This window comes from Protopterus annectens, chromosome 1.part2 (genome assembly GCF_019279795.1).
Source record: "Protopterus annectens isolate FY-2018-M chromosome 1.part2, PAN1.0, whole genome shotgun sequence".
NCBI lineage: Eukaryota > Metazoa > Chordata > Ceratodontiformes > Protopteridae > Protopterus > Protopterus annectens.
Window position 1 is genome coordinate 1,017,087,364 of NC_056727.1, and position 144,179 is coordinate 1,017,231,542.

The following is a 144,179-nucleotide window of genomic DNA, read 5'->3' on the forward strand; positions in this document are numbered from 1 at the left end:
GTTTATTGGTCGTTTTGGGCCAGTTTCTAGCTTTTTCCAGCCCCCAGGTATAAAACTTTCAGCTTGTACCTACTCAGCACAGACTCCACGTGGGCCAGCAGAGTAATCCAGGCTGCAGAGAGCTGAATAAGCGACTTTTCTTGATACTAAGTATATTTTTGTTGCTTTCCACACCTGAATACCTAGCAACTGTATTTCGCCTGGGTTTCTGTTACATTCAAGCTGTTTTTACTGCATTTAACTTAATATTGCACTTGGAATCCTTGTTTGTTACTATTTGACTGTATTTGTAGCAAATTCTTCTGTGTAAGCTGTAGTAGCTGATTCATAGCATTTATAAGTGTTTGCTGTACCTGTTTCTGCCTGTTTTGTGAAAAAAAAGAAGAAAAAAGAAAAAAATATCTCTTGTTTTTCCTGCTTTACTAGTTTAGTCCAGTTTCAGAGTTGCTGATTCCTGGGCTTTGGTTGTAGTTCCTGTGTACTGTTTCCTTGCCTTATTTGGGGAAGGGAAGCTACCTTGCTTTCCTGCTTTACTAGTTTAGTCCAGTTTCAGAGTTGCTGATTCCTGGGCTTTGGTTGTAGTTCCTGTGTACTGTTTCCTTGCCTTATTTGGGGAAGGGAAGCTACCTTGCTTACCAGTGGGAGTGGGAAGCATTGAGCTGCCTTTTGTCCAGTTTTGTGAGGTTTCAGCCAGTAACTAGTAGTTTATTGGTCGTTTTGGGCCAGTTTCTAGCTTTTTCCAGCCCCTGGTATAAAACTTTCAGCTTGTACCTACTCAGCACAGACTCCACGTGGGCCAGCAGAGTAATCCAGGCTGCAGAGAGCTGAATAAGCGACTTTTCTTGATACTAAGTATATTTTTGTTGCTTTCCACATCTGAATACCTAGCAACTGTATTTCGCCTGCCTTTCTGTTACATTGAAGCTGTTTTACTGCATTTAACTTAATATTGCACTTGGAATCCTTGTTTGTTACTATTTGACTGTATTTGTAGCAAATTCTTCTGTGTAAGCTGTAGTAGCTGATTCATAGCATTTATAAGTGTTTGCTGTACCTGTTTCTGCCTGTTTTGTGAAAAAAGAAAAAAGAAAAAAGAAAAAATATCTCTTGTTTTTCCTGCTTTACTAGTTTAGTCCAGTTTCAGAGTTGCTGATTCCTGGGCTTTGGTTGTAGTTCCTGTGTACTGTTTCCTTGCCTTATTTGGGGAAGGAAGCTACCTTGCTTACCAGTGGGAGTGGGAAGCATTGAGCTGCCTTTGTCCAGTTTTGTGAGGTTTCAGCCAGTAACTAGTAGTTTATTGGTCGTTTTGGGCCAGTTTCTAGCTTTTTCCAGCCCCTGGTATAAAACTTTCAGCTTGTACCTACTCAGCACAGACTCCACGTGGGCCAGCAGAGTAATCCAGGCTGCAGAGAGCTGAATAAGCGACTTTTCTTGATACTAAGTATATTTTTGTTGCTTTCCACATCTGAATACCTAGCAACTGTATTTCGCCTGCCTTTCTGTTACATTGAAGCTGTTTTACTGCATTTAACTTAATATTGCACTTGGAATCCTTGTTTGTTACTATTTGACTGTATTTGTAGCAAATTCTTCTGTGTAAGCTGTAGTAGCTGATTCATAGCATTTATAAGTGTTTGCTGTACCTGTTTCTGCCTGTTTTGTGAAAAAAGAAAAAAAGAAAAAATATCTCTTGTTTTTCCTGCTTTACTAGTTTAGTCCAGTTTCAGAGTTGCTGATTCCTGGGCTTTGGTTGTAGTTCCTGTGTACTGTTTCCTTGCCTTATTTGGGGAAGGGAAGCTACCTTGCTTTCCTGCTTTACTAGTTTAGTCCAGTTTCAGAGTTGCTGATTCCTGGGCTTTGGTTGTAGTTCCTGTGTACTGTTTCCTTGCCTTATTTGGGGAAGGAAGCTACCTTGCTTACCAGTGGGAGTGGGAAGCATTGAGCTGCCTTTGTCCAGTTTTGTGAGGTTTCAGCCAGTAACTAGTAGTTTATTGGTCGTTTTGGGCCAGTTTCTAGCTTTTCCAGCCCCTGGTATAAAACTTTCAGCTTGTACCTACTCAGCACAGACTCCACGTGGGCCAGCAGAGTAATCCAGGCTGCAGAGAGCTGAATAAGCGACTTTTCTTGATACTAAGTATATTTTTGTTGCTTTCCACATCTGAATACCTAGCAACTGTATTTCGCCTGCCTTTCTGTTACATTGAAGCTGTTTTTACTGCATTTAACTTAATATTGCACTTGGAATCCTTGTTTGTTACTATTTGACTGTATTTGTAGCAAATTCTTCTGTGTAAGCTGTTGTAGCTGATTCATAGCATTTATAAGTGTTTGCTGTACCTGTTTCTGCCTGTTTTGTGAAAAAAAAGAAAAAAAAGAAAAAATATCTCTTGTTTTTCCTGCTTTACTAGTTTAGTCCAGTTTCAGAGTTGCTGATTCCTGGGCTTTGGTTGTAGTTCCTGTGTACTGTTTCCTTGCCTTATTTGAGGGAAGGGAAGCTACCTTGCTTACCAGTGGGAGTGGGAAGCATTGAGCTGCCTTTTGTCCAGTTTTGTGAGGTTTCAGCCAGTAACTAGTAGTTTATTGGTCGTTTTGGGCCAGTTTCTAGCTTTTTCCAGCCCCTGGTATAAAACTTTCAGCTTGTACCTACTCAGCACAGACTCCACGTGGGCCAGCAGAGTAATCCAGGCTGCAGAGAGCTGAATAAGCGACTTTTCTTGATACTAAGTATAATTTATGTTGCTTTCCACATCTGAATACCTAGCGACTGTATTTCGCCTGCCTTTCTGTTACATTGAAGCTGTTTTTACTGCATTTAACTTAATATTGCACTTGGAATCCTTGTTTGTTACTATTTGACTGTATTTGTAGCAAATTCTTCTGTGTAAGCTGTAGTAGCTGATTCATAGCATTTATAAGTGTTCGCTGTACCTGTTTCTGCCTGTTTTGTGAAAAAAAAAAAAAGAAAAAATATCTCTTGTTTTTCCTGCTTTACTAGTTTAGTCCAGTTTCAGAGTTGCTGATTCCTGGGCTTTGGTTGTAGTTCCTGTGTACTGTTACCTTGCCTTATTTGGGGAAGGGAAGCTACCTTGCTTTCCTGCTTTACTAGTTTAGTCCAGTTTCAGAGTTGCTGATTCCTGGGCTTTGGTTGTAGTTCCTGTGTACTGTTTCCTTGCCTTATTTGGGGAAGGGAAGCTACCTTGCTTACCAGTGGGAGTGGGAAGCATTGAGCTGCCTTTGTCCAGTTTTGTGAGGTTTCAGCCAGTAACTAGTAGTTTATTGGTCGTTTTGGGCCAGTTTCTAGCTTTTTCCAGCCCCTGGTATAAAACGCTAAGCGCTTAAGCTGATTTAGAGCGATTTAGCTGAGCTGCCACTGTTGCACACTAGGGCAGTGCCGGTTAAGCAGGTTTAAACTATTCGGGCTACCTAAAGTCCACTCTTCAAATTTTCCCTTAAAACTACCTTCCTCGAACTATACTACTGATCAAATCAGCGTATCCTATAACTAAAAGATCAACTCTACTTGACTCCAAGTAGACTATTCTCTATCTATTAAACCTAGCACTTGCTCCTACAGTACTTATTACCTTGATACAGCACTCTTGTCATAGATAGTACCCCAAAAGGCAACCCCCCATTTCTCGGTCACCCACGCCCCTGGAATCTTTTTAAAGTTTTTCGTCTACCCTTCTAGCATGTCGAGGGATCAGTTGCTAGTGTCCTCTCCTGCTCAGCTGGTGAACCTGGGAATATTGAGGCAATGTTTCAATTGCCTCATGTACACAGACAACCCTTTCCTCCTCCCACAAAACACAAATACATGCGAGAGATGCAACTATACGGCCAAACTGGAGGCTGAGCTCTCTCAACATAGGACTGGCAAGACCAGTCAGGAGGAGAAGGTTACCACACACACTATAGACCCAGTCTCACATAGTACCATTACAACCTCAAATCATACACATAAACACACAAAGACATACTCGGAGGCTCTGATCAAAAATCTACCAAAACAGCAGAGGCCACCAAAGCAGACACCCAAACAACCACCACCTCAGAACACAACACCCGCAACACATAGACCTCACAGTCAGAGTGTCAAACAGTCACAGCCCTTAAGGCCAAACACAATGCCAGACACACTAGTCATTGGTGACTCCATAGTCAGACACACTGATGTCCCGCTCACCAGACTGAGTAAGGAGAAGGTCACAGTAAGCTGCCTGTCGGGCGCTAGAATCCGCCACATAACGCAAGCACTCAGGTCTCTCAACAGCAGGTACAAATATGACTCAGTCATTGTCCACGCTGGTGTAAACGACCTGAGATGTACCTATCAGGACTACATGAAAAGAGACATTGAGGAGCTCTCTGATTATGTAGCCCAGGCAGGTATGACCCTGACCTTGAGCAGTATCCTACCTTCACCAAGAATGATGCCACAATACAGAGATAAGATGATCAGCTTTAACAATTGGCTTAAACACTGGTGTCATTCAAAGGGGATCCAGTATCTGTCTGCCTGGGATGACATGCTGGACAAGCCACGCTGCTTCGCAAGGGACGGCTTGCACCTGTCACCCCTGGGATTACGGATATTGGCAAAGGCTCTTGCCACCCCATAGTGCCTTTTTAGGCAAGGCTCAAATTCTAAACCTACCACCCTAGAACACAAAAGGAAAAAAACTAAGGGTAATGCTGCTCAATGCCAGAAGTCTAAATCTCAAAATGCACGCACTCAAGGCCCTTCTCAGTATGGAGAACATCGATGTCTGTGCTGTGACAGAAACCTGGTTCAAGGCTCCTGAGAGCACCCCAGCGCTATCAGGTTTTACCTCATATCATGCGTTCCGGCCCCAAAATCCGGACAATACCAAGAAAGGAGGGGGTGTATCCATATTCATCAAGGACACCCACACCTCAAGACTGGTGGCAATGCACGATGCATCGGAGACCATCCAGGTGCAATTAACCATAGGCAAGACTGCTCTGCAAATTGTAGCATGTTACAGGCCACCCTCACAAACTCAGGAAACTCACATGGCCTTCCTGAAAACACTAGAGGGGATAAATGTATCACCAAACACCATCATACTAGGTGACTTCAATTACCCTAATATAGACTGGGAACACTACTCAAGCCCAAACACACTAGCCCAAAAGTTCCTGGAATTCATAAACTCAAATGCCATGGAACAACTAGTCACCATCCCCACAAGAGGAGATAACATACTTGATCTCATCATCACGAACATGGGAGCACAATGTTCAACACCGGAAGTATACCCCTCACTGGTGAGATCAGATCACAAACTAATCTCGCTGGAGGTCCTCATCCCACCCCCACCTGAAATAAGAAAGACCACAGTAAAGAACTGCTCAAAAGCGGACTTCACACTTCTAAAGACTAGTGTGGGCTGCTTTCAGGCCCGCGAGCCGGTGGAAAACAATACTCAAGCCGCTGAATCACTTACAAACGCCTTCTACCAGCACCTGCAGGACTGCATGGATAAGGCAATCCCAAGCAAAACAAAGACTCTTTGTACCAAAGGCAAGCGTCCAGTCTGGTGGACCCCAGCCATAAACAAACTCTACAACAAAAGGAGGAAGCTACTACAAGATAGAGCAAAATCCTTAAAAGGTAAGACACCCTTGATCACTATAAGTAAAAAACTAAGAGCTCTCATAAAATCATCCAAAGCAAATTTCGAGAGAAAAATAGCTAAAGACTCAAAAGACAATCATAAGGCCTTCTTTAGCTATGTTAGAAACCTAGGAGGAAACTCCCAGATATGCTCAGAACTAGTTCAAAATGATGTGAAGATTACTGATCCTACAGACATTGCCAACATACTGGCTGACAGGTTCAGTGCAAACTTCTCCCCCCCTCCCCCCAAAAGGAGAGATATCTATACCAAATGAGTGCAGCCCCCCAAACATCTCCAGCACCCAAGTGAGAACTGCTCTCTCCAAAGCAAAAACACAGCATCCATGGGACCCGATGGTGTCCCCGGCTGTGTGCTCCACGAACTCAATGAGGAATTAAACCCACAGCTAGGACAGCTGTTTAATCAAAGTCTTACCTCTGGATACGCACCCAGGAGTGGCGCACTGCAACTGTGGTCCCACTTCACAAAGGCGGTGCCTCCACAGACCCTGGAAATTACCGCCCATTAGCTTGACAAGCCTTATCTGCAAAGCCATGGAGAGGATCATAATGGACCTCATAAATAAAGACATAGGGAATTTGCAGACTTTGGATCCAACCCAGTTTGGCTTTGTCAAAGGCAGATCATGCCTTTTAAACTTGGTTGACTTTTGAAACAGTCACCAAAGCCATTGATGAGGGAAAGGCAGTCCATACAGCCTACCTCGATCTGGCTAAGGCCTTCGATACAATACCCCACTCGGGTATCATTGAAAAACTCATCAGCTTAAATGTTAACCCATACATCACAAGATGGGTTGCAAACTGGCTGAGTGACAGAACCCACAGGGTCAGAGTTGCTGGCGCCATGTCAGACTCAAAGCCTGTCACAAGTGGTGTCCCACAGGGCTCAGTCCTGGGCCCAATCTTGTTTGGCATCTACTTTTCCGAAGTACAAGCAAACACAGGAGGGTTATGGCTGACAAAGTTTGCAGATGACTGCAAACTGGGCGCCATAGTAGAAAACACATCTGACACAGATATCCTTCAGAAGGGTCTCACAGAAACGGATAACTGGTGCCAGAGCCACGGCCTAAAGTTAAATGCCAAAAATGCATAGTCATACCCTTCGGGAAAAACAAGGTTACCCCTAGCTACCAAATAGGTGGCAATCCACTGAGCACAGAAGAAGTTATCAGGGACCTGGGGACCCAGGTTGATAGTAGTCTGTCATTCGACACCCATGTAGCTAAAGTAGTTAGGAAGTCCTTCTACATTGCCCACCTTATCATGAAGGGATTCTCATCTAGATCAAGGGAGGTCATAGTCTCCTTTACTCATCACTCATCAGACCAATGATTGAGTACAATGCCCCATTCGAATGTATCTGACCCGACACTTGCAGCAGCTGGAGAGGCCACAAAAGTTCCTCACCAAAAGGATAAAGGGTCTCAAAATCTGTCCTATGCTGCCCGACTGAAAGAACTCCAGCTCTATTCAGTCGCCACCGCTTGCTCAGAGGTGACCTTTGCCTAACATACAAGGCCATGTCAAACCCAGATTTGATGAATATGCTTCACCTCAAAAATCTAGATCCATCAGAGCCACAAGGGCGGGAGACTTAAACCTCAACACGGCTATTAATAGGACGTGCTGGAGGGATAGATTCATCACCCAAAGACTCCCTATGCTGTGGAACAAAATCCCGGTACATGTGAGGCAGAGCACCTCGCTGGCCTTGTTCAAGAGAAATCTTGACCAATGGATGGGAGATCGCAGATATACCCCAGGAATTACCTCAGTGTCACTGCTCGACAGAGGCACAGCAAAATAATGGGTATAGTTCCCCATACTAAAGGGGTGGCGTAAGCCACAAAACAATGGGCTAGGCTTATAAATGCCCTCGGGCAGATAGCCTAGTATGAACCTATGAACCTATGAACCTATGAACATTTAGCTTTGATTTATTATTGCTTAAGTATTTATCTTAGTATTTCTCAAGTATTTTACATATTATGCAGCATGTATATTTATGCATATGTATTATATAAACAGCAAGCATAAATGGTCAAATGCAAGCTTATAGGTTTTCTACACTAGTAATATGTATTTGAAATATAACATAAACGAACAAAGTATAAATATTACAATAATGCTTTTTTAGATTCAGTATGTTTAGGAATAGCCAGTATCATTAGGTTTGATAGCTTTTCTTAGCAAGGCATTATTTTAGGAATAATATTAGTTTTTTTAAATTGTTTTTAAATAGTGTATGTCTTTTTAAAGGAAAGATTTTTTAACTGAACAACCTTGGCCGATTTGGCACCAAAAAGTGTATAAATAGGGTTAATTCATTAATTAAGGTTATTCTGAAGAAGTCCACATTATAGTGGATGAAAGCGCTTACTCGAATGTGTTAATGAAGTTTTGCAACTTATATGTTATTTCTGATTAAACTGGTGGTATTATTGCTTGCTGGACTTGTGCTTCCTACTAGAGTATCCGGACAATAGCGTTTTGTTGTTGATTCTCTTCACATAGTCTAGGGAGGTACGTCTCAGGTAATTTACTCCCAAATGGACTATGACTGAGTCATACTGCTAACTGTGCTCCAATCACCTGAGTGCATGTGTAATATGGCACATCCTAGCCCCTGATAAGCAACCGACTGTAACTTTCTCCTTACTCAGCTGGACATTTGTGTTCTCATGATGGAGTCTCCAATGATTGGAATGTTGGATTGTGTGGTGACTTGCCTTATGGCTTAGAGGTCGAGGCTCCATGAGATGTAGCTCCATGTGTTGATGTGGGGGTTGTTTTGAAGGAGCACATTTGAGGCTGCTGAGAGTATTTGTTATGTTTACTTCATCTAGGAGGTCTTATGTGGGTCTATACATCTGCTTTGAATTGTACATGATGGGTACAGCATGTGTACTACAGGTGACCTTAGGAGTACTTTTATGTGAGATCTTTGCATCCAGTGATGTTCTGTAAATACATCTCTCACATATCACATCAGTTTGTTTGAGAATTAACTGGTTGTCAGTAAACATGAGGCAATTTCAACATTGCCTCAGGATGCCCATATCCACTAAGTCGGTAACGGAGGCAAAAGGAAAGTTCATATCCATGGCAACTGACCCTTTTTTATTGATTAGACAGTTGAAGTGATACTATCAATCACTGTCAGGAGTATCCAGTTTCCAGCTATGTGGACTGTGCTTGTCACTGCAAACTGCATCCTGTGTGCAACTAGGTACTGGAGAAATTTCAATTGTGCTTTTACAGGGAAAAATGTCACTCAAGGTGTTGATTCTGTACACAGCACGGCCAAACGCTTGAGGGAAAACTAATGTATAGACCCTAAAACTTTAAGAATGAAGTATTTAATCAGATATTCTGAAGTGTGAAACAAATCAAGCGGTGCTTACTGTAAACAGAGAATTAGCTTGTCAAGAATGATGAAAAGAAGGGAGTCACTTGAATGGCTACTGCCTGGTTACTACTAATGCTGGTCTCACCACAGCTTCACTATGTCGGAATATAATGCTTCTTTCCTTCTTCTCTCACCAAAAGCAAAATGTTAGCACCAATCCCAAGAAGAGAAGCAAGCCACAGCCTGTTTGGTAATCCACAGTCTTGTCCTAGATGATGCTATAGACTTGTAGCCTTTTTCTGGTAGATGCCTCAAATAGCAACCAGACCAATCAGGTACGTTAAGCACAGACACTTTCCAACTAGAAACAGTCAAGAATCAATGCACTCTGCTCATTCTCTCATCAGGATCGGAATATAAGCACATATTCCAAGTTGTCACCTATAAAGCAGTTATTAGGTTTTCTCGTGGTCAGCAGTCTCCAGGAAATAATGTCCCTGTACTCCTTCTCTCACCAGGAGAAAACAGAAATACTAATCCCAAGATGACTACTGAGAAACAGAATGTGGGTTCTGCAATAACTGGTGGTCTTGCAATAGATGCTTAAAGGTAAGATGAAAAAAAATGCGTATCCTAAACATGGCAGTGTTAACTAAGCAGTTAGATATGAAAGTGGGTAACTTAAGTTTTAGCTGTCTAAAAGTTAAGTTATAGTGGAGAGCCACTATTTTTAAAAGAGCAAGATCGATTGAAAGGGGGTGGTCACTTTTGTATTCTGATACTATGGAATACAGTAGGATGGCCAATAAATTTAAATAGTTGAAGGGGAGTGATTTCACAAAATGATAATCTTGTGCTTACTCACACCAGCCAGTATAAGGAGAGAGGGAACAAGATATATCGTCAAATTTACATAAGAGGCAGGCAACTAAAAATACAATGTTGTTTTAGAAAACAACACTAAAAGGCTGGGAGGGTAGGAACATTTTTGTCCGACTCACAAGAGACAGAGCTGTGGTCACTTTTCAAGTTTTAATATGCAGTTAAAAGCAAAATACAAGTAAAACACAGTGTATAGAAAACAAATCACAGTAAACAAAATAGAAAAAGGCAATAAAGTAATACAACATTAGAAATAAAAAGCAAACTAAACTTTCCCTCACAGTAAGCTGTGGCAGAGTCTGGGTGAGCCTTTCCAATAAAGCCACAAAACAGTAAAGTAAAGGTCACAAAACAGTGGGGAAAGGGCATAAAAACTTAAATTTTTTTTGGTGTTTTTCAGTTTTGATATTTTTGAGGTAAAATACATGTTGTATATAGATATTTTAATTTTAGATTATTCGTAGATACACACACATATATATATATATATATATATATATATATACATATATGTATGTGCGTTTGTGTGTGTGGGTGTGTGTGTGTGTGTGTGTGTGTGTGTGTGTGTGTGTGTGTGTGTGTGTGTGTGTGTGTATATACACACATGCGGATATATATATATATATATATATATATATATATATATATATATATATATATATATATAGATACACACACACACACACACACACACACACACACACACACACAAACACACGATCTATATCACAAAGTCAAACATTAAAATCAGTGAATGCTCTTACGTCGAACTGTAAAAATCAAAATCACAGAATGTCAATCGGCTGGAACAGGGATTTTTTTCCCTGGGAAAAAAATCGCTGGGCGATTGCCGGGACTTTGCCATTTCCTCCACTGAGGTACGATCTCAGAGTTGGTATATTTAAGTGGGGAGGTGTGAGGGGCACAGCCTCACACATTGGGGGTGTAGTGGCGAAGCCCCCCACTTTATTTTGTCCGTGGATTTGCCTTTTGTTTCTTTTGTTTTTTTGGAGCAGCAATTTTATTCCCTGGCAAAAAAATCGTGGTTCCGTGTCTTCACCATTATGTGGTTTCGGTTTTTAGAGTTCGATGTAAGTGCAGTCAATGTTTTTAACGTTTGATTTCGTGATATAGCCCCAAGCATGCACACACACACACACACACACATATATATATATATATATATATATATATATGTGTGTGTGTGTGTGTGTGTGTGTATGTGTGTTTGTGTGTGTGTGAGATTATGCCACAAAAGGTAGAAAGCTCAAAAGAGAATCATAAATGATTGTGCAAAAAAGTGAGAATCACAAAAAACTTAATGACTCATAAGAGTGAATCACAAAACATGAATACTTCACTCCCTCTAAAAAAGCCCTATATCAGTAAACCACAGCTACAAAACCAAAATCAATTGTAGTCTTGGTTGTGATACCATTAATTAAAGGGTTTTTAGTAATGCTGTCCATGCAGCATCTTATTCATGTGTGCTAACCCTAACCATAACCATAACCCCATCCCAGCCCATTACCTTAACCCTACAAATTACATTAGTGAAAAACATTTCTTTAACAGTACACTACTGAAGACAAAAGGACACAGAGTACAGACAACTCAAAACATGTACAACCTTAACTAACCCTTAGTCTAAGTCTAACCAGCCGCTACTTGCATATTCAGTGCCAATTGAGGCAGTAGGCAGGATTTTGGTGGTCAAGTACACACAGGAAGCAACCAGGAAAATGCAGTTCTCTTAGTCTCACTTTATTTTCAAGGAAAGTCATAGAAATATATCACAAGAGGAGCCATGCTGATGAGCTACCTTTCACTGTCAAAAAAACAGTAGTACTGGTGGTATAGTGGTATGCAAAGCTGGCCCTAAGCTGCTGACCAGTAGTCATCTCCTGGCCAGTTCAAGTGGGCTTTACATTTAAACAGTCATCCTCCATATACAGTAGAGAGGTACAAAGGATGAATGCTATGATCTGCTTGTGAGTGGATTCATATTGTACAATGTTTGACTCCTCCAGCCTCTTTTTGCTTACAGTGGGACTCAGCAAGTTACTTAACTCTTCCATTTACTGCATATTTAATTTTTTCCAGTTATCAGACTGAGTTTAATTATTTTTTTGCTAGAGTTGATAAACATATTGAGGGAAACAGTTTTTGTAAAATTAAAAAAAATAGACAATGACAAGGTTGAATATGAATCTGGTTCAGTGTACCTTAAACAGACTGGCTCTAATTACAAGAATGAAAGGGCATCTACTCATGGGCCTGTGGTTGAAAAAAGCTATGGGGTTGTGGAAAATGATGATAGAGATGTTGATAAAAATGAATATCCATCTTTTTTAGGCAGTCCCCAGATCTGTCGATTGAAGTGAACAGAAAAACAGAGGGGATCCAATGTCTCGAAATGACAAAGTGGTAATATCAGATAGAGGTGACAATGCTGAAAATCTTTTAGAATTTAAAGAGTTAGTCTGGCAATTGATGCTTAATGCAACAGTCATGCCTGGGCTCAGTGACAGCATTTCTACATTTATATATATATATATATATATATATATATATATATATATATATATATATATATATATATATATATATAAATATACCACGTTCAGTAGTTAAAGACTTTTTGTGGTCCATGGAGCTTATTAAATGGCACCTTAATAGGAGTAGTGATTTTAAATCAAAACAAATTTGTATTAAATTGTATTCTTGATTGGTTGTAAAATTCATATATATTGTTGGTAATTCACTATGTAAACAATTATGATGAATTCTGTCAAATACAGACAAAAGAGCTTAGGTATTTGTTTTATTAAATCTTTTAAACTTATTGCACCATGTGTTCCTCTTCATTTTTATTTTGTTTTTTGTTTTATATTTTTCTTTGGTTCCTAGCTATTTTGGAGGGCTTGGAGTAACGTCTTCACCTAATGGGATAGATTTGGTATCCCAGGAATCGGTACTACCAAGTGAACTACCTATATTACTGCAGCAGTTTGCGAACTACACTGCTCCTTTAAATGATAAAACTGGTCGAATCACTTCTGGTTTGGCATGAGGAGCAAACAATGGATGATGTACCAGTGATGGTCAAAATGGTAATGGATATTTCAGTGCAAGCTTTGGCCCAAATCATGAATATCCCAGTTTTTCTTAAGTTGTCTCAGGATATCAGAGGCTTTCAGTGAATAAACAACAAAATAAATTTAATGTTGATAACTGGTTACATGCACCAGTGTTTTCTTTTAGTTCATCCAACATTGTGTGTTATGATATTTTACGATCGCAATTATTAGAACTACTTATAAAAGACAATGAGTCTAAACTTCAGCAGCTTAACAATAAAATTAAGATTTTAAACTCTTCCATTACTGCAGATTTATTTTTTTCCAGTTATCAGACTGAATTTAATGACATTTTTGTTAGAGTTGATAAACATATTGTGGAAAACAGAGTTTGTAAAATTAAAAAAAAAATTGACACTGGCAAGGTTGAATATGATTCTGGTTAAGTGTACCCTAAACCACCTGGCTGTAATTACAAGAGTCAAAGGGCATCTGCTCATGAGCCTTTGACTGAAAAAAACTTTGGTGTTGTGAAAAATAATGATGGAAATGCTGATACAGATGAGCATCCAACTTTTTTAGGCAGTCCCCAAATTCATCAATCAGAGCAAATAGCGAAGCAGAGGGGATCCAATGTCTCAAACTTTTATGCGGGCTCATGCAACAAATCACCCTTTGACATAGTATCAAAGGGAAAATGGAATGCTAAGAGACATTAAATATTTGTCCATATACATGTTTTGTTAGGACTGAATTGCTAAGTACGGATTTTTTTAAATATTTTTAACTTATCCACAGTGAATGTATGTGACAAAGCTTGTAGTGTTTTTAAGAAGGGATATAATTTTGTCCCTACATTTAAATTGGATTTAGTGAAAGCTATGATTCAGCTTAAGCTGTTTACTAGGAATTTTAACCTTTTGATAAGCCCAAAGCCCCTCTAGAAACTTCTATGTGTTTCACCAGAAAGAATGCTTTTGTGCCACCAATGAATCCTTGGGTCGCAGTCTTTGAAAAAAAAAATTGTGAGTATCAGCTTAGAGAATTATCCAAATAAAAAATTAAGTTTGTGAAAAACCTCACAATAAAGGAGAGACACTGCCTAATGGAACTTATTTAGAAAATAAATATCTAGATTATGAAACCAAACAAAGGAGGAGGCGACATGATTATAGATAGCTTTGATTATTCTAGTAAAATGTACTTCTTGTTGTGAGATGAAATAACATACAAAAAAACATCATTTAATGAAATCAATATTGCTTACAATAAGTTAGATTTCATTCCTAATGATTTGATTTTTTAAGGAGAAATGGGCTATGAAACCTTTCAGTCCTTAAAAGTGGTTAGCCCCTTGTGCCATCTGTGTTTGGCATACCAAGAATTCATAAATGTCAAAGTGATCACCCCTTTAGACCTACTGTGGCAGCTAATAATTCAAAAACAGAACTTTGGGCAAATATATTGACATGAGATGTAAAGGGATGTTTAACACAACAATACATATATTAAAAGATTTGTGGCATTTATTGTCAAGTTTGAATACAATAACATTTGATGAAAATGTTTTATTCGTCACATTGGGTGTAGTTAACTTATTCATTGTTATACCTCATGCCACAGTTTTAGAATGAGTTATGTCTTTAATCTGCCCCCAGGTTAATGAATTCTCTAGCACAGACATAAACATTCTGACAACATTGCTTGAACTGGTGTTGACCAACAATTGTATTTATTTCAAAAGATAATATTTTCATCAAATTTCAGGGGTGGCATTGGGAGTGGCATGTGTCCCATTATATGTGAATGCTGTTCTTGCTAAATGGGAGAAATTATTTGCATTTGCCTCTTACCCTTATTACATGCATATTATACATTCCTGGACAAAATATTGATTTTGCGGAAGGGTTCCTTAGAGAAATGGGAGGCATTTTTTGTGAAACTGAATGAGTCAACAATCTTTTTAAAGTTTACTAATAATGTTGATCCAGTTAAAATGAATTACTTAGATGTTACAATATCTCAGCAAATGAAAAGATGCCCAATGCTGAGAGTAAGAACACTTTAATTCCAAAAAAACAGATAAAAACAAATAAAAACAGGTAAGCGCTTTCATGATTGCTCACTTCTTCAGACCTTAACAAACAGTATGAAAAAAACAGGCCTTTAAATACAAAAAGCTTCCAGTTAATTAAAAACAATTAAAATTGTTGAGTGTTAACACTTAGTGAACTAAGCCTCTCTTCTTTAGGAGAGGCTTTAAAGCAACAGCACTATTCAAACCAGGTGGCACATATGCTTTAAAGTTGACAATCCATTTTAACTCAGCAGGTTCAGTCTCATTACTCAAATTCCCTTCCCTTAAACTTTCATTTAATTTCTGTAGTACCAAGAACTTAAAAGTTGTGACTCATACCAGCTTCAGATACATGTTTCACTAATGCATTTGTTAGTTTATTATTTCATATATCACTCTGATGCTGCAGAATCCTGATGTTACAATATCTAAAGATTTTGTTTTGAATGGGTACACATCAACTATTTACCATAAAAAAAAAAAAAAAAAATTCCAGCTATTTACATTTCACAAATTGCTGTCCCTTGCACCAAAAGAAGGGACTAGTGACTGGTCAAACCATTCAACTTTCTAGATTAATCACGGTTGATGAGTTTCTTAAAGATGAATTGGATTATTTGTGCAAGTTGTTGGATCGGGGATACCCAACATCAATTTTGTATGACATTAAAAATGAAATATTAAAGGGACAAGAAGATAAATTTGTATTTATTCTTAAATTTAAGTTAGGGCTGTGCATTCATAGTTCACAGAAGTTAGCATAGTCAATAAGAACAACATTACAAATTTGGACAGCCCTTTAATGGTAATTCCCTATAGTAGTGGTGTCCACAAATATGTTAATTCAATTAAGAAAAACTAAAATATAGTTTTTAATAATGAAGTCAAGCAAATCATTGGTGGCCAACCTAAGATTTTATTTAGTAAAAGAAAAGCTATTAAAAATTTGCTGGAGTTAAGAAATACAGTTTAAGCACATCAAACCATATGACTAAATGTGGATGCTGTGGATACTATAGGTTCATTAAAGAAGGACCGTATGCTGTGGTTGATGATTTCATTAGGACGCTTTTTTTAAATTCTCCCAATCTTTTGGGGTTCTAATACCATGACAGGAATGACCCCATTCCTAATTCAAAGTACAATTAAAAGTTCATGAAACATGAAATTAGAATTGTTTCAATCTTTAATCTGTGGCACATTCTCGTCAGTTTTATCCTGTGCCCTCTGTTGCTCTGTCATATAGGAACTCACTGGCCTATCACTCTTCAATATTGACTGCATCAGAGTTTCCACAGTTTCTTGTTCCTTCCCTTGCTGTCTAGCTTCAATTGAACGTTTATACTGGTTTCCTGTGGAAGGTTCCAAAATATCTTCATATGGCACCTGACCAATTGCTTCCTGTTCCACTAGTTTCCCCTTAATTCAGATATCCATTACTCTATCATATTGTGGTGCTTTCTGCATTAGATTTTCTACACTGAACCCTTCACTTTGCAGGTGCTCCGTAACCTCAGTTTCTATTTCTTTAACTTCTGCATTACTAATCTTCTTTTCTACTTTTCCTCTTTGTCTTCTTATTTTTTGTATTGTAAAATTTTCCATGTCTGGATTCCTTTATCTGTATTTCTCTTCAAATATCTTTGGTGCTGCTCTTTTTGTATTGGTTAGTTTTGTGTTCTCCTTTGCATAAATATTACGCCATATTAAATCTCTTTTTCTTTCCCATGTCCATATTTCTTCTTCAGATGTCTCCTGATCTTCCTGCTTCTCCTTACTTTGGGGACTCGCACCATCATGCTGTGATGTAACCTGTGTTAGACCTTCTACACCAAATCCTTCACTTCGCAGGCATTCCATTACTTCAACTTCTATTTTTTTTAACTTCTACTTTACTGATCTTCTTTTCTCTGTTCCATCTTTGTGATATTATTTTTTATTGTGAAATTTTCCATATCTGGATGCATTTGCCTTTATTTCTCTTCAAATATATTTGGGGCTGCCTTCTTTATATTGATTAATTTGGCTTTCTCCTTTGCATAAATATTGCACCATATCAAATCTCTCTCTTTCTTTCCCATGTCCATATTTCTTTTTTATACTTTTCAAAAATCTCTAGGTTTTGTTGTTTATATTTTCACACTTCCTTGGATGCTTCTTTTTCCAAACCGATCAAAGTTTATTGATCTATATACTGTTTTTCACAAATCTGTTGTATTAATGAGCAGAAATTTTCATTTGAAGCTTCTGACAGTTTTTCCTGTGGAAGTATTTTTCTTTCCTCTAATTTCTCTCTTAATCAGTTTGTATATCTTCTGTCTGGAAATTCTGGGCTTTTTGCATAATAGTAACATTACATAATTTCTTTCTTATCCTCAATAGTCGACTTTATCATCTTTATTGCTATTCTTTGAACTATTAGTTTCTGTGATTTTTGTGGACTACTACTTCCTTCTACAACAGGAGGGCCATCCTCCACCTGGGCCTGGCCTGGCCTCATTGTAGGAATGTTTCCATATTTTGAGGATTCTACACTATCTTATCCAGTCCTGGCACCAGTGTGCCTACCAGGATTGGGCACTTTGTTATCCTGGGTTTTGTGCACCCAGCTCTCTTTTTTAAAATGTAACCTACTTCTATCCATGATATATGCTATATAAATACAGTCAATATATCAGTGTCATCTTGGTGAGATTTTGTGTAAAACAGGGTCTACCACGCGAAGGTACTCACCAAGACTAGAAGATGAATTACATTTCAGCAACAATACTCTCCTTTACTTGTGACTTATCATCTTTCCATTCGGACTGGTCACCTGTACGTAGAGGATGCTGATGAGAAAGGATGGCAATAAGTAAACTACATCAGCTCATCCATTCTAATGGGTGTGAAGTGGTCTGAAGTGCAGAGATGTCAGCATTTGCTACAGGTAGAAGTGTACTGCATGCAGAGCTTGGACTTTGAACATGTGCCTGGATGTGCCAAGCTGTGCTCTTGACATAGTTTTCATAGCTCACATACATAAATTCTTATGCTCAATGGGGAAGGCACAGGAGACTTTTGCACCATTATGCTCACACATCAGCTGCTATGGGAGGGGTTAGATCCAATAAAAAGAGAAAATTCCTTGCAGCTACCTGGGTAATTATCTGGCCAAAGTTGTTTCCTGCCTCTGTGATGGATTAAATGAGAATATTTGCACTGGGTGTTTGGCAGTTGGCAGACAAAAGGTTAGGGACAGAATTAAAAAAAAATCCTACCCTTCATCATCTGAGAATTAGAGGCAGACAGTAAAGCTGTGGGAGCAGCTTTAACCCTGAGAGTGTTTTTAACTCTGAGAGTAGATTTATCCAGGTAGATGAGGAGAAAGGACTGAGACAATCTGGAATAGCTAATGTCTGGACATATAAGACTAAGGAAGAATGGATCTGTATGACTAGACCAAAAGATCACAACAGCGAATGTATGTACATCAACACATTTACGTCAATGTACATACAGAGCGAAACACCTAAACAGCGAAAACCGGGACGCCGAACGTGTTTCATAGCCAGCAGCACAATGGTGTGGATAAGGAAATATATCCTTTTCCCCACTGTAGTGTGGTCTCGGAGTTGGTATATTTAAGTAGGGGGTGTGGGGGGCATAGCCCTCCACATGGGGGGGTGGAGGGGAGCTTGCCCCCCTGCAAATGCTAATTAATTTAATATTTTAGTTTAGATTTTACCTACCTGTGTGGTGCATTATGATGATGAAACACGTTCAGCATTCCGGTTTTTGTCATTTAGGTGTTTCGCTCAGTATGTACATCGACGTAAATTTGTCGATGTACATACATTCGCTCTTGTGATCTTTCGGTCTAGTCTTATAGACCCGGAAGAACAGTCCATGGGGACTATTGGCAATTGTGAAATATGCTGTTAAGGGCTTGGAAGAAAAATAAACTGAAACTTTTGCACCACTTAGGTTGACAAGCTTGCAGAATATCAAAATTGGTGGCTTAAGTTTTATCCCTAAGGATTAGTAGACAAAAGTATATAGCCTGGAAATGGGACTAAGATGCCATTAGTAATCCATCTAGCTGTGAATTTAAAAGGCAACAGAACCCAATGAAAGATTAAGAACAGCATGTTGTGGTCAGACATAGGACTGGTCCATGGGAGTAAGGACAGGTGGTAAATTGTGAAAGACAGCATACAGGTTGGTCAGTCCAACCCTTATGTCAGTTAAGGTACAATACAAAAGTAACTAGCAGTTGGATAAAATAATGGAGGGCACACTTGCAAAAAGAATACAAGGTATTGATCTGGAGAATATCTAAAAATGTTTTGTAGTACTTTAACTGAAATTTACTGCACATACAATTGAAACAGTGCAGTTCAATGAAGTATTTTACAAACTGTAAGTAAGCCAGCATCTCCAATATGTGAATGAAGACTGATGCAATGAAATCAGTAGTGTGGTCATTTGGGAACATAAAAGAGGGACTACCAACAATGGATTTCATTATAGAATCAGAATGCTGTGGTGTAAATAATGCAGTGCTGCAATAGCAAATCCATACCACAGCTATTACTTATACTTAAAGGCATTGATCCAGTCTAGAAGATAAAAAGGAATCTTGTTTTTTGTTGCACTGGAGATCTCTATGGTGTGGTTAGATCTGGTTCTGAATGCAGAGAAAAACATCACAGCACATTTTTTGGGAATTATGAGCTGGGTTTCCTTGCATTACTAATAACATGTCTATGTTCTTTTCATAGCTTGCCCAGCAGCCTTTAGATATTAAGCTACCGACCATTTCTGAAAAGAAATATATAATGCATCAGATTAAGCTGTGAAATTTAAAAAAAATACTTCTTGCTACAAACTCTTTACTTCTTTGCAGGACACTGACTTTCCCCAGCATTCTAAAAATGCTGCAAACATCACTTGTATTATAGTTGGGAAAGTATAAATAACAATCATTAATAACATATCTCATTATATTGTGCATTCTCTAAGACATGAGGAGAACGTGCACATCTATTCAGAGACAGACACCAGGTGTTAGGTCTGAATCTCATATAGACCTATGGAGCAGAGGTCTTACATTGTCCATCTAGTACTCAGCACAGCACAAATGAGGATTAGCAGAAATATATAGTATATGCAAACATATTTGTGTGTACACTATGTGTATGCATGTGTGTGCATGAGACTGAATAGATAGGCTGATATACATACATACACACACACACATACACACACACACACACACACACATATATATATATATATATATATATATATATATATATATATATGTGTGTACGTTTTTAATAATTGAATTATTTCAATTGTTTACCAGGATAGTCCAACTGCACAGAAAGCTACCTTTTTTCAGTAGAGACCTGAGGAGAAAAGCTCCAGAGAAATTCCAACTTTACATAAGAACATAGTAACAAAGGTATATAAGTAATCAAAAACTAAGATCAACAAATATACAGAATGTAACAGAGTATCATGAATCATTAACAACATCATCTAATAAGTTATGAAACCTTTTTGGGAGAAACAAAAACAGGTAGGCAACTGCATAATGGTTAAGGTGTTTACCTTACAGACACAATGTACAGAGTTTGATTTTCACCTTTGAAAGGAAAATTGACTAAGCTTAAAATTGGCTGCAAGTGACACTAGCTAAGTACTAACTTATAAAAAAATAAATATCACAGCAACACGGGTGCCAGAACCATAGAGAGAGGGATGGATGAGCATCCTCTAACTTTTATAGCTGCAGGTTGACAATTATTCTTCCGGACTGTCCAGAATTAAGAGACACTATCTGGAAAACGGAGTCCGTCTTGTATTGTCAGGACAAAATTAAATCAGTCATGGTGCGCATTTTCTTTTAACTTGAAAAAAACTTCAGGTTTTTTTTTTTTTTAGGGCATTCTTCTTTAAGAATGCCCTTTGCGTCCTGTCGCACAGATGCAACAGGTTCTTGCAAATGTATGTTTTTCTCTTCCTCGTGTGTAATTTGAATTAGAGAAGATGTTTACTTTGGACTGTGCAGCGGACAGGACAAGTAAGAGGTAGGTGGGTGTGTGTACAGTAGTTTAAAATGACTCATGCTTATTAGATTAGACTGTAATCGCTGTGGACGTTTAGCAGAATAGCATAATTTGGCTTTCGTTGTATGGCTTTATCCAATGCATTCTTATATGTAATGCATGCTCTGGTGGGTAATAATAGTTGGGTACTAATTTTAAAATATACATGTTTTTGCCTTTGCTAATAGCCTGAAATTGTTAGAAGGCACAATATAAGGTTTTAACATTCTGCTCTCATGGTGTCTTACCATGATATACATTTATACATATACGTGTTTGCATAAGGCAAGCATGGTTCCCCGTTCCCTTCTGACTGGTTTGGATCTGTTCCAAGGACCAAGTATGAACTGTGTTTCAAAATGTTCATAAGATTTTATACTGCACTGTATAATTAAACGTTAAAGTATATGGGTCAGCAAGCATGCAGTTTACTTTATTTCTTGCCTATTAAGAGCATAGCAGTTCTTTAGTTTGGCGTCACTCTAAACTTAATTTATTACAGTTTGACTCATAATCTATCTATACAGAGTATCCAAGGATTTAAACTGGATTTTGCAGAAAACAAGTTTACAAGAGCAAAATAAGAATATAACAACAAAACACAGAATATATAATATTTTTGATGAAATCATTAACTTAGAAAAGTTAAACAAAACTAGCTTTGCTGTGTCAAAATAAAAAAAAAATGTCTTACTTGAGAGTATATAGTACTTGGTTGCATTGTTTTTTAAAAGCACATGTAAGAGCTGGCTCCTAAAAGTCTGCATTACCACGTCTCTACATTTTTTTCTCCAAGAAGTTAATGGATACTTTTGTCTGTGTTAAACAATTTTGGCCATCTGACAGTGTTCTGATATTACAGTGTTTATGTTTATTTATTCATTAATTTACTAATTTATATACTCAAAGAGTTGGAGGTAAGTATATATATGCAGTTTTTCTCCACATATTAAATACTTAAGTACATCTGAGAGGTAGCATTCTGATGATGCTCAATTAGCTATTTAAGTAATAATTAACAACAAGGGTATATATCTTTTGAATTTAGCCTATTATGGCGACTCACAACGTTTCTAATTAAAACACAAGTAGGTAAATACTGCAATCCACATCTCAGCATTGATTATTGTTAATTGTACTTTGGATCCATGTTCATGGAAATATTTTTTACATTTTGTATATCTTCTTTGGTTGAAGGCAATGAAAAACACATATCAATATTGACTATACCTAATACAATTCAATAATATTAAATCATACGGTCGAAGAGCTTGCATTAAGTTTTTCATTTTTTTGTTTTCCTGTTTCTGTCTCAAAATTAGTGGTTTGATTTCTGCAGGTCTTAAAGACTAACACATTAAATTTGGCATTTTTAACATCAAATGAAGTAATGCTTCCCACCACTATTTTGTAAAATGCAGACCTTGACATTATATGTGTCATGTCTTTTACTATATTTTATTCTTTTTATGGCCCACTGTGAGACTTCTCCCTAACAGCTCCCCTTTGTGTGCTCCATCAGCTAATTTGTTCCTTCTAGAAGTGAGAGTCAGGCATCTCCAGACCTTGGCCAGAGCTCTGTGGCACATTCTTCCTTGTCTATGGAGCCCCATTAGCTCATTAGTTCCATTTTGTAATGTAACCTAGGCAATTTATTCTTCAAGAGCAGCAGACACTGAATTTGTAAATAGAACACTGAAATATAAAGTTGCTTGCAACCTTTTCATTACAGATCTCTTTAATGTGGAATTATTCATATGACTTTTACTTCTGCAGAGATTGTGCATATTGATTGATATTAGTGGATTCTAATGACAGACGTTTGAGTGGTCTTTTATGGTGGAAATGTTCTGAACTAGGCAGTGTTGTCATTACTGGTTCATATGTTTTGTTTCATTGCTTACTGGAAAATGTTCAAAACTATAAAATTAAGTGGTGCTGTATTATACAACAGATACAGTTTAACTATTATGTATTATAATTTAATACAATCAGGAAGGTGAATCAAAGAACTTTTGCATAGTCTTAAAAATTTGTGCAAGGGTCCTATGATTTGAAAACAGCCCAAAGGTAAACTCAATCCGCCAGTGGCCAGATACATTTTCTTTGAATGTGGGTTTCAGTGCTGTTTCAGTGAATGTTAGTGTCAAATGCAAAGAAGTTTATGCTGTATGTTTTCATTGTGCGACTGCATTGCTTTGTTTAGCAAATGCCTAGCAGTGTTTGTCCTATAAAATTTTAAATACAAGTTTTAAATTAAATCAAAATATCTGTAATCATTGTAGACGTAAAGCAGGAAATAGTATGCACACTGCATACTGAGAAATTTGAATGGTGTTTATGGCAACTGGGGAGAAATAGCCAAGTAATGGGACACTGGAATGGCTGTGTGGGGGAGGTACCAACATTACACTCATTTTGCTTACACATACATGTCCAGACTTTTTGACATGAAAAGTTGGCAACCCTATTCACTCTGCAATGCAAGTGTCTTCTTCTTTAAGGAGGACCTTGCATGGGTCGCATACACGCATGCCAATGCGGATGTAAATACATTCCGCACTCGCACGAGGAATTTAAGCTAGCAATTCCATCAAGAGAGAAGGTAAATGTGTGTGTGTGCACGTGGCTGTTCAGTTGAGAAAGAATGTAAGCATGTGTGTATGTGTGTCTTGTGTAATTTAATATCATTCGTTTCTGTATGACAGAGAAAGTGTGTGTGTGTGTGTGTGTGTGTGTGTGTGTGTGTGTGTGTGTGTGTGTGTGTGTGTGTGTTTGTGTGTGTGTGTGTGTGTTTGTGTGTGTGCTGCCATTTTTAGATCACTAAGTGCACCTCTCAACCTCCAGTCCCCAGCCTTCAACAGCTTCCAGCACCTCTGCATAGCAAACAAATATACATAATTTAAACACGTAAATATATTCTCTATATGTCTATATAAGTATCTCAGATCAAGTAATGCAAGTATTTCTATTGAAGTTTTTATTTTTCATTTAATACTGTGAACATGCATATAACATAGCAACTTCAAGGAAAAGAAATCAGATTACCAGTAGCTGCAGATCTAATCTAAAGATATTAAATATTGAAAAATGAATTAGATTTTAGATTTATTATTGATGGATTTGTGTATATGTATATAAATAGTTAATACTCAGTCCATAGGAGATTCTGGACAATTGTTTTGATGACTGGGGAAAACAGAATTTCACTATCAGAATAATAATTATTTATACAGCAGCCTATGACATATAAACAAGCAAGCTGCATCCCTTTTCTTTACTTCTCTTAGTCTTTAGGTATGACTACACTGCATATAAGGCAAGAAAACTATGAAGTGCCTCCAGTCTTGCTAAATGCTAACTAAACTAAAACTATGAGTAAGAAAGTCAGGATTGACATTGTTAGTATGCATAAATAAATATCTACATGTGTAGCTTCCTATTCCGCAGTGCTGTAGATGTCATCTTGCAGCAGGTTCCTATTCTACATTTATTTATTTATGTATTTATTTATTTATTTACTCACTGGGTAAGTAGACTAGCCTATTGACTCTTTTCCGCAATGACCCGAGCTCAAAGAATGGAAAATACATCACGGCCTTTCAATCAACAACATTATATACAAAATGATTACATAGCAAAATTCAAAACATAGTAAGATTAAATGCAGAAAGACTACCATTAAAAGAGCCAGTCAGAGTGCATCAAAAAACAAAAGGTATATACAAAATGCAAGCTAAGTTGTGCATAAAAGATGGTACATATCATACATATATACATGTGAACTATTTGCATGCCACATGAAAAGGCTGAGAAATGTTTATTAAATGTATTATATCATTCATGATATGGAATAGCAGGTTACCTAAACATTGTCACTGGGTGCATGCAGCAGTTGGAGAGACCACAGGGGTTCCTAGGCTAAAGGTCATGTCACTCTACTCAGTCTCATACAGACTGGTCAGAGGTGACCTGTGTTTGGCATACAAGGGCATCTCAGACTCAGCCTTGATGGAGTTGCTGCATATCCATAAGTCAAACTCCACTCATGCAACCCGCACACAAGGTCTCAACCTAGTCTGTGACATTAATAGAATGTGTTGGGGGAATAGATTTGGGTCACAATGACTCACCCATCTGTGGAATACACTTCCTCTCCATGTCAAGCAGAGTACTTCACTAGCCCTCTTTAAGAGGAACCTGGACGACTAGATGGGAAATATAAAATATACCCCGGGATCCCACCTGTGTCCCTGCTGGACAGGGAAAGCAGGTGCTGACTTTGTGGGAACATGGGTGAAATTCTTGGCTAGGCTTATAAAGGCCTCCAATCTTAAATTCATCTGAACTTGTATTAATTATTTATTGAAACCATATAAAAAAGTCAACTAATCCCACACCCAATGAGACACTGTAGCCAGAAAATTCAATAAACATTTAAAGGCCAGTGCGACATCCTTTACAGAACTACTAAAACATGAAATAAAATCTAAATCATCTCCCAAAAATCAACTCCATCAATTGCTCTCTTACACATATCCCTAGATGCATTGTAAAGAAATATCTCCTTAAATTGGAAACTAGTACTTTACTAGCAAACAACTTCCTAGCAGGTTACCTAAAATAAGTGCTAGGTATCTAGGATTCCCAGCCTCTGTTTTATTAAACAGAAGATCAACTAAGTAGTCCTACATCACATCTCTTTGAAGATCTTCACACATAATCCCTCTGCATATATAAATACATGCATATATAAATATATAGATATATATATCAGGCACAGGCAATAATGCCCTTCTACCCACCAGAATACCAAAACAATTATTCCTATAATAAATGTCCAAGTTGTTCTTAAGAATATCTGAACTAGTGCTTGCTTTACTATAAGTTAATAGTGTATTCCATGCATCACCTACTCTTTCAAAGGACCATAAAAGAGGTATCTTAGCAAGTCTATTTCCAATCTCTCCCAGCCTTCCAAAATTCTACAAAAATATATCCACTCACAAATCCTGCATTTTTTCCTAGACTAAAGACTATGCAGTCTATCACAAAAATGTTTCTGTTCCACTCATAACACAGACACAGCCCTTCAAACACTTCTGAATTCAATCAATCAAAAAGAATGGAGGACAATTAGTGTCATCACTCTTCCTGGACCTGTTAAAAGCCTTTGACACCATATCCTATCAGTTAGTGATTTCTAGACTTTCACAATTAGAGCTAGACAATCCCACAACTGAACAAGTTACCTCAGCCACTGAACCCAGAGTATCTAATGGAAAGATACATTTTCAACATGTCTTTCAGCAACAATGGGGTACTTACTCCTGGTCCTTCTGCTCCTCAATATACTCATAAACCGCAAGCCATCTGCATCTAAGCAATACTCTATAATACAGTATCTGGATAACTCTACCTACTATGCTCTGCTGCAATTATCTCTTATCTTCAAGATATAACTCCAGAAGCCTTCTTTCTATTGAATCATGGCTACAATAATCTCAACTAATATTAAATGTTAATAAAACTAAACAAATAATTGTTTACCTCAAACTCTTACCAGAAGACATAGAGGATGTGATATGCATATTCTTTAATAAAAGTAGGGTAGAAATAGGTTCGCACACAAAGGTATTCAAAACACATACTGTAAACTAAGAATGTCATACAGAGCAATTTACAGATTAAAATTGTATTACTACAACTACAATTTACTTTTGATTATCCTATAATGGGTATCCCCATCTTCTCTAACCTCAAACTTAGTTATCCCAACCAGAGCACTGCAATAACAGGATAACCATTTGGTATTAACACACCCAATAAAAGTCACCATTTTACAGCTTTTAAAAAAATAAACAGGTTAACTATGTTTAACTAAAATAGCCTATAAAATTGTCTGCCAACCAAAAAAAAAAAAAAAAATAGAACCCACCAATAGCCATTATCCTGCAATGGTACACCCTAGTCAGAGAATTAAGATCCAGAGACCAACTACTATTTAGCACACTAAAAGCAAAGAATGTTTATGGTCACTCCCTTTTCTCAGCAAAATTATCCTAAATTTGAAACAACATCCCTACTCAATTCACCTAGCCACAGAGTTACATACTTTCAAACTAAACCTAAAATTACCTCCTTCATGCTTGGCATTGACCCTTCTTCTACACACCAAGGTAATTTATTCTCAGTTATCCATATCTGATCATTTTAAACTTTAGACAACTTATGTTAGACTTCCTGCCCCTCTTTACATCACACTGTTCCAAAGCAAGGGCCATTATGAAAATCCACAACCAGCTTTATCCTTAGCTCTCTAATATCTCATGTCTCACCTACATACCCATCAGTTATACATTTCATCAATACCCTGCTGTTCTACTATACTGCTGTGCCTTATCTTACTGTTATATTTTATAATCATTTACTCTTTGTAAAGCTGTACATTTTTTTGACTGAAAAAGTATTATCTTTATGGATTTTCTTGAAAAGATTTCCATCATTGCTGACTTTCTTTGAAATGAACTTGTGTTCCTCCATTGTTTTTTATTGTTTCTTCTACTACAACTTTCAGTAACTCAAAATGTCTTGTGTAACATCAATTTTTATTGCTTTAGAGTGTATAACTTTAAATTATTTTGTATTTTGAACTTTTGGAGTTTATCTCCTCAGCCCTGTACTGGAAATCAGTTATAAGCCAGTTAGACTTTCCTACAAAACAAAAGCAAATACATCACTAAAATATGATATGGTCACTGGGGAAATTTTGTATTCTTTTTCAATAAGTGTCATCACCAACTCTGGAAGATGGAACCTCCATTTAATGTCTCATCCAAAGGATGGCACACTCAGAAATGCAGGACCCCCCCCCCCCAAAATGCTGCACTTCAATATAAACATTGAAAAATAAGTCTCTATGCCTGGCATGAAAATAGAACCTACAGTTTTCTGATATCCCAGCAGCAAAGTCGAGTTTGTTACCAAAACAGTCACTGACACTGACTGTGGATGATTAAGTCACTTATTCACAGATCTGTGTGATATTTAGAGACTGTATTAATTTAACCATGTTAAGACTTCTGTGATAAAAAAAGATATTGTTCAGGAGGTGACACACTGCATTATGGTGTAACACACACACAGACACACACATACACACACACACGCACACACACACACACATTCACACACACACACACACACACACACACACAATTGCTAAGTAAACCCACTGTTGCTAACTCCCCTGCTAGTTTTCAGAGTCAGTGTTCATGAAGATAGCTGTTACAAAGGTGGCCTCCAGGTGGCCTCTTCTACTTACTGGATATCAGCCCCAGAAGGGCAATTTAGTTTTACTTCACTATGGCATGAGTAAGTGTGAAAGTGAACATCAGTCTCAAGCATGTGAAAGTTGTCTAGGATATTATTTTTACACCTTTTGTTCCCACCAACTGTTATTTGTGAGTTCATCTAGCCCCAGCTAATCACTCCACTCACTCACTCACTCATTCATTCTTTCATTCATTCATTCATTCATTCATTCATTCATTCATTCATTCATTCATTCACTCATTCATCACTAGGGCAAAGCTCAGCTGGGAGGAGCCATGATTTAGACAGCCATTAGTGGTGATTCAAAGCTTTTTTAAAATAGCCCTATATTTTGCCCTTTGGACACACAGCTTGTGGAGACAAAGGGTGATATGCAATAGACTGTCACACTGGCTGTCCTCACTTCTGTGATGGACATTGCCAACAAGCAGTCTTGCTACCTCCCATTAAGCACATTGGTTTCTCCAGTCTCCATTGGACAAATTATACCGCTTAGTTTGTATCCTAAGAGCCCATCACATTCCTTGCCCCAGAGAGGTTAGCATGCCATGCCCCTTCACACCTCTCCCTCCTTCCTTGGCTCTTCTAGTGCCAGAGCTACTAATCAAGACCTGGTCACCTGGATAACAGTAAGGACTCAATCCCTTTGTGCTACAGAGCCAGACTAATTCTAGCATAAAAATAAACTTAATAAAGAGAATTTGTGGTTCAGAATGTGCATGGAGTTATTATCTTCTGCTGCAATGGAGGTGTATACATGATTATACATCCCACTTGCGGCTTCACCACACATGAGGCAATTCATACAGCCCACCAGTAACTTTCTTCCTTTTCCTTTCTATTTATCTATCTATCTACCTACACACACACACACACACACACACCTTAACAGAAATGTAGAACTTGTACACATATGTACACAATGACATGTACGCTTGTGTTTATGTGTTATGTTAAATGAATTTAGATGAGCATATCTATTAGTGTGTCTAATAAAACTTTTCAAACAGGCACATCTACAAACTTCTGCTTAGATATGTGTAAACAATATCAAATTCCTAAAGGATATATACCTAGAGATGAAAGAAACATAGTAGATGGATGTATACAAATAGGACATTGGCTGATAGCTGGATAGAGAGACAGGCAGGCATAAAGAGAGGTTAGTGCCCTGGCACAAGAATTGAATATTATAAACGATAAAGCAATGTTACACAATATTGTGCATTTGGAACAACTACAAAGGCTTGTATGAAATGACATCAAAATTGGTGCAGTATGATAGAAATGTCTGTAACTACTGTGTGATATAATAGTAACTAAGAAATGTACTGCTTTTCCAAGTGCAAATATGGTTTTTGGTGTTATCATACTGTTTTGTTATGTACTGTTGAACAAATGTTTATACTAAAAGAAATGTGAGTTAAAGCATTATAAGTGAAGGCATCATTTATGATATTGTTAAAAAGAGAAGACCATACAGAGAGACAAAGAGATTTGAATTTCACGGAAAAGGGAGAACTTTACTAGGAGTCAGGAGTCTTTTACTTACCAGCTGGTTGATATTTTGTATGCCAAAAAAGAGCAATGAATACTAGGAAGAATACACATAGACCCAAGTGTAAAAATACTAGCATTTACCAAGAATTGTTTGAATATTCCGTTGCAAGTGGAAACGGACTCATAAGAATTTATGTTTGTTGTTAACAAGCAAAGCTTTGCTTTTATTCTGTTTATTTGTCACTGTAAAGTGCACTGATCTGGTAAACTGCTTCCAGTGTCTTTAACCAACTACATTTGCGTTTTCTTTTCAGGCAGGCAAAATTTGGTTATCCAAACTGTAGTATGTTGCCCCTGCTTCACAGTATGCAGTGCATATAAAGTTGAAATGCGTTTCTTCAACTGAGAAGAGAATGAAATATATTTCCCTAAATGAGGAGACTGAGACTTACTTTCTAGTAACTGTTATGCTTTTGCTTTGTTCAAAATGGAAAATGTTGTGGAAACTGTTGCATGGAACAGCATAACCTTGGCACTGTCCATGTTGACCTTTCAGGTGAAGAATGGATCTACCAACAAACAGCTGGACAAATTTCAAAAACAAATATATTTATTAAAATCTTTACTGTTCATTCCAAAGATACCTAAACACTGATAGGCTTTGCAAAGTTTACATAACTGAGCAATATAAGCTGACTTAGGATCGCAGACAAGGACTACGGGGAGAATTCAGTAAGATGCATACACGAGAGCAAAAGGTTTTAGATTCACTAAGCACTGCTTAGCAGTGCACAAGGACATGCAAATAAGGAAAGTTCCATGTAACGCAAATGACTTCATAAGCAGGTGAAGCAATCTAACAAGCATAAAGGCAGTGTCTGTAGTGTACGCGGAGGTTTTCCACATACAGGAGTGTCCACAAAATGAAGGGGATATAAAATTCCACAAATATGGACATAACTGTGAAAATGTATTGCTGAGATCTGAAAATGCAAGGGAATATGTAAAAATACATTTTTAAATGATTTCGGCATGTTTGCTATGTGCAACACAGTGCACAAACATGCCTAATTGAAAAATAAAAAAGGAAAAGGAGTATTTTATAATACTTGTCAGAAATGTGTTATAGGACGTTGCTGCAGGACTGTACAATGGTGCATTGGTGCTGTTGCCTAGGTCATATGGGTAGTTACCAGGCTGCCAGCACAGACATGTATGCAAATGAGGTGAATTTGCTGAATCTCTAAAAGGAGTAACCGTGTCTGTAAATCCCTTCCATGTAGGCTTCTACATCACATTGATATTACCACTGGATGTGGATGCCAGCCAGGGGTGGGTGATGTATAAGACCCTGTGAGTGTGGTTTTGCTGCACACTGCATAGCTGAGTGTGTTCACATGAAGCTTAATATGTACATGCAGCAGAGTACTCATGTGACAATGATGGTTCTTAAGGAGTGAATAAGCTATGCTGAGTGATGAGGTGGACAGTGGCATGACGCGCACCAAAGTAGGGCCATTAAATTATGTTAATTACAATTTAGGCAGGTGAAATGCATAATAAGTAGCCAACTACACGTGGTGGACCTACAGCAGACCTGTATAAAGTATGCACACACAATACAATCAGTTTTTCCCCAAGTGCTCTTAAGCATTGGAGTACTGACTTGGAAATTTTAACCTATGAGATAATGTTCGGGGCTGCTGCAGCTATACTGCAGCTGCATGTACTAATGGCTGAAATCAATGCTGCTGGTGCTGCTGACAACAGGCCTAGGCTGAAAACGAGAAGAGTGTTTAGGCCCAGGGTAACCTTCCAGGAACTAGATGACCTGGAGATTGTAGAGCATTACAGGGTGGACGGGGACATATTACAAGAGCTCACTGAGCTCTGCCACCCTCAACTCAGAGCCAGAGCCAACACAGGGGAACCCATCCTAGTGGAGACAAAGGCATGTGTGGCCCTTAGGATACTAGCTACAGGATTATTTCAAAGACTGACTGGGGACATGAAGGGGGTCTCACAGGGATCTGCATCCAGAATACACCACCTGATCTTGGATACTATGCTCCCACATGCCAGTGAGCACATATCTTTCCCCCTCCCCCCTGAGGCGAGGCCAGCAATATGCAACAGTTCTACCAAGCAGCACACTACCTTGTGGTACGGGGTGCCATAAATGGCACCCATGTACACATCAAGGCTCCACCTGGTGAGCAGGGTAGAATCTATGTTAACTGCAATGGGTGCAATGCCATAAACTGCCAGGTCGTGTGCAATGCCCAGGGGATTATCCTGAATTTGTGTGCTGGCAACCCTGGCAGTTATCATGATTCCCATATCTGATGAACATCACAGCTGTACCACATGTTTACTGGGGAGATATCCCACATGGCCATTTATGTCCATTTACTGGGGAATACTGGCTATGACCTGGAACCATGGATGATGACACTCATCAGAAATGCACCCACACCCACAGAAGAGCACCATAATGAGGCACATGCCCAAACTAGGAACATCATAGAGCATGTATTTGGGCTGCTGAAGTCATTGTTCCAGTGCCTAGGTATATCTAGGGAGCCCTGCAGTATTCTCCAGCCACATCTGCACATATATTCACAGTATGCAATGTGCTTCTCAATATGATCCTGTGGAAACAGCTGCAGCTGGAGCAGCAAAGGGAATACTCAGCCCCCACCAGTGTCTAGGTCACCACAGCCACAGTCACAGGAGGATTCGGAGGAGGAACCCCCTGCTGATGTCTCTGTAGGCAGACATAGGCATGCTCAGTACACCTTGGCATCAGCTAAAAGGCAATGCATAGCACATTCACTGACAATCTAGGGCCCTAGGGACTGACACCTTACTCCTACTGACATGCAGAATTTAAAAATGATGGCAGGCAACCCACACATTCTGTACTTACTCATGTATTGGCTGTGTATTGTTTGCATCAAACAGAGTCAGCCCTGATCTATGGTTGTGTCAGTTGCTGCATTTGCAAGGTAAGTCCATGTCTTCCACAGTACTTGTAAGGATTATTATGATATGGCATTGTATGTATGGTTCTGCTGTATTATGCAAGTAAATATAGTGGGCTACTTGCACAGAAATTCCATCCACATAGGACTACAGATACCCATTCCACTGCCTTGTTTCCAGGATTATTCACTAGGCCTCAGGCATAGAAATCTCATGAAAACCTTCTGCAACAGATTACTGGTACATCTGTCAAGGGAGATGTTAGACAGTGTGGTGACATGATAATCAGGTTACTGTGTATCCCAGCAGAACAAGTGGTGGTCTTCTACCACCCCCAACACAGCAGTCTTCCCTTGTAACTGCTGTAGCACAAACTCAGTAGTGTTATAGCAGCATGCCAGGCAGTCTCAGGACAGTAGCAAATAAATTGATCATACATTCTATATCTTACTTAGCACAGGAATAACTACATATATATGTCTGCAGTTGAATATGTGATGAATGTTTGCTATCAAGTAGCCTATGTGGCTCAAAAGACTATGTCAATTAGTTTGTGTAGTGGTATTCAGGGTTCTAATCCAGACATACCCACTTAGTTTGGATTTAAGGTAGTATTACCTTTTGTTTTACAGACTGTCAGTCTTGTGCGCGGTGCAATATTATTAACCTTTGTGACAGATTAATTACATCACACAACTGAAGAAAGTCGTAGCCAAGTTCAATGACTAGCAGCAGTGCAGAAACAAATGTCATATTTTATGTGTAACACACAAATCCTGGACTAGAGTACAGGTAGGCGTGTGCTGGAATCAGGTTATAACTAGCAACCCACCCACTGGGCATTCTCATACACTTAGTTAAGCAGAGGGGAAAGTCTGTTGCTCCACACTCAGAATGAGTTGTTATATTTAGATATGTGTACAGATACATATATGTATACATATTCTGTATATCAGTATATCACTCTCCCTATATATATATATATATATATATATATATATATATATATACACACACACACACACACACACACACACACACACACACACACACACACACACACATAGTTACATCCCTGTTATCTACAGATATATGCCTCTGTATGTCTGTATTGTCCTACATACCCTGATACTGGTGATTAAAACTGCAGTATGACACATATATATAATGTTGCGTAAAGGAACACATGTAAGGGTTCAACATTATATAATGCACTTCTCTACATCCCCCATGCCTGCTGGATGTCACAACACATGCACCAACAGATGAACCAGTGGTGTTATGTAACATGTTGTGTATGCATGCATTGAGAGGGCACATTGTTTTGCCCACATGCTTGAACATCCAAATGCAAATAGCCACATATGGGCAAAATGGCTACTGTAGACACATAGCTAGTATAAACAGCAGTTATCTGACTGCAAGGCCACTAGATGCAGAGAACACTTGAGAAGCAATGTCACTCTGCAGCCCACACATGCTGTTCAATACAAACCTAGTTTATGTACTCCACTAGTATTTGCCTGCAGTCATATATGAAACAGGCCTGAGCTGAGGTGTGTGCCGTAAATACTGTGATCTGTAGTGTGTAATACCTAGATAGCTAGGGGTTCTAATCTCACTCTGGTCCACTTTCTATGTGTGTGCATACATCCTCCTGGATAACAACTGGGAATCCCACAATTCAACTGGCCCTTGCATGTGCTGCTGGCCTTCAAACCCTTCTCTTCCACAAGGCCTGCTGATGTCATAGGTTCATAGGTGTTTACTAGGCTAATGACAGCAAGGGCCTTTTTAAGCCTAGCCATGCATCCCAAATATCGGAAAAATTGTGATACCCTTGATAAGCGCAAGCATGGGCCTTGGAGATAAACCATTTACAGATTACCCGTGTCCCTTAGAGAGACAGCCAAACCAGGGATGAATTTCCAGTTTCCCATTCAGTTGTTCAAGTTGCTCTTAAATTGGGTTAGGGAGCAACTCTGCTTCACATGGATGGGGAGCCTGCTCCATAGACATGGTAGTCTCTGTGATACATAGCTATCTCTTCAGTAGGTCGTATTTATATCACAGACAAGGTTTAAGTCTCTAGAATGGGTAATTCTGGTGCTGCTTGTTTTGTGGATATTCAGGAGATCCATCAGAGTGGGGTCTGACAATGCCCTGTATCCCAAGCATAGATCTCCCCTCAAAAGCCTGTAGGAGACAGAATAGGGTGTTGAGGCAATCTGCATAGGACATTTTACTTACACCCTGTATTCTTTCAGTGAGGAACCTCTGTTGACATTCCAATTGTTGGATATGCCTGGTTAGGTACATACCAAAGGGGTATTGCACTCAATGACGGGTATGATGAATGCTGACTACAGTGGAACAATGAATTCCTTGGAACTAAATGTTATATCTTTGTTTCTATGTTGTGCAACATAGAATGATTTCCTCAACACTGTAGACATGAGATATTCAAAGGCTGGACTACTATCTATGTGTGTCCATAAGTCCCTGACTACTGGGTCAACTTTAAGTAGTGTATTTTCAATATGATAGTTACCACGGATGGATGACTTCCCAAAGGATACTATTATGCATTTTCTGGCATTTAGTTTTAGTCCATGGCTCAGACAGCAGTTGTTTGTCTGTGTCAGCCCCTCCTGGAGAACATTTGTGCCAGAGTGAGGTTCAATTACAGCTCCTAATTTGCAATAATCTATAAATTTAGTCAGCCAGATACCACTAACATTGGCCTTGTCTTCTGAGAAGTAAATGCAAAAAAGGAGTGGTCCAAGAACTGATCGTTGAGGGACTCCACTCATGACTGGCCTCTTTGTAGAGGTGGACTCCCCAATTTTAACTTCCTGGGTATGTCTGTGATCCAGTTGGCTATTCACTGGGTGACATATGGGTTTGTACCTAACCTCTTGAGTTTGTCAACAATGCCCAAGTGGAGTATAGTTTCAAATGCCTTGGCCAGGTCAAGGTAGGCAGTGTGAGCAATTTTGCCCTCATCCATTGCTTTGGTGACCCTCTCAAAGACATCCACCAGGTTAAGTAGCCATGATCTGCCCTTGACGAAACCAAACTAGGTTGGATCTAGTGTCTTGAGGTTTACTATATCCTATTGATCATCTCCATGGTAATTATTTCCATTGTTTTACATATAAGACTAGAGAGATTAGGGTCTGTAGTTTCTGGGGTCTGCAGATAACCCACCTCAGTTCAGAGGGATGACTATTGCCTTCCTCCATTCATGAGGCACAAAGCCTGTTTGGAGGCTATAGTTAAATAGTAATTCCAGAAGCCCTAAGGTCATGTTTTATGCTATTTAGAAAGCATCCTAAGATAGTGTCTGGGCCCATTGATGCATTCTTCTTGGTCTTAGAGAGACCATTTAGGACCTGCTCCCTAGTCATAGTAGCGGCAGTTATATTTGGTGATATTTCCTGAGGGAAGATTGAGGGGGAGAGAGGTGTAAGGTTGGAGCTGAATTTATCAGCCAGGAGGTTTGCTATATCTTCTGGCTCAGTATAAGTGGCTCCATTTACAATGAGCTCTGCACACAATTGTGTATTGCCTTTGAGGTTGCAGACATAGCTAAAGAATGCTTTGTAGTTTCCTTAGCCTGGCAGGCCAAACTTACCTCAAATTTTGCCTTGGTACACTTTATTTGTCCTCTGAGTTGTTTATTTAGTTTGATGAGAGTGCCTTTAGCCTGCTGGGCACTGCGCCTCCTTATTTTTGCCATGATTTTGTTCCACCAGTGTGGCTTGTTTTTGAGTTAGTTCTGCAATTCCTCTTGGTGGGTACAGCTGCCTCTATGCAGCTATTAGCATGCTTGTACAAGGTTTCTGTAAACAGTTCTGCATAGGCAGCAGTGTTCTTGGGGTTTATGGGGGCTTGGCATTTTGCCAGGTTCTCAATTAATAGCAGGAGGTTAGCCTTAGAACAGTTCCTGAATATTCCAGGTTTAGCTGGGGGTCCAGGTTTTGCTTTTACTTTAAAGGAGACCATTTTGTTGTCTGACTTTAGCAGGGAAGGCATTAAAGAAGGGGTTGTGCAGCACTCTCCCATATTAGTGAGGACCAGATCTAGTATGGTTGCACCCCTGGTTGGTGTACTGACTATCTGGTCCAGGGAGTTTGTGTTTACAAAATCCATGAATCTCTGTGCCTGTACATTTGGTGTTGTATAGGATTCCCAGTTAATAGTGGGGCAATTTAAGTCACCCATGAATATGGCATTGGGTTGGATGGTTAGTGTTTTTAATAAGTTTAAATACATGGTAGAGGTTTCCTTGCTCATAGAGTGGGACCTATAGCTTGCAAGGAAGTGGTATTGGATTTTGCCTATGGGTATTTGAACATGGAGCAGCTCATGTGCATTATCCTGTTTGAACAGCCTTAAAGTATATTTATTTTTGATGTAAATAGAGACTCCTCTACCTTTAGTCTCTGCCTGTGAAGTAGTTGGTCTAAATCGGTGGAAGGCATTATTACCTTGCACTGTTGATGTGCTTTCCATGGCTTTAAACCATGTCTCAGTGACTGTACAGATGTTAGCATTCTCTAGGTAAAGAGAACTTCTAGGGAGTGAGTTTTTTTGTCTAGGCTCCTAGCACTGAGCAGTGATACCTTTAGATTTTCTTGGTTTTGATTTGATATGCTATGTCAGAAGTACTTTCATTCTGGCATTGCCTAAAAAAGGCACTATGGGGGAAGACAATGTTTTAGCTAATATTCAAAAGCCTAGAGTGGAGAGGTGCAGACCACCTCTGGCAAAGCAGCGTGGTCTGTTGACCATCTCTTCCATGCTGACAAATACTGCACCCCCTTAGAATGATACCAGAAACTAAGTCAGTTATTAAAGTCAATTATCCTTTGTTTGTATTGTGGCATCATTCTTGGAGAAGGTAAAATGCTAGGCTCATACCAGACTGAGACACATATTTCATGAGCTCCATGATGTCTCTCTTCAGGTAATCTACAGAAGTAAATATCAGGTCATTTACTCATGTGCCTTAACACTACAAATTGCCATAGTAATGTCAGAAATAAGCCATGGCATGTGCTGTAAATACTGTCATCTGTACTGTGTAACACTAAATAGGTAGGGGTTCTAATTTCACTCAGGTCCACATGTTGTGTTTGTTTGTGCATCCTCTGCAAAATAAATGTGATCATCACACTGACATAGACAGAGGTGGGGTTTTGCAGTATTCTGGCTGTTGCAGGTGACATGTGCCTACAAAGTCCTGACCAGAACAATACTTGCTAATGTCATTTACCATAACATTACCTAAAAAGATGTTAACAGCACACTTGAGGTGTGGCGCATGCATCAAGTACTGTGATCTTTAGTGTGTACCACTAGATAGGTAAGTGCTCTAATCTAATTGCCGCCAACTTGAACTGTGTATGCTGTGCACTGTTCTGTATATATGAATTGAAAGAGGTACTATTCTCACTGTAGCCAAGTGTGTCTGTGTATGTTACAGCATTTTACTACAGTGTATGGGATCATGGGACCATTGGACAACAGTAGCCTAATGGGTATAGATGACATAAAATTCTAGTCATGTTTTAACCCTTATTTACACAATCAGCACATATTGCCCCTGTCCACAAGAGTCACACGCAGAAGCCCTGTGGTGTCATGACAGTCATCCATGCAATCATACTGATTGCATCTGTGGCGGGCGGGACAATGAGGTACACTGTTTGCCATGGGAGGCTGTTTCAACAGTTTGTGGCAGTGTGGTACACATATCTCCCCCACCAGTGTGTATTATTAATGTCACATACCAGGTTATGGGACCTGATAACATCCCAGGCTGCAGCCTACATGAACACAGGCAGGGACTTGCAGCACATTTAGATGCTCTATTTAGTCAAAGCCTGAGCATCGGCTTTGTCCCAGCTGAGTGGAGGACAGCCACTGTCATCCCTTTGCACAAAGATGGAGCATTCACTGATTCAGAAAATTATAGACCCATTAGCCTAACTAGCCTGATCTGCAAGGTCATGGGATGGAGTATCATGTAACTCATCAACTAGGACATTGGCAACCTCCAAACACTCAATCTCATACAATTTGGTTTCATCAGGGTAGGTCAAGCCTGTTAAATTTGTTCGGCTTCTTTGAGACAGTCTCCAAAGCCATGGATAAGTGGAAGATGGTGCACCTACCTTGACCTGGCCAAACCCTTCAATATTATTCCCCACTTGGGTACAATAGATAAACTCTCTCAATTAGGCATCACTCTGTATATTATCAGATGGGTACCAAACTGTCTGACTGACAGAACCCACCAAGTCAAAAAAGTGGAAGCCACTACAAGCAGTAAACCCATAATGAGTAGTGTATGCCAGGGATTGGTCCTGGAGGCTATGTTGTTTGGTATATAGCTTTCTGAGGTGCAGGCCAAACTCAGTGGGCTATGGCTGACCAAATTTGTAGATGACTGCAAGCTGGTCACTGTCATCAATTCCCCTAGTGATGTGGACATCCTCCAAGAGGGTCTCACCCAAACAAATGCCTGGTTCCAGAAACATAGCCTCAAACTGAATGCTAAAAAATGCTTCATCATCCCCTTTGAGGAGATGGATTTTCCCATAAATTATTACGATAATAACAAGAACCTAAGCAACCAATCAGTCATGTGGGACCTGGGCACCCAGGTTGATAACAAACTGACTTTTGACCATCATATTGCATCTGATGTACAGAAAGCTTTCTACATAGCCCACCTCATTAGGAAGGGTATCTCATCCAGGGACAAAGAGGTCATAACATCCCTGTATTCTTCCCTTATAAGACCCATTATTGAGTACAGTGCCCCTTTTGGCATGTACCTCACAAAGCACATGCAGCAGCTGGAGAGACCACAGAGGTTCACACCAGGATAATCCAGGGCCACAAACTTCTAACCCATACAGATAGGCTAAAAGCTCTGTCCCTTTACTCAGTCTCATATATAAACTCCTCAGAGGTGGCCTTCATCTGACATACACAGTAATCAGCCTTGATGGGACTGCTGCACATATGAAAATCAAGCTCCACCTGAGTAACCCACATGCGCAACCTCAACCTAGCCTGTGAAATCCATAGGACTTGATGGGACAGATTTGTGCCCCAGTGACTCCCCCTTCTGTGGAATAGGCCTCCTCTCAACTTAAAGCTGAGTATCTCATTAACCCATTGTAAGTGCAACCTGGATAACTAGATGTAGAAGAGAAAATACAGCCCTGGGATTCCACTTGTGTCCCTGTCTGACAGGGGCATCGGGTGCAAACATGTCAGAACACAGGCTAAATTCTTGGGCAGGCTTGTAAGGTCTCCAGGGCCAATAGCCTAGTAACTTCCCATGATATTATGATCCTATGTCCTACAATGGGCAATACATGTAACATTCTACTCACAGAGTTGAAGCATGTCCAGTACAGCAGGGTCACACAATGTCCTGTATGCAAGGCAGAGATCACTTCTGAGTGGTCTATATGACACAGGGTGCAATGACAGTAATTGCACATGATCCCTGTAGTGTTCCCTAGTGAGGAAAATTTGTGTTGTGTCCAATTGCTGTTGGTGCTTGCAAAAGTACATGAGAAAATGGTCATTGCAGTGAAATATTGGCATACTGAGGGAAGAGCATACAGAGGTTATAAACACAGCATTATCAAGTGACAGTGCCCTCACTAATGACATGAGCATGATATACTACCCATCTTACCCCTGTGGAGACATGGTGATCTATGGTAAAGTAGGTGTTAACCTGTGTGGCCAGGTCTGTGTGCCCATGTATATCACCCTTGAGTATATATATCAGGTGTGGCTAATGAAGTGCTACTTACCAGAAACATTGCTGTCATCAATGGAAATTATACTACATACACATTTGCATGGGGCTATGGACATGAGTATGCAAACAGGCATATGTTCATGAAGACCCACTTGTGGGACAGTGACATAACTGGGAGATTGTATTACGGTTCTCAGTTTGCTGTGCCATGAGGTGTTTCTTGTTCTCCTGTCAACTACAGCCAAGTGTATGCATTTGTACAGGTGGCACACCTTTCAGTGAAGATGTGGATGTCTGTGCATACCCAGAGAATTTGCTCAACTCTGTGGTCATTACTCTGGCCTTGCTAGTCTGCAGTGCCTGTCAGGCTACCAGGCAGCACACTGGATGTTGTGTGACATGATGTGGGAACACAGACATGTGTTCCCATTACATAAATGTACAGTCTGATATACATAGGACAGGTGTTGGTACACACTCTTTAGCCAAAGGTGCCCACCCCTCTGCAGTACACTTCAGATCCATGGCATGCAGACATGCACCATGAAGATGATGATGATCAGGTTTCATGAAATGCTGTAACACTCTGACCTAACTGGGATCATTGCCACTGTGGTGTTTGCCCGAGCAACCTTGCACATGTATGTCACAGGACATTGTATATCATAGTCTGACACTGCAGTTGTGGTCCAACTCACCATCTGCACATTACCCTACTGAAAATCAAGAACCCTGGAATACTAGGCATAATGCATGCCACACTGTAATGATCACTCTGATTGCTACTCAAGGCATCTACCTGGTAAAGAGTATGTCAAGACTACAGAGCCTCGCATGAAGTGGGACAACTATGTGAAAGAAAATACAGGCTATAGCCTGCACCTAATGTGGAGTTTGGTACTAACATTTTGCTTTTGGTGAAAGATGAGGTGCAGGGGCATGGTATCCCAAAAGAGAGTGGTTGTGCTGACACCAGCAGTTGTAATAGCCAGGCACTAGCAATTCAGGGGGCCCCCCTCTTGTCAGCATTCCTCACAAGATAATTGTGTCAGCACAGTACACACTGCTTGAGTGGTGTGCAGCTGTTGGTAACTGAGTGAACAGCACCTTCATACCTTTCCCAGTGTGTACATATGAATCCACCCCCCACTGCTTGTCTGTGGTCTCTACAGACACAGACATGTTGGTAGACTACCTTCTTGGAAACCATGCTGGAATTAAAGTCTATACATAGTTGCACACAGAGCAAGTAGCATGCAGTGGCAACTGGTGTCCCCAGATGTCGCAGTAGTGGCACATTTAGAGCCATGAAAATTACCATGGAAATGATCACTAACAATGTAGTACACCTGCAGACTCTGGCCTAAATGCAGTTTGTGTTGTCAAGGCTAGATTTGGCCTTCCCTAAGCTTTGTACTGAATTCATTGTTACAGATTGCAATGTATGAGAGGATAATGACTCACTCCACCCATCATGACCTGACAACACATTCATCAAAATTAGGCCATCAGACATTGTGGATACACTGCAGAGGTGTTTTACAAACTTGCATGTCAGCCATTGGATAGCCAAGTGTCTGACAGTCATTATCTGGAAAGATAGGTTTTTGTAGGCCAGCGGTACAGTGAGCCCAGTCACCAGTGGACTTCCCACACACATCGTTCATGGGGCTACACCTTCTAGCCATTCCCTTTTCTGCAGTCATGGCCACTGTCAGTGACCTCTGATTGGCTACATTTGCAGATAATTGCAAATAAGGGACTGTCATTGTTTCACACACACAACCAACAATTACACATGATGGGCTGACACACACATTTAGTTGCTGTCAGAGCCATTGACAAATACTACATGCCAAGATATGCACACTACTATACTTTTGTCAGTCAGCCACTCCCTGGACAATGCCATATTGTCTGCTCACATCCAACAGTTGACCTAGTAGGCAGGGACTTTGGACAGAGAGAGAGAGATGTAGCCTTCGACTTCCACTGGTCAGTAACATGTGCGACTACATGCACTGTTGTACAACCTATAGATAAAGGTATGACATGTTAATCCTAGAATGTCATTGTTACACTGTATGTGGCACTTATCACAACTAACATTGAGTGTAATGACACCTGTGGTATGTAAGTACACAGGTATAGCTAACACCTGTAACAGCCAGAGAGGTCCCTCAGTAACCCAATACAAAGTGTGCATAGCATGTCCAATGCAGAATGTGTCATAACCAAATTGTGTATTCTGTCCACTACATGCTTTCAAAGGGAGATGTATGGCTGCCATACAGGGAGCTGTCAGCTCCCACTGTGTACACCCTGCACATACAAGAAAGGACTAGTATGGGCTACACCTGTTGTACACAGCTGCACCTTGAATCTGGCATAAATAGGCCATGCTGGGTAGACAGATATGTAACCATGACACTACATGCTACATGTAACATGCCCCACATCCATGTGAGCAACACCTTTGCTGGAATGCACATCATGTGTAAGTAACACAAAGGGATGCAGAACAAGGCAATCATAACTGGATGAGGACAAATGTCTGTAGTGGACACAGGGTTGTAGATAGTATATCTCCTATGCCATGGCTTGTAGATGTGTCAGCTCCCAGAACCCTGCTTACATTTCTCAAGGAAACCACATCATGTCAGAGATTACAGATGCAGGAGTAGGCTGCATGACACTATTGTCCCTGTTAACCTGTGATACACATATGAAGCTATGAAGCCATGCACCTCTACTGCTTTACCTTTGTGAAGACATTTTTATTCTGTGCTGAAATTCCTTCCTGTGCTCTGATGGTTACTGGTTTGTTGTAGCACTGTAGCCATAGATGTGTCCCAAAAGATCCAGAATCTTAAACGTAAAGAGGTCTATGAGAAACTGTTCATTTTGTAAGTATACAGCCGTTACATCATCCAACTTAATCTACACAGTATAATATGGTGTACTCAGCAGATGTCTATCAGTGACCAGTACAAGTAGCATGTGAAAGGCAACAGTGGATTAAAGGACTACATAACAATTTAGGTAGTCACCCTGTGCATCAGACACATAGCTTCATTTCCCTGCATCGAAGACAAGGATGACATGGATGTGGCTCAGATATCATCATTTGCACAGGATGTTGTGTGGTGTTGCAGGAGGCCAAGGCTGACCCAATAGGTTGGCAAGTGTGTGTGTGAGTCAGGAAGGGAATCAGGCAAGATGGCTCAAACAAATGCCCTACACTGACCGCCTCAAAAAACTCCAGCTTTACTCTGTAGCATATTGCTTACTCCGAGGTGATATCTGCCTAACATATAAAGCTATGTCAAACCCAGAGCTGTTGGACATGCTACACCTAAAGAAATCCCAATCCCTCCGAGCTACACACTCTAGGGACCTAAACCTTGTCACCACAATAAACAGGACATGATGGAGAGAGAGAGATTCCTGTCCCAGAGACTTCCCATACTCTGGAACAGGTTACCCATCTATGTCAAGCAAAGTTCTTCATTAGCACTCTTCAAGAAAAATCTTGATGAGTGGATGGGAAATGGGAAATACACCCCGGGGATCACTTATGTGTCTCTGCTCAACAGTGGCATAGGAAAATAACTTTCTTGTGTGGAGTAAGTCAGGGAACCTTGTTGGCTAGGCTTACGTAGGCCCTTGGGCCAATAGCCTAGTACCTACCTATGATCCTATGAACCTATTGACCATGGAATGTGCCATGTGTGTCTATAGGTGACCTGATTGTGATAGACATGTATGAGTGTTTGTGTGAACACAGTCAAGCTCAGTGCTAGCCCTACATGACTTTATGTTTTACAGCTTTGAACCATGCATGGAATAAATGACAGTTCACGGTCTCCACCTCCAAACATGGGAATTGCCTCTGCTAGGAGTTGCACTGGCACCTCTATGCCCATGGTCAGAAGTGGTGCTACTACCTGTGGGTTACTGCTGTCTACTGGGACCATGTCCTCCATGGGAATGCCCAGGACCACACAAGCCCATGGCCTTCCATGTCTTGGTATGGACAACACATTCACCTCTGGAGTGGTAGATGTACTGCCACTACAGGAGCGTGAGTGAGCATGGCCACATGGACTCTCAGCTGATGTAGTTGCTAAACTATGTCCACAGGTCTCATGCTCAACTCCAACAAGATGTTCCATCACAGACAATGACTGTTCCTAGACAGATAATCTGCGATCTCTCTCTCAGACTACTTTCTTTCCATCGGGTCAGTCAGCCGATCCAGGGTATCAGCAATGTCATGGAGGCAGTCAAGTATAGCAGACTGTGCTGCATCCATAACCCTGAGCATTCATTTGGAGGTCCTTTCAGAATGTGCCTGTGCCTCTACAATGGCCCTAGACATATGCCAAGTGACATATGATGGGATACCTGCAACAGGTAGTAGAAGAACAGCAGCCCTCCTATGAGCATCCCTATCAATCTGCCTGTGTGGAACCTTGCCACCTCTTTGGCTATGGCCAGTATCAGCACTCACTGCAGCCATAGTACCCGCACTTTCCTGTTCAATGTCCCCACCCTCTGCCTGTCCAATATCTGTGGCTTCAGGGGACTGGGTATGCATAGGCATACTGAGTGTGCACGGTGATAATGAGGGCGGAAGAGGGATGCCAGCCTCTGTGACAGATTCAGGCCCTGCAACCCCCCATGCCTCACTTTGGCCACCATCACCATCAGAGTCTGAAGAGACCCTGACATCAGGTTGTGAGGAGGACAGAGGCCAAACTCCCTGGTCACCTGTGATAAAAGGGAAAAGTTGTACATTAGTACATGCTCTACTATGCTCTACAGTACTATCTTGTAATATATGTCAAGCTGTATGCAATGCTATCAGTATTACAGACTTGTCTAAACTTCCCTCATATACTATGACCTGAGGACATTATTTTCTAAAAAAAACTTCTGTAGTTGCTTGTAAATAATAAGCTCCTTATTCAAGAATCTCATGAGCAACAATGATGTACACTGCTGACATTTGTCAACACTCTGCACAGCTGACACATAAGACAATCTGAACTGCCCTACATATACTGCAAATCTATCAGTATGGTCACAAATACAAGGCATAGGTATGACTGTAAACTGTGTTCCATTGGTAAAACTCTGTGAGGCTGGCAGTCATGCAGACAGTACATCAATCCAGCCAGCAAGCCTGGGATGACACTTTAGCAAGTACAATGCATTCGATCTACATCTGTATCACAACAGTGTTAGGCTTACTATGAGCAGGTTCATGGTCATGTATGATTCCTGATGGTCCTGTGAAAGATTCAGAGAGAAGGAATGTAAATAGCAACCCATGTTGCACTATGACAGGTTAATACATCCACAGATCTCACATTTACATGTTACTATGTTAGTTGATATGTAGGTTGGAATCTGGCCATGAGATTCACATTGCAACTGACTCCCCCCCCAAAAAATAATACCAGACACCCACATAAAAGTATGAACAGAATGAAACACCAAATGCTACAGTATTCCAATACTTAGCCACCTAAGCATACCTGGATGGTCCCCTTGTGCGGAAATGGTGGCACCCACATCCACTACATACTGTGCGATGGATTCCGGGAACTGCCCTGTGTTCTTAGGTTTGCCAGGAATTCCTCTGTGGCTGACAGTGGTTGTTCCTCTGCAGGCCCTCCACCGGTGACACTGCTGTTCTGAGGGTGGAATTTATGATGTCAGGATCACATATGTGGCAGTATAGTATGTAGAGATACAGCAATAACAGATGGCTACCAGTAATCACTGCTTGGTTACACATCTCACATTTGACACCATGCAAACACAGTAAGGGTGTGGATGTGAGTAGGATAGTGACAGTACTCATCTATCCCTGCTTGTGCAATGACAGACACTGTTGTATGGTCAGACAACCAGCACAAAAGTCCATTAAGTTGTGGCACGTATGTGTAACCCCCCCCCCCCACCGTAATATCTAAAACAAGCAGTGCCACATAAATAGCAGAGTAGTGTTACCACCTCTATCAACATGAAATTCCCAGGAGACTGGTATACCTATGTAACAGACAGCATTCTACCTGTACTGTACACTAGTTGCTCTGTAGGTGTAACCCATCTGCAGATCAATGACATGTCATCAGTACAGTTCCACACAAGGCTTACTGCTTTAATCACCATTACACCTAAGTACATGGACAGATTTGCATCATGTTGGAAACAAAATGTTTACATAGAGCAGCAGTTATGAGAGAGCTTGCAACTACGAGGATACCCTCCACTAAGTAATAAGGACTTACTACCCTCTCAGTGAAGACATCCTTGAACTACTCCCAAGTTCCTTCATCTCTATTCCTCAAATCACCACTAAAAGAAGAAGCCTCAGTGTATGTACCTTCAACTAACATTTGTGTAATCCAGCTAAACAGTTTGAGTTAATATTCTCCACCTTCAGCGAGCGTGATAAGCAGCCTACCATAGTCCGCTCCCTGAAATCCCCATTACAGTTTTTCACTGCTTACTCAAATTGCCCGCAGCTGAAAAACAGTCCGATATATTTATACAAGTTCTTCCAGCAGTACTATATGTTGCCATTTTTTGCCAATAGAGGGCAGCATACACCCACTTCTAGAGGGTTAAGGTACATTCTTACTGTGTCCCTTCACTACTGTTTTACTATAACTATCCCTCTCCCTCACCTGTGTATATCTGTGGAATACCCACTACATTCTTGAGTTTTTTTTCCCCCACATTCTACTGAAATCCTACCCTAAAACAAACAGAATCTCCTGTAGGAAAGTAGTTAAATATCTTACCTGCATTCCAGTCACTGATACTTTTTTTCACAACAATCTCCTTCTTGGGTCTGCCTGCTCCGTTCGCCCTGTGGGCGAACTCCGCTCCCCTCCCACCCACCCCGCATATTATTTCCTTTGTACTTCTCCTTGCAAACCACACCTCCCTAACTCATCTAATACCCCTCCAACCTACTTCCATATCCACTCCCCTTCTACCACCAACCCACACACCTCCTAGTATCTCTCACTTCCACTACTCCTCCACCTCCACATACTCCACCTTACATCATATCCTTCAGACCTCTAATCTTGCTCCCGATACCAATACTACACTGGCTCTACTCTCTCACCTCCTACCATTCACAACTACCTCCACACCACTTCTGCCCCACTAATCTCAACATAAATAAAAGCACAAATACCCATCCTACTTTACATATCTGTCCCTCCATCCTAACCTATAATACTCCATTGCCAAATATAAAATTATCCTCATCTCTCTCTGCCTCCTTCAAACAAAAAAGAAAAGCCCCCCCTCTCAAACTAGTACACTGCCTCAAACCCCTACTTCAATCCGGGGACATTCATCCCAATCCTGGCCCAACTCACCCTACCCAAGAAGATAATACTTATGTAACAAACACACCTAATCTCTCTGCCCCTAAAAAGCAAGTATCATTATATGCTATCAACCTCAGAAGTATGGTAAATAAAGTCCAGGAATTCCATGCCTGGTTGGCTACCTATACTCCAGACATAGTCATTCTAACTCAAACTTGGATGAAACCTCACTACCAAGACAGAGAAATCATCCCTCCTGGCTATAACATCCTAAGACCGGATAGACTAAAAAAAAAAGGAAGGAGGAGTAGCAATACTTTATCCTGATCACCTCTCCCTATCCAGTCCAAACCTCCAACTACCTCCTTTTCCAAACGCTTAATTCCTACTTGCCAGTTTTAAACTTAATAAGTTTACTATCATAACTGTTGCAGCTCTTTATATCCCCCCTGAAGACAGTACAAACTCTCTCAAAAATATCATATCCCACCTTTCTCAGACCATCCATAATGAAACAATCATAAAAGGTGACGTAAACATTGATTGGCTCTCAATACAAAACCCCAACCCAACCCCATCTATCAACTTACACAGATTTGAGCAGCTTATTAATATCCCATCTTTATTAATAAGTCACACCTCCCTAGCTCACTTCTAGACTGGATTCTGGTCTCCCACCCACATAACTACTATAACCCTCAGACTTTCCAAAATGCCCTTAGTGACCACTGTCCTATCATAGTGACCAGAAAAAAATTCCATTTTTCCAGACTTTCCAAGCTCATCTCCTCCCAGAATACCTCATCCTTTATCCTGGACTCCTTCATTGACCAACTCTTTAGAATTGACTGGTCTCATCTTACCACTCTCCCCTCAGATACAGTGGTCCAATCCTTTAACACCACCTTTCTCAACAATCTAAACTCTCTGGCCCCGCTTCACACAATTAGAATCAGATCCAAGACTGCTCCCTGGCTTACCAAATCTACCCTTACCCTTATGAAAAACCGAGATAGGATATGGAAATTGTGGACTAAAACAAAGACTCCTTCCCTCTTACAGTCATACAAAGAACTAAGGAATAAAATAAAGAAAGTTATCCACAAAGACAAGTCAAACTTCTATGCTAATCCTCCCACTTCCCTAAAATCTGACCCCAAAAAGTTTTGGTACTCTATCAACCACATACTAAACCAAGGAAACCCTAGCCCTCCAAACCCATGCTCAAACTTAACTCCAGAAGAAACAGCCATTACATTTAATAATCACTTTATTGACTCTATAACAAAAATAGTCAATGCTCTTCCCACCAGGAAAAAAGACAAGGATTCCCCACTCCCATCTTCTACTACTAATCCATCCAATTCCTTTTCTCTTACATCAATTTCTACTAACTACATAAAATCCTTACTATCCAAACTTAAACCCTGCGCCCCCTCAGCTGACAACCTACCCAACTATTTCCTACAGATTGCTGCTGAACCCATAGCCTATCCAGTTTATATACTCATCAACTGCTCTATCACTGAATCTCATGTCCCAGCATTATGGAAAAAATTCTTCACACTACCCATACATAAAGGTGGCAATTCCTCTGATATAGCTAATTTCAGACCAATTGCCATACCCTCTCCTCTATCAAAAAGTCTAGAGAAATGCATCCACAAGCAAGTAATGCATTACCTTTTACACGAAAACCTTCTCACAAATACTCAACGTGGCTTCCGTCCCAAACACAGCACCTCTACTGCACTATCTTTCATCAGTACTGTAGCCCTTGCCCGTAACAACAATAAACTTGTCTCCTGTCTGTTCCTAGACCTTTCCAAAGCTTTTGACACTGTCTCCCATCCTCTACTACTGGATAAACTCTCCTGCCTGAATTTCTCTCTCTCCACTATCTCCTGGTTCTCTAGCTACCTCTCCAATTGACAGCAAGCTGTCAAATGGCAATCTGTTTTCTCTCCTCCACTCAATGTATCTTTGGGAGTCCCTCAAGGATCCATACTTGGGCCACTCCTCTTTAATATCTTCACAAATCAATTACACATCTCTGCCTCGCACTCTACACTTGTACAATATGCAGATGACTCTACTGTCATCACTATTGCAGATAATACATCAGACCTTCACTCTGCCACACAGGCATCTTTCAACACCATTGAGGCATGGCTGAGTGACAATAAATTAATTCTCAATCCAAAGAAAACAAAACTCCTTCTCTTCCTCCCCAAGAACCTCTCAAATCTCAAAACCACATTTACCATCTTATCTATGAATAACACCATCATCATACCCGAACCCAGTACTAAACTGCTGGGAGTTAAAATTGATGATCAGCTTAAATTTGAGCTACACATTACCAATACTGTAAAAAAAAACACACCAGAAACTTGGTCTCCTCTACCGGAATCAAAGATATCTAACCAACACAGCCAGAATAACAATTTCCCATGCATTTCTTCTTCCCACCTTCTTATATAGCTGTCAATTATTCACTAACCTTAACACCTCACTCATTACAAAACTCACAACTACCTATAATAAGGTGGCTAGATTTACAGCCAATCACACATACAAGGCTCACCACTGCTTATCTCTCAAGCAACTGACCTGGCTAGAATTCCTCCATCTGCTTCTACTACATCAATTACAGATTATTCATTCAATCCTCTATCTACCCTATTTCTGCCCCAGCCTATCTTCCATAATAACTAAATATATTCCAAACAGGACACTACGCAGCTCTGACCTAAACTTGCTACAGATCTGCAAACCTAATACCAAAACAGGCCATTTACTCTATAATTATAACCCTACTGTGACTTGGAACCAACTACCCCTGGAAATTAGGTCCCTTTACCATACAAAACACTTCAAGCTAGCCACAAAAAAAAACACATGATGAAGAAATGGTCCTGCCACTGTAGCCATCCCCCCTGAAACTATTTTACCTTAGCTTTCCCTACTCCAGTTCTCACATCCTATTCATTGATCTCCTGCTATCTCCTTTCCATGCTATTTCCTAAGCTATAAATTTTATCTTTCTCTCTACTCCCCAGTCTATCTCATTCCCTGCTCTTAACCCACAGTCTCTCTGGCTATAACCACTCTGTCCCTTTGCAATATTCTTCTCCCTTTTCTTATACAAATTCTGTAATGACCTAGTCTAGCATTAACTAAGCTAACACCGGCTACTTGTTAACAGCATCCAAATGTAATGTTCTAGAATGTAAATTATATATTGCTAATTGTTTTTTTGTAAATATATGTAAATATTATTATTTTTTTTTAAATCTCTCTGAGGAACTTATCTCCCCGGGTTTCCACTGAAAATGAGCCAAATGCTCAGCTGGACTAACCCGGTTAACAAATGTAAAATAAAATAAATAAAATAAAAATGGTTACATGCCTGATGGAGTACAATACTTGTCTCTTGAACAATACTGATATATAGATGTCATGGCAATGAGTTGACTATTAAAAGTAACTCTCATACACAAAGTTTTACCTAGCTATCTGTTTGTTTGTTTTTTAACATGGTTCTGTATTAGGGAGTGATTGCCTCAGAACCAATCTGTGCTTCTGAATTGCAAATTGAAACCAGCACATCCAATTTGCATTATAATTAGCCAATCCCATGCAACCACTGAACAAGATATAAGACCTCAGTGTATATTACAACTCCTTTCTCTATGTTGGGTTTGGAAATAATGGGGGACAGATCCTATGTCATGGCAGAGAGGAAGTCTGTAGCAGCTACTGTTTACATATAAATGTTTGTGCTACAGGCTGGAGATGAAGGTGATGCTGCAGGCAATATGCATAAATAGAAAGGGTGAACACTTTGCAGGACAACAAACTGTAAGAGTAAGTGTGGGACCTGTAGCAGCCTTGTTCTCTGGGCAGACCCACACTGACTGTAGCCACCCGACTGGGAAGTAAGGTATGTGTGTCAGGTAAGTGTGTCAGTCAACAGTATTAGGAAGACAATGCAAGCCAAAATGCTTGGTGTGTCCTACAAAACAGGAAGGTGTACATTAACCATGATGTTAGGCAGGTGAATAGCTGCCAGAGCAATTGTTATGCCATGGTATTCCCCTTTTGAGTGTGTGCTGGCAAACCTTACATCCAGCTCAACCACCAACTATGTATGTTACTTGTGCATCTGTGGTTGACTGTGATATTACCAGCAAAACATTTTGGGCTGCATTGTGATGTAATGGGGTACAATTTCAGTACACACATCAACATTCAATGGGACTGCAGCTGACTGCACTACCTGTTGCACTAGGAGTAGGATGAGGGTGGTCCTGTCTGTATGCTTCTGCCCCCTGTAATAAAGAAACAGATATTTCAATGGTACTGCTTTGGGTGGGTAAATAGGTGATGAGACAGACATACGTATCACACTTTATAATATTGATAGCCACATACATGTATTTTCATTGGTAGATGCACCTGTACTTGAATGCAGGACCATGTGTACCAAAAATAAATTTTTTTCAATGCATTTTACAGACAAAGCTATGATGGGTGAATTTGTACATGTAGTTATCATTCCACAGTTATCTGCTGTTAAATACTGCACTTACATGAATTGGTATGTGTATGTTTTAGAGTGCTGTATTTACAGAGTCCCAGTTAACATCCTCGTTTACATTAATGTTTTATCAAGTGTGTTCTTACATGTTGTAGACATAACTGCAGGGTTACCTCCTATCAGATATCTCAGTTACATCTAAGCTTATGTGTGTACCTTTATAGTGATGCATTTGTATACTGGAGTACTAACTGCAGTACTATTTTTGTATGAATCTCTTAGCTGGTTTGTGTGGTGCGGCACATGCTTAATGGGGAAATTGCAGCATTGCTATGTTTTGCTTATGGCTTGGTGGGATGATCCACTCCCCTGCAGTTGCAAAGGTCATGAATTCAAAATAGGATGCAGGTGTTCTTTTTGACTGTGCTTAATATTATTCTAAAAGCATATACCAGTACAGTGCTATATTAAGCGATGCAGGGCACTGTGCTGTGTTGTGCAAAAAATCTTCAAAGAAAAGAAAAATGGGGAGATAAGACAGTGATGAAAAAGGGGTGCAAGCACAAGGAAAGACAGGTAGGGATGTACAGAATGGGTTTAGGAAATAACCATAGCTATCCATTTCTTCATCAGCAAAAATTGTGTGTTTTTAACTGATCTTTAAGCTGAATTTGGACTGTCACACCCAGAGAGGGGTGACAATAACCTAAGTGTGTTGTCAAGCCAATTGGACCAACTTACATGTGTCCAGTGGACATGTGCAAAATGGAGCGCTATGTATTGGATGATATATATTTTTTTAAGGTGAGAGCGGAATGTTGGGAAAGGGACATAGGTTTGTGTGGAGGAGCTAATTTTGGAAGGTGAAGAAGTTTTGCAGACAGACAAGACAGCAAACAGGGTTAGTGTGTAACACAAGAGTGGGGTGAATGCCTTGGATGGGAAAAGTGTTGTGAAATCCGAGTCTCAGGAGCAACCACAAGGTAGCAGTGCTACTCAAGTCCTCACCTATGGGACTGCTGGCACTGCTTCTTCACTACCCCAGCGGTGGCTGTGGTGGAGGCTGGTGTCCAGGGAGGGGCTGCCCAACTAGGGTGGCGAGCATGCTCTTCATTTGGCACAGGTAACCTCCAACAGTTTGATGGAGCAACCTGAACACCATACCTAGTATTTCATCATGGGTGACAAAATCACCCCTTCCACTGCCGCTCCCAGAGGGTTGCCCAGCCCATGGGGTGGAACTACCCAATGCTATAGGTAGTGCCAGGGCAGCAGAGGGGGCACCACAAGGTGTGACCTCCGATGGGGGAGCCAAGGTAGGTGGATCACCTAGAACCGGCCTACCTTGTCACTCTGTAGTATATTAAAGGGAAACATAAGGTAAGAAAAGTAATAACCAAACAAATGTTAGAATTAATATAATGCAAGATGATACTGATTAGTCAAAATACATATTATGGTATATTATGTGGAACACAACAATAAATAACATAACAGTAAATATGTTAACAGCAAATCAGTATGAAATATCCCATAAGGCCAACATAACAGTTAGTTTAACAGAATATATTAATATCAAATCATAATAGAAAATAACATTAGTAAGTTAAAGAAGATAAGGGGTGGGGATAGAGAGAAAAAACATACCATTACTGAACTCACAGATGATAGTACTACACAGACTACTAATACAAACTTCTACAGGTTTGCAGAGTCAGTTGTGAGTACAGTAACTCCGATTCTTGTATAGATGATGTTGCATGTACATACCTCTCAACCTGTTAGCTTGGAACAGTATGGGACAAGCACTAACAAATGCAGGTACACAAATACAGGGAACTGTTTCATATACTGTGCTCATACATTACTACCAAGGTGTTCTGTAAATGGATTTGCAAATAAATTGCATTCCAGGTAATCATTTATCTGCTAATCAAAGACCAGACAGATTGGGCAGTTGTTATTACATTACAAAAAATCATGATAGTTGAGAGGTATGTTCATGTACATTAAGTAGACTAGACAGTCAGTCATGTCTTTGTTGGCTGCTATGGGAGTAGAACCCAAGCTGTGACTCCAGAGGATATGTGCACTTAATTTAACAATTGACAGGTGTCAGAAAAGAACACACATGCAGTAAATACAGCCCTACTGCAGTTATTTGCACACTTTGCTTATCATAGCACAATTCTGCTTTAAAATTTATTGTTATTGTCATTAGAATATGCCACTTATGATATCTTCCCAGAATGTGAGCTACCTTACCCATATACTTTGTTCTTGGAGTGGGAGGAATAGAGAGTGTTATTTGACTCAAACTGGCCAGAAGACAGCCCTGAACTGTATTGTGGGTAGTGCACTAAATTTATCAGGCAATTATTTCTGCATTCCTTATTAATTTCCTTTTTACAGTTGACTGGAGTCACATTAGAACACACATGCAGTGAATACAGCCTTACTGCAGTTATTTGCACATATTACTTAGCAAAGCACAATCCTGCTTTAAACTTTATTGTTTATTGCACTACATGTATCAGACATTTTCCCTACTTACCACACTCACACCTCATCCTGGCCAGGTGCCTGCATGAGGATGGACAATGCTGCAGCTGTTGAAAGAAAGGCAAACCATTATGCATACAAGTTTTGCATGGATTCAGCTTGTGTATTAGTAAAATAGTAGTAATCATACTTACCTATCTGTGCGGTATGGCTAGTCCTAACCTCTTGGATTCAGGTGTCCAAGGTTCCCCTCTTCCTTCATTTCAGGTCATCGTAGTGGTGACGATACTTCCCGCGGTGGTGGTGCTGCGGTAGCGTTGTCACCTCACAGTAAGAAGCTGTCCGGTTCGATTCTCAGCTAGAGCGTGTTCTGTGTGGAGACATGCGTGACTGGGCGTACCTTTGTTGAAGGTTGTGCATCAGGGCTGGATACTCGGCACATAAAAATCATCTACCAATCATTAGTGGACCGCAGTTCTGCTGTGGCGACCCCTAACCGGGAAAAAGCCGAAAGACACAACAACAACAACATAGTGGTGATGATACTACTCACCAGTGTGCAGGATACCAGTAACACTCGTAAGATCCCAGGCTTCAGATTTACATTTTGAGCCCTGGTAACCACCGTGCATCAGCCAAGGTTCATAGTTGGTCACCAACAGTCCAACAAACACTCTGGACTCCTGCACAGCCCACCTCTGTGCCTGAAAACACCCTCCCTCACCAGCACCACCAGGCATATCAACAGGTTACTAAGGACTCAATGAATGGTTTAGAATTCTTGCCTACTGACCTTAATATTGGCTGCATTCCCACCCTTACACATCATATTGTAGCTTTCAAAAAAGCTTTGCATTGCTGAGCATCTCTCAAACCATTTTAGTGGAGCTACGTGTCTCCACTAGCAGCAGTAATGAAAGAGCCTCAATCCGCACTACAAGCCCCAGTGGGGGATGTACACTGTTAGGATGACAGGTACACACACAGTATCAAGTGCAATTTCCCTTAAGAGTACTCAAGAGACCACATTCAGTCTGGGGCTGGCTTCTCCCTCTTTCTCCAGATCCAATAAGACTCCCAGTCGCACAACTATACAGTTGAGTCCTTAACAAGGGTTCCAAGCCAAGTCCTCCAACACTCTCTCTGTCCAAACAGTGCATCGTGCCCCTGCCCAAGTAGCTGACACACACACTCTTGGAGATTTGCTTTACACACACACACACACACACACACACACACACACACACACACACACACACACACACACACACAAAACACAGACCTGGAGAAAGACTGGCACAGATTTACTAGCTATGCCCCCTACTTCCCAGACTGTAAGGTAGTTATCACTGCCACCAGTACCCCTTATCAGCTACTTTAAGGCCCTTACAAAATGGTGTCCTATCTTACTGTGTAATAATATTATCAATATAAATGGTAGTGTGATCAAGAGTAAGGCTATTAGGAATTGTCCACAGTGTCACCAAATAAATATGCAAGCACTCTCATAACTTAAATATCACTAGACAAATCAGCCACAATGAACGGTTTAAATATATTTAATAATAAATATTAAAAAAACAAGAAAATACTCAGTATATATTTACAGTATGAGCAGAGTTCAAAATCACAGGAAATATTTAAAACAACATTGCAGGACAGCCTCAAATAAATAAAGAAAAGCATCTAAATTAAACTTTGCTATATTGCTGACTATATTCAAGAGAATTACTATACCTAGTACACTTAATTAGAGCAGCAATGCAGATGTGGTGAGTGGATCTTGATGTTATCAGGTCAAAGACAGAATACAGAATGTTTTCTCTCAGAGAGTTCTTAAATTAATATCTGAAATATTTCTGCTGGGATAGCTTGCTGAATGACATAATGTCTTGTCATCTTACTCTATCCCATGTAAAACCCCCTCTGCCGAAAGCTAGCAGTATTTAGCATCTACTTGTGAAAATACATAGACAAGGGCTTTTCCTTAGATATTTGCAGATCCTAAAAGTCATAAAACAATAAAACACTTCCAAGACAATACAGAAAACTTCTCACACAGACAATGTGTCCATTGCTGCACTGAAACTGAATGATAACATCTTTTTAGGCCTAGTAATAAAGTAATTTAATTTCAGCTATTTTTCTGAAGATAAACTTCTATATTCCACTTTCCTCTGTTAAAATATATACATCTAAACAGTTACAATAGTGCAGGTACATTTCTGTTTTATTCTAGTAGGTCATGCTGTGGTTACATTTTATGCACTTTACAAAAACCTTTTCAACACACACTTCTGTACCAGCAGTTTGATATACACCTGACATACAGTTCAAATACATTTGTAACACAAGTATCTGATATGAATCATGTTGATATTCACAAATGACATATAATTATTTACAAAATTTCAGATAGCTAGGCTGGCAGTACCTCCTTTTGTGAGATTTCTTCCCCCCTCGAAGACTTAAACTAGTTTTTCAAGTGACCCTTGAGAAACATTGCTTGAGAGGGATGAGCTTATCTGGAAATACCTTACCTCATTCCCTGTCTTGAGATTCCAGCTGCCTTTGTATTGCTGACCCCAGTACAATGCTGCACTGGCCTATCACATGCCTGCAACTCTAGGCTCCACCATAGTAATTTGGGATTTTGCTGGCTGGCTCAGTGTAGCCATGTTAAGGGATTGTGGTCTGTAACTACAGCAAATTTCCTTCCATACAGATAAGACTGAGGTTTCTGTAGTGCCCCCGCTATTGCTAGACATTCCTTTTCTACAACTGCATAGCATTCCTCTCTGGGTTGAAGCCAAGGGCTGAGATATGCCATTGGGTGCTCTTCTCCCTCTGAGGAAACCTGGCTGAGTACAGTCCCCACTATATGGTTTGAAGCATCCACATGCACAACAAATTCTTTGCTGTAATCTGGACTGGCTAACACAGGAGGAGCCTTCCAAAGCTCCTTTAAGCTTCCGCAATGCCTGCTCATATGCTGGGGTCCACACTACCTTATCTGGCCTGTTTTTCCTTGTCAGGTCTGTTAGGGGGATCAGCTATGATACTATAATTAGGGACACACTTTCTGTAGTATCCTGCTGTCCCTAAGAATGCCCTCACCTTTTTTTGGTAATAAGGGCAGGCCATGCTGAATTGCTTCCACTTTGGCAAATTCTGGCCTGATCTTACCAGTCCACAGTCTGTGTCCCAGGAAGGTGACCTCTGTCATACCTACCTGACACTTACTTGGCTTAATGGTCAACCCTGCCCTCTGTAGTCTGCCCAGCACCTCCCTGACATACTGAAAGTGTTCTTGCCAGGAATTTCTGTAAATGACAATGTCATTCAGGTAAGCAATGGCAAAATTTCCTGCTCCTGCTAGGTTAAGGTCTACCAGCCTCTGGAAAGTTGCTGAGGCATTTTTCATCCCAAAGGACATCTTCGTGAAATCATACAAGCTGAAAGGAGTCACAAAGGCTGACCTATCTCTAGTGTTGAGAGTCAAGGGAACCTGCCAGTAGCCCTTGGTAAGATCAATAGTAATAAGACACTTAGCCCCAACCAGCTGCTGTAGGGCTTCATCTGTCCTAGGCATGGGGTAAGCATCTGCCTCTGTGTGACTATTTAATTTCCTGTAGTCCACACAGAACCTAGTGCTGCCATCTTTCTTTGGTACCAGCACAACTGGGGAGGCCCAGGGACTGCTGAACTCCTGGATTACCTCCAGTTCCAACATTTACTGTGTCTCATCACTCAGAGTCTGTTTGATTCTCTCAGACACCCTATAAGGGGCCTGCTTAATAGGCCTTTGGGGTCCCGAATCCACATGGTGCTGCACCAGGTGGGTTTACCCTGTTTTCCAGTGAACATGCCCCCAAAGTCCTGTAACACTACTTGGATTTCTCGAACCTGGGTAGGGGAAAGCTGCTGGGACATTGCTACCACTTCCACTGAGGTGTCGGTCTGAGCCTGTTTGAGGAGATCAGTTACCAGATCCCCCTTAGACTTCTCCTACCATTCACTGCAGATACTTAACACAAGGGCCTCTCTGTCATGGTAAGGTTTTATCATGTTAACATGGTACAATTTGTGGTCCTGCCTCCTGCCTAGCAGTTCTAACATGTAGTTAACATCACTGACCTTCCTTACCACTTTGAAGGGTCCCTACCAAGATGCCTGCTGCTTGTTGTGTCAGACAGGAATGAGAACCATAACCTGCTGCCCTACAGCATACTCTCTAGCTCAAGCATTTATGTCATACCAGACATTTTTCTGCTGTTGAGCTTCTGGCAGGTTCTCCTAGCCCAAGCCCATGAGTTCACTGAGCCTTGTCCTGAGGTTTAGGAAATATGCCACAGCAGACTCCTTGTGGGATTCAAACTCACCCTCCCACTCATCATGAATCAAATCTGGAGGTCCCCTCACCCTATGCCCATACAGCAATTCAAAGAGTGAAAAACCTGTGGATTCCTCAGACACCTCCCTGTAAGCAAACAACAGATGGGGCAAATATTTGTCCAACTCCCTCTTAAGCTGGTCTGCAAATGCCAGTAGTATGGTCCTTAGGGCAGAGTTTAACTTCTCCACTAGGCCATTAGTTTGGGGGTAGTAAGTGGTGGTCTTTAGGTGCTTCACCCTACACTGCTCCCACAGACAAGCCAGCAGGTCTGATGTGAAATTGACACCTCTTTCAGACAGTATTTCTTTTTGGAAACCTACCCTGCTTAAAATCTCTATCAAAGCATCTGACACCTTTCTGCCTAAATGAAGGACAGAGCCAGCACCTCAGGGTATCTGGTAGCATAATCTACTACCACTAGGATATACTTCTTCCCTGTGGAACTTTGGGTACTTAGAGGCCCCACAATATCCATAGCTACCCTCTGAAATGGCTCCTTAATCACAGGCAAAGGCATCAAAGGAGCCTTGACCGAGTCTCCTGCCTTGCCTACTTTTTGGCACTGCTCACAGGTCCTGCAGCATTCGGTTACATCCCTGGAAATCCCAGGCTCATAAAAGTTCTGCATAATATATCTCTTTTTACACTGTATGCCCATATAACCTGCAAAGGGAATGCCATGGGCTATGGCTAGAAGTGCCAAATGACAGGCTCTTGGCACTTCCAACTGTTGTATTCTCTCACTGTCTAGCCCTTCCTCAGGGTTCCACTCTCTGTACAGTAACCCTTTGTCCTAGCATACAGATTCCCCTTTTCCTTGAGAATCAGATGCCTCTCTGGCTACCTCCCTCATGCCTTACAATGTAGTGTATGAGATCTGTGCCTGTCTCAAGTCTGTCTTTGTAACCCTTCCCAGTTCCCCTTCCATAGGAATTGGGTATCCTCTGACAGGGCTGCCTCACTGTCAGCCTGGGTATTACTACTCACCTCTCCCTTACAGTCACTCTCTCCAAGGGAACATCAGTACCCGCAAGCAGCTGTGGCTGAACTTAAGTCCCACTGCTACAGGGTAGCATCCTCTCTGAAGTAGCAACCTCACCAGTCCTAGCTTCAAGTGTGCAGTCTGTCTGCACCCCCCCCCCCCAGGCTATAAGACCTACATGCTTGTCTCTAAGCTGGACTGCATGTAACAGCATGCACACAAGATATTGCATTATCAAAATCATTCCCTATCAGGACATCTGCAAGGATATCCTTAAATACACCTACTTGCTTGCTTCATTTTCAACCCTCCCAGTTGAGGTGAACCCTAGCTAAAAGTAGTGTTCTTTAACCAGTGCAGGCTGCACAATGGTTACATCAGAGGCTGTGTTTCTCTTATTAATGGCCTGTTTCCCATCTACTAAGATAGGCTATAACCTCTTGTGGTAGTGTGTTACCCTTGCTGTCACCAGACAACTTACTACTGACATTTTGTCATTCCCACTTACTGGCTCTCCCACATTTTGTTCCCCACCTTGCCTCTGTGGACATCTATATGCTACATGGACCCACTGGTTGCATTTAAAACATTTAACCCTTGATACATGCTGTGGAACTGGACTAGTGGCTTCCCCAGTTACTAACAGGCTATGTTAGGGCAGTTTAGGCTGCCATCCATGGGTTCCCATAGACCCATGAGCAACACTGGGTATCCCTTTCTTGTGCAGTGATGCCCTGCTTGCTAGGTGTAGGTCTCCCTTTTTCCTCACCTCATCTGCAATATTGCATTCCCTTTCTGCTAACCAGATACTCATGTCCTCAGGAAAAGTGCTAAAGGCTTGTTCCCTCACCAAAAGGTCTGCTAGCCCTTCAAAAGTGGTGCTCTGACACACACTCTATGAAAATAACTCAGCAATATATTCACACACACTTTCATCTGCCTTACGTCTATTCTCACAAAACTTTTTCCTGTAAGTTTCAGGTGTTAACTAAAAACACTCTAATAAACAAATTTAACAGTACTATAATTTAAGCAATCAGTATCAGACAATTTAGAAATAGTAGTTACAGCTTTGCCATGGAGTAAGGGGTTCAAGAACTGTTCCCAGAGCCCTTGGTCAACATTATACTTTTTACATACCCTTTCAAACATATGAATAAAACTATCAAAATGATCTCCGTCTGTAAATTGTGGAAGCAGTTTACTGACCTTTGTTTCTTCTGGGGTTTGGTTACTCCCTTCCCTATTACCTGGACTAGGGTATTCATGTGGTCATCTGGTTTAGGCTTATCGGACTGGGGACCGGGACAGCCCTGTACCCATTTGAAAGTCAGATTTAACACGTGGAAAAGGTTACTCCCACTGTTAGTATCCTACCTGTGGTTAGAGATGCAGGGATTTTGGCCACCTCTGGCCAGTTTTATATCTTTTGGGATGGAAGGGTGGCCTAATGGTTAAGGTGTTTGCCTTACAAACACAAGGTGCAGGGTTCGAGTCTCACAAGGGATAATTGGCTAAGCTTAAAAAGGCTTGCAAGGGCAGTTAGCTTAGTACTAACCTATGAACCTCCATGACCCTAACAAAGAGTCAGCATCTCCTTTTCATGTTGCCTCTGCCTCTCATTTTCTTTGGCCTCCAGATGTCTCAGTCTCTCTGATGATTCTAGCTGCAACTGTTTGGCCTCCAGTTCAAGTCTCTTTAACTCCAAATGGATTTTTAAGTCCTCTGTGGAAAGGTTGAGCTGTCCATTTTTTGAGAGTTGTACATCCCCAAGGCCAGTCTGGTTGTCCTCCTGGTTGCTGGTCTGTGATGAAGCTGTGACTAAGGCTGCAATCATCTCTGCTTTAGTTAGGTTGGCATGGCCCAGTCCTTTGTTTTTGCACATCTAAGCCGAGTGGCTCCTTGTCAGCTTGCCATACTCTTCTGCTGACACCCTTGCCTGCTCTCCCTGACTAACTAAGCTGACAAAAATAAAACTGTTGTGATATGGAACTCTGAATGTTCACTGTGTGGCTGACTGAGAGTGCAAACACCTTCTTTAGTGATCACTGTTTGCAGGCTACATGATTTCAATATCCACACCACTGAATCCCAATATGTGATGTGGTGATCCCACCACTGCCAACCAATAAATGTGATGCTCCACCACTGACAGTAACAGTTGAGGAGCCTGAATCCTCACCACTGGCACCAGTGGGGGATGTACACTGGGACGATGACAGATACACACACAGTATTTCCAGATGCAGCTCTTTACATCAAGTGCAATTTTCCTTAAGAGCACACAGACATCACAGTCAGTCCAGGGCTGGCTTCTCCTTCTTTCTCCATATCCCTAATAACACTCCCCACTGGCACAGCTACAGAGTTGAGTCCTTAGCCAGGGTTCCAAGCCAAGTCCTCCAATATTCTCTCTGTCCAACCAGTGCTTTGTGTCACTGCCCAAGTTGCTGACACATACACTCTTGGAGATTTGTTTTACACACACACACACACACACACACACACACACACACACACACACACACACACACACACACACACACAGACACACACACACACACACACACACACACACCTGGGGAAAGGCTGCCACAGGTTTACTAGCTATGCCCCCTTCTGCTCAGACTATAAGATAATTATCACTCTCACCAGAATCCCTTATCGGCTACTTTAAGGCCATTAACAAAGGGTGTCTAATCTTAGTGTGCAATGTTACTATCAATACAAATAATAGTTTGACCAAGAGTAAGGCTATTAAGAGTGGCACACAATGTCACCAAATAAATATGCAAGTACTCTCAGAGCTTAAATATCTCTTGACAAATCAGCCACAATACAAGGTTTAAATATATTTAATAATAAATATTAAAAGTTCAAGAAGATACTCAGTATATATTTACAATGACATCAGAGTTCAAAATCACAGGAAATATTTAAAACAACATTACAGGATAGTCACAAATAAAGAAAAACATCTAAATTAAGCATTGCTATATTCCTGATTATATCCAAGAGAATTAGTTTACCCTAGTACACTTACTTAATTAGAGCAGCAAGGCAGGTGTGGTGAGTAGATCTTGATGTTATCAAGTCAAAGACAGAATGCAGAATGATCTCTCTCAGAGAGTTCTTAAATTAAGATTTCAAATATTTCTGCTGGGATAGCTTGTAAAATGACTTCATTTCTTGTCATCTGACTCTATCCCAGGTAAATCCCCCCACTACTGAAAGATAGCAGTATTCAGCATCCAACTGTGAAAATACATAGACAAGGTGTTTTCCTCAAATCTTTGCAGATCCTGGAAGTCATAAAACAATAAAACACATCCAAGAAAATACAGAAAATTTCTCAGCACAGACATCGTGTTGGTTGCTGCACTGAAACTGAAAGATAACATCTTTTTATGGCCTGGTTAACCTTCTTTATTCCACTTTCCACTGTTAAAATATATACATCTAAACAGTTGCAATATTGCACGTAGATTTCTGTTCTATTCCAGTAGGGCATTCTGTGGTTACATTTTAAGCATTTTGCAAAAACCTTTTCAACAGACACTTCTGTACCAGCAGTTTGATATACGCCTGACATACAATTCTACTACATTTCTAACACAAGTATCTGATGTGAATCATGTAGATATTCTCAAATGAAATAGAATTATTTACAAAATTCCAGATAGCTGGGCTGGCAATATCTCCTTTCATGACACTAAGCATTGTACACACTCATACAACCATGTTTCAGTGGAGCTTAGCAATGCGCAAACAAGAATAGTCATTGACCATGTTTAAGCAGTGCTTAGCATCGTGTAGCTTTTCCAAATGTAACAATTTTGTTTTTGTATTAAACCGCCCTTGAGGTCACCTCACACATTTTCACTGCATGAAATGTAAAAAGTTATGACTACTCAGGACTCAAACCCAGGACCTACTACACTTTAGGCCATGATTCAACCTATTTAGCTACTTGGATAGTAAGATAGCCAGTATACCATCGCATATACTATTAAGGTGCCTGTTAGAGTTGCTAAGCACTGTGCCACTCTGTGCAAGCAGCCATTAAAAAAACTTAGAATAAATTAAAATTACATTCAGTTTCTATTTCTAGATGTCTGTCAGATGTCAGCTGCATATGTGTAATCACAGCTTGGCACCTCTAAGCACCATGCCACACCACACAAACAGGCATTAAAAAAATAAAATTCAAACATATTTATACATTAGCAGAGTACATTACAAGGATTCTTATCCTGTGCATTTTCTGGACAATCCACAACTATGGGACATCCTCCACATTACTTCTTACATGGATCCACTAGCTGTGTTACTGTGATCTCCTTCGGCAGAGTGCCATAATGAATATGCATGGCGTGCTGCCGAGGGGGAACCGTGGCCATGTACAGGGGTATGTCTTCCCTGCGAACAGAGAAGTCCCTTAAAGCATGATTAGTCATAGAAGGTACAGATGCTTTTGAACTATAACAGATTAAAGAAAAAAAATGTTACATAGAGTTGTTGTGTCTCGTGAAAAAAGCTATACAATTTCACAACAAGCCAGTTAACACCAAAGAAATGGCAATTCTTATGTCTGATTTAAAATATGCTATAAATGTATGGCTAGAATCTGGAAAAAAAGCTATTAAATTTAGGAGGACACTCTGAAGCAATTTATATCCATGGGCTTATCAGAATGACCCTGTGAGCTAATTGTACTAACCAAAAGACTGTTAGCTAATGAAGCCTTCTTAGAACCTGAGCAAACTGAGCCTGTAAATAAAAATGTGCATTTTCCTGTAAATATCCCTGTGTGTCAGCAAGTGAAATAATATTTTATAAATGCAGAAAGAAAGGACACAGTGCTAAAAACTGCTTGTCTACTAATGCTTTATCTAACAAAATAGTGATTTTTAACCAAGTTGCTAGCAATTAAAATGTGGATGGTATGTCTGTCACAAATTTAGTTTCTAAGTAACATGAACATGTACAATTGGAGAGAAAGAAAATAATTCATAAATTAGTATATTCACCCCATTTATTCTATGCTGTTGTGGAAGAATTGAATGGATTACTAGGTTTTAGGACCTTAATCAAATTCTTAAGAATCTTATGTCTGCAAGCATAAACCTATGACAAGACAAGTAATATGTATCCATGGTACCATATAATAACTGTATAAATAAAGATACTGTTGGGTTAAGTGGTGTATCTTTTAGCTTTAGTTTCTAATTTAACACATTATGTAATATGTCAGGATGGAATATACTGCGAAATCCTAAAGAGAATGGAAAAGTCTGATTGTCTTGGTCCCTAATCTGTATAATTCCATATGACTTTGCAATGACTTCCAGAAACTGAAGGAAATATCAATGCCTGGCACTTATTCAGTATTATTAACACGGATCTTGATGCACCTAGATTTGACCAAGGGGCACTGTCAGATTCCCCCTTACCAATGAAGTCCTAGAAAAGACAGCATTCTCAGTCACTAAAGGTATCTTTTATTATAGCATCTACCCCTTTGGATTTCATGGAGCTCCTGACACTTTTCTAATGCTCAGGATTAGAGTTCTGAATCTTTTCACGTGATACTCAGCTGCATACCTTGATGATGTAATTTATTCAGTATACTGAAAATCCCATTTACACAAAGTACAAATTGTGGTAGAAAATGTAGGATAGACAAAGCTTACTTAATGCAGTCAAGAATACTTATTTTATGAAAGAAGCTAGATGTCTAGGATATATGATTGGGAGATTAGTAATTAAACCCCAAACAGATGAGACAGAAGTTGTGAAGAATTGACTGATACTCACTATCAAGCATCAAAGTAAAGGCATGTTTAGCGCTAGTCGGCTATTAAAGCTAATTTATATCCAGGTTTGTTTTCGCAGTCTATCCTCCAACTAATGTTACAAAAGGTAAGGCCCCATCCAAATCAAATGAACTGCAGAAGTAGAAGAGGCCAGTAAATCAGCTAAAGAGTATTTGTTTGCTGAGAGTCAATTATAGATTATTTACATATTTTTTATTATTTATTATTGATAATTTATTTGCAGTCTGTTAACTGGATAAGTGAGCTGGTCTACTGACATTTTTCAGTCAACACCTGAGTACATTATATCAAACAACACAAGCTATATCGTAATAATCAAATGACCAATTATAAGATTAAAAAAGAAAACAATGATAATATAAAGAAATACTTGCATTATACATAAGCGATGACAGCAGAAATTTTGAGAGTGCAACAAATGTAAACTAAATGTAGTTATATATAAATGTGTGTACAAATGGGCATATATCGGTTCAATACAGAGTGTTAAGGTTCAAAAGTTGTATTGCTATCAAATCTTAAGGTTGACATTGTAATAAATTAGCATGCATCCAGATAGCAGTTACACTTAGAATCACTGTAAAAAATGTTGATTTAAAGAAGATTTGAAGGTTTGCAATATTTGGTCAACTTTAATATCATCTATCTTTTTCTGTCATGGCAGTTTTGAACTTGGGTCTAGTTGCCCCTGATTTTGATAAACCATTTATTATTTATACAGATGCATATGAAGTAGAGATAGAGGCTACACCTTAACACAAAATAGATGGTTAAGAAAACCTGGCTGGCTATTTTAGCAGAAACTTGAAGAATGAAAGAGATGAGGTGCTCTGCCAATGAGAGAGACTGCTTCATCATTAAATGGGTACCCACTTTGTTAAAGTACTATTTACCAGGGTGAAGTCTTATGTTAGTCGCTTATCACCCACCTCTACAATGCCTACATAAAGAAAAAGATGCTATCAATAAATTGGGCAGTAGACTTTGTCTCTGAAACCATTTCACTTCACATCCAAGCATAGACCCAGTGCAAATAATGCTAATTCATATGGTTTATCTGCCACTTATAAAACATCTTGAATATAAAATAGGCAGAGCTTCTATGAGTTATACTGTTTGCTCTAGTAATAATACTGTTTTTGGCACAGACATGCAGTTATATTATGTACTATTGAGTGGGTGATTACACTACAAAAATTTTGACTTAAAGCTTGTAATATTTTTTTTTCAGCTGAGATATTTACATTAGACATTATAGTAGAGTAGAATAAGGCACACAAATCAGAAACTAAGTGGAAAGTGGATGTGATGGCATTAAACAGAAAGCACTGTAGCCAGAAAGACAAAGACAATTATTTCTCTTTAACAGGGAGAACTTTATCAGGGGTCAGTACTGTAGGTAGTTGTCAGCTGATATAGTTTCTGAAATGTCAGCTGATATATTTTCTGCAAATAGTGCTACTGTGTGCTATCTCTGCTGCCTACTTAAAAATACTAATGAGGTATTTTGGGGGAGTGGTCCATGCTAATTAACCATGTTTCTACCCAACCAGGGATGTCTACATTTGGTCATTTATGTAGCCAAGCATGTTACTTTTGTCACCCATGTTAAGATATATGGTCAAAAGCTTGCATTTATCGGATTATATTGCAGGTATGTTTCAGAAAGTTTAGTGGACAGGTAGTGGTGTGTGTGTGTGTGTGTGTGTGTCTGTGTGTGTGTGTGTGTGTGTGTGTGTGTGTGTGTGTGTGTGTGTGTGTGTGTGTGTGTGTGTGTGTGCATGTGTGTTTGTGTATGACAACATGTTAGTTTCTGTATCTGTGTGTATACACATGAATATGTGTAAGTGTGTGGGGGCTGTCATACAGCCACACTCACCTACACTAATGAACAAATCATGAACCATTGGGGAGACCTTAGACACCACGGATAAATCTTTATAATGTGCATTAAAGACAATAAAGATTACTAGAACAAAGCTTTCAAGCACAAAAAAGGTGGGGGGTGAGGTAGACACTAGACACCAGTGATAAATCTTAAAGCTTAAACATTAATAGAACATTTTGCTGCATGAATGATGTGGCTTATAATTCTTTAAACTTAAAAATGAATACACCAACGTTTTTAGCATGAATGACATGAGGCAGATAGAACACTAAACACCCAGAATAACTGTATATCATGCCTTAAAGGCACTTAAAAATTAGTGGAGCAAAGTTTTTCAGCATGACGGACATGGAGCTGGGGATAGATACCAGAGATAATTCTATAAACTTAAAAATTAATAAAACTAAATAATATTGCAGCATGAAATACCTTTAGATAACATTTTAAGCTTAATAATTAATAGAACAATGTTTTGCAGCACAAAATATGAGAGAACACTAGACACAAGTGATAACACTTTATATGATGCCTTAAAGGCACTTAAGAGTTAATAGAAAACAGTTTTGCAGCATGAAAGACATGGTGTGGGGAAACACTAAATACAAGGAGAAAACACTATACCATACATTAAATTCATGCATATACACACAGATACAGAAACTAACATGTTGTCATACCACTAGTCTACTACTTTCTCTGCTGCTGCTACTACTACTACTACTACTACTACTACTTCTACTACTGCAACTACTACTACAACTACCGCTACTACTAGTACTTCGTCTACTGCTACTACTACTGCAACTACTACTACAACTACTGCTGCTACTGCTGCTACTACTACTACTACTACTACTGCTACTACTGCTACTACTACTACTAGTACAACTACTACTACTGCTACTACTACTACTAGTACAACTACTACTACTGCTACTACTACTCCTACTACTACTCTTACTACTCTTCTGCTACTACTTCTGCTACTGCTACTATACAACTACTACTACTATTTCTACTACTACTGCTACTACTACTACTACAACTACTACTACAACTTCTACTACTGCTACTACTACTGCTACTGCTGCTACAACTATTACTACTGTTATTATTACTGCAACTACTACTTCAGCTGCTACTACTACTACTACTAATATAATAATAATATTAATAATAATAAGGAAAAAATTCTAAAGTCAGGCATTATTCAGCGACTGCAACTGTCAGTGAATCACAAGGGACAGGATATTTGTAAGAGGTGACAGCAGGAATATCCAAAACCAGAGACAGTCAGGTGAAATGGAGGTGTGTGTGGGGGGAGGCTTCAGAACAAAGCTAAGAAGAACACTAGATAATGCCAGGGTGAATATTTCAAATGCGACTGGAACTCACTTCAAAAGTAAATATAGCAACATGTCTTGCATTATGATACACTTGACAACAAAAAAGAAGTATGAAACTCATATGTCTGTGAATACTGATTCATTGTAAGGATCCATTATTTGCAAGGGTAGGGACAAAAATAAAAAGAGACATCACAGATATTCTGACAACTGAGGGACAGCTAAGAGGTATGTCAGTTTTCATGTGTGTGAGTGTGTTTGTGTGTGTGTGTGTGTGTGTGTGTGTGTGTGTGTGTGTGTGTGTGTGTGTGTGTGTGTGTGTGTGTGTGTGTGTGTGTGTGTGTGTCTGTATGTGTTTCTGTGTGTTTGGCCATATGCATGTGTGTGTGTGGGAAAGTGAATGACAGGGGGTTAATTTGCCAATGCAATGCATGAGGCACCTGTATTGACTACCATAGAAAGTGCTGATTTGCAGTCATGGTAATTAAGGGTGAAACAAAGGCATTCACATTAGCTAATTGATTTAATCAGGCATGTCTCTGGATTACTATTTTTTGCATCATGGAAACATTCCTTTTTGACCTCAGCTCTTACTAACTGTGGTAGTATTATTTCTGCATTTCCAGGTTGGTCTTAGATTCATCACTTGTTAATCAAAAGAATATCTCATTAATCAAATGTAGGTAGTCAGGGATTAAATGTAAACTGACTATATCTTCATTTATATGGTCAAGTCTTGGTTCAGTCCAGGTTAAATCAATATAGGTATGGAGAACAGGAACACACTTACATTGAATCTGTTATCAAGAGTATATATTATTAAGATGAATATTGTTGTAGAATATTTTTAATTTTTAATAACTCAGTTTCTCGCATTCCAAATGAATATTTTGTATCAGTCAATAACCTCATCTCTTCTTTCATATGTCTAAACGTAATCCTAGAATAAAGTTGAATGACCACTCTGATTCAAAAGAAAAAGTAGACCAAAAGATCCCTGATCTTCTTCTCTTGCATATGATTTTGACACTGATAGAACTTTAAACTTAATTGGGATACTTTGTCACCCTTCCGAGTAATACTCCTCTTTGGATTAAAGTGATTAAATCATTTGTTTTGTAAGCTGTACATTAATACTAAAGCTTTATGCTTTATTAATTAAACTTAAAGTATATTCCAAAATGTATGTCATTTATTAAATTATAACTTCTGGGTATTCATACATTTATGTCTAAAATAGGATTCCAATGTTTAATCATCATTTGCATGGCAATCTAAACACAATTAGAAAGTTAGCTCTGTGACACTCTGATTTTCCTGTGTTGCAAGGCAAGTTATTAATTAAACTGCCAATTAGTAAATGATAAGACTGATTTTATAATCTTTTAATCTTTAAGATCTTAAATTTAGTGCAACTCTGAAACTGAATGCAAATAGAATTGAAGTGGCCAAATTCTTTTCAAATGCCAAGGTGAATGATTACAAGCAAACATTAATTTCATCATGGCTGGCATATTGTAAAAATAAATAATGTTTCTCTTTGTTCTACACCTCATTTTTGAATTCACCAATTTTTTTCATTGATGCTTTCCTCAAATTGTTGGTTAGTATTCATTAAGGAGAACAATATCAAACTATACTATGTGGAAATATGAAGTAGAATAAATCAATGTTTATAATACATGTTTTGGCCTCCTTGGTCAGGATGATCATCCACAAGTGGTTTGTGCCTCTCCAACCCCTAACCACCATCTTGACCAACTGGCAAAATACTAGACTGATGACTTCCAGCCTTGGAAAACAGATAGCAGAGCTTTTAGTCATCTTTGGAGGAGATTATATTGAGTCATGTTGATATAGCCTCATCTTATTCTGAGATATTTTTATATAAAGTGGAAATTATGAAATAAAAAACACTTCACTCAGAGAAAGTGACAGGGCTAAAATGATTCTGAATTTAATGAATAATGAATAATCACAATGTTTTAGTGTTTTCATATTTACAGACTTCTTTAGAGCAAACTATTGAATTATGTATTAAATGCCATAGATCCATGTGTGATCTTCATGCACTAATGACGTCATTTACAAAATTAATTACATTTAAACCATTTGCTACATGTTTTTGTGTGTGGGGGGTGGCTATGGGTCTGTATTCATCTTTTCAAGCATTTTTAACCTTCTCAACCACCTCCTCTACACTTACTCATAACCATGAGAGGATCTCTCCTCTATCAACACAGGTTTAGTAGGCATGTCTTGTTCTAGCAAGGGAAGCGCTAAGAAATTTATATTTTAACAGGTTTGGAAAGTCTACCTATGATAACCAAAAATCATTCTGTAAGCAATGAACAAATTCAAAATAATCTGCATCGGTTATCTTTAAATCATTCTCAGACAGGAAACCCTACAATTCCTACTACTGCTATGATGTGACATTGTATTTAATACCAGTATTGGTCTTATTCCAGAGGCATTCATCTCAAATGAACAACCTGCAAGGGTCCATAGATTGTTCACATTTCACCAGTAAGAAAATGCTATGAAGTTTATAAGCCTGTACTTTACAATTGTATATATATGTTTTCTATATATTATTGAAAATATTTTGCTACAGTTTTCTTATTTCCAGCAAATGACTGTATTAGTTTAATTTAATTATCACATACCACCATGTCACACAAGCAGTTACCTTTCTCCCATATACTGCATGGAAGATCAGTTCTTTCTTATAAGGGAATGTCTGCCTTTGCCCATCCTAACAAACAACATTAATGACTTTTTTGCATATGGCTGGCCAAAGATTTTTAGAACTATAGTAGAAAAAATTAAAGCATGTGTAGGTCCCATGGTGATGGTAAACAACAGACTGCAAATATGATTATGTTGAAAAGCTTAGCTAAACAGTTTTCCAGTGAATTACTGAAGGCCTGATAAACGTCACACATAACGTTGTGGGCTGCTCATTATGCCAGTTGTTTAAGTGCTATCTCAGCTTTTTAAGTGGGTATAGCAGTATGCATTATTGAATGAACTTATATAAAGTATTGTTACCTTTATCTCGAGGTTAAGAGCATCCAAGATATTATTCGACTTTAAGGATTTGCAGTGTTCTGTCAATCCCTTTTAAATTTGATAATATTTCTATATAAACTATTTTTCCTTATTTGAAAAAAAGTTTACAGCATTTTTTTCAGACTGCATTCCAGGCATGTATCATAATTTTCAGTTTTTACCCAGTAGTCTTTTGCTACCTTGTGTAGACAGAGTTAAAGCTATTTTGTTAAGATTAAAAAATTGTCTTTAGCTTTCTTGAAAAAATGAACTAACTAGCTAACTAAATACAAATAAATCAGAGGTAAAATTTCTAAACAATGCTTTCTTACTGAACGTGGGTTGTCCCAACTGGAAGTAAGAAAAGTAGCATTAATAATTGAAACAGTTTTATATTTTCATACGTGTATACTAGGCTGATGACCACTAGGGCCCTTAAAAAGCCTTGCAGTGCAATCCAAATGTTTGTTTTTTTTTTGTTTTTTGTTTTTGCATTTGTTAACTGGGTTGGCCCAGCTGGGTAAGGATTTATCCTTTTTCAGTGGAGACCTGAGCAGACAAGTCCCAAACAGATATACAAGTAGAGACAAGTTTACAATAATACAGAGAAAAACAATGTCATGAATACAATAGATAAGAAAAAAATAATGTACTCAATGAAATTAAACATATATATATATATATATATACAAAAATATAATAATGTTTCTTTCGGCTTTTCCTGCTTAGGGGTCGCCACAGCGGAACTCCGGTCTGCTAATGATTGGCAGTAGATTTTGACGTGCTGGCTTGCTGGGCCTAACGCACAACCTTCAATGAAGGAATGCCCATTCATGCATGTCGCCACACAGAAGACGCTCTAACTAAGAATCGAACGGGCAACGTCTAACTGTGAGGCGACAATGCTACCGCAGCACCACCACCGCAGTTATACAAAAATATAATAACAAGGGTGTAAAAGGAAAAATAACAATAATAAATCAAGAGGAACGCAATAAGGGAATTAAGGTTTAAGGTAATCATTTGAAAATAATATGGCATTATTAGATTAGAGGCAAAAAGGAGAAATTGTGTAAGTGCAGGGGGCCTCAGATCTGAGGAAGAAATGTGACCCACAGATTTGATTATATTTGATTTATAGGGGGTGATTTAATGACTGCCTCTGTCCATCAGACACATAGGAGCCAGACGGTTCTATGGTTAATCATCGAATGGATTGAACATTGAATGGCAAAACATCGAAAGCATATCATCGAAAGTCCATTCATCGAACGTGCACTTTATCAAACCTATGAGACAGGGAAAGTAACTAGTTGGCCAACCCTTTCCTGTCTCACAAACTGCAGTATTTCAAACCCACCCAGGTGGGATCCTTAACCCCTACACCCCCAACTATACATACCAACTCCAAAATAGCACTCCAGTGGGAAAAAGTGAGACGGGGAAGGCTAACTAGATGCTTTCCTCATCTCACAGATTCAATGAAGTGCACTTTCGAGGAATGGACTTTCAATGATGTGCTTTTGATGTTTTGCCATTCAATGTTTAGTCTGTTTGATGATTAACCATAGACCTGAGCCAGACTAGGGGTGAATTCCTGATAGCCATCCACTGGTCCAAGTTGTGCTTAGATAGGGATAGGAAGGAACTTTGATTCACATGGATGAGGAGCCTGTTCCAGAGAATGGGAAACATATATATCTCCGATATGTCCTATTTATGTTGCAAGCAAAATTCAGGTCTTTTAATCTAGTAGTTTTGATACTGTTTGTTTTGTAGATGCGCAAACGATTCATCAAAACAGGGTCCAGAGACGACTTGTGTGCCAGGCAAAAATCATCTTTCAGAAGTCTGTATGAGACTGAGCAAAGAGCCAGGGCTTTGAGGTGATCAGCAAAAGACACTATGCTAATTTCCTGTATTCTTTTTGTAAGGTACCTTTGTGGACATTCCAGTTGCTGCATGTATATGGTCAGTGACATACCAAAGGGGGCATTATACTCTATAATGGGCCTGATGAGGGCCAAGTACAGTGGTACGATTACCTTTCTGGAGCTAGATGCTATGCCCTTGCTTATAAGCTGAACAACATAGAAGGATTTTCTTACTACCTTGGACATATGCTGGCCTAAGGCTATGTTACTAGCTACATGAGTTTCCAGATCACTGACTAATGAATTAACTTTTAAGGGTGTTTTATTTATGATGTAGTTACCCAGAGTGGCAGATTTTCCTAAAGGTACTATATTGCATTTCTTAGTACTGAGTTTTAAGCCATGCTTATGGCACCAAGTATTTGTTTGTATTAGACCTTCCTGAAGAGTGTTCTTATCTTGGGGGGATTGAATGACTGCTCCCAGTTTGCAATGATCTACAACATTTGTTATCCAGAGACCTTAGATGTTGGCTTTGTCATCCAAGAAGTAGATGCTAAAGAGGAGTGGACCTAGCACAGAGCCCTGGGGGACATCACTGGTGGTGACCAACCTCTTTGTGGAGGTGGCCTCACCAAATCTAACCTCTTGGTTACTATATGTAAAACAGCTAGCTGTCAAACATTTTATAAAACAATTCATACCTACTTCTGTAAGTTTGTTGACAATGCCCAGGTGGGGTATTGTATCAGATTTCTTAGCCAGATCTAGGTAGGCAGTGTACATAGTTTTCCCATCATCCATTGCCTTAGTGACTTTTTCAAAGATGTCTACCAGATCCAGTAAGCATGATCATCCTTTGACAAAGCCAAACTGGGATGGATCCAGTCTCTGGAGGCCTTTTATGTCCTTGTTAATTCGTTCCATGGTTTTGCAAATAAGACTAGTCAGACTAATAGGTCTGTAGTTTCCAGGCTTTGTTGAATGCCCTCCCTTATGAAGGGGGATGACTGTTGCAGTCCTTCATTCATGTGTCACAAAGCCTGTTTTAAGATTATAGTCCTTGATAAATTGTATCTTAGGCTATTCAGGAGGAATCTTGGGATGTTGTTGGAGCAAATTAAGGCCATGTTCTTGCATTTGGTGAGTGCAGCCAGTACAAGCTCTCTAGCTATAGTTGGAGGGGTTATGTTTGAGGGTATTATTGGCAGGATGGTTGGGGGTAAAGATGGAACTGAATTTTTCTCCTATCAGGTTTGCTATATCAACAGGCTCAGTGAATGTCACACGATTAACCACCTGTTCAGCACATTTGCTGTGTGCTGCCCTTAACATTTTTGACATAGCTGTAGAAGGGCTTATTGTTATCTTTCACCTGGGAGGATACCTTTGCTTGGCCAAATTAGCCCTCTTACTTGCCTATTTACTTTGATGAGCCTTTTTGGGTATAACCCTTCCTGATTTTTGCCATAATTTTTTTTCCTTTTGTTGTATATTCTGTTTAATTTGGGATGCCACCAGGGTGGTTTGTTTCTGGGGCTAGTTCTGTACTTACTTCTGATAGGTACAGAAGCCTCTTTGCATCCATTGACATGGTTGTACAGAGTATCTGAGAGCAATTCACCATAGCCTGGTGTATTCATAAGGTTTAGAGGGGCATTGAATTTTGGCAAACCATCACTTAATAGCAAACTTCAAGGGAACTTATCCTAAACTAGCATGGTATCCCATCATTATAAAACTCCAGTTTAGCACCATGGACTACATAGGCTGAGGAAATATATAATCTTGCATGTGACTATAAAGTATCTGAAGGCTATTTTATAACTCAGCAGACATTCGTCACTGTTCGAGGTCATACTTCCTTGGATTCATTGTCTTTCTCATTATCTAAAGCATATCACACTTCTGGCCTGTCTGGGACATGTTCCCTAAACAGAATTATGTCTATCAGAGGAATTCACTGTAACTGAAAGTGAATGGGCATAAAAAGCAAACTGTAACAAATTTCAGTAATTCACTGAATTATATTATTTTCTGAAGGGGGTAAATCCCCCTGGACTCCCCATGTGAGGGCACCCTTACACACCCCAAGCTACCTACTCGCATGTCACATAACAGTGGAGAAAATGTAAAACTCCACTGTTTTTAAAAGTTTCTCAGCACTTTTTCTTGGGTCTATATTACATTATCAAAGTTTCAAAACATCTAATCTGATATGGTCAACACCATATAATCGAAGTTTTGAAACATCAAAAATGTAATAAAACACAACAACCTACAAAAACAAAAAATGCTCTAATCAGGGGAGCAAGTCCCCCTGCATCCCCCACACTCCCCACTACTTGAATATACCAACTCTGAGATCGCACTACAGTGCAGAAAAGGGAAGTCTTCCCTTTCCGCACTGTACGGAGATCTCCTTTAAAAGATTCAAAGTTTCATAACTTCGATCATATGGTGTCGACCATATCAGATTTGAAGTTTTGAAACTTCGATCTTCTGATATAGATCCTTTTCTTCCAGTCTATTGACAGTCAAAGAAATGGTTGAAGATATGTTGACATCATCATCTTCTTTCGGCTGTTCCCATTAGGGGTCGCCACAGCGGATCATCTGTTTCCATTTCTTCCTGTCCTCTGCATCATGCTCTTTCACACCAACCACCTGCATGTCCTCTCTCACCACATCCATAAACCTTATCTTAGGCCTTCCTCTTTTCCTCTTACCTGGCAGCTCCATCCTTAGCATCCTTTTTCCAATATACCCAGCATCCCTCCTCAGCACATGTCCAAACCAACTCAATCTCGCCTCTCTTGCTTTGTCTCTAAACTGTCCAACCTGGGCTGACCTTCTAATATACTGATTCCTAATCTGTCCATCCTAGTCACACCCAGTGCAAATCTTAAAATCTTTAACTCTGCCACATCCAGCTCTGACTCCTGCCTTTTTGTCAATGCCACCATCTCCAACCCTTATAACATAGCTGGTCTCACTACTCTCTTGTAGACCTTCCCTTTCACTCTTACTGGTACCCGTCTGTCACCAATCACTCCTGACACTCTTCTCCACCCATTCCACCCTGCCTGTACTCTCTTCTTCACCTCTCTTCCATACTCACCATTACTCTGAACTGTTGATCCCAAGTACTTAAACTCATCCACCTTAACCAACTCTACTCCCTGCATCCTCACCATTCCTCTACCCTCCCTCTCATTTACACACATATATTCTGTTTTAGCCCTGCTGACCTTCATTCCTCTCCTCTCTAAAGCATATCTCCACCTCTCCAGGGTCTCCTTAACCTGGTCCCTACTCTCACTACATATCACAATGTCATCTGCAAACATCATAGTCCATGGGGCCTCCTGTCTGATCTCATCTGTCAACCTGTCCATCACCATTGCAAATAAGAAAGAGCTCAGAGCTGATTCTTGATGTAATCCCACCTCCACCTTAAACGTATCTGTCACTCCCACCATGGTCCTCACCAATGTCACACTACCCTTGTACATATCCTGTACCACTCTTACATACTTCTCTGCCACTCCCGACTTCTTCATACAATATCACAACTCCTCTCTAGGCACCCTGTCATATGCTTTCTCTAAGTCCAGAAAGACACAATGCAACTCTTTCTGACCTTCTCTGTATTTCTCCAACAACACTTTCAGAGCAAATAGTGGATCTGTAGTGCTCTTTCCTGGCATGAAACCATACTTCTTCTTCTTCTTCTTCTTCTTTCGGCTTTTTCCCGGTTAGTGGTCACCACAGCGGATCACCTTGTCCGCACATTAATTGGCAGTGGAGTTTTACAGTGTCGAGTTGCCAGCCCAGCGCCCAACCTTCCACAGAAGGCACACTCACATGCACACCTAGGGCCAATTTAGAGTGTCCAATCCACCTGCAGCATGTCTTTGGGATGTGGGAGGAAACCGGAGCACCCGGAGGAAACCCACGCGACCACAGGGAGGACATGCAGACTCCGCACAGAAGGCACCCCAGCCGAGAATCAAACCGGAGAACCTCTTGCTGTGAGGCGGCAATGCTAACCACTGCACCACCGTGGCCGCCCTGGCATGAAACCATACTGCTGATTACTAATCATCACCTCCCTTCTTAACCTAGCTTCCACTACTCTTTCCCATAACTTCAAGCTGTGACTGATCAATTTTATCCCTCTGTAGTTACTGCAGCTCTGCACATCGCCCTTATTCTTAAAGATAGGTAACAAAACACTTTTTCTCCACTCCTCAGGCATCCTCTGACTTTTCAAAATTTCATTAAACAATCTGGTTAAAAATTCCACTGCCATTTCTCCTAAGCACCTCCATGCTTCCACTGGTATGTCATCTCGGCCAACAGCCTTTCCATTCTTCATCCTCCTCATAGCTGTCCTTACTTTCTCCTTGCTAATCTGTTTCACTTCCTGATTCACTATCCCCACATCATCCAACGTTCTCTCTCTCTCATTCTCTTCATTCATCAGCCCTGCAAAGTGCTCTTTCGACATGATACCCAAAAAGCTAGCAACAAATATAAATATCCAAGCTAGCATGCACTAATTTGTTTAATTTCTGTCCGTTGTAATCTCTAAACTGCACGTAAAATATCACTGTTCATCAGTCATTCAGGGGAAAACACTTGAAATGCTACCTGGTTTCAGATTACACAAGATCAAAATCAGCCACGGGCATTCCACCTCAGACAACTCCACTTAAACATCCTTTCAACAGGCACAAGCCAAGACATCCTTAGCTAGGATTGAGGAGTGTGAGTCCTCACCCAGAATGAAGGCCACAAGCTGACAAAACCCCTTCAAGTTATTAATGTTAAATCTGAAGTACCATAAACTCACCAGTTCTAATGGTAGTTCAAAATTTAGGGTGACAATTTATCCAACATTTTCTTTTTGAGTCTAATCTGATGTAGACAGTAAGTTCCACACAGCAGTATTTACATCCTTTTCAAATCTCTCAGTATCTTACTAGTCACAGGAAACCATAGCTCATATCATATAAACACACTTCACAACTTCATTCTCTAATATTCCTCTACCTAAAGTGTCTGCAAGGGAATGAAAGTTTGGGTCTATATTAGAAGATCACAAAGCCATTAATTGAATGGCTTTATACTCGAAAATGCCGGTAATAGCAGTGTGTTTTGTGAGATTGTGGTACAGTAAAGACTGGAAAATTTGAACTTTCCTCACTGTAGTATGATCTCGGAGTTGGTATATATAATTAGTGGGGAAAAGTGAGTTCTACAACTGGCATTTTTGATTATAAAGCCATTCAATTAACGGCTGTGTCGATGTTCTAATATAGACCCAAAAATTTTTATAGTAGAATTAAAATTTACTACATCAGTCACTACAATCCATGCTCCACCCTGCCACAACTGAACCCACTCATATCATAAAGATTTTCACTCTGAATTATCAGACATAAGTAATAATAATTTTAGAATTCTTTCACTGCATTTTACCTAATCCCAGCTACTTTATAAGCATTTCTTAATTATAGTTATAGTAAAATGCATAACACATTTGCACTTAAAGAGCAATAATTTATTATAAATATCTAACAACCATAATTCAAATCAGCAGCATATCTTGGACAATGCTTCAATATTCAGTAGTCATCACAGTTTTCTCCATTTGCACTGTCCCACATCATTTTGGAGATTTCTAACTGGACCTTGAATGCTGTAGCCATCCATCTTTGTCATTTGTCAACTTTGAATTCTGCATTATTTTGGTCATCTTTTTGGAATCATTAACTCCATGTTGCTAATTCATTTTCCAGTATTAAACATATAGATACTCTCCCAGAATTGTATCTGATTTACAAATACTACAACATCAACAAGTAAAATATCTTCCGTAGTGTTAGATGCAACAGTTTGTATCTAAAATTCCATATGCAATATTTCCTTATTCTAAGAATCAGTCTTGCTAGTTGCATGTTTGCTCTGAAAAATCATGATCTAATGTAACTATTTTATCAGGCATCCACTATTTAGTTAAAATTTGCTGTTTAATTAGCCACTTCTTAAATACAACCACAACATTTCTAAATGTTGTGTGTACAGTTTAGCTGTTACCATCCAAAATTATAGTCCAAGCAGTCATTTTAAGTTTCATGTTCTCAATGGAATTTAGACCGTCGATACTTTCTGACAATGCTTGAAGGAGAGATTACTGTCCAGCAGTAACACAAGATATTTATAATTATGCACTTGCCTTACTGCAATATTTAATGAATCATTAACACTGAGGACCGAAAATCTGGTAAACTTGTGATTGGTTCCAAATAGCACGGATGACGTTTTGAATGAGTTTAGGATTAATTTATTCTTTTGCAAGGCAGGAGTTTTGAATAAGCTGAACATTAATTTATTCTTCCTAATCAAAGCAAAAACCTTATGGAAATCACTTGGAAAATCCCTCTGGACAACATGAGATGATTTATTTCTCTTTTAATAGACTAAGATAATCTGTGTACATTGTAATTTGCAGACCAGGCACATGAAGGGTGATATCATTAATAACACAAATACAATAAAATCAGTCATAGAACTAATTGTTGAGTAACTCTAACCCTAAACAAATGCAAACTTGTGCTAGACCAGCTAGGTACCACATGGTGTGAACACTGAAGGCATCTGCATGGTCATATTTCTCAAGACCACTTTTTCCAGCCTTTGAAGAAGAAATGTATGACCTGCTGGCTGCTTTGAATGGTTCTTTAAAATCAGCAATGACAGATTTCCTGAGTATTCCTTTCTCTATCTTTGTACAAATTGTATTTTTCCTACTATGTGAAACAGCTAGAGCATCACACCCTTTCCTCAATCTGTGCCCTGCTTTGCTCCAGTATGATTTAGTTAGTAACATGATCAAGGAGCTATAGATATACAAATTTCTTTGCTGTCATTCCAAAGGATCTAGGTTCGAGACTGAGTAGATTACAAAAGAATCATTGCATGTTTGAGGGCAGCCATCCTTGTCAGGAGTCAAGAATTAATGTTATATGATAAGGTATTGGAAAAGAGGGTAGCTGCCACTTTTAGAAAAGCTTGATAGAAGATGAAGTGGGAATGTATTTTCAAAGAACGATTTTTTAATGTAGTTTATTGACTATTTTGACTAAAACAAATTTAAATAAATGGAATACCAGGAAGTAATATCTGATGGACTTTTCTTCTTAGAAAACATGTTTTTAAACAAAAAAATTGACTGAAAACTGTTAGTATATTAATGAAGTCAGGATAATTTCCTTCCAAAATCTAAATCCAGAAAATGGTGCTAAAACTAAAGTTTATCAGGTGATGAGCAGAAAACAACTCACTGTTCTACAGATAATTTTTATCAGAAGACTCGTTTGTGGCCTTGGGGCAATACTGCTAATTGGTGTTAAATTACAGGTAAATTGCAAAGAACCTTTATTGAATAGCAAAATGATCCCTAATTCTAAAATTGTAAACAAAAGTATAGAATACAATTCTATGAAAATCTGCTAAAGTACCATTGCAGAAATCAAAAAAGAAAAAAAATGAAAGTCTGTGGTGGCGCATAGAGAAGAAATGCTTCAGCAATGTAAGAAAATGTGGTAATATAGTTCCATTTTCACAAATACTCTCAAACTGTTACCGTTAAAATGAAGGATGAAAGTAATACATGTTCCACCAAGTAACTTGTTTGAAACTGCTGTAGTTTTTAAATTTCCAATAGTTATCATTGCGCTGAAGAAGCAGCCCCCTTTAAATGATATTTAGTGAAAATTAGAATGAATATGCTGATGCCTACTTTTAACAATATGAATACTTCTGAATGAAGCAGAGTGAGAAAAGCACAGAAAAAACATTCTTTCAAACAGTGATTTTGCTCGTATTTGCATTAAGAACAGAAGTTGCTACAACATCTAAAACTGGCTACACTGCAGTTTGATTTCATGAGCAAATGCTATTAAGTGGCAGCTAGACTTTCATTTTGACCTGTTTGTAGTGTTTTACTTGGGATCTGCAGCAACTTTTCTTCTGATCTCTTTGTCAAAAATTTCCACAGGGCCTCACTCTAGATTTAACTCAGTAAAATCTTACAGTTTAATGTTTTCTGTGTGTTGACAACAAGATGCTATCTTAAAGTCGAGCTCCAAGGTATGCATGCATTACTTTCCATCATCGTATAGTATGAAGGTATTTGTATAGAGCGGTTTATGGCTGATAGCACTGCCTGTTTCTTAGAAACTCATTAATGAAACATCAAATAATTAACATGAACAAAAGATTTCAAGTTCTGTTGTGAGTAAATAGTAACTACACCATGCTCTGTCCTCATATTTTCTTGTGCTGCTTAATAGAAGTTGATGGATGAGCCTCTTCTTTTAACAGAGTCTCAATAAATGAAGTTACAGAGTACACCGTACATCAGCACAGTTTATGATTTTTAAAGAGTCATCCACCTAATCAAATAGCAGGAAAATATAACAGAAATACATAAACACAAACACATAAGCTCAAACAATTTGCATCAGGAATAGTGAGTAGCTAGACTCATACCTCTCAACTGTACAGATGTTCGCAGAATGTCTAGATTTTTACCTCCTATTTTTGGTGTGTTCCTCCTAAAATCTGTACTTTTCTGGCAAATAGCTGAGGATTGAAGTAATTAAATAATGACAAACATTTGAGTTTAAGACTCCACATCCTTCAAAAAATGTATGCTAATGCAAAACCTATTATTATATAAACTTTCTAAGTTTATAAGAGCAATATTTAAAATCTGTCCCTATTTGTCCCCCATAATTTTAGGCTTCGTCCAGATGTTTTGCTCTAAGAGATTGAGAGGTATGGCTAGACTACAACTCCAAATGACTGCCAAATCAATTGACATGAAATTTATTTAAAATAACTGTGCACTTTTGTCACTACAAATACAAAAAATGTTCTTGTTCAAAATTATAGATACTACATCACTCAACACTTATACAAGACATGCTCTAACTCATAAGACATCAACCAATATGATTTGTAAATTACTTCAGTCTTAACAAAATGTATATAAAAATAATAAAATATTTGGCTCAGTGATCTTCAGAACCAAATAACATCTTGAACCCTGGGCAATTATTGCCCCACTCAGGTTACTGTTCTGGTTACCTTTTAAGACACATTTAATGCATATTTTTGATATGTTCTGTCTCTACTGTTTGTCGATTATCAGTCTCAATTCAGGCCAATCTGCCCATTAGTTCCCCATCACTGGCATGAGGACTGACTGGGAGGTGTTATCATTTAGAAAGCCATCAGTAGCAGTTCGGGGGGGGGGGTACACTTAAACCTTACCCTTTCTCTGCAAGTGCATGGCTTCCAGAGTGAAAAGGGGATGTACAATGGGCAAATTTCACAGTTTCACAGGTAAGTACTAGGCTAGCTGGCCGTTAGAACCATTTTAAACCAAGCCACTTTCCTCTTTGTAAGAATCAAACTCTGTACCTATTGTCTGTGAGGTACATATCTTAACCATTATGCCAGACTGCATCCCCTAACTCTCAACTTCCCAAATCTTAGGTAAGTATGAGGTTAGCTGCCCTTGCATGCCATTTTAAGCCTAGCAAACATCCATTTGAAGGGGGGAATCAAACCCTGTACCTTGTGTTTGTGACGTAAACACAGTAATCATTATGCCAATCTGCTACAAAAAACTCTTTATAGGTAAGTACTAGGCCAAATGCCCTTGTGACCTGTTTTAAGTCTAGTTCATTTTTCTTGGTGATTAGCCCTGCACCTCTTGTTTGTCAGGCAAACATTTTAACCACTATGCTAACCCCAACCCCCAGACACTAGCATTAGACACTTGACACTCTTGGACTAGACATCCCTCATTTCTACAAGGAATGTAGTAGTGAACAGTCTTGCTCCCTTCCATCCAGTCTCCACGAGAAGAATTGCCTCGTTGCTCAAGTGCCAGCAACTATTTCTCCTTCCTGGACTGGCAGGAGGGCAAATCTTTTTACTCATCTCCCTACCTATCTAGCTCCTACAGTACCAAGGTTCAAACCCAGGTTCAGTTTGTCATAGTAAGGGTTTCATCCCTCAGCATCACAGACAGGCAAAATGCATTTAATATTGGTACTGTCATTCAAGTCTGGAGTTGAATTGGAATAAATATTTAGTGAAGCAATGTCTGTAGCTATAATTCACAGAGAAGAAAACACTCATTTATTTTAAATATATTTTATTTCTGTGGGCTTTAGAGTCACTTTGTTTTTTAATTTTGCTTTGTCTGGGTGCTTCCACTGCTGCAGTTGTTTGGTGCATTATGTAGCACCAAGAAATGATAATGCAAATAAAGCAGTAGTTCATAATATAAAATAAAAACTAGCTACATGGAATAATGCTAAAACTTAGACAACAAAGTACAGAACTTAACCAAAACATAAGCTAATCATCTGCAATGATTTTAGTCTTATGGGTATACTTACATAAATTCCTATTAACATTTCTTATAATCCATTTAATTCTTTAGCAATGTGGGATTACTGTCTTATAATCCTCAGAATTCCTCAGAAAAACCAATACCATTGTTTTCTTGTGTCTCCTTTGGAAAAAAATTATGACCAGCTGTTATTATAGTGTTTAGAGGTGTTTAGAATTTATGTGGGTATTTTAACGCATTCCACACATTAAAATATCATGCTCAGATGCTAAATTATGTGTATAGTAATGACTATTAAATTCAAACACACAAAAAAACTAATTTTTACACAAAATTTGTTTGGGTTCAATGAAACATTTTAGATGATTCTTCAATGAAAATAGTTGCTCTAACATGCTCATTTCTTCAGTGATAAACTGAATGAGAGCTAAATATGATTTTCTAAGTAGTCATTAAAATTTTAATAATGGGTATAGGGCATTATGCCAACTAAAGACTGAAAACATTTAAGTATTAGATGTTTTTGCTTTTTCATACCTTAGTAATGTCTAAATATCATCTAAAACTGCCATGAGTGCCCTGAATATTTGAAATGAGAATGCTTAATTAGGAGAGTCATGAAAACCTTCATCAAACTGTGCTACAGTCAAAGCAACAGAAAAATATATATATTTCAATGATTCTCATGTAAAATTGTAAGGAATTTTTAAACAATACTGAAAATATTGACCTGCAGTAGTGGTGCTGTGGTAGCGCTGTCGCCTCAGAGCAAGACGTTGCATTCGATTCTCAGCTAGAGCGTCTTCTGTGTGGAGGCATGCGTGAATGGGCGTGCCTTCGTTGAAGGTTGTGCGTCAGGGCTGGTAACTCGGCATGTAAAAATCCACTACCAAACATTAGCGGACCGGAGTTCCGCTTTGGCGACCCCTAAGCCTATATATAATACCTATAAGCCGAAAGACACAACAACAACAACAACAACTGAAAAGATTGGTATTATTAGACTATTTAAAATGCTGCACATGGTAACAGTTAACTTAAAATAAATAAATAAATACATACATGCATAAATAATCTATTATTTTTCCCAAATAAAACTGTTTGGAGTTTTGGATTATAAGTCTGCATTATTGCCCAGGGAACAACATAAAATCAATCAGCATCAGAATTACCAGAGAGATGCTACAGTAAACAATAGAAATTAAAAATCATTATTCATTATGAAGAACTTTAGAGCACTTCTGATTTACATTAACAAGTATCATCAGCAGGTTCACTTCTAACATCTAACTGACCAACTAATCATCTTAGACAAATGAAAAATATGGTCTTCGCTCAACATCTCATGAGGCCTCCTTTTCACCTTACATCAGCCTTTGGAAAATCAGCAAGGGAACATCAGCTGCATATCTAAAATCCCTCTATCTACTCATAGCCAGTAATTAGCCACAATGGTGGAGCAGTTAGCATTGTTGCCTCACAGCAAGAGGTTCTCCGGTTTGATTCTCGGCTGGAGTGCCTGCTGTGTGGAGTCTGCATGTCCTCCCCACGGTCGAGTGAATTTAAAGACATGCAGGTAGGTGCGAGTGTGTGTGAGTGTACCTTCTTTGAAGGTTGGTTGCCGGGCTGGCAAATTGACACCATAAAAATTCACTGCCAATCATTAGTGGACCGGAGTTCCACTGTGGCGACCGCTAAACGAGAAAAGCCAAAAGACAGTTACTCATAGCCAGTAATATTCTTTTGACATGTACAGGCAGATATTTCATAGTATGTCAAAACTACGGTGAGTTTTATCTCTCTGTATATATGCTTATATATATGAATATGTCATGAAAGCTAGAAAAATCAAAACAGAGGGAATCACAAATGGTACAGCAAAATATCACAAAACACTGAATGACTCGTAAGAGTGATTCACAAAACATTGAATACTTCACTCCCAATTAAAATAAAAAACTCTGTATCAATAAACTACACCTACAACTACAAAACATAGACTGAGCACTGCCTTGATAGTGATACTGTTAGGGAAAGGGTATTTAGTAATGTAATGCTATGTAAAGTGTAGGGTTAGGATCAGGGTTAGGGCTTAGGATAGAGCTATGTGTGCTAACCCTAACCCTGTCCATACCGCTAACCCTAAACCTGCAAATTATGTTACTAAAAACCCTTCCCCTAACACTATAGAAGACAAAAGAAAACAGAACATAGACAGCATAAAACATGCATGACTATGACTTTATCCCATTACCTAACCATAACCAGTGAACACTTGCATATTCACAACAACTGCTGCAACACAGTCTTACACATCTTGACAACCACCAATTTTTCATTCATTCATTCATTTTCTTGTACAGTCCTGTGTAACTACAGTATATAAAACTGAATTCAACCACATGTGATTCACCTAAATGAATTTTCACTCATTTGTGCATTCTCTCTTTTTTTACATCCACAAAACCTATCTATCAAATGTGCACAGTACCTTTTGAGTTACACCCATATATGTACTGTGCATACAGTCAGTTCCCTACAATCTAGTGACCCACTTGTTCCTCATAGGATGAGAGCTGTTCCCAGTCAATTTGTTCCCCATGATGTGAGACCCAATCAAGGAGCCATCATCCTGGCATCCATTAAGGATATTGTTGGTTATGCAGCCTAATGCTACCCCTGGTGGTCATGTGGGTTTACATATCACCCTGGAAGGACGTTGATGCTCCTGGTATGGAGGTATACCTGCTCCTGGACTGATTGTCAATCAACCAGATGATGCACCATGAGCTCATATATTTTATTTTATTATAATAATGTTAAGTACTCTTTGACATGCTTCCTCAAGAACTTCCTTACTGGCTTTGGTGGACCTGCCCACAACCCTTCCCCAGTGATCTCTTCTTCAGAGTGCAACCTATGATGCTTGCCTGGAACACCAAGTCAATGCAGTGATAGAATCACCTCAACCCATCAAACCAGGCAAGCTTGCCAACATAAGTCACATGTCTCTTTCCCACCCATCCCCAGCTCAGCTCTTCCATCTTCCACAGCTGTTAATAGACCTCATATCATATAAGTGGCAGTCACATAGCTGAAGCTTTCAGCAATTATATACAGACACACACACACACACACACACACACACACACACACACACACAGATATATATATATATATATATATATATATATATATATATATATATATATATATATATACATATAGCTGCCTCACAGCAAGAGGTTCTCCGGTTTGATTCTCGGCTGGGGTGCCTTCTGTGTGAAGTCTGCATGTCCTCCCTGTGGTTGTGTGGGTTTCCTCTGGGTGCTCTGGTTTCCTCCCACATCCCAAAGACATGCTGTAGGTGGATTGGACACTCTAAATTGACCTTATGTGTGAGTGTGTGCATGTGTGTGCCCTCTGTGGAAGGTTGGTCGCCGGGCAGGCAACTCAACACCATAAAACTCCACTGCCAATTGTTCTGCGGACTGTTGTTCTGCTGTGGCGACCCCTAACCATAAGCCAAAAGGAGATGATGATGATATATAGATATAAGCCGAAAGGAGATGATGATAATATACAGGTGGATATAAATATATATATATATATATATATATATATATATATATCTATATCTATATATATATATATATATATATATATATATATATATATATATATATATATATATATATATACATACATATATATAAATATCATCATCTTCTTTTCTCGACTGTTCTCGTTAGGGGTCGCCACAGCGGATCACCTGTTTCCATTTCTTCCTGTCCTCTGCATCTTGCTCTGTCACACCAACCACCTGCATGTCCTCTCTCACTACATCCATAAACCTTATCTTAGGCCTTCCTCTTTTCCTGTTACCTGGTAGCTTCATCCTTAGCATCTTTTCCCAATATACTCTGCATCCCTTCTCAGCACATGTCCAAACCAATGTAATCTTGCCTCTCTGGCTTTGTCTCCAAACCTTCCAACCTGGGCTGACCCTCTAATATACTTATTCCTAATCCTGTCCACCCTCGTCACACCCAGTGCAAATCTTAACATCTTTAACTCTGCCACATCCAGCTCAAACTCCTGCCTTTTTGTCAATGCCACTGTCTCCAACCCATATAACATAGCTGGTCTCACTACCCTCTTGTAGACCTTCCCTTTCACTCTTACAGGTAATCGTCTGTCACAAATCACTGCTGACACTCTTTTCCACCCACTCCATCCTGCCTGTACTCTCTTCTTCACCTCTCTTCCACACTCACCGTTACTCTGAACTATTGACCCCAAGTATTTATAGGTTCATAGGTTCATAGGTTGGTACTAGGCTATCAGCCCTAGGGCCTATACAAGCCTAGCCATAACAATTCCCTGGCTATTTCTTCCCACATTATTTACTTTTCTGGACCCCTGTCTAGCAGGGCGACTGACGTGATCCCTGGGGTGAATTTCCTTTCTCCCATCCAATCGTCAAGGTTCCTCTTGAAGACGTCCAAAGAGGCACTCTGCTTGACATGTATGGGCAATCTATTCCAGAGTATGGGGAGTCTTTGGGTCAGGAATCTATCCCTCCAGCATGTTTTGTTTATTGTGATGACAAGGTTTAGATCCCTGGAGCGTGTAGCTCTGAGGGATTGGGATTTCTTTAAGTGTAGCATGTCCAACAGCTCTGGGTTTGACATGGCCTTGTATGTTAAGCAGAGATCGCCTCTGAGTAGACGATATGCGACAAAGTATAGCTGGAGTTTTTTAAGGCGGTCAGCGTAGGGCATCTGCTTTAGGCCTGTGATTCTTTTAGTGAGGTATTTCTGAGGCCTTTCCAGTTGTTGTAGATGTCTTGAGAGGTACATACCAAATGGGGCGTTGTATTCTATAATGGGTCTAATGATGTTCAACAAATCACTGAAGCCTCCACGATGACAGCAAATATTATTTTATTGGAATAAAACAAGCGCTTTCACGCATCTAACAATGCGCTTCATCAGGTTACAAATTTTTAAGCAACAGGAAACCATTTTATATAGTAAAATATACACCCAATTAATTAAAATTCAGGCGGGAAAAATAACAACTAAACAATTATACACCCATAATTACCACTTGTAGTTAGATACATGCCCATATATGGATAGCATTTCCTGTAGTAAAACTTCTTTGAAACATCATATAAAAATGTTTTTAGAAATATGTTAAATAAGCGTAAATACATGACAAAAGTGTTCCCCATCCTCTGATCCTCTGTCCGTCTGGGCAAACACCACAATAGACTTGAATATATTATGATGTCTTCTTAGCTACATAGAATTTAATCTGCGACGAGTATCATATACTGCGTTCATTCCGTTATTAGCTACAAATAAAATATTATACCTTATCCATTTAAACTAATACTGCATGAACCTATGCACTAAAATAAACAGCATATATGTAGATACATTCATAGTACAAAAGGTTGTCATTAATCTAAGATAATATATCTATCTGTGTAAAAACTGTATATTTTATGAAGTAAGTAAAACCATCAACTATTAAACAATAAAAATAAATATGATGTAAAGATGTATTCTATATGAAAAATGTATAATTAAATTGAATTAATGCCATGATTCCATATGAAATCGAAACATATAGAATTAATATAAAATGAATATAAAAATTATTTACATAGCTTTATAAGTCCATGTCTATACATATAACCAATTGTTCATCTATTCCTAATACTAAAATTAATTCACATTTACATTTATAATAGTGCTGGTCTAATGTTAATCGCTGTATTTAGACCTGGCTCTATATGTGCCCTGAGCAATAGTATCCATTTTAGTTCATACAATTCTAAGGTGTCACGTGCATTACCTTCCCTTCTACTTGGATGAAGTATCTGTAAGACTCTAAATTTAAACAAATGCGATGTATATATTTGACAATGTCTGGCTAGAGCATTATTGATATTCATTTTTTGTATGTCATATAGGTGGTTATAGGCTCGATCTTTGAGCCTGCGTGTTGTCATGCCCACGTAATATACATTGCAAGAGTCACATGTCGCCAGATATATAATATTTGTAGTATCACAAGTAGCATAAAAGTTAGGTATAAAATTATAGCCTGTCTGCATGTTTACATATGATTGTTGAACACTAATGTGCTTACAGACACAACATTTATTACATGGATAGGTTCCTTGCCTATATTTCATCCTAATATCCAAAGGAATATGTAGAGTTTTCTCTTTATACAATAATCTTTTCAGATTTGGACAGTTACTGTATCTGAAGGTTGCGTGTGCACCCACCATATTCTTCAGATCTTTATTCATATAAAGTAACTTCCAGTTCTTTTGGATAATCTCTTTTATGTATTGAATGTCATTAGTGAATTTAATATCATATTGTATCTTGCCCCTATTCGATCTAATATGATGCCTATATCCACTTGATTTGTGTTTAATACTACAAGCCATATTTGTTTTATCTTCCGATATCAGTTGCAGATGGTCAGAATATCCCCTATTCATAAAGCATTTATTTTGAAAATTCAAAAACATTTCCTTGTCCTTAATGTCACTACATATTCTGGTTATTCTATCTATTTGATTTTTCACAATGTTAGGAAAGATATGGCGTGGATGCATGCTCTCATGGTGCAATATGGCATTTTTCCAGCATGGTTTTCTGAATAAAGATGTAGTAAATCTATTCAGATTGTTTTTTATTATTACTACATCTAAGTAGTTCACCTTATGTAAAGAGGCTTCATAGGTGAATCTAAGGAAAGAGGTGGTAGATTCCATATATTTAATGAATTCTTCTAAGGACTCCTTACTCCCATGCCAAAAGAGTAGGATGTCGTCCACAAATCTCCTATAATATATTGCATTTATAGCAAAAACCTCATTATTCAGGATATAGGTTCTTTCCCACTCAAATACAGCTATATTAGCATAGACATTTGCACAGGGGGTGCCCATGGCTACCCCCCATGTCTGTCTATAGATCTTATCCTGATACATGAAAATGTTGTTGTTAAGTATAAGCTCTAGCAAAGCACATATTACAAACTGTTCATTCTGACTGCCCATTTTAAATTCATTCAAACAGCTTCTAACCGCCTCTACACCAAAGTCATTGGGTATACTCGTGAACAAGTTCTTTATATCTAAAGTAACTAACAATGTCTCTTGATTTATTTTTTCAATCCATGGTGAATTTTTAAGATCTTCCAACAATTCGTATGAATTCTTTAATATGGTAGGAATTTTGTCTATCAAAGGAGCTAGTTTATATTGTACATATTGTGATGCATTCTCGGTCACCCACGATTGACCTGATACTATAGGCCGTATTGGTGGAGGATGTGTCCCTTTATGCATTTTAGGGAGTCCCTTTATGATTGGAATTAAAGGGGCTTCTATTTCTAAATAATCATATAGTTGTTTATCAATGCATCTTGTCATTAGGAGGTCATATAATGATTCTTGGACATTTCTTATTATTAACATGGTTTCTGATCTACTAATCATTGTATATGCTGTGTCATCACTTAACATCATAAACATCAGGTTATTATAGAAGCTCGAGTCCATTATAATGCGTCTAATGAGGGATGAGTACAGTGGGACAATGACCTCCTTTTTTCTGGATGAAAAGCCCTTCGTGATGAGGTGTGCCACATAGAAGGATTTCCTGACTGTTGTGGTGATGTGGTTATCGAAGGTGAGACCACTGTCCACCTGTGTCCCTAAGTCTCTTATCACACTTTCTGTGTTTAGTGTACTGCCACCTATATGGTAATTCATGGATACATGTTTTTTCCCAAAGGGGATAACAATACATTTCTTGGCATTGAGCTTGAGCCCATGGCTCTGGCACCAAGCATCTGTTTCTGTAAGGCCCTTTTGTGGAGTATCCACATCATTTGGGGATTCAATAATGGCTCCCAGTTTGCAGTCATCTGCAAACTTTGTTAGCCAGAGTCCCTTAGTGTTGACCTGTACTTTAGAGAAGTAGATGCCCAACAAGAGCGGCCCCAGGACTGAACCCTGAGGTACTCCACTTGTCACTTGTCTGGAGCTGGATTTGGAGTCGGCTACTTTTACAGTGTGGGTTCTATCAATAAGCCATTTAGCAACCCATTGGGTGACATAGGGATTAATGCCCAACTTAGTAAGTTTATCTATGATTCCAGAGTGGGGGATGGTGTCAAAGGCCTTGGCAAGGTCTAGATAGGCTGTGTGGACCACCTTACCCTTGTCCATGGCTCTGGAGACTGATTCAAAGAAGTCAATCAGGTTCAGGAGACAAGATCGGCCCTTCACAAACCCACACTGGGTGGGGGTCCAGTGTTTGAAGGTTGCCAATGTCTTTGTTTATAAGTTCCACGATAATACGCTCCATGGCCTTGCAGATAAGGCTTGTCAGACTGATGGGACGGTAGTTTCTGGGATCCAAGGTGGATCCCCCCTTGTGGATTGGGATAACTGTAGCTCTGCGCCACTCAGTGGGCACGAAACTGGTAAACTTATTATATTATATTATATTATATATATATTATTATATATAATATATATATTATATATATATTATATTATATTATATTATACTATATATTATATTTAAACTCATCCACCTTCGCCACCTCTACTCCTTGCATCCTCACCATTCCTCTATCCTCCCTCTCATTCACACACATATATTCTGTCTTAGTTCTGCTGACCTTCATTCCTCTTCTCTCTAGAGCAAATCTGCATCTCTCCAGGGTCTCCTCCACCTGTTCTCTACTCTCACTACAGATCACAATGTCATCTGCAAATACCATATTCCATGGGGACTCCTGTCTGATCTCATCTGTCAACCTGTCCATCACCATTGCAAATAAGAAAGGGCTCAGAGCTGATCCTTGATGTAACCCCACCTCCACCTTAAATGCATCTGTCACTCCCACCGCAGACCTCACTGCTGTCACACTACCCTCGTACATATCCTGTACCACTCTTACATACTTCTCTGACACTCCTGACTTCCTCATACAATACCACAACTCCTCTCTAGGCACCCTGTCATATGCTTTTTCCAAGTCTACAAAAACACAATGCAACTCCTTTTGACATTCTCTACTTCTCCATCAACAATCTCAGAGCAAACATCACATCTGTAGTGCACTTTCCCGGCATGAAACCATACTGCTGTTCACTAATCATCACATCCCATCTTAACCTAGCTTCTACTACTATTTCCCATAACTTCATGCTGTGACTGATCAATTTAATCCCTCTGTAGTTACTACAGCTCTGCACATCACCCTTATTCTTAAAAAATCGGTACTAAAACACTTTTTCTCCATTCCTCAGACATCCTCTCACTTTCCAAGATTTCATTAAACAATCTGGTTAAAAACTCGACTGCCATTTCACCTAAACACCTTCATGCTTCCACAGGTATGTCATCTAGGCCAACAGCCTTTCCATTCTTCATTCTCTTCATAGCTATCCTTACTTCCTCCTTGCTAATCCATTGTACTTCATGATTCACTATCCCTACATCATTCAACCTTCTCTCCCTCTCATTCTCTTCATTCATCAACCCCTCAAAGTACTCCTTCCATCTCCTCAACACACACTCCTCGCTTGTATGTTTCCCTCATTATCCTTTATCACCTTTACCTGCTGCACATCTTTCCTAGCTCGGTCCCTCTGTCTAGCCAATCAGTACAGGTCCTTTTCTCCCTCCTTAGTGTCCAACCTTTCATACAACTCTTCATATGCCTTATCCTTAGCCTTTGCCACCTCTCTCTTTGCCATGCACCTCATCTCCTTATACTGCTGTCTACTTTCTTCATCTCTCTGACAATCCCACTTCTTCTTTGCCAACCTCTTTGCCTGTATACTCTTCTGTACTTACTCATTCCACCACCATGTCTCCTTGTTGTCCTTCCTCTGTCCCAATGTGATACCAAGCACCTTTTTAGCCATCTCCCTTACTAGGTCTGCTGTAGTTACCCAGCTATTTGGTAACTCTTCACTGCCACCCAGGGCCTATCTTAACTCATTTCTGAACTCCACCTCACAATTACCCTTTTTCAATTTCCACCATTTGATCCTAGGTGCTGCCCTTACACTCCTCCTCCTCTTCTTGATCACCAACATCATCTTACAAACCACCATCCTATGCTGCCTAACTACACTTTCTCCAGCCACCACTTTACAGTCTCCAATCTCCTTCAAACTGGCCCTCCTATATAAGATATAATCCACCTGTGTGCAACTTCCTCCACTCTTGTATGTCACCCTATGCTCTTCCCTCTTGTTAAAATACGTATTCACCACAGCCATATCCATGCTTTTCGCAAAATCCACTACCATCTGACCTTCTGCATTCCTTTGTTTAACACCATACCTACCCATCACTTCCTCATCCCCACTGTTCCCTTCACCAACATGCCCATTTAAATCTGCTCCAATCACCACTCTCTCACCCTTGGGTACAGTAATCATCACTTCATCCAATTCACTCCAAATTTTTTCTTTCTCATCCATTGCACACCCAACTTGTGGAGCATATGCACTAACAACATTAATCATTACATCATCAATTTCCAGCTTCATAAACATCACTCTATCCGACACCCTTTTCACCTCCAAAACTCTCTTCGTATACTGTTCCTTCAGAATAACTTCTACGCCATTTCTCCTCCCATCCACACCATGATAAACAATTTGAACCCACCTCCAATACACCTAGCCTTACTCCCCTTCCATCTGGTCTCTTGCACACACTATATAGCAACCTTCCTTCTGTCCATCATATCAGCTATTTCTCTCCCTATACCAGTTATACTGCCAACATTCAAGTTCCGACCCTCACTACCACAGTCCTAGCCTTTCTCCTCTCTTCCTGCTTTCGGCCATACCTTCCGCCTCTACTCCTTCTTCGGCCAACAGTAGCCCAATTTTCGCCAGCACCCTGTTGGCTAACAGTATGTATATATTTAATTTAACCACTTATTTTTAATAATCACCGTTGCTCAATATTTATAATCCTAATTTTGTGTTATATGTTTATAACTGATTTAATATTATCTTTAAATTGACCATGGCCAGGGTTCAATTATCATTATTTCTTATATGTTACATTTAATTTAAATTTGTCTAAATGTTATGTTTCATTTTAATTTGTTTCTCTCCACTGATATAAATTTTCTACCCTTTTTATACTTCAGTGAGCTATAAATTCTATAAGATGATGTTACTATCTTAAGAGCCAGAAACAGAAACTAGATAACCACAATATTAGAAATACGTCTTCTGCTATATAATAATATTGTCCATACTTTCTTTTAAGCCATATCTTTCCATTATCTGAACATCTACACAATTAAGGACTTCATCTTTGGACTTTGATGGGTCTTTTAAATGTCCTTTTATAAACGATGACTATACAGACTCACCATATGTTTATTCTATAAAGACATCCATAAATATATTCAGCTGTGTAATCACATCAGGACACATTCTGAACACAAATATGCACTTAGCTATTTTGTCATTTTACCTTCACTGTAATATAAAAAAGTATGTATATCTGTTGACCATACTCATTCAGTACTAGGTATACACAAACATTTCTTGAATGGTGTCAGAGTAACAGGACTCAGATCTTTCACTATGACCTTGAACTTTACCCAACAGAATTTTATGAAGGATCTGTGATTTAATAACTCTTCACTATTTTAACTAACTCAGATTATGTATGTTACATTTGCTTTATCACAGAAGGGTGGTTGCTTAAGATTCTGCCTCTGCTACATCATTATCTTTCCACTTACTTCTCCTCAGTCAGCACCATACTTCCTTGAATGCCTTTATGAATTATTTCCAAATTATCCATTCCACTAATCCAGTCCATTTGCACCACACTCTCCCTAAAAATACTTTTGAATATCTAGGGATAATTATTTTCTACAATCTGCTATATCATATGACCTCTTCATACATCTGACACATAAACTTGCACACTCATACTATTCACCGTTTAATTTAGTCTACAAGGACAGGACCTCTAGCACTTCTAGTGTCTGATTATTTCCTTTTCACATAAACTAGTCTTCTTTTTTGAAATTGTTCCTCTGTTAGATCTTTTAAATATTTTGACATCCCTCTCATTGTTCAATCTCCAGAAGTGAACAAACCCCCACCCACGCACACACAACTGGCATAAGTATGCCTTAGTAGAGTAAAAACATTATCTGTTAGCTTGTTGAATCTACCATTAAACAATATTCTCCAACATTCTATTTGCTGCTGCTACTATGGCCCTCACATTCTTTTCTTGGTGGCCCAATTCAGGGGTGATCAAACTTAATTACATTTTCTCCATCTGATACTTTACATCAGGGTGTTTATGACCCAAGTGTAGCACTTTGCAATTGTCTGCAGGAAACCACAACTGCCTCCTTTCTGGCCACTAGATCAGCCTTCCCTAATCTTATTTCGGTCTCTTCCCCATCCATCTTGCTGCAACTAGTAAAGATGTTGATATTCCTCCTTATTCCCTCAGATACTTTTAAAACAAACACATGGAAAAGTACTGGACTCAAGACTAAGCACTACAGTCCTTCGATAGTTATCTTCCATATTCTTGACACATTCCATCTTATCACAATCCTCTCTGCCATGCCTTTCAAAATGCACCCATCCATTTCCTCATTGTTTGTCTTGCTCCTAACCCCTCCAAGTTTCCTATCAGTGACCTACATAAGAAGAAGCCAAAGACCTTGCTGAAGTCCAGCTAGATTACATTATTGGGTTCCCCATGGTCAATTTCACCATAACTCAGTCGCAAAACTAAATTGTATTTGACTATCAGTTTTTTCTTACCATGAACACATACTGATTTCTGTCTTGAAGACTGCACACTTCTAGAAAGGCAATCAACCTTTTTCTCCTGATTCTTATCTTGACGTTCTCTACCATTATTGTTAGACTAATAGGCCAGAAATCCCTCACATTTCAGGGATCCTCTTGTACAATGGCACCGTCAATGCTAAGACAGTTCTTTCATGACGTTAATCTTTTAAAGATCACAGTCACTGAATAAGCCAGCACACTGGTGGGACTCCCAAGTATCATGACAGATAGCCCATCTGTATCATATGCTTTATAGCCTGCAAAGTCCAACAGACTCTCTTTAACTCCTCATTATCTCTCCTAGTCTCTGTCCTCTGTTCTCTCAGTTATAACTTGCCTTCTTTCATTTTTGGCACCATCCCCTTATTTTCTGTGAAGGCTGAAACAAGCTAGTCATTTAATACTGCTGATTTTTTTTCACTCATCTATGATGCTCTTCATATCTTTCCACAACCCTTGCAGCCTGACACTCACTTCTTCCTTTATGCTATATGTCTAAGTAAACTATTTCCTCCATATCTGAACTCTTCTAACTAAATAAACCACTGCTTCTAGTGGTGAACTCTTGTATCTAAATAAACCGCTGCTTCCAGTTCTGAAATCTAACACTGATTCCCTCTTCTGCTAACTTCTTTTCAGCTTTCTCTTTTTTTACCCTCGCTAACTATGTTGGTCTTCTGTTAACCAGCTTGTACTGTGTTTTTCTATCTAACACACTCTTTCTCCTGGTTATTAGCCTTACATTCTTGTGTAAGTTTGTCTGTCTCCTCATTTTGTTTTCATTCTTCCTCAAACCCTTTCCACAGCCCTGATTTCACCTTTCCAGATTAATGCTGAAGCTTCCTTACAACCTCCATTTGCTGTCAATTTCTACCAGACGGGTACCCTTCTTGTACCATATCAATCCCTTAATTTCTTTGATGACAGAGGCAAGAGCATGGCCTCTTAATTTCCTAGACAGGGCAAAAGCCTTATGGCCAACTCATTCCCTGGCTGGGCTCCCTATCAGATGTTCAAAACTTGATAATGAGATTCCTGAAGTTGTGAAAATGTAGGTATTATTATGATTTAAGACAAAGAACGATAAATTGTGAAGGTCACTATTACACATTTAAAGTATTTGTTCTGGGTGGGGGGACCAAACTCCCCCTGCACTCCACTGATATAGGGAATGTACACCTCACATTTCTGGTTCTTCTGTATACTATCTCCAAGACTGCTGCTCTTGACATACAGCTAATACTCTGAGATACAGCAGCTTGATAGTATTCCCCCATATTTGCATCTAAATTTTTGCAGTTCCAAGGGCATAAATTATGAATTTCAGACATATAATTGGAACCCCTATGGTGAGAAGTAGGAACTTCTCAGTCTATTTGTTCCCTAGAGATGAGACTCTGATGTGAAGATCTGAAACATACTGCCACTTAGGTCTGTCTCCTTACCATAATCCCTTCCCATGGCAGCTAGTGACGCCCACATATGGTCCTGCTATAAAGAGGTACCATGCCTACGTCTTCATGCATATACACACCTAATTCACTTACATGCAGTGCATAGCTGGTCCAGCCCAAAGGTTACTTCTGCAATTTTTCAGTACTCCTGCTAGAGTTAACAAGGGAGAAATAGCAATGGATGCTTCCTACTATTTTCTGTATCATGGCCCTTTCAATGCATAAGCTGCTAACTTATGTCTTCTGAGCTGTAGTCAAGGCTTTAACCTTCTAAAGCAGAGGTCTGAACTTTTACTCTCTCATTTTTAATCCTTTCACTAGAACTTACCCCATCATAATCTACTTCTCTAAGTTCAACACCATCACCTTTGGCATAGTAGTCTTAGCTTCCTTTAACTCTAAATCACACAGTGGCATGTTCACTGTTTGCTAACAGCATCTTCATCTGAACATCTGTGATCGTCTGCCTTGGTTAGGATTGTAACCAACATTTTATCAGTTTTGGAACAGTGCTGTTTCAGTTGGTCAGATATCACATGGTTCAACACCTCACATATTTCATTTACGATTTTGGTCCTGGAGCTTAGAATCTCCAGTCTGATCCTGGCTTATTCAAATCTTCATGGGTATTATCCTTTTCCTGTTACTGCATGCATTTAGTTTCTGGTCCAATCTCTATTTTTTCTCCCTTGATGTGGCTGTGACCAGATACTCTGCATCAGTCTGATAGCACTCCCCATGTTGGTTACTTTGACTGACAAGACACTTATCCTCCTAGGTTATAGCCATATCTACTCAACTGGCTATTAAGTTACCACTTCCCTTCTACAATACCACAACATTGCAAGGAAGTGGTTCAAAAGGGTAAAGCGCACCTAGATTTTAGAGCCTGAACTTATCATAGACACATTAATGAACAAAATAAAATATTCAGCGTAATATTAAAATAATATTAAAAGCAGAGACATGCCAAAAGGCATTTTCTTGTTCCATATAAATAATGATAATACTGACGGTGTTAACAGCTGATGACAGTTTACCAGGCATTTGGTACAGAGGGTTAGGGCTGTGAGCTATCGTCCCTGTGGTGCAGCATTTGACTTCTTATGCTCTCATTTGCCTGCTGTGTGACTTCTGCAAGACACTTAACCAAGCATTGATTAGGAACAACTAGGAATTTGGGCTAGGTTCCTAAATGGTCCACTAAGCAACAAACATAGTAACTACCTAAAATTGATACACATGATACACATACATAGAAAATGTTTTGAGCAATGCATTCTTCATCTGTTACTGACAGACACATCATAATACACAGACACTTGGCTTGTCCCAATATGGCTTTATACAAACTAGATTATGTTTAACCAGTGTTTTATTAATTTTTCTGAACCAATTATTCAGATGGTTAATATTAGAAAAATATGCATTAGTAATATGCATGCTTAGTGCATCGAGGTTTAAAAGGGTTAATACATTTATTCTGTTCACACTGCATGAATCTGCACAGCTATTAGAAACTTAACAAGGAGCATTTGATTTCTGCTAATGTCAGCAAATAACAAGAAGTGTTTCATTTCTACTAGTGTCATGAGACTTAACAAAGTGTTATTGATTTTCTGCTTATGCCATGAGAAAGTACACAGCTGTTAGAAGCTTTGATAAGGAGTACAATGGATGCTTGAAAGTATAAACTGTAGTCAGCATTACTTGTACCTAAGCTAGAAATGTACCTTGAATCTAGGCAAAATGTAACACATATATTAGAACTGCACAATTGAAGAACTGAAAGTTTGTGGTGGGCTAAAATAAGCCCCAAGGCCAGGTTGTTTTTCTCAAATGTTTTGTAAATCAGCAGTTATTCTCAACTAGTCAGCAATTAGTCTAGTAACATTTTCTGTAGAACAATACAGAAAGCTATGTCTAACTACGTCAGCAATAGAAGTAACATTTCTGTCTAACATGGAAAGAACTGTATAAAAATGCCATACTAATTATTAATGTCCAGACAAACCATTCTGCCAGCATGCTTTGTCTCCTTGCTGCAAGTTAATAAAGGGTGCCTTACTTGAACCTTACGTGAACTGGTCTTTGAAGTTTTTTCCTTTGACAGATTGGTCCTTCGGACCGGAACCCTCTCTTCACCTCGGATCAGACAGGCCAGGTGGTTGAAACCATAAGGGGAAGAAACCGAATCGGTTCTTCTTATTTGAAAAGCCCTCCGACTGAATTGTTGTTCAAAAGAGGCCAGCCACTTTCTGATCTGTGACTGAAGGACGGGTCTCTGTGAATCAGGTGATCAATCACGTAGGCTCAGGTAAGGTGAATCTACTTTTTCCTGTTTTCTGTTTTAGATCAGGGACTAGATTTGTATTGTTTTTGTCAAGACTGAATTTTTGATTACAAGTCAGGGCAGAAAAGATTACTGTCTTGTCATAGATCAGGAGAAACAGAATAAGTAGGCAGTCATTCTGAAGAGACTATAACAAAATCCGTGGTACCACGTTAAAAAATAAGAGAAGTTATGTAATGATCAAAAGGGTAGAACAAAATGGGTAATAATTGCACAAAAAGACCCCAAAATCCGCCGTTAACAGAAGACACAAAATACATGCAGTCTCAGCGCACTGACAATATTAATTATTCAAAATGGGTTAATAAATATGAATTCGACGGAAAATTAGAAAAATCTGCACTTATCAAACTTGTTAAACAGCTCAAAACAGATTCCAAAGGTCAGGTAAAAAAGCAACGTAAATTAGGAATTCCTCAGACACACAGGTGGATTGAGGAAGTAAACTGTAGGGAACAAAAGAATAAAAATTCAAAAGCAATGTTTTTAGACAAGGAGGACAATGACTTAGTAATAGCATCAGCCTCTCTGCCTCTCTTACCAGAATATGAAGCAAGTGAACAGGTTAGTCCACCCCCATGATATCCTGTGGTCACTGAAGAAAGAGGCATTATGAAAATAAAACCGTATATTAGAGATCCCATCGGGACCAGGTCTCAAACAAGGGCAGGTAACTCAAATGAAGACATCGAGTTATAACAAATGGTTAAGAATTCACGATCTATGAATGAAGAAGAAATATGCCCACTTATAGAAGTACCTAATACTCAGGCAGGACAAGATAATTAGGACCCAGCTATTTTAGTGTATAGACTTTGGACTCTGGAAGATATCCGGAAAGCTACTGAGGGAATTCCCCATCCAAAAGTTAATTTTAGAAAATTCTCAGAAGATTTGCAAGGAATGAGGCTGAGTTATAACCTAAATGGAGAAGAGGTAGAAAAAGTAGTTAGACAAATTGTGGGGCCAGATTGGCACATGATTAGTGGCAACTGGAATCCCCGTGACGCTGCACAAAGATCCCTCCCACATAGCAGTGCAGAATTAGACAACAAAGTAAAAGGTCTTACAGACCGCATCTCTGAAAAATGGAAGCCTAGGGCAGACTGGACTTGCATTAATCAATGCATCCAACAAGAAGGTGAAACTATTGACCGGTATTAATCCAGACTATTAGAATGTTTTAATAACCACTGTGGAATGCAGGTTCCTGAAGATCAAACACAAGATTCCCCATATGACCAGCAGTTAAAGAATGCATTTTTAAAGGGCAGTATTGCACCTATAAGCAGTTTTATTACAAAACACATGGTAGACCATCGTACAAGCAGGTTACAGTCATTACTTGAATATGCTAGGCATGCTGAAAGGCATTTTAATAGCAAAAAGAAAAAGAAAGCTCAAGTATTTTCTGTAGAAGATGGAGCAGAAGTTTATGTAGTACAGTCCAGGAAAAAGGGCAAGAAAAATGCACAGGGAAACAAACAATCTGATCAACGATCAGAGGACGTTGAAGGGCGAAAGAAAAGGGGTGAATGTTTTAAATGCGGTAAAAAGGGACACTTGGCAAAGGATTGCAGGAAAAACAAGAAGGCAACCAAGGAAGACAAGGAGGGTGAGGACTGACTATAGGGTAGTCAGGAATCACTAGAAGGGGATAGCGAAGAAAGGACAAATGAGAATGTGATAGAGGGAGTAGAGGATGTGACAGAAGAGATAGAGGAAGTGCAAGAAGTTAGTGACAATGAAGAAAATGAAATATTAGACCTAGCTTTATTGAGCTTGGAACTCTATTTAGCAGACACAAAACCAGAAGTTACACTCTTGGTAGAAGGGAGGGAAGTCAAATTCTTGTGTGACTCAGGGGCATCACGAACCCTGATACATCCCTCCAAACTGCCAGAAAACACGGAGTCACCTGATTACATACAGGTAAAAGCAGCTAATGGACAGCTGTATCGGGAGTCCCTCTCCTGTAATATTGCAATAACTGATCCAGTTTCAGGATTGACTCAGAAAAGCAAAATTGTTGTTTCTGCAAAATGCCCAGTAAACCTCTTGGGCAGAGACCTCATGCAACTATTTGGTATAGCAGTAGTCCCAACCATGCAGGGTATGGAAGCACAGCAACAAACTGATACCTTTGCAGTGCAATCGGAGGGTGAAATGTTTTATTGGTACAGCCAGGACTTGGTTACGACTGGTCCAGGGACTGTGACTGAAGAATTAATGAATGTAGCCATCAGCAAGTTCCCCTCCCTTGACACTGATAAGCAACACCTGTTGCTCTGTACCCTATATTATTGTAACACACCAGGACCTGACAAGGAATATGAGCAAGAATTGTTTAAAAATCATGCAAACAGATTGATATTACGTAACCTGTACTGGGACACAGAAGGGAAGATTGTAGCCAGCTGTTCATTGCCCCAGGAGTTCTTTACACTTCATAAATCTAATCGATTACCACATGTTAGCTTAACCAAGAACAAAAATATAGAATGGGCAGACCTAGGAGAAAAAGTCACAAGATGGGAGAAACAGACAGAATTAGAACTGTCAGAACAGGGAATACAAATACAGAAGTTGAATTGGATAACTCAGACCCACCCAGCCGTGCACTTGCAGTCTAGCAAGGACAGCTGATTAGCACTTCTATTAAAGGAGGAAGAGAATGCCTTACAAAATATACCAGAGACTCCCTGGTCAAAAGGAAAATCAGATGTAGGACTTATTCGTACAGCAGGACCAGTAACTATCACGCCAAAGTCAGCATTCAGACCACAAAAAAGACAGTATCCCTTAAGAAAAGATGCAGAGGCAGGAATAAAGCATATTATAGCAGCCTTACTTAAAGGAGGGATACTAGTAGAATCTTCCGATTCATCATGTAACACACCCTTATTTCCAGTTAAAAAAGCAAATGGAGAATGGCGTATGGTCCAAGATTTACAAGCTGTAAATGATGCAGTAATACCAAGGGCACCTACGGTGCCAGACCCACACACCCTGTTGAATGATTTAAAACCTCAACAGAAGTATTTTTCTGTGGTAGACATCAGCAATGCATTCTTTTCGATACCGATACACCCTGATAGCCAGTATTGGTTTGCATTCACATTTCAGGGGAAAAGGTATACATATACGAGACTACCACAGGGGTATTGTGAAAGTCCAACAATATTCTCACAAGAAATGGCAAGCAACTTGGTGGGATTCACCCCACCAAGAGGCAGTCAGATTTTACTTTATGTTGATGACATCTTGCTGGCGGCCCCCACCCAGCAAGATTGTAGAGAAGATACAATAGCGCTATTACGATTCTTAGCCGCTGAAGGACATAAGGTAAATAAAAATAAACTGCAGCTTTGGAAAAAACAAGTCAAATACCTGGGATATGTAATATCCAAGGAAGGCAGAACATTAGATGAGGACAGAAAAGTAGCAATTTTGCAAGCAACCACTACCAAGAAGGAAATTATGTCCTTCCTGGGTACAACTAATTTCTGCCGGAGCTGGATTCCGAACTATGCTTTGGAATCTGCACCTCTGATTGACCTCATATATAAGAAGCCTATGGCAGCACAGGATTTGTTACAATGGACACCAGAGGCAGAATCTGCTATCTGCAAACTGAAGCAGTTAATAGCATCCTCATTAGTTCTAGGATTACCAAACTACCATAAACATTTTTTCCAAACTGTAGATTGTAAGCAAGGTTATATGACATCAGTGTTAACACAACAGCATGGGGATAAGCAATGCCCCATTGCTTACTGTTCATCACAACTAGACCCAGTGGCACGGTCCTTACCCCACTGTGTACAAGCAGTAGTTGCAGCTGCAATGGCAGTACAGGCTTCGGCCTCAGTAGTCTTATTCTACCCTCTCACTTTGAGAGTGCCTCATGCAGTCACGATTATTTTACTACAAGAAAAGGTGGCATATCTTTCCCCTGCTAGGCATCTTCCCTGTATGACTATATTGTTGAGCCAACCTCACATAACAATTGAGCGATGCACGACTTTGAACCCTTCTACTCTGCTCCTGACCCCTGCAGACGGCACACCACACTGCTGCCTGCAGGTAATTGAGCAAAAGACACTACCTAGAAAATATCTCATGGATGTCCCCTTGGATGATGCCGAGGTGACATACTACGTGGATGGTTCGTGCAAAAGGGCTCCTGCAGGACAGAACCTAGTAGGATATGCAGTAGTTTCTGACACTGAGATTATAGAAGCAAAACCTTTACCACACAACTTATCTGCACAGGCAGCAGAATTGATTGCCTTGACACGTGCATGTACCTTAGCAAAGGGTAAATGTGTAAACATTTTTACTGACAGCCAGTATGCTTTTTCTACTGTACATGTTTTTGCGCAACAGTGGAAAAACTGAGGAATGATAACATCTACTGGCAAACCTATAAATCATGCACAGTTTATTTTAGATCTTTTAGAATCTATTCAGTTACCTCAGAAAATAGCCATTTGTAAATGCACAGCTCACACCAAGCAACAAGATAGGATTTCAAAAGGTAATGCAAGAGCTGATACAGCTGCAAAACAAGCAGCTTCTGAAGTATTTCTTTTAAATGAGGAACTACAACCCTCTGAGATTTTAGACTTAGAAATGTTAAAAACAATGCAGACACTCACTACGCAAGCTGAAAAACAAAGATGGGTAAAACAAGGAGCAATTCTCGAAAAGGGGCTGTACATCTCTAAAGAAGGGAAACCGATACTACCATCTAATTTGTTTAGATATGCAGCTTTGTTGAGCCATGGACAGTGCTATGTCTCAACAGGGGGGATGGCACAGCTGGTGAACCAGGTGTTCACAATGTACGGATTTACAAACTATTTTAACAAATTCTGTTTGACGTGTCAAATTTGCAACAAACATCATGCACGAGGGGCGTTAAAGTCCAAGCAAGGGAGTTTCCCTACAACACCATATCCATTTCACACTATCTGTATGGATTTCATAGAATTGAACAAATGTGAAAATAAGAAGTATTGTCTTGTTATTGTAGATACGTTTTCCAAATGGGTGGAAGCCTTTCCAACCAAAAATCCAGATGCAGCCATGGTAGCAAAAGTACTTGTCAAAAAAATCATCCCTAGATTCGGCATTCCGGAAAGGATCTACAGTGACAATGGTACACACTTTGTAAACCAAACCATACAGCAGTTAAGTAAGCATTTTGGTATTTCTCTAAAAAATCATTGTGCATACCATCCGCAATCTGCAGGGCTAGTTGAAAGACGTAATGGTATACTGAAAAACAAATTGAGAAAGTTAATAACTGAGACAGGAAAGAATTGGCTGTATTTTTTGCCCCTGGCGCTGTTGAGCATGAGAACTGTTCTAACTGCAAAAGGATTGACTCCTTCTGAAAAACTATTTGGAAGGGCTTATTATACATCCCAGTGGAAACTTCTCATGTCCTCAGACCACGAAGCTGATTTTACACTAGCTGAATATATGAAGAAAGTCATGAATTCTAAACATCTGTTGCAGTCAAATTCTGTTTCAGATAGAAAGCAAACTGAGACATCAAAGGTGGCAGTGAAACCCAGGGACTGGGTGTGGATAAAGGCCATAAAAAAGAAGAATTGGTCATCACCAAGGTGGGAAGATCCATACCAGGTGCTTCTTTCGACACCCACTGCAGTCAAGATAGCAGAGCGAGCTTCATGGATCCACCTGATGCACTGCAAACTAGTTAAGAACTTTGAACTGGACAAAAATCTTACCTTTCCATCGGGGCCCTCAGCACAAAGTCTGGCTACAAAGGGGGGGGGGGGTCAGATCAATAGGACTGATCCGTCTGAACCCCAGTGAAGAAACCATCAGTGCTGAAGGTCCTATTAGGGCAGAGAGTAAGAACACATGTCTGAAATAAAGATGACAGGATCCAGCAAAATCCAGATGTACCTATTCGGAAGAGTCGGAGAAAACAGGAATGCAGAACAACTGTTTCCTCAGAAGTATTGCATAATCATCCTGTTGACTGTACTAGTGACAATAATCTTTTTGTTGTGGCCATTCCTTTTCCCAGCCACACAAACTGAACTGAATAAGCGTGGAGAGTTGCACGTAGAGTGGCACCCAAACTTCAACACTTACCAGGCAATCAAATATGTGTATACTAAGACCTTCAATGTTTCGAATTGCTGGATTTGCACAGCTTTGCCAACAGCATACGGGGGGTTATTGTTAACTTCAGTCCCCCTAGGAGCCAACAAGACCTGGGAAAACTTAGTCTATGATACATCAGATGTCACATCACAAGATAAAGTAGCATTGCAGTTGTCTGTTCGACAGAAGGGACTGTGTGTTTTTACAAAAATGATACAGTTCAGGTTGGTTGGAGCAATTGCAATGTGACTGTTCCCTATAGATGCTACAATAAAACTGACAACACAGGTTCCTATTGCAACACAAGCTATGATTCATTTTTTGAACTGATGCATAGGACAACTGATGAAGTAAAACATAATGCTGACCTCTATAAACAACTGATTATAGTTGACAAAAAAATGTTTCATCCAGAGCCAGGACATAGTAAAGTTATTACCAAAGTAGAAGATTGCTATTTTGTATGTTGTAGAAAAGCATATAAGTGGTTACCTGAGAATTGGTCTGGCAGTTGTTATTTGGGGTACCTGGTTCCGGCCATATGACACACAACAGTTTTACCTCAGGGGAAAATTTGGAATGTTCAATGAGAAATCAAGAAACCTGTCAACCCAGTGGGGCAAATCAATGCGGGCTGGAAAAACCATCATGCTATGAGCCTAGGGAAAAATGGACTGTCACATATGGACTTGGGTGATACCATCATCTCGTGGGCAGGTGTCCTGCCAGCATATGGAGCAACAAAATCAATCTGGGAACTGAGAAAACTGTCTAAACTTCTCAAAATAATGAGCAATGCAACCTTTTCCGCTCTAGAATTGGTGACTGATGAGCTGACTGCCATGAGAACTGTAGTGCTTCAAAACTCATGGCTCTTGATGTCACCCTAGCGGCAAGAGGAGGTACTTGTGCTTTAATCCAGGAGGAGTGCTGTTCATATATTCCTGTCCACAAATACGAGATAGACAATTACCTTGAGGTAATTCAGCAGGTGTCGGCTATGACCAAGCCAGGACCAAATCCATTGACGGACTTTTTCCAGAGATTGTTTGGGGGTGGGGGCAGTATCCTGATGAACATCCTGATTGCCATCTGTGTAGGAATGATCCTGCTGGTGGTATGTGTGTGCTGCTGCATCCCCTGCATGAAAAGACTGATTAAAGACTTTATAGACATCTCAGTTTCAGAAACCTTATACCAAGGTGCTGAACTTGAAGAACTGTTGAAAAACTGAAAATGCTTTCATAAGTATAAACTAAATGACTCTCTTAACTGCAAATCCTAAGTAGGAAGAGGTTAGGGGAAGAAAAAAAACTGTTTATGCTTATTTTGAAAGTAGAATAAAAGTATTAAAAGGGGGGAAATGTTAGAAAAATATGTATTAGTAATATGCATGCTTAGTGCATCAAGGTTTAAAAGGGTTAATACATTTATTCTGTTCTCACTGCATGAATCTGCACAGCTATTAGAAACTTAACAAGAAGCATTTGATTTCTACTAGTGTCATGAGACTTAACAAAGAGTTATTGATTTTCTGCTTATGCCATGAGAAAGTACACAGCTGTTAGAAGCTTTGATAAGGAGCACAGTGGATGCTTGAAAGTATAAACCGTAGTCAACATTACTTGTACCTAAGCTAGAAATGTACCTTGAATCTAGGCAAAATGTAACACATATATTAGAAATGCACAACTGAAGAACTGAAAGTTTGTGGTGGGCTAAAATAAGCCCCAAGGCCAGGTTGTTTTTCTCAAATGTTTTGTAAATCAGCAGTTATTCTCAACTAGTCAGCAATTAGTCTAGTAACATTTTCTGTAGAACAATACAGAAAGCTGTGTCTAACTACGTCAGCAATAGAAGTAACATTTCTGTGTAACATGGAAAGAACTGTATAAAAATGCCATACTAGTTATTAATGTCCAGACAAACCATTCTTCCAGCATGCTTTGTCTCCTTGCTGCAAGTTAATAAAGGGTGCCTTACTTGAACCTTACGTGAATTGGCCTTTGAAGTTTTTTTCCTTTGACAGTTAATACTGCCATTTCCTCCAAAGCCACATACCTGGATTTGCTAAGGCATTTGAATTTGTCCATCATTCTGAGATTATTAAACACATGAGTGGAAATGAGTCAAGTCATATTTAAGTAAATAGATTTTTAACAAATTAAAAATGTCAATTTGGAGTTCGGGCTGGTCTTCAGAGACCTGGGGAATACAGCAAGGTTTAGCTTTGGGCCTTGTACTTTTTACATCTTGTTCTCAACTTTCCCAATAAACAAAAATATTTGTAATTTCACAGATGCCAAATACTGCATAAAGTACAATTATTTTGCAAAACTGACACATACTTTTCATATAGCTGGGACACAAATAGCCATCAAATTGTGGTCTCATCTTCAGTTCTAACAACATGTTGTAGCTCTTGTCAAATACTGTGTTGCACCTCATATCTGACTAAATAATTCTTATCTCAACATTGTTAAATATGTCATATTCTCAATGTGATGATTGGACTTAATATAGGTTTTAAATTTAAAATCCTTACTAATAAAACTTAGGTAACAAGATTGCTTGGATTTACTTTTAAAGCCATGGGTACAACAGACTTAGATGTCCTAAACAAGCTTTCAAAGACTTTATTCACTTTAGTTAGTTGAAAGAAAATGTACATGTATAACCCCTTCTGTTATGGGTCTGGTTTATTATTCAAGGCTTTAGGTGTTAAATTTTCATCATATGAGTTATGGGGTCATCTGTAGCAAACTTTGACAAGTTTTTCAGTCATTTAATAATGAGAAATTGCAGTCTTTGATGGTAACAAAGCTCGTTATATGTGAAAGATATTCAGTAATGAGAATACAAAATATATAATAAAGCTAAATAAGACTGATAAATGAGATTATTTTTTTCTCTGACATCACACAGAGTTTTAATTAATACTTGAGCACATATATAATGAGTCAAAATATTGATCAAATCGAAATAAAAATTGGCTAATAATTATAACTCATCCACAACTGATTCATGTTTATCCACCTATTTAACGTCTTCCTATTCTTCTTTTTAGATCTTGTGGAAACAATTGCAGTTTCTCTGTGGCACACATCAGTGGCTAGTTTAATAAATTTCTTGAAGTTCAGTGCAGACTCCTTTTTCCAGTTTAGGTAAATTACTTTTCCTGCCATTCATGACAATTTATACATTCCAGAAAAGGAGTACTCATTAATATTAAGGATTCAGATATAACATTCTATCTGACCACATAGCTTTGAGAAATCTTAAAAATCATACCGTGTGACAGGTACAGATAATGAGAGGAGAGGAACATGTCAGAGGAGGCAGTACATGTACAGCTGTACAACTGAGGTTAACATAGTAGAGCCTAGTATATGACAACATCTGAACAACTACCCATGCATTAGTCACTGACCCATTGCCAGTTAAAACACTTTACAGGAAAATAAAGAAACAATAATAAATAGAAAAAAACACTTAAATTATGTAAGACAATATTTGGCACAACTGACTTTCCCAGAGTAGTGTGAATACAGTTTTCTGCTTACATGGCAATTTTAATACAGCAGAGCTCCAAACACTAAACCGGCTCTGGATATTTATCAACTTGACCAGAGCATTCACAATAGATTATTTTGCTACTCTTAAGCCAGTGCAAAAAGTCAGCCTTTTTTCATTTTTTTACAACAATGTTATAAGCCATGGTCTAAAAGATATCAGTTTCTGTATATTAAACACTAGCAGATAGCAGGTGTATATTCCTTATTCTTTTGAGTAGCCAATTAAATTATAAAAAGTTACTGTGAAGATAGGTGAAGGCTGCATGCCTAGCCAGATAGAATTTTGTAGATAATTCTGTCATTTGTAAATATTAATATAAGCCACAGGCTTGTTCTCTTAAATGGGAAAAATAGTGTTAAATGTGGAACTGCAAAAATGTAACAACAGTGCACTCTGCTGTAACAAAGCTGATAAGTCAATTCTTTGATGTCAAAACTCGGAGCCGAGATGTCTAGATAAAGGCATTCTACCTATTGTTTTGAGGCCTGAGTTAATGACTAGAATTTGCATTTATAATTTCTTTTATTGTTCTGGCTTCCTGACCAGCTGCAAGATCAAGGGCTATTAACCTCTGAGAGTCTTTTAGCCTGCGAACCAGAAAGAAATGATGTAATCTGAAATTAATCAGTGGTACTGTGTTATCAATTTAAGGACAGAAAGAAGGAGAGCAGGAAGCATTTGTCTTGAGAACATCCAACTCACCACTCTGCCTGTGTCTATATGTAAGTAGGATTTTAGAACTGTGTTTTCTCTTAGGTATAGGTAGGAAATAGGAAGATTAGACTAGTTTGTTTTTTTGTGATGTTAGAACTTTTCTACTGTATTATTTTAAGTATTTCTCTGTGATCTCTGAACTTTTGACTGACACTGTGTAGTAAGAAGTATTGTCTTGAGTAGTTAGTATTTATTATTAAATATTTTTAAACCTTTCAACTGTGGCTGTTTTGTGTAGAGATAATTTAAGCTCTAAGAGTACATTGCATGTATATAGTGATACTGTACCAAATCACTCCAAATAAGTCTTGACTGTTTGGTTGCACTTACCATTTGGATAATAATATTGCACAGTATAATTGGACACCCTTTCATAAGGGCCTTTGAGTAGCTGATAAATATTACCTGGGTGGCAGCAGTGATTTCTATTGTATAGTCTGGGTAAAAGGATCACAGCTGGAGAACCTGTGCCAGCCTTCCCCAGGAGTGTCTGTGTGGTTGTATAAACTCTTATCTCAAAGTATGTGTGTGTGTGTGTGTGTGTGTGTGTGTGTGTGTGTGTGTGTGTGTGTGTGTGTGTGTGTGTGTGTGTGTGTGTGTGTCAGCTATTTGGGCAGGGACATGAAGCACTGGTTGGACAGCAAGGGTGCTGGAGGTTTTAGCTTACCCACTAGGCTGAGATATGGACCCTATAGCTGTGCCAGTGTGGAGTCGTATTGGGGACCTGGAGAGAAAGGGAGAAACCAGCCCCAGACTGGCTGTGATCTCTGTGTGCTCTTAAAGGAAATTGTATTTTACGGTGTGTGTATTTATTATCCTTTCCCTATATGGACGCCCCTCACGGGTGTTAGTAGTGAGGATTGAGGCTCCTTGATTGCTGGGCCAGTGGATGGGCATCACAGTTACTATCAAGAAAAAAATATATAGACATACCTTGTCAAGCATATCACATACTTGCAGTTACATGGATTCCAAGATGCCAATGTACGGATTGACCACAACTCAAAATTACAATTGTTCTTTTCAAAAATATTATTTTTAGTAGTCAGAAAACACTAAGAGGTTAGTATGCAAAACATTTTTGGTTGGGCAAAAATACTGCTAAAGTTAAAAAAGAACACATTTAAAAATACTATATCTCCTTAAGAACTTCTGAGCATATATATTTTTATTGAATGGCTTGAGCTCACTTAGCATCTAGAAATCTATTTTTGCAAGTACTATGCACTATAAATAAAAGGTTTGCACATATCATTAAACTTGACATCAGCATAAGGCTGAAGTAAATCAAGAAGAGTCATGTAAAAGTTCAGATGAAGTATATATTGTGGTGCGAGAGAGAGTGTACCAATAAAATGCTTTGAGCATCTGTTAAGTTATTTACCACAATGTATTTCATACTTTTTGACACAGAAAGAAATGGGAGAAACTGCTGTCACTTGAGCAAAAATTTTATGTGCATAATGGACTCTCACAATTATTTTCATTTTATCTTTCTTCTTACTGGGTCGATCAGGATTTTATTTTTTCTCATCATTTTTTTTTTTTTGCTACCTAACACATACACCTCATGCATTTTGCCACTGAAATGATTTACTTTATTTTTTCATTTACATTAGTACTTTACATTTTAGAGACTTGCACCATTAATACATTTAAGGGTTAAATGGAATTATTTTCTGTGAACTTTATAGTACATATAAGTTTACATTTAATCAAATACTATTTAATTATTTAAGAAATGTGTTTAGCAGCATATAGTCTCAGTTCATGTAGGCAGAGAATAATATGAATAACAGTTAATACTAGTCAGCCAGAGCCCTGTAAAAACAGAAAAAGAGATGATAAAACATTAGTGACAACCTTTGCTGAGAAAGTGATTCCTTGTATTTAGAAATAAATTACACTTGCTTCCAAATGAATAGGCGTTTCATCTTTATCATCCCTTAGTCATATGCAAGCAAGGTGTAAACATGCATTTTATTGTGACTGTCTCTTTATGATGTGTTTCAATCAGCTATTGCTCATAAAAAAATCAGTAATTATGTGTTTTATTGTATAATGGTCTTTTTATCCAGTAGAGATGCATAATGATTTTAGTTCATTTTTTTCCAATGGACAGGTTATCACCACTAAAACATGTCATACCATATCAGCTTTGCAGGTTACCTAAGAATTGCATTTCACAATAGGAAATAAAGTCTATTTTTTCTATGTGTACAGAGTAGACAATGCTTATAGTTTAATCTCAGAATAGTTCTTGTCGATATCATAAGCAGTAAATTAGAAGACATGCATTGAGATTAGCTAGCATATTATCTCTTCTGAAGTATCTCCAAGGTGAAGGTGAGATTTTACTACCTCATTTGATGTCATTTTTATGAGTTATTGTTCTGGTTGTTGGGCAGTGAATGACCAAGATGCTGATTAAAGCAGCTGGTTGAAGGCTATTATTCAGGTGGTCATTTATCTTAGTTAACTTTATTGTAAAGGGTATTACTACTGAACAATGAAATACACAAACTGCAGAGAGGAAAAAAAAACAAGGCAGGACTGTATGATACTTACACATGCATATGGGACTGAATAAAATGCAAATTAAAAGGATGTAAAGACACAATTGAGATCATAATACCTACCAATTAATAACCCCAGGTATGTGGAAAAGCATCCTTGATTGGAAACATTGATGTTGCAAAATAGATATACCTAATGCATGAAATATTCTGCTGAGGATTATACATAATACAATTTTACCTTTAAAATAAAATTACATGCATGAATGTATGTTAACAAGATAAATATTTCAGTGATTATCAATGCCTCATCATTTAAAATTCTGCAACATTTTTATTATCAATTTATTTGGCATCTGTTTACCGGGAAAGTCCGACTGGGATATAAGGTACCCATTTTCAGTGGAGACCCAGTGAGAAAAGCTCCAGATACATATGGTTAATGGAATGAAAAACTACACAGACATAATAAAGTCACAACATTCAAGCCCAAATATGAAAAACAACACATTAGTTTGTCATAATGAGAACTTAACATGCATAATACAGTCATAACATTCAAGCACAAAATTTGAAAAACTACACATTAGTTTGTCAGAATAAAAACTCAGCAGACATAATAAAGTCATAATGTTCAAGCATAAATTATATGGAAAGCCTGATATTATATGGAAAGCCTGATAGGAAAATGTATTATTTACATAATAGATGATTATCATAACAATTATTAATATTCTAGAGGTCATGAAATATGGTAACAGATTATACTGGTGAAGGCATAGGATAGTACAAGTAGAGAAGGGTAGAGTGTGGTAGAGGAGATATTAGGAATATATGTGGAAAAGGTATGAGTATAACTTTAGGGAAGTATATGTAGAGGAAGGGAGAGTAGGTTAAGTTAGTAGTTGGGATAGACAGTGTACAGGTAGAAAACGGTATGAGAGTACCTCAGCCTGGGCTCATATAGGAGCAAATCCAAGCTTCATTAAAGTATTATTTTATAGAGGTATCAAAGGAGTGTAGGTTAGTAGCAGTTTTGATAGTTAAAGGAAGGAAGTTCCATAGTTTTGCCACAGAGCAGGAGTAAAGAGTTAGACCTGGGGTTTTGTTAGGGTTGTAAGTTGTGAGGAGATGTTAGTCTTCAAATATGAGATGTTTATTTGGGATATAAAACTTGATTAATAAGTCAAGAACAGGAAAAGCTAGTCGGTTGTGGATGATTTTGTATACCATAGTAAGCTGTATGTATTGAAGGTGGAGTTCAAGCCATCTTAGGAATGTAAGGCTTTACATTAATGAGTTGTGTTTATGGCAAATTTGACAAGTTTTTATAGTTGCTTTCTAGTTTTTTTCTTAGGGAAATCTGTAAGGTAGTTACAACTGGGACCCCATATAACAGTGCAGCAACAGGCAGGTTTTAGCCAGGGTAATTTTGGCAGCTGCTGTGAGGAAGATTTTATTCCTGTATAGCATACCTAGTTTTTAGTGGTTTTTTTATACTATTTATGTGTACAGGTCAGACTTGAGATTATTGTCAGTTGTGACTCCTAATAGTTTGGTATGCTGAACCAATTCAATTTCAGTTCAGCATTGGAGAGACGTGTTTCTATGGAAGAGAAAGCTTGTTACATTATATGTTGTAGGTGAGTTAATGTACCTGGTACGAAGATGATAGTGGAGTCATCTGCATATTGGATTAGAATGCCATCACAGGAGGATGTATGTAAATTATTGATGAAGACATTAAATAGTAATGGGCCAAAGATGGATCCTTGAGGTACACCTGTGCAGGTGGTGTAATAAGGGAGATAGAGCCTTGCCATTTTACTGCGTGCTGACTGTCAACTAGGTAGCTAGAAAACCATTGAAGTGAGAAGGAGGATAGACCAATGCTGGTAAGTTCTTTAAGGAGTTTTGGGTGAGATACCATGTCAAATGCTTTTGACAAATCTAGAAATATTCCAGATGTTAGCTTGCCAGTGTCACGGGCTTTGTTGACAGAGTCCATTAAAGATAATTAGGCTGTTAAAGTACTGTGTGCAGGTCTAAAGCCATGTTGAGTGTGGGAAAGTAGGTTGTTGTGTTTAAGATGGTGGAGAAGCTGTAGCTGCACAGATTTTTCTAAAATCTTAGAGAGGGGGAACGATTGCAATAGGACAAACGTTTGTGATGTCAGTGGAGTTGCCACCATGATATAAATGGATAATGTGTGATTTTTCCATAGGTTAGGGACATGTGATTTAGCTATGGAGCTATTAATTAAGATGCTAACAGGGAATGCTATTGCCTCTGTGGCAAGCTTTAGGTATTCTGGTGGGAGGTTGTCTGCTGAGGTTGAGCAAGGTGTCAGTTGTTGTAGCATTTTTTTTTATTTGAGATAAAGGGATGGGCTAAAAATAAGCTGGGGATGGTTTGTATTTTGGTTATGAGTGAGGTTTTTTTATGTGTGTGTAGTATGTGGTGTGTAAAGATTAGTACTGGGGATATTAATAGAAGTAATGAGTAGGGGTGGATGAGTTGGGTTTAGTTTTAGGTTGGATATGGACTCTATAAAGTATGAGTTGAATTTGGTGGCTGTTTGAAGAGGTCGTATATTAGGGTATGGACTGGGATTATTTTTATTTCCTGGGATAAGTAGTGATGTTACAGAGGACCAGAATTTCTTAGGGTTGTTTTTTTTTTGGTTATCTTGAATGTAGGAATAGTATGATTTTTTTTTTGTCATGCATTATTTGTCTTTTTGTTTGATTGCGGAGTTGTCTGTATAACTGAAGATTTATGTTGTTTTTATTTTTTAGGGAGGCAGTCAATGCTTTGTCCCTGCCTTTCATTAGAATTTTACATGGTGTGGTGAGCCATGTGGCATGATTATTTTTTATTGTTGTTCGCTGAGGGACTAGGTGTTAAGAATGCTTAGGAAACTGCATCATTAAGGAGAATTATTTTTAGGATGTACTAGACTATAGCTTTTAAAGATTCATAAAATACCTTTTTGTTGCATTTTTGTAGGTTGTGTATAGTTTTGAACTTGTGTTGCTTTGTGAGTTGAGTGATAGTCCTGTGAGTATAGGCTCACCACACCATGTAAAATTCTAATGAAAGGCAGGGACAAAGCACTGACTGCCTCTCTAAAGAATAAAAACAACATAAATCTTCAGTTATACAGACAACTCTGCAATCAAACAAAAAGACAAAGAGTCGGGGAGTGTGCCTGATGATGTAAAGTTAGAAGAGTTTGAGATTAATACCCAGTCTAGGGTGGAGTGCTGAATGTTATTTTTGTTATTACTGGTAGGAGTATGTATAAGTTGAGTAAAGCCACAGAGGTTTATACTGTTTGTTGGGTGGTGTGAGGTTAGTGTCTGCCAGTGTTAACACCCCCTAGGATAATTGTTTTATTCAGTATTGTTTCAGGTATCCAAACTAGAATATTTTCTGAATGGGAATGTTTTGCCCAGGAGGAATGTATACAACAACTGTGCAGATGTTATTAGATGACTTAAGTTTTAGAAATGATATAAGGATTTTGGTTGTGCAGAATTTTGGTATAGGGAAACTATCAAGTTGTTATGGAAAATGAGGGCTATTCCACCACCTTTTTTATGTGCTCTATCTACTCTGATAATGCTGTAACCAGGGGGGAGAATTTCAGTATCTTTTATTTCTGGTTTTAGCCAAGTCTCTGTAATAGCAAGGATGTCTGGGTTAGAGTGTGGTAGCCAGGCATGAAAGAGTGTCAGTTTATTGCACATGCTTCTGATATTAAGAGTGATAAGTTTTAGTTTTTTTGTCTGTGTACCAGGAATGGGACCTGGGTTGGGGTGTATGCACCCACACAAGTTTAAGGCCATGAAAGAACTTGTACTTGTTTTAGGAGTTTTAAGTAATTTGGGTATTTGTATTAGTTTTAGGTTGTAGTGGTTAGTACGGAGGACTTTAGGGTGGGAATAGAAGAAGATCGGTATAGATATCAGTGTTGGGGTTATTTGAGAGAAGCTTGTGGTGGAGGATTGAGTGGTGATGATGATGAGGTAACAGTTGTGCTATGCTTCTGTGTAAGTGTTGCTGGAGGAGTTGTTAGGGTAGAAAGGAGAAGAAGGAAGAGAAATGAGAGGCATGAGTAAAACAGCATGACTGGTGTAGAGTGAGATAACTTAAATGGAAGTAGAGGGAGGTAGTGAAGCAGTTATAGGGGGTAGAGTATAAGTGGAAATACTGTGGGATAGTAGTGTAGAAAAAGGGGGGGTTAGAGTAACATGGGTGAAGTGTGGGAGGGGGATGTTTTGCAGTAGACTGATTTGTGTGTAGTTGGCATTGGAGGGAGTTTGAAGGAGGCGGAGCTAAAGGAATTATAAGTTTATAAAAGAAGAGGGGTAGGTTGTCCTAGTATCTTCTCTGGAATGTAAGGAATATAAGTTTATGTATATAAGTAGTAAGGTGATTTGGGGTGACTTGGAAACAGAGTCACAAAGCGAAGTTGAATGTAGCAAGCCTCCTACCCTCATGTCAATTTATAGATCAATTTATAACTAAGAGCAATCATTTTGTAGCCAGAACAAAGCAAATAACTAAGAGATGCAATTAAAACAGGTTTTCTGTCATTTTCTGAGACTAAATACCTGGCATATGCAGTATAGTCTACTGGTCAAGCAAAAGAGACAGTGGCCAACTTTGTAAGTAAGATATATTTTTTTAAAATGCATTCTAACTGTAACAGTATTTTTGCCCAAAACAAAAATGTTTTGCATACTAACCTCTTAATGTTTTCTGACTACTAAAAACAATATTTTTGAAAAGAACAATTGTAATACTGAGTTGTAGTCAAACCTTCACTGGCATCTTGGAATCCATGTAACTGCAAGCATGTAATGTGCTTGACAAAGTACTTTATTCAAAATAATAAGCTTTCCTACTTTGATAACATTTACCAGACTGTTTTCTACAGCAATATACTTCACTGTCCTGAGGTTGTGTTTTATCATGAAACATTTATCAAATTTATAAATGTCTTCATGCACTGTAAACTTTTCAGCTGACTAGTTTGAGGACAGAAGCAGTGGGGCAGTCTGGACACATCCAGTATTCAGAAAAACAGTGGTGCATGTCTAGAGGGGTAGACTACAATCATGTCACAATGAAAGAAACTATAAATGCATCAAATGTACACTTAGCATTCTACTCATTCAGGTAACTATTGTAAATTTTTTTTCTCCTGAGCAAAATGCAGAGCCACAGATATAGATATAAGAGTTAAAACGCACAGATCAGGCACAGGTGGAGCATACAGATGACATAACAACATGTAGCTGATTAGAACACTGTATGGAGACATACCTTTCAGTCTCTTATTCATGGACATATAGTACTCATTTGATAAGTGGAAGAAAGACCCAACTCAGGGATTTTTTTTAATATAGACAATATTCATTTATGCAGCTAATACAATTGAAGAGTAGGTATTAATATCCATATTTTGATAAGCATGACGATAACTGCAATGTGTGGTATTCATTAATGAATTTATTCCAAAGTGTTTTGTCACAGAATCACACATTTTTCAAGAGGCGGAACAAAATATTAAAGAAAATAAGAGACATCCGTGTAAATGAGAACAGGTAGTAGGTACATGCCAGCAGTGGGAACAAGATAGGCAGTGAAGCATAGAAGTGTCATACTGCACACAACTGGGAATGGTAAGGGATGTGATGACAATTAAGAAAGACAGTCTTGGCAAGTTACCAGCACAATGGAAGACTCATCAGCTGTTAATCCAAAAAAAGTAGTGAATAGATCAGAGCTGTGCAATAAGACAGATCACAATCATCTATTATCTAGGACTTCCTAAAATTCCCCTCCTTACAGGATGCTGTAAATGAATTCAGTGCAACTTTTCTAAATATCCTAAATAGCCTTGCACCTCCTAGAAGGAAGAGACTAGAAACAAATAATGCATTCACTATCCAAAAAGAGTAGAATGCTAATGCAGGTTAGAGAAAAAGTGTGGAAAGAATGACAAACATATAAATCTCAATATCTTGAAAACTTCAGAATGCTTTGTTGTTGTACTTAAAAGCAAAGAAATGAAGACAAAAAACTATAGTATAATAACTTTCAGAATAATATTAAATACAACCCAAAAAAAAATTGTACATCCATGAAAGAAATCTTGCATCCTGGTCAAAAATTCAACCCAAACCCATATCTCAATAACTCTCCATTCAAAATTGCAATATAGTTCAACTCTTATTTTATAGACAGTATAGCATCTCTGTCCAAGGATTCCTAAACTCAACCCTGCCCAACAGCCACATATCACCACATTGACTTTCACCTTCAAACCTGTATAAAACTTCTCTTAAACAAACTTAAACCATGCTCTTCTTCAGCTGATGACATTCCAAGAGAGCGCCTAAAAATAGCAGCTAATAGTATTGCCTATCCTGAATCAATCCTTCTAAATAGGTCAATCCAGAAATCCCACTTTCACTCTCACTTTGGAAAAAGTCACACATTATCCTTCTTCAAAAAGGAGAAAGTTTAACAGACATTAATAGCTTTAGATCTACAGCAATCTTATCTCCCCTACTTAAAAAAAATGTATTCAGAAACAATTGCTAGACTATCTCCTGCAGGAAAAAATTCCTGTCCCCTACACAACATGGCTTCTGTCCTTCCCATAGTACTAGCGATGCCCCTCCAACCTATATAGATACTGTCAATAAAGCTAAATATAATGGCAAACTAGTTTCTTCCTTATTTCTAGACTTGTCTAAAGCCTTCTGTAGAGTTTGTCACAGCAAACTTCTACTTCAAATGCCCTCACTAGGTCTCTCTCAGCCCACCCTTCTGTGGTTCAAAAGCTACCTGACCAATATGTACCAGTCAATAAAATGGCTCTCTATGGTCTCTCCTTACCTCCCAGTCACCACCGGTGTACCACAAGGCTCTATCCTTGGTCCCCTCTTCTTTAACATTTTCACCAACACTCTCTACACAGCCACACAATAGGCCTCCCCAACACAAAAAACAAATGATTCCACTCTCACTTGCACATCTGACAACATGGTACACCTCCAAAAAATTATTAAAGAGGCTTTAACAGCTTCTAAAACATGGCCTCATAGCTCACAACTCCTGCTCAACCCAAAAATGTCAAAGTTTTATTTTTTTCCCTAAATCCCTCTCTCATGAAAAAAATAAAATTTGAAGTCCTTTCTCTTTATAAAACAAGCAATAAAGTTATTTTCATAGCAAATTATTAGGGTGATAGTGGATGATAATCTTACATTTGACCCACATATATAAAATTACATAAGAAAAACTCATCAAAAACTAGGGATGCTTTACAGAGCCAAAAACTTTCTCACCGTCACAACTAAAACTACACTTGCCAAGTGACTAAAAACTCCTGTCCATCTACAAACCTATCAAATCTGCTGGGCGTTGTCTGCACTCATTCAAGGTTGCTTAGGCCTGTAACTCCTTACCTGTATCCATCAGGACTATACCCTCCCTCCCATCTTTCAAAACCACTCTGAAAGATTTACTAGCTAAAATTTAGCTCTGTTCTTGCTCAAAACCAGGATAAACTATATCCCTAAAAATGAACTAGTACCTTTTCATTCCTTATACCTCCTTATTCTCCCTTCTTCAATTACTTCCTTATGTCTATCAAATTATCTTTCCTGACTTTCTCTCTAAATATGCCATAAGCCTGGTTTTCCCTCACTTCATATTATAATTCCTGTTTGTATTATTGACTTACCTTACTTAACTTTAATGTCTCTACAAACTGTCTAAAATTTCTCTAAATATTAAATGATTGTCATATAACTTGTATCCATTCTTAACTAATTCTTAACCATGATTTTACATAATGTCTAATTTGTTGCAATTATTTAAACTGCAGATTTTTTTTTTGTTTGTATTTGAAGATTGTAAAATTATTGTTCTTAAAATGTTTTGTAACAATTTGGAGCTTTTCTGTCCTGGCCTCCACTGAAAATGAGCTTCTACCCAGTCCAACTTTGCCAACCATCAAATATCAATAAATAAATAAATAACACATATAGCAAATTGTCAGTACAACAGACCAACACATATGTGTGAAACGCTCCCATAAATGTTAATGAAGAGACATAACAGGCATACCAATCCCACACTAAGAAGCCGAGTATATTTAAAGGATGAAAACAGACATATATAACAGTTTATTTTTTCTGCATCTGCATTCAGATGAAGTAGATAATGGCCATTGATAGTCTATGAAAGACATGCAGGAACATAGCCTACAGAGGTGCAAGATAAACAGTATCAGCATGGAATAATACTGAGCAGCAGATGGTCTCTCTATAACAGCAGTTTATTTATTTATGTCTTATATAACACAGTCATGCAGAGGTTAACATTCCTACACTGCAGTTTTTGGTTCTCCAGTTTGATTCCCATAAGTGCTGACTTTTGTGCATTGTCTGAATATTATCCCTTTTTGAAAATAGGATTTCATTGGGTGCTTTAATTTTGTCACTCATAGTAGAGATATGCTGTTAGGAGATGCATGTGTGTGTGTGTGTGTGTGTGTGTGTGTGTGTGTGTGTGTGTGTGTGTGTGTGTGTGTGTCTTTCAGCTTATCCTGGTTAGGGGTCGCCACAGCGAACTCCAGTCCGCTAATGTTTGGTAGTGGATTTTTACGTGCCGAATTACCAGCCCTGATGCACAAACTTCAACGAAGGCACACCCATTCACACATGCCTCCACACAGAAGACGCTCTAACTGAGAATTGAATGGGACAACGTCTTGCTGTGAGGTGACAACGCTACCGCAGCACCACTACCATGGATATTCCTCTAAATTCCTCCAAGGTGTAGGTGTGTGTGTGTGTGTGTGTGTGTGTGTGTGTGTGTGTGTGTGTGTGTGTGTGTGTGTGTGTGTGTGTGTGTGTGTGTGTGTATCTGTATCTGTCTGGTGTGTGTGTGTTTCATTTTTCAATGGACTTTTACCTCATCCAAAATGAATTTCTGCCCTATACCCAATGAGTACCAGGACACGTTCCAGCTCCACTGCAATCCTGGGTAATATAAAGTGGGTATCAGAAAATGAATGAATATCCATTTAATTATCAGATACACAAACTACTCAAAGTGACTGCTCAGACATAACATAGACCAGAAACAAGATTACATTTATAAGCACTACGTTTATATACATCAGAGAAAAGTACATTCAAATGCACAAATTCAGCACTGGGCATCATGAAATGCACATTCCTAACTATGGTTGATATAACTTGGTAAAATAGTTTTATGATTTTCCAGTGCATTCAAATATATTTTGTGCTTGTTGTAATATATCTAATGAGCAGCACTCCAAGGCCAAAAAGTAAAATATATTACTGTATCTAAACCCATAATTATAACTCTTGTATATCCATCTATTTATCTATGAGTATATAGGCATACTGGCCTATAAGATTATTCAAAAAACAAGATATCTAATGACCTCATTGGTGATTACTTTCATCTCAAACAAAAATAATCTGTCTAAAGTCATCTTAAATGTAAACCAACAGGTTACATTTATGATTACCAAAAGAGAAATAAAAAAACAACTGTTACATGAAGTGATTCTTCCTCACAGCCCCTGACTTGTGGGTTCAACACCTACTACCCTGGGAATTAAATATACTAATTCTAGGGTCACACAATCACAAAAAAATGGAAAAAAAAATGAAGTAATTAATGATCTATCTGCTAAGAATTTGACCAACCGTACTACTGATGAATATTGCCACATTTTAAACACTTGATAATTGAGTGCAGTGACAAATCATATAACACCTGTGCATGTGTGCGTGTGTTTGTGTGTGTTTATATATATATATATATATATATATATATATATATATATATATATATATATATATATAAACTTTGTCGAATCCGCACTTATGCAGTGATGCTACATTACGGGAAGTGTTTGTTTGGGATGTTTGTGTTCGGACTTTCAGGTGACTGAGTGTATGTGAGCATTTTTGTAACTTATGTGTGATGTGTGTGTGTGTGTGTGTGTGTGTGTGTGTGTGTGTGTGTGTGTGTGTGTGTGTGTGCGTGTGTGCGCGCGCGTGAGGGACTGTAGAATGTGTGTGTGCGAGTTTTTTTTTTCCTCTGTGCAATCTTGGAGTTAGTATATATAAGTAGGGGCTTGCCCCTCCTGCTTTTGTTTAGTGTAGGTATGTGTATTTGTGGTGTTTTGTGTTTATATTTTTTGTGGTGTGGGTGTTGCAGTTTGTGTGTGGTGTAGTGTATGCTGTGTGTTCGAGTTTGTGATTTCGGCTTTGTGGGATTTCGGTGTTGTGATGGTTTTGTCTTCATGGACTCAAAATGCTGAAATTCGAGATTTCAGCATTTCAAGCATATTCAGTGAAACCATATATGTATATATATATATATATATATATATATATATATATATATATATATATATAATGCATACACACACTCATACACACATACACCCACACACTCACACTTAAAGAATGTATACATATTTATGGTACAGAGAGGACAAATTAAGGATTTTAGTTTCCCTCAAAGGAAGTAATATTTCTAAGTAGAGAAGTAAGTATTTCATATTGTGTTTTGGTGGTACTGATGTATATGAAAAATGCAATGCTAGAGATAAGCTAATAGTAAATATTATTGTATTTGTGCATATTTACAGAGAAGTGATACTTGTATTAGAACTGTTCTTTGAAAGTATATATATATATACATACCCCCCCACACACACCACACACACACACACACACACACACACACACACACAAACACACACACACACACACACACACACACACACACACACACACACACACATATATATATATATATATATATATATATATATATATATATATATATATTAACAATTACAATTTCAAAGCTAGGATTAAAATGTTGATATTATGCTAGGTTACACTTTTAGATAGAAGAGCTGTAACATGTTTAAGAGTTTTTATGAAATATGTGGTAGTAATACATAATTTGGATATGACTGAAAAATAGTATTCATAGCTGGATATATTAAAGAATCTTCACAATTGCAAACTCTAATATATTCATAGCTGGATATATTAAAGAGTTTGCATTTGTGAAGATTCTTTCACACTGTGTGAAGACATACCTATTAATGTATGCTTAAATAGAATGACAGAAGTATTAGACAATGTGGCTCTGAGTGTGCTAGGTTATGATGAGATGGTACTAAATTACCTTTAATGTAATTGCACAGAAACAAATGAAAATATGTGGGTTTACCTAAGGTGAAGTGAAATATGTGAACTGCTATAAGGGAAAGTATCCTGGAGTTACATGGGTATTGATTTGGATAGTTGGTTATATTTTGAATTATTTTCATTATGTTACACTAGTAGCCTGTTTAGAGTGTGAATTTTTGCAAACTCTGTGTCATATCTATTTCTGATCCCCTGTGGAAGATGAGGACATACTGTAGGCATTAGTGTAGGAAAGTTGATTTCTCTTAGGAGAAATCTGATTCTTCTTCTATGTGAGACTGCAGTCTCATTTATTGAGAATCTTAAATCCTATTTACAATAGACTATATTAAGTTTGTTAGCTGGGAGTGGACAGAATTCACACAGAGCAAGTAGAAATATGTTTAATAGGGGCCGGACTCTAAAATAAAGTTGCACATAATGCAGTGAACAGAAAGACAACTCTGGTAAATTAATGCAGATGAGATTATAAGACCTTCCAGTAGTTAAACACAGGTACTAATAAATTCAGCATAGGGTAACTCCATACCCTGTGCATACCTGCCAGATTTTAGGACACAATATGTGCGTCTAATGACAATAAAATGTGACAGAGTAGTACACTAATACTCACACCCAAGTCTTTCAGATTTTTGAAAATGAATGATTTATTATGAGATAATACTGATTTCTGCAGCAAACTTATAAAAAAGCTACCTGCAGTAAATGCATTTTAGCAAACTAGGTTGCTACAAGCAGTACTGGACATTGATCTGCAAATACATCCTATTAGACAGCCAAAACAGCTCTGAGCCAGGCTTCCATTAAGGCAGCTCTCTGACCAGAAAATAATTGATAGATACAGATTAGACAGAGAGAAAGTGCAGACTATGTGTAGATGTGTGCACCCACATGTCCACACACAGTCTGTTAAGGTAAACCAGTACTGGTAGAAACAAAAGTGCGCCTGAATCTGGGTGTACTGGCCTCTGGAACATTCCAGTGACATACGAGTGCTGCTGTAGTGGTGTCCCATACAGCTGCTAGTTGCAGACTAGACAGTTACTAGTAGTTATATGCTGTAAAGTTATTCATCCACTTCCTAGAAATATCCAGCCAGCAGCAGGCTGCCATGCGATGGTTCTGTATCATTGCCAACTTCTCCTTGGTGCAATTGACTGTACTCATATGCCAGTAAAAACTCACTCTGGTGTAGATGCATGAAGCTACATTAACAGAAAGAAATGTCCATTGCTCAAATGTGAGGTTGTGTGCTCTGCAAACAGTCTAATTATTAATCCGATGGCTACATACCCTGATAGTCTGCACAGTGCTGATGTATGGATGGAAAGTGAACTATGGCCTGGCATCTAACAGGGTGACATCCCTGAAGGGCTACTACATGGTTAGTATATCTGGGCATCAGTAATGTGTTTTGTCATACAACATGATTCGTTGAAGCAATGGGTCTAATATTATGCATTCTTATACCAACAGGTGATTTTGACTATCCATTGCAACCTGGCTCATTACACTGTTCAGAGACCTATCTATTCCTGCTGAAGATGCATCTATCAAAGTGACAAGAACAACACTGATGGATAATGTGCATGCTAAAATCATGATTCAGATGTCTGGACACATCTAGGGGTGCACTACAGTAAATGCCAAAGAAGGTGGTTGAAATAGTCACTGTGTGTGCAGTGTTGAACAATATGATTACATCTAAATGCAGTGACATGCCAGTATGACTTGTGTGTGAGCTATGCCAAGAATTCCAGATGTCTGATGTGCAGCAATCAGAGCATTCACAAGATGATAAGGAGGGAGTCATCCTCTATTTACCCAGAGACAGTAATCAATGAACCTCAATCCTCACCACTGACACTGGTGAGAGATGGTCACTAAAAATAGGAGTGGATTAACATAGTGTTTAAAATGCAGCTCTCTACATCAAGCTCAATATCCCTCAAGAGCACACAAGGAACACACTTCACTGAGACTGAACTCTCAGTCCCTCCAGATGACAAATAAAGCTTACTTTGAAGCACTGTGTTCTAGTTCCAAGTACCTGACACACCCACACCTGGGTTTTTGATTTTCACACACACACACACACACACACACACACACACACACACACACACACACACACACACACACACACACACACACACTCACTCTGGTACAGATTTACTAGCTGAACTCCTTCTGCTCAGACTTTGAGGTAACCTTGCTGCCACCAGTCAACCACTGTCAGGTTCTTACAAGTGTATCCAATTATACGGAGTAAAATCAACATTAACATAAATGATAGAGTGTAACCAAAGCAGCCAGGCTTTTTAGAGTGGCCAAGGTATCACTAAAATAAACACAGGTACTCTCAAGACAATAAATGTATTCTCTGAAAGACCAGCCACAATGAAAGGTATACAAATATTTAATAATAAGTAATAAAATAGAAAACACAAGAATACTAAATATCTAAGTACAATAAATATCAGAATTTTAATTGCAGGAAAAATAAAAAATAACACAGTTTGACAGATTCAGACAGATGCAGAAAAACACTACTTAATTAATCTCACTGTATTTCCTGACTGTCTAAAGAATAACTGTTCCCTAGCTAACTTAATCAATACAGCAAGCCAAGATAGGATGCTGAGATGCTTACTTCCACAAGGCAAGGTGATGAGCTTCCAACTAACTGATCTGAACTCAACTAACTGTGATAACTGTCATAGATTTTTATATCAGGTTCCAAAAGAAAACAAAGCAAAACAAGCTGTTGTGTGAGTTCCTCTCAGTGCGGGTTATGGAATGATATTACATTTGATCACCTGACTCTGGTACAATGCATACTCATAGCTTTGCTAAGAACTGTTACAGTATTTGAAAATTCTAGAACAATTTCAAAAACTTCTACTCTTCCCTTCCAGAATTCTTTGTATAAACAAACATTTAATTAGTTATAATAACACTGTTGATTTTTAACACAAACATCTGTACAAGTCAGTGTGATAGTCAAATGGCACAAAATTATTTACAGAACTCCAGCTAACTATGCTGCCATATGTTAGACATGCACTGCCCTACTCTCTCTGGCACAGAAGACAGCACCTCACATCATCACAAGGAGTATAAAAAGGTGAGAACATCCAAGTATGAGCAACAAAGGCTACAGCTTTATATGCTAACTCAAGCAACACAGCAGTGTCTGGCTCAAAACATTTGAGGCATGACATGCCAGACACAGAGAATTACACAAGTAAAAAAGTGATGTATACCAAATGGTGTCAACATGTCAGCATCACAGGTGACAGCAAAGCTATTCCATCTGATGATTGTCCATGGGGCACAGCAGACATCTAATACATAGATGTGTTATGTTGCATAATAAAGAATTGTGTGCACAAATCAAAACAAAATATGTGAATGTATGTTGAGAAATACATATTAACTGTAAATGGTGGACTGTAGCTCAGCTGTGAGCACACTGGTATTTGACTTGCGTGTTGTGCATGCCCATGTAATATGTATTGGTCATGGGTATTGTTTGCATACATTGATTGTATTGCATGTATTTAGCCAAAAAACAAGCACAGACGTTTTCCTGTGAGTGTGTGCATAGGGTAGAAGTATTAGGGTAGAAGTATCATATCAGAAGGAAATGCACATGAGCTGTAGAATATGTGATAAAGTTACTCAACAAAGATGATATATGAATAGTTCCATGTGACTGATGTGATGCTATGATTCATACTGAATTTTGGTCACTAAATGCTTGTAAATATGCACACATCATGCTAAATGTGTGCCAAGAATGCTAAAAGTCTAAAAAGGGACTCACATCATATCAAACAAGACTGTTACAGTCTGTAATAACATATATAGTCAACATCTGAAATTACACATGCAGCACAGTATGAAAAGCCACAGTTCACATGTATGAAGCAATGGCCACAATGTGGTTATCAGGAAACAATTCCAATCAAGTACAGATGCCCATACAAATTCCTGTATGTATGTAATATTATAAGTAACTCAAACTGTAAAGTACACGACAATGGAATGTGCAACTGGAAAATAACATGTGCAGGGTGTCTTACAGTATATGCAGAGGAAGCTACCAAAATAATGTACCAGAAGTTACACAGGTATGCTATTCAATGGTTTAATAGTTATAATACATTGCTTTACCAACAGTAGAGAGGAGACACATAGAAAAATGCTAGTACAACTCACATGTAAACATGTATGTTATATAACATTGGGGTTAGAGGTTAGCATAATGATTAAGGTTTGTATCTTGCAGAGGCAAGTATGGGGCTGTGATTCTCAAACCAAAAGAAAATATCCAAGGGTATCTAGAAAACTAATAACGACAACAGGTATGCCTAAGTGGGAAGTGGAATTGTTGACCAACCACACAGGAAAAAATCCATGCCAAACATTCATATTAAGAACCAAAAACTTTAATAGAATGAGAAGACTACTACGATTATTTAAATATATTTATAACCATCACATTACTAAGATTAAACCAATCAAGACAGTTAAATGGGCAATAGATGAATAAGTAAATGAATAGCTGAAAGGGACTCTGAATTAAACCCACTCTCAATAAAAAAAGCTATACATGTAAAGATATATAAATATAGATAGATCAGTCAAAACATACTGCAAAATAAACTGCATATAAAAAACTTTAAGGTATCAAAGGAATGCATTATTGAAACCTATGTTAAAATGGGATAGTAAAAAATTAAAAAAATAAAAAGCTAATATTAAAACATTCCTAATATTTTAATAATTATAAGCATAGTAATGTTATATTACGTTATATTATAGTTTGGCTGCCCCTGATTTCAAGACGGGGGTATTGGGAAATCATGTTATTAGTCCTCACCTTTGGAAGCGTGGCTAGGCTTAAAAAGACCCCTGGTGTTGTTAGCCTAGTAATTACCTATGAACCAGTAAAAGTAGCTGTACATCACAGGTAACATCCATCAACACTTCAGCCTATAGCAACCCGGTAAATATGTTAACAGAAATACACTAACTGAGCAATGGTTTTACATTCTGCCATGGTAAATCATATATTAATATAAATCCTGTGATATCAGACAGGTCAAGCACTATGAATATACTCAATATGCAGTAGTCAGTAGTACATATTGGCAAGCACAACAATCATTATTGCCACAAAGTCAGGGTGAAACAGAAAGGCACACAGACACTAGGATAACTGTCACAGTAACACTAACATAGGCAAAAACAACCACACTGATGTCTCACACCATGGTCTTTACTGCCATTGCCATGTGAAGAAACTGATTACCCACAGTGCTATACCATTGATCTCATGGTGGTGCCATGTGTATGTCAGGACACACTATTGGCAAGAATGATATGATGGGATGTGCCAGTTCTTTGACCATAGTGATCCACAATAGTTGTAAAAGCATATTGCAGCACAGATGTCAGTGATGTACAAGGCCATATGTTAGACCAGCAAGGTTGTCTCCCTGTCTCATCAGATGGCATACTGATCATATGCTTAAGGGCACATATTTCCTGATTTTTATTCTGGCATTGCTGAAGCACTGCTGTAACAAGGGTCTTTACAGACAGTGTAAAAGATGCCATGCTATCTCACTGTGCAGCTATTGTTGCCATGAGCGGTAAATGTCTGAGCTCCTAACCCCCATGTAACACACTGATCTGATTCTGCAGTGTTTCATGGTCAATTGCCTTACCAAGTGCACAAAGTTCATTGCCTTGATGTTATAAAGTTCAGTCATGTGATTGGAGTAGCAGATGTATACATTTAGACACATGTCCTGCATCTGTGCCACCTATGCATGTGTCATCCTATGGACATTACTCATTCATTGAGGAGCTCTGTCACCACCACTCTCAGATTATTCACCTGAGGATAGCTGCTCAACATCATCTTGACAAATATTCACTGCTCCACCACCTGCAAACTGACTAGGGGAACTGTTCAGAGGTTATACCCTGAGCCACAAGACCGGTCCACCTGGGACTGACAAATGTAACACCACTGCAGTGTCCTGTATTTCACTGTCTGTACTGTTTCTATGCACCATATCACATCCTGCATCAGGATCCATGGATTAGTTTAGGGAGAAAGAAGCTGCAACATGTAAATGTAAATAAGAAAGTACACATTGCATAGCTGCATGGATAAACAAATGTGTAAACATCTTAAGACATACACCACAGTCTAATTAAATGTACTATAATATGTACATACCTGGTCAGAATGTCTTCCTTAGAGACTATCTTTGGCTGTACACACCATGATGGAACTGGGCAATGCATAAGAATAAATAACACATGTAAGGGTTTATCGTAAATGCATGCATAAGCTTCTCACATATATAGCACTACAGTTATCCATGGCAAGTCACTCAAATATGTACTTGATAGTCTTGCAATGCTGGGTAGATGTGATGAACCTGCATAGAGGAAGAGGTCATTAGTATGTGTGCTCATCACCACTCATACCAGCAACCTCTGATAGCACATAGAGGCACACTTACAAAGCCTGTCCTCCTTGGATTCCACTGCTGGCTGTAGATGTTGGGATAGAAGTGTGTAATTCATAAGACCAGATAACACATGTAAGAGTGAAAGCAATATATGCAATGGATAATTTGAGGTTATTATGCATTACAATAAAATACATTTTGCAGTGTTTTACTATACCTGCCTCAATCCCTTTGCTAGGAATCCTTTTGTCATGTCCTACAATAGTAAGCCAAAAATAGTATTGTTTCATACAGGGGAGTTAAAGGAAGCCCTCCATCTATGGCATTCCTGTCCCTTCTGTAATGGATTTATTGCTTGGAATATCATTCAGAGCATCACTGGCTACATCCCTCTTGTGCCCAGCTGTGACTTCCCACAGCATTCATCATGGTGACAGTGTCATACCACACCTGTGTTCTTCACACAGTATTGACTATTTTGCCCAAATGGTGGCTTCCATGCTGGCACATAGCATCCAACATGATCATGTTGTATTCTGTGACTCACCTGCAACACAAAAACATGTGCATATGAGGATATAAAATTGTAGCACACATATCCAGATGTACATTCTTACAGCTTGTCACATGAGCATGTGGATTGTAGCATATATATTTTTTTAATTTGACATATATCTCATTAATGTCTACTGCTTATTAATGTCCACTGGTATGCAATCCACAAAGTGTAAGGAGACACCTCTCCCCAATTATCACATCTGTGAATATGTAGTACATCTGCAGAGAGTTTGGGTTTCAAAGACATGTCTATGGGACTGTCCACACTACAAGAATGACAACTTAACCACTGCACCAACAACAAAGGGATACTCAACTGGCTTGGCCCTTAACACTTATATTCATTCACCTGTAAGACTCAAAGTCCATATCTGATGTCAGACAAAATTCAGGCATATAATATACAAGTGATTAACTTGTCTCAGCCTTATCACATTTGGAAATGCAAAAATACAAAAGAGCAGCTTCATGTTAAAAAACGAAATATACTGAATGTCTGTAAAGTATCTCATTTTTGCTAGTAATGTATATGTAGAACACACAAAGCCATTACACTTACCGAGACTTAAGTAGGTAACCAATGTTATGGTTTCAAATGGGCAAGATAAAAGATGGGCAGCATGTTACGTCTGTGCAAATTCAAGTGACTACTACAGCTCACTGAGTAGTATCTGCTTATTTCTGTAAATCTTCAGAATCTGCAAACTAAAAGGAATATTACAGGTCTGTTTGCAGTATCTGCAGATACAGTCACAATCAGTTTGAAGTCACAGCCTACAAGGAAGTAGCAATAAGGTTTAAGAAATGAAACTTACAAGAAACCAGCAGTAGGGCTGACAACAAGAAGGGCTTATTAGAGACAATTGCAGACTGACTAGTTAAAAAAACACTGACTTACACTTATGTGAAGTAAACTCCATGAGTAAAGTTGACAGATGTGGAGCTTGCAAGTAGTAAGTTCTAACAATAAACACAGGAATGTATATGAAACCTGTGGAATCCAAAACAGTAAACTTCACCAATGAGATATGCAGTGTGTGTAAATCCACAATACATAAAGTAATACCATAACAAACTGCAAGTTAAATATGAATATTTACTGATAAAGCCTGCAAATTAAAAATATGTACACATGATGTTAGTACAACTTGTCTATACATAACACATGATTTGGAATATTGAATATAGACATGCAAGTAATAGTTTTCCTTTTTCTACCATTTCCTAATGTGTTATAAGATACATAAAGGTATAAGAACAAAGGTGTACACCTGATTTACATACAATTTACACCATACACAATTAATAAGCCTCATTAGCACAGAAAGTTTCTGACTCACATCTGTGTATGTCCAAGCAAAATATTCAGCATTTAGGGCAGAAGCTTAGTATTAGCCAGTGTGTGTGTGTGTGTGTGTGTGTGTGTGTGTGTGTGTGTGTGTGTGTGTAGGACATGTGTGATGTCGACCTATAGATTGATGTCAACCCAGTTTTATGAAATTTAAGACATGAGAGAGCTACAATCAGAGATCATTCCTTTTCTGCCTGTGAAATGAGTGGCACCTCAGTCAGCAACTTTCTGAGAGTGTTTCTCAAACTTATCTACAACTATTAAGAGAGAAGATGTTGACTGAAGGTAGACTGTGGCATGTCTAGGTGCCCAGACAGACTGATAAGGAGACCCTCCAGCTGCTAACCATCTACATTCATCATGAGGCAAACGTGAGGCACAAAAGAGGAACTTTGCTATGACTGATACCTGGAACGAGATCAATAAGGATCTTCATAGACAAACAGGGATTTTCAGGAGATGCTTATGGGTCAGTCACCATTACAATAATCTTTATCTGATGGAGTGGCAGTGGCTTCAGCACTGCTTGCCCAGGTCTGCCCATAAGCAAAGGATACCTATGGAAAGTGAGATATTTCATACCTTAGCACCTTTACCATATAGTTTTTATCTACAAGAATATAATTATTATGTTTTAAATATGCTTTCACTGTAATGTGTTTACATTCATAATAAGGAGAAGTATCCCACTTGGTCAACATGAGTACATCAAACATATTTATATTTATAGGACTGTAGTCTTACTAAAAAGGTTGTCATATTTTGGCTTTTACAATAATGTGGCTGGAAATATTGCATTGTTTGCCACATAATTATGAAATATAACACTAAGTCACTGATGATTAAGCATTCCGCAGGTATTGGTACTTGAGCAAGATTATTAGTTCTGAGTTACTGTTGAGATACTGCAGAATACTTTTCCACTCCTATAATATAACTCTGCATCTATAGGACCACATTAAACTTGTTAAAGTGTGCATAGTAGTAAGAATGGGAATTTACACCAGCAAGGTGCAAAGGTAGCTCAACAGGAAATGCATATGTGCTTTGAAAAGGAAAGCTGTGTTTCTGTGGGTTTTATACTTGGCATCTGCTGTGCTTCTGTCCATTCTGTACTTACATCTATTTTTTATCTCTATCCTTTTGCACTTAGTCCAGCTGTTTTCCTAATGATATCTACCATTATGCAACATATCAGTTATATATTTTTCATGTTATCAACAGGTGTACAGCTATGTCTTTTACTGTGCTTCACCACCAACTTCAAATACGTCTCAAATGACTAAGCATTCGGTCACTATCTGCAAAAATACATTACTAAACATAATCATATAATGATGTTAGCTGAGCACTCGGGTTCTTCTCAGTTAAATCTGCTTATCAAACAATCAAACGTGTGTGTGTGTCTGTGTGTGTGTGTGTGTGTGTGTGTGTATGAGTGTGTGTATATCTATCTATCTATATATATATATATATATATATATATATATATATATATATATAATGTACCTATATATATTATTTTATATATAATCTGAATATTTTTACATACATATATATATATATATATATATATATATATCTACACACACACACACACATGGGTCTATTTTGTATTGTTGAATCTCATTTCACTGAATTTCACTTCACCCCGACCATTTCCCTGAAAACTCAAATTACAGTAAACTCATTTCACTGAATATCATTTCACTGAATTGCAGTTAGTATATATGGCACTGTGTAGAGTACTGTAAGGCAAGTAAATGGTATATGCCCTTTTCCCCATGATAGTGCAATCCTGGAGTTAGTATATATAGCTAGGGGGTGTGTGGGGAGCACAGACCCCCATATTGGGGGGTGAGGGGCATAGCCCCCACTTAGTTTGAGTACATATTGTCTTCCTTAGAGAACTAGTCATTAGTGTCACAACTATGCATGTCTATTGTTTAAAACATATTGTTTTGAAGTTTTTGGTAAAATACAATAAAAAACAAACAAGGAACACCCCCCCAATGTGGGGGGGGGATATGCCCGTGACACCCCCCCAACTATAGATATATATATATATATATATATATATATATATATATATATATATATATATATATATATATATATATATATATATATATATATATATATATACTAACTCCAAGATTGCACTACAGTGGGGAAAAGGGCATATACTTTTTACTTGACTTACAGTACTCTGCACAGTGCCATATATACTAAGTTTAGTTCAGTGAAATGAGATTTAGTGAAATGAGTTTTCAGTCATTTGTGTTTTCAACGATGTGGTCAGGGGTGAAATGAAATTCAACTAAACAAAGTAGAAGGCACACACACACACACCTATGGCCAATTTAGAGTATCCAGTCCACCTGCAGCATGTCTTTGGGATGTGGGAGGAAACCGGAGCACTCGGGGGAAACCCACACGACCACAAAAACTTTGACTATGAATAAAAAAAAAAAAAACGGAAAACAAAATAAACTGTTTTAAGTCGCCCCTCACACCCCCCGTTACTTAAATATACCAACTCCGAGATTACACCCCATTGAACAAAATGGAAATGTCTGCTTATGGAGATTTCCTTTGAAACACTCAAACTTTTACAAAATTTGAACTTATGGTCTCAACCATATGAGGTCCGAACTTGTAAAAGTTTGACTATGTGATAGGAACCCTACACCACACACATACACATACACACACCTTTCCCCCACACACAATCCTACACTACATACAAGGCAGGGGGCAAGCCCCCCTGCACCCCCAGTTGAGGGTGTGTGTGCCCCAGACGGCCCTCTACTTAAATATACTAACTCCAAGGTCATACTACACAGACAAGCACATGAAAACACCACCATACAAGCTACATTCCTGTTGCACACACACATCACAGTAACAAAACACACTTACACACACTAAGGCCCCTAACCAAAACCCTTACACATAAATAAACCAAAGAATGAACCTGGATGCCACTGTTCAGCAAAACAATAAAGCCACAGAGAGAAATGTAGGCAGACGTCCGTTTAATAGTAAAATCCACAAAACAACAAAACACTTAAACATATTCAACACTTCGTTTTTGTTTCTAGCACTTCCTCAGATGTGGGCTGTCACAAAACAATCCACTTTATTACTTAGACTCAGGAGTCTAAGTAATGAAGTGGATTGGTTTGTGACAGCCCACATCTGAGGAAGTGCTAGAAATGAAAACGAAGTGTTGAATACGTTTATGTGTTGTGTATTTTTGTGGCTTTACTATTAAATGGAAGTCTGCCTACATTTCTCTCTATGGCTTTATTGTTTCACTGAACAGTGGCATCCAGGTTCATTCTTTGGTTTATCTGTGCGAGTTTTCCTTGTTTGCCTGCTTTTTGGATTTATTGATGACTTACACACATAAATACCTACCTGAACTTTCAGCGATCCATTCACAAATTGCAACGCCAGAAGCACTACTTAAACATCTCCGGACCTCGAGATTTTGAAATTCGAGCTTCGGAGGTTTCGGAATTTTGAGCTTTTGGCTTTACAATCTATTTTATAATTTGATATTTCAGAATTTCAGGATTATAAAGTGCCCCTATATATATATATATATATATATATATATATATGTACTTAACTTGTGTGCAAAAAATAAAAGATATCCATATATGTAGGTCTACTGATTTTCATCAAATGGCCCAAATAATGACATTTACAACATCAGCCAGAAAGTGTCATCATTGCAAACATCAGCATGCTACTGTACATGTACAAAGCATGTAAAATTAAAATATGAAAATTAAGAAAAAAAAGTTAAATGTTTTTGCAGATGGGTAAGATGACTTACAACCCCCAATCCCCTGATAATTTTATATACTAATTGTGGGTCATCATAATATCGGAGAAAGGGCATATACCCCTACCCTGAATGTTGTGCAGTCTTGCATATCTGTGCACTGCCTGTGTAGTCAACTAAATTTTGTTGACTAAACAGATGTCGACCAACTGTAGAACTAACAATATTAAGTTCCTATATATATATATATATATATATATATATATATATATATATATATATATATATATATATGTATATGTATATATATAATATATATGTGCATGTGTGTGTTATATACATACATAGATATATGTTAACTGTTGTATTTTTTTACACACCCTAGAGTTATAATGTATGCTCTTGTCCTTTGTAAATGGTATTGACAAAGTCAGATTTCATTTATGTGAAATTGGCTGGTCTCTGTGTGATTACAGTACACTTCCCTTACCACATGCTATTTTCAATAAAATGCAAAGGTAGCTCAAAAAGAAATGCATGTATGCTTTAAGGTAGAAAGTGGTAAGTTTGTGGGTTCAATGCCCTCATCTGTTTTCTTTTATTACCCTGTTACAGTTAGTTCAGCTGTTTCACAGGTGACAACTACTGTTATGTACCCTATGAGTTACATATTTCTCATGTTGTCAGCAGGTATACAATTATATCATTCGTTGTGCTTGACCACCTACTCTGAGTAGGCTGCAAATGGTTAAGCATTCCATCACTATCTGCAAAAATCTGCAACTAAACATAGTCATATAATGGTTTTACTTCAACACTACAGTTCTTCTCAGGTAAATCTGCTTTACACCCAATCAAAAGAGAGAGAGAGAGAGACTGTTTGTGTGTGTGTGATTTTGTGTGTGTGTGTGTGTGTGTGTGTGTGTGTGTGTGTGTGTGTGTGTGTGTGTGTGTGTGTGTGTGTGTGCGTGCAAATGTGGCATGTGATTTGAATTTTACATGCATATTTATTTATATTTATTGCTCTTTGTTCTATCTCTATTGCTTCAGCCATCCATCTCCATCATTAATAATGAATGATCTCACTCTAGTCTAACGCTCATTTTTAACTAACACTGAGGTATAATATCTGATGTTACTGTACAATAATGCATTACATAACCACAATTCTTTAAAACAGTGTAAATCCAAGGGTGGTTATTTATCTGCCATATACACTGTCCAAACCACCGTGGCACACATTTGAGAATATACTCCCCCGGATTCAGCAAGCCCTGCACAGTGTGCAGAAACAGTGCAGGAGCTCCTGGAGGCAATATGGCTGCCGTGCGATCCAGGAATAAGCTGCATGGACGTGCACGAGCGCTCTTGCAGTATTCCTGCACGGATACAGCTCCTGTATGCAAATTACCCCATTTGCAGGTGAAAACCATGCAAATGAGGTGAATTTGTGATCCAGGAAGCTATCAGCCGGCTGTGCAGGACTAGTGTAGTGTGCAGAAATGTACTCGGTTAGTAACCGAGTACATTTCTGCAAACTACAAAACTGAGCCATGACAGCTCCAAATAAAGTGTGTATATTATGTGGAAACCATGCCAATGGCCAAATATATGGCCATTGGCATGGAAAACAGTTGCAAAAATAAAAAGAAATAACTTATTTTCTTTTGCCAATTTTGGCTGTTTAAGCGTAGGGCAGCAGCTCGTAAATGGGATCAGGCTGACAATATAAAAAATAACCAGAAATAAGCATTCTAACCAAAATCATTATTTTGCTATTATACTCAATGGCAGATAGAACACAACATGGCTAGTGAATAGTTGTTGCTAAGGGGGGAGGCTCAGTGTGGGACCTGTAAGTGTGCATTAGCAGGCAATCCTATGCAAATGAGGGGAATGATACTGAATCCCAAATTTCCTCTCAATGCTAGCCAGCATCCAACAGTGTAAGTGCAGGAATGGCATGGTTCAAGCCTAAGAGTTAGCTGACATCATAGGGGGTAGGTGTCAGGCATACTGCAAGTGGATTGGAGCCCTCTGGCTCGGGTTTGCCCTTAGCTTAGCAGAGCTAAGCAAGGGAGTGTGTCTAAGGCTGCTTAGCACTCTTTACATTGCTTAAGTGGGTGTGCACGCCACGCACCAGATTTTAAAGAAAAGAAAAGTAAACCAGGAAATAGCAGCTCTGTGCACACTTGAGCACTGTGTTTGCACGGCGTGCCCTGGTCTTAAACAGGAAGGCAATGGGAAGGGAAAACAGTAGTAGGAAGGTAATCAAGGAGAACTAGCATAGCTGGCAGGTGAAATGTATCAGAATCAGCCAATTACACAGGCAACAGCCCAGCTCAGCCCAGAACACTGCTATAAACTATGCAAACACCTTTCCTTCTGTTTTTACCCACATACTCCACACCACCAGTGTATACAAGCAGGGAAATTTTAACAAACAAAAACAACAAAATGATAGGGGCTGCAGTAGCTATCATACATCAACATGTGGAAAAGGCTGAGGGTGGTGAGGATGAGAATGCTGTCGACCAACCCACAGTGAGGAGATAGAGAAAAGTGTACAGACCCAGGGTAACCTACCAGGGGCTACATGAGCTGGAGATAGTGGAGCACTATAGGGTGGACAGGGACCTCCTACAGCAAATTGTTGAGCTATGCCGGCCATGCCTGACACACAGAACAAACAGAGGGGAACCCATCCCATTGGAAACCAATGTATGTGTAGGCCTAGGAATACTAGCCACAGGTACCTTCTAAAGGCCAACTGGGGATATCATGGGGATTTTACAGGCATCAGCATCCAGGGTACTCCACCAGTTCTTGGATGCCATGTCAGCACATGCTGGTGAGCACGTATAGTTCCCCAACACCCGTGAGGCGTTGGCCAGCAATATGCATCTCTTCCATCAAATAGCAAAATACCCTGATGTAGTGGGTGATAGACTACACGCACATATGCATCAAAGCACCACCTGGTGAGCAGGGTAGGGTCTACATCAACCGCAAGGGCTTCGCCTTCATCAACTGCCAGGTCATGTGCGATGCCCAGGGCATTATAATGAATGCGTATGCTGGCTGCCCTGGAAGCTATCACGACTCCCACATCTGACATCTGACACAGCTGTACCAGAGATTTGCCAATGGGGACATCTCTAATGGTCACCTAGTGGGGGATGCTGGTTACGCACTGGAGCCGTGGCTGATAACACCCATCAGAAATGCACACACACCCAAATAAGAACTCCATAATGAGGCACACGCACAGACCAGAGTTATAATAGAGCATGTGTTTGGGATGCTCAAGTCACGGTTCCGGTGCCTGGACACATGCAGTGGAGCCTTGTAGTACTCACCATCTACATGTACTGAAATTGTCATTGTATGTGCCATGCTACAAAATATGATCCTGTGGAAACAGCTGCAGCAGGAACAGCATGGGGCAGGGCCACACAGCCCCCCACCATTGCCAAGGCCTGAACAGGCACAGAGTGACTCAGAGGAGGAACAACCTGAGCCTGCCCCTGTAGGCTGAAGGAGGCATGCCCAGTATGCTCTGGCCTTGGCAAAGAGGCAACATATAGCACATACACTGACATAGTAGGGACCCAGGGAATGACACCTCTCTCTAACTCGCACATAAAGTAAAAGGGATGCCAAACATGACACTACCTGTGCTCAACCATGTAGTCATGTATAGGGAGTGTACTATGTGCATCCGACATAGACAGCCCTCCAGCACCATCTTCAATGCTGGCACAGCCACAAGGTAAGTCACTCTACCTACCAATTGCCGAATGGAGTAGTATGTGTTGTTACCTGTATCTGTGGTATAAATGTGAGCATGCAAGGGAATCGGGTGGCTGAATGGGATACCAGCAGAGAGTAGACACCTATAGTGGCAGCATGACATATGTAACAAATACTGGTGTCACCATAGTACCCAGTACTATACATGGTGACAAAACCCACTGCAGGATATATGCTGGGCCACATTTGTGTCCCTATGACACATACATGTCAGTCAGGGAGGCTCACATACCCAACAACAGTCTCAGCCAGCAGGACAGGTGTAGACAAACACAAACAAAGGCTGTGCTAAGGCCTCTGAATGATGGCTATGGGTAATCTCCCCCCACAGGCCTATACAGACAGAATATAACAGGTCAGGCAGTGAGATGTTAGTACTGAAGGGTAAGAAGTCAGAAACTGATATGTAGGTCAATCAAACCTAAGACCTGTAGTACACTGATATGCCTCTAGTCAGCATGATAGGTTAGACTACAGAATGAAATGGAGTACATAACATACCAGTACAGACATACCAAATGCGTACAAGTGTCACGTGTGCCCCCCAATCCGATATAGACACTGAGTAACAGTCAGGTGTGCCCCCCTCATTCCTATATAGATACATAGTAACACACAGGTGTGCCCCCCCCAATCCTATGTAGAAATGTAGTAACAGTCAGGTGTGCCCCCCCAAATCCTATGTAGAACTGTAGTAACAGTCAGGTGTGCCCCCAAATCCTATGTAGAACTATAGTAACAGTCAGGTGTGCCTCCCCAAATTCTATGTAGAAACGTAGTAACAGTCAGGTGTGCCCCCACATACCTATGTAGAGATGTAGTGACACCCAGGTGTGCCCCCCCAATCCTATGTAGAAATGTAGTAACATGTATGTGTAGGTATAATACCAGTGGAGCACAGATTACCTGAGCTGGCCGAGGTAGCAGAATAGATTGTGTCATGTGTACAATATGCAGGTCGGCATGTGTTAGGTTGGTGTGTGTTGTATATTGTGTGAGAGTGGTCAGTATGTATGCATGGTGAGGCTTGTCCTGGTGGCCATTGCCCAGTACTGCCGATGACAGGGCCAAGTCCTCAAAAATACAGTGCCAAACACAATGCTTCCCAGTATAAAACATTCTAGCACGAAGCCATTGTAAATGTTTGGAAGTAATATGTGTCACCATCTGAAAGATGGACATGGCATGACTGTCGGCCCAGATATACAAGCAGTACACAGGGGGAAGTACCCCAGACAGACAGTGTATAATGTGTAACTGTTAAATGGGCACACCCTTGGAATTGTACATACAGGTTTGCAGCACATTATCTGGGCTTGTAGTAGGGAATACCAATGTTGTCTGGCCAAACACTAGCAGACCACAAAGATCATAGGAATGATGCATTGAGAAACAGCTGATGTCCCTGCACAAGCCAGCATAAGTGGAATGCCCCATGCATATCTGTGAGTCAGATGCAAGTAGTGTCCATAGCACACATGCACCCAGCTCACCCAACCACTGCCCACAGGTACCTCTCCGGTCTTATTCCTGCTGTTGGGAATGAGTACAATATGACCCCTGCCTATGTATGGCAATATCGAATGAATGCAGCATGCAGACCAGGTGTCCCTTGCAGGTGTGCCCCTAGCTGTAAGCAGCACCCTGTCAGCATACACACCACTGGATTAATACTGACAGAAAGGATTGGCATGAACACCTAGCACACCTACCCTGTCACCCCAGGGGAATATACTGTATTGCAGTCTTGGACTGTAGGACTGATAGAATGCAACGGCCTGCTACAGCTGGCCTGCATCACTACCAAATGGCCTACAGTCCTCTGCCAAAGGCCTGTGTCTCACCCGTACTGCCAATGTATGTTATGTCATGGACTCCCACATAACAACATAACACAGTCCACAGAACCCGTATACAAGGCCATGCGGACAAACCACAGTAACATGTCCACCATGTCCTACTGCATGGACTGTGGACCAACACCAATATACTGATGTGATGAGGTGATAACTATGGAGAAAGTATCAGAGAATGTTCGCATAATGTATGGAAGAGGATAGAATAATAGAGGTGGGGGAGTGGGAGCATGGGCAGCATGGAGTGTGTGAAGTTCAAAATACAGCCATGTGCACATACTATCCCTGGATGCAAACAAAAGAATGGGTGGCTACAAACCTGCTTGTAAACTACAATCTGTACAG